Raw genomic sequence first — 144,179 nt, 5'->3', positions numbered from 1 at the left:
CTATAACTTGAGAGAAGCTGTGGTTTACTCTATGGAAATCTAAGGATGCACCAGATTTCAGTGGCTGAAAGCAAGATGCACTGCAACCCCAGTCTCTTTAAAAGGAAGCCTGATTTGGCCTAGTAGTCACGCTGCCTTTTATGAGAAACCTAAAATCTTTTTAAATCACCCCTATCTGGCCTACTTGAATTTTGAAAGGAGATAAAGCCCTAAACTGGATTAATTTGTTTTTAAATTTAAAAAAACACAATCCCTAAAAACACCCTTATTAGTGGGGCAGCCTATTTAGTGGCCCTAGCCAAACCGAAAGCACCCTCAGACTCCAAAAATAACTCTATAAAAACATGAAAGTGACCCAGCTCACACAGCCCACACACCAACCCCCACACCAACCAGAGGTAACTTAAAAAAAACAAAAAGTGACAGAAAGAAACTCAGGTTGGATCATGGAGAATTGAGTCGCTTCTCAAAGAGGAGCGGACCGGAGCCTCTATTCTGGGTAGAGAAGGTGATACTAACGCTTGCTGCCTAATTTTCTCAGTCAGGGAAAAGGCTAAGACATGCTTAGGAAAATTCTGAGGGGATTTACTTTGGCTGACAAGGAGTCCCAGTGGGGTTCCTTTTAGGCTTTGAAGAGTCCCCGGAGAAGAATCGCATTCCAGCGTCTACAGAGGGTCTCCGTGGTCATTAAATTGACTTAAATTCACCACGAGATTAAAAATTACAGTCCATTTTCTTTGTTAAACATGAACTACAAGATTTTTGCATTTATAGTAGCTCAATGCCTTAAGAGGGTACTTGTGGAAATTATCCATCCAGATCAAGCAGGTTTCCTTCCCAAAAGACATCTGAGTGATAATGTAAAAGTTATATGCAACATCTTGCAGTACTATGAAGCCCACCCTGATAAACAAATGCCCTTAATTTTCTTAGATGCGGAGAAGGCCTTTGATAATCTTAATTGGCAGTTTATGCTGCAACAATTAGAGTATATGAACTGTGGAACTGATTTCCTTAAGAATATTCGAGCTACCTATTCCCAGCAAAAAGCAAAAGTTGTAATAAATGGAGATTTAACAGATTCTATTGAGATTCAGAAAGGTACAAGACAAGGCTGTCCTTTGTACCCCTTACTATTTATTCTTATGCTGGAAACACTGAACAATCATATCAGAGAAGTCTCTAATATTAAGGGACTTTGGTTTAGAGGTGAACATTTTAAATTGAGAGCATTTGCTGATGACATGGTCTTCATCTTAGCACACCTGGCTGACTTCCTTAAACATCTGGTGTCAAATCTTAAGCAATTTGGAGAAGTGGCAGGTATGAAGATTAATTACCAGAAAACAAACTTTCTATCAAAAAATATGACTATTGATCAAATTAAGAGCTTTCAACAAGAATCAGGATTTGCATATGAGACGGAAGTCAAATATTTGGGTATTCAACTTACTAATAAAGTAAGTACCTTATATAAAGAGAACTATGAAAAACTAATTAAAGAAATAAAAAAAAGATTTGGAAACATGGAAAGACTTGAGTATTTCATTGATGGGAAGAATAGCAACAATTAAAATGAACATACTGCCAAGGATGCTTTTTCCTTTCCAAACTATTCCTATAGTGTTACCAAAAGTGTGTTTTCAAGAGCAAAATAAACCAACTACTAGTTTTATTTGGCAGAACAAAAAACCAAGAATCAAGTTGAAAGCGCTTCAAGACTCCAAAGAAAGGGCAGGATTTGCCCTTCCTGACTGGCAATTATACTATAAAGCCTGTGCACTAACATGGCTGAGAGACTAGATACTATTAAAAAATAGGAGATTGTTAATATTAGAGGGTCATGATCTTGTTAAGGGATGGCATTCATACATGTGGTACCAGAAAACAGATACTCAAAAACGTTTCAACACTCATTTAATTAGAAGGTCTCAGTCAGGTGTGGTCCTGGTTAAAACCAAAAATTTACAACAAGGTCCCTAAGTGGGTCTCACCAACTGAAGCTTTTATTTAACCAACACTACTGTCATCAACTATGATACTTTCGTATGAAGAACTGTTAAAGACTAATGACGAACTGAAAACACAATAAGAGTTATTGACCTACAATGTTACTCTTGATTGGTGGACCAGGCTTCAACTAGAGTCAAGATATGCTAGAGACAAAGTAACAGGATTTATTACTGATCAACAAGGTTTTGATAAAATTATTTTGGGTCCCCACCAACATCTAATAAAGAGAATTTATTCAATGCTTCTTCAAATGACGCTACTGTCAAGCATACATTTTATTCCTAGTAGAAAGCTGTATTGTTTATTATCTTACTGTACTGTTGCATATCAAAGCTATGTAAACCATTCTCTAGTTTGCACCTACTGTAACAAATGTAGAAATGCCAGCTTTGAAGATAGTGCCTCCCTGGGACGATTCCCAGGCCTGAGCCTGAGACCCAGGATGTTTCTAACCACAAAAGATAGCCGAACCTGTGATTTTAGCTTTTCACATGCATATGCGAGAATTCCTTACATTCTTTAGTATCTCTTTGATGTACCTCTTAAAGCCAGCTACTATGTGTTAAACTGTATCACTTTCAATATGGTCTTACCATGAGCACAATGGATTAACAATAAACCAATACTTTGTTTCAAAATCATTGGTTGGTTCTTTTGAAATCTCTATGCTTGACAGCTACAAGATGAAGAAGTGAAAGATACCATGATAAAGTGGGCGCAAACTTTGGGCCATTATATTGAAATAGGGATGTGGGAAACATTGTGGAAATCACATATAAAACTTACCAGAGCTATTACCTTTAAAGAAAATATTTATAAAATGTTTTATAGATGCTATATAACACCTGATAAACTGCTTAAAATGTATTTTACTGTTTCTAACAAGTGTTGGAAATGTATTTCCCATGTTGGCACATTTTATCATGTGTGGTGGACATGGGGTGATGAAAAAATATTGGATTACGGTACATGATATGTTACAAAAGATACTGAAAATTCATATACACTTTAAACCAGAACTTTTCTTATTGTGTATTCTACCGATGGATGTTTCAAGACAGGCCAAACATTTGATGATACATATTATTACTGCAGCAAGACTTTTGATAGCACAAACCTGGAAACATCATGAAATTCCGAAGAAACAGGACTTGATTCATAAAATGTTAGAGACAGCTGAAACAGATGCCAACTGAAAACACAGGTGTAAGAAAAGAACAAAGGCAGGTAGGGCCTCAAGGCCATAAGCAACATCCAGGGGGACGATTAGGCATTAATTATATTGAGCTGGCTGCCTTGCCCCAAAAAACTATTTCCTGTTACATTAGTTCAGAGCAAGCACGGTGTTCTCAAAAAAGGGCTATGCATGTAAGGCTGCAGGACTGTATTGATCTTCAGGCGGTATGGGACAGTGGGGCAGATATGTCAAGTATGTCAGAGGATAATTTTCATGGGCTAGGACTGAGGACAGATGGTAAAATAGAAATACGATCTTATGACTCCAGACCCGAAGAACAGCCTGTTACATTTATGAAAGTAGGAGTAGGGGATTGGAGTGAAATTATTCCCCTTTTGGTGCACAGGGGGCGGGATCCACAGTTTCTTGTAGGCATGTGTAGTGCAGTAGCCAGGCAACAACTATTTTTATGTTAACAAAAGTCAAGATTTGGCCTGCTCCCTTGAAAGAATTTTTACATTGTGGGTTTTTAATGAGGTTACCGGCAGTGATAAGGAATACCTGCAAGGTCATACCAGTTAGAATGTTCTTTAATTGGTGTGCTGATTGCTTTCTGCTCAGTTAACTTCAGGTGGACTTAATTGTTGCTGAAATGGCGGAACAGCCTTAATTGGTTACACCATGAGGGTCTAGGAGGCATAAAAATAACTATACCAGTGCATCACTTTGCCTAGCCTGAGACTAGAGCCTAGACGCATGGTCAGAATCTTATGTTCTGGAGTTAGGACTCTCTCCTGTGGATGTTATGCTGAACAACCTCCTGATGTGATTCCATTTGGTGAAACTATTGGATTCCATCTGGACACTGAACTCTGCTGGATGGTAACATCTAGAAGGCTAAACTGTATTAAGTTAGCTAGTAATACTTCACAATGTTCTTGTTTTTGTATGACTCACTTAACCAATGCTTTCATTTTGCCTAAATTTTAAAATAAACTTTCTTATAAGTTTATCTTTTTGTTGTTTGCTTTTGAGGTCACAACAATCCTCGCCAAAGTTTACTCACTAGCCTTTGGAGTGCCTACTACCAATTCTTAAAAACTGACTTTAGGAACCTCTTATTGCAGTTGTGCGGCTTGGTTTTCCCTAGGGTGCCCTTATTAGGTAGAGGTTTGACTGGGGCCTTTGTGCTAAGGAATTTACCCAGTCTGGTGGCAGCCTACCCTTCTGGTGTTCCTGGGGTGAAATACCAGGCTTTGGTTCTGTGTTGTACTATTAGTTAGCAGGTCTGCCGACAAACCTCGGCCAGAAGGTTGGCAGACACTGTCACAGCATGGATATTAGATATAAAGTATGGAGAGTAGAATAGACAGTGTCACAGCTGCCAGTAATAACATGAAGACAGTGCAAGCAATTGAACCCCACCCTGAAGCACCCCAGGTACTGAATTCAGTGGAACAGCCGGGAGACAAGGGAGAATGGAAGAAGGAGAAGGAAGATGAACAGCTGAGTCAAAGGGAGGATATTTTTTTTGTAAGTGCAGACCCAGTAATGTATAAATGGGAAGGAATGTCCCTCCCTTACAGAGAGCAGTTGGGGAGAATAATTCTGCACTGAACAAGCCAGGAGATACCATTTGTTTGGGTAAATGAATTATTGTATAGGGAGTACATGCCTAAAGAAAAAAGCTCTAATTTAGGGCCTGGGAAACAGCTGGTGGTCCCCAAAAGATTCAGAGAATAAATTCTAAGAGTGGGGCATGATTTACCATTGATGGGTCATCTCAGGTTTAAAAGGATGCTAGCTAAAGTCAGTTCGGACTTTTATTGGCCTGGCATACACAGGGATGTGAAAAAATATGTCGCTAGTTGTGAAATCGGTCAGAAGGTTGGCTATGCATCTGATTATGTAAAGGTGCCTTTAGGTGAAATGCCTGTGATTCAAACTCCCTTTTCTGCAATCCAAATTGATATTCAAGGACCTTTTATACCTTCCAGATCTGGAAAGAAATTTATTGTAGTGTTCATAGATAGAGCAACTTGCTTCCCGGTAGCAATGCCTCTGAGGACAGCTGATGCCATGAGTGTTGCTAAAGCTGTGTTGGAATTTTGTACCGCATATGAGTTTCCTAGAGTAATGATGTCAGAGCAGGGTACCATGTTTGTGAGCAGCGTGATGCAGAAGCTGTATGAGCTAGTAGGAGTGACACAAAAATTAAGCGTCACGTATCATCCATAGTCACATGGGCAGGTGGAAAGGTGGGGAGGGACCCTCACCTGCATGTTAAATGTTGTTAGCCGCCCTAAGCCTGCCTTGGTGGGGAGAGCGGGATATAAGTACGAAAAATAAATAAATAAATAAATTCATTAATTAAAGACTTTCTGTGCAGAGCATCAAAGAAACTGGGATGAGTTCCTACCAATGTTGGTAAGTGCGTATAGGGAAGCGGTGCACCCCTCATTGGGGGAATATTCTCCCAATTAATTGGTACTTGGGAGGAAGCTGCCTGGAGTTTTAGAGCTGCTAAAAGCAAACTGGGAAGGGGTTTGGGCCCCAGAGATGCCTTGGCCTGCTGCAGAGTATTTTGCAAACCTACAAAGGGTTTTGCAGAGTGTAAGACGAACAGCCCATGAGGCAATGGCAGAGGCTAGCCAGAAGCAGAAACACTATTTTGACAAGTCAGCTAGGACCAGGCAGCTATAGGAAGGAGATTTGACCCTGTTACTGAAACCAGAAAGGGTGGGGAAGTTAGATATGAGATGGAGTGGACCATTCAAGGTAATAAGTTGTGGTAATGGAAACTACCAACTGGAAGATCCAGAAAGAGGGACTTTGTTGAAAAGATTTGTCGAGCGTGAGGTACAGTAATTGTCAGTAGAAAGTTGGACTGAGGAGGATTTTGATGTTCCTGATCTAGTGGCAGAGACTGGGAGAAAGGAGGGACTAGGAGAGTCTTTGATAGGGGATGAACATATGAAGCTGCCTTATACTGAATCAGACCCTTGGTCCATCAAAATCAGTATTGTCTTCTCAGACTGGCAGCGGCTCTCCAGGGTCTCAACAAAGACAATTGAAGAAATTGTTACAGGACTTTGCAGCTCTGTTTACAACTAATCCAAAGAGAAGTGATCTGACTAGTCACGATTTAGATACAGGGGAACATCCGCCAATCGGGTGTAATCCATATCCTGTCAGAGGGCCAATGAGGGAGACGGTGAGGCAGGAGATACAGAAAATGCTTGAGATGGGAGTTATAGAGTCCAGCACTTCCGAGTGGAGTAGCAACCTAAAATAATTCCCAACCTAAAATAGTTCCCCAAAAGAAGTTACATGATGGAGACCCCTCCCCCCCCAGAATACCGCTTATGAGTAGACTATAGAAAGTTAAATCAACTGTGTAAAACTGATCAATATCCATAACCAAATATAGAGGAGGTCCTGGAAAGGATTGTGAATGCTTAATATATTACCACTTTGGACCTCACCTCTGGGTTTTGGCAGTTACCATTAACAGAAAGAGCCAAGGATGGGATATCCTTTTCATGCTTTATGGGGCAATTCCATTTTACTGTGTTCTCTTTTGGAATCAATTTCATTAGTAAGGTGCTCCAGAGATTAATGGACAAGGTGCTACAGGGATTAGATTTTGCAGGAAGTTATCAGGATGATATCGCAGTGATCAGTTCATCATGGTCACAACATTTAGACCATCTGAGAGTTGTATTTCAGAGAATTAAAGAGGCGGGATTAACCATTAAGCCTTCAAAGTGTCAGACTGCCAATAGCTCAGTAGTGTATTTGGGCCATCAGCTAGGGAGAGGGAGGATTGCTCCACACACGGTAAAAGTAGATGCAATCATTAATTGGCCAACTCCTATCACCAAGAAACAGGTGCTGAGTTTCCTAGGGGTATGCAGATCTTATAGATTTATTCCCAACTTCTCACATCATGCAGTGCTGCTTACTAATTTATGTAAGAAAAGGGTAGTGTAGAGAGTGCCCCAGACAACTTTCAGAAAGCCTTTGATATGCTAAAGAAGAGGCTTGCAGAGGCCCCAATCCGTATACCACTGGATTATTCACAAAAGTTCATTGTACGTACTGATGCAAGCTGTTATGGCTTCTGTGTAGTTTTATTGCAGAAAGGGCAAGATGGTTACCTTCATCCAGAAGTATGTCTGAGTTGCAAACTATTACCCAGGGAGCAGAAATACAGTGTCATTGAGCAGGAAGCCCTGGGAGTAGTATGGGGATTGAATATGCTCAAGACATATGAGGGGTGTACACTAAGGTAGAGACACATTATAGCCTGCTGGCCTTCATCCTCAAGATGAAAGAAAGCAAAGCCAGTATTTTGAGATGGGCATTGTCCTTGCAAGAGCTGTCATTTGAGGTCAAACATATTAAAGGAAGAGAAAACATACTGATTCCCTCTTGAGGTGCTATACTGAGGCAGAATGAAATAATAGATAACGATCTGTAACAGACTAATAAGAAAAGAGGTAACCAGTCTCTTCCTTGATTTTTTCATAGAAAGCAAAATGAATGTGGGGGTGTGTGTGTAAGGAAGAGACCTTTTGAGTTGTTGCAGGAACTAACTGACCTTCATTTTGCCGAGACCAGCATAGCATCGCTGACTCCTCTTGATTAACAGCTGGACTGAATGAGAGGGAGGAGCAGCCCGTTAATTGTTCGGCGTTAAGGATAAAAGCCAAGAGGGGAAAAGTTTTATCTTGACACATGCTGTTTGAGGCAGAGCACTCCTCTGCCTTTTGAGTTTGAGTAAGTTTTGCTTGGTTTTTCTTGTAATTCATGCCTCACTTGATGTTGAAGCTCATTAGCCTGGCATTTTTTATGATAATAAAACTATTTTGCCTGACCTGCTCGATTTGTGTGTGTGGACTTTGGAGCCAAGTATCACAGAAGAAAATCCAAGCCTGAAGCACACAATCAGCTTCAACACCCCATCAGCAATCTGAAAGAAATAAAACTAACCTAACTGGTAGGCTTATTGTAAGGATAAATCGGGATAATGTAAGTGAATAACTTTTGACCACTTGCTAAAATATTGTATCATACTACGTTTTGTGTTTCTTGGATTTGAACTGGAAAAAATGACACAGGTTTAATATTTAAATTTAGCTTATTTTAAAGAAAATTCTATGCTACCTTTATAGCAATACTATCCTTCAGGGCAACTACCAACTAATATTAAATACACAAAAATACATTCAAACCAGTTTCAAATAATAGGATCCAAGTTATAATATATGCGGAAAAATTATTACAAAAATAGTATGTCTGTTTGCCAACAGACTCTGAGATAATATTCAGAGGTTCTGCTTTGGGTACTCCCTTAACCAGAGAAAGGGCCTTCTTGGTTGTGGCACCAAAATTATGAAATTCCCTCCCTTCCCTCACTAAGATCTGCTTTTATTACAGTTTGCTGTAAATTGCTTTAGGAAGCAATTGTTGGTGAAAAGAAATCTTAAAAGAGATGACAGACAGGCTTTTTCTGAGCATTGGGTTGTGTGGGAGAGACCAAACTGTATTTGCAAAGAGAACTACGGATCTAAGACCAGATATGCAGAAGAATTGAGAAAGCTGTTTCTCAAACAATTTCTACTGAACTTCACTGTAGGTTTTGAATAAACCTCTCAGCTGTGAATATAATTATTGTGATTACACAATTACTTAGAGAGAAGGAAGGAACTCAAACACATTCAGAATACTGTGTTCTGAAAGGACTGTCCAAATGAAACAGCCAATATTGCTTTTCTTGTGAGGTACCCAGGCCTCATTTTGGGCAGAAACTCACAGGAGTTGAGCTCCAGAACCTCTTAATTTTTATTGTGCTCTTTCTTTCTTAAACCCCACCCCCCAATACTTGCTTCTGGGCTCCGTTGTTCAACCCCCCTGTGATAATTTTGCTGAATTTTAAGATTTGACAAACTTTCTAATATTTCCCCCCACAAAAAAATGGGAAAATAACCAAAACATATAAAGCAGACAGATGGAAATCTTCATCATGCCACTGTGACAATGTAGGAGAAAGTAATTTTAAAGGTTTTATGAGAGTAAAGTTTTATTATGACAGTTATAATTAAGGAAGCATTTGAAGGTAGATGCTGAGCTGATATAATTTAGTACACCTTCTGGTGATGTCAGGGGAAGTGACATATGCAAATGAGTTGTCCTAATAAGCTCCGGCACCCTCTTTTCCAACAAAATGACTTCTGGAGGTACCTAAGAATTTGGCTTGGCTGAATCAGTGTTGGAGAAGCTGTATAATTTGAAGAATACTGTTGTGCATGTAATCTCACATTCTTCATCAATCTGTTTTATATTACCCTTCGTTGTTGTTTCAGCCCAGTTAACACTAACTAACACCAGACCCCAACTTGTGATTCTTTTAATCTGCTAAAAACTCACTGCCCACTTTCTCTATATTTAGGACTGCTTGCCATTTCATACTATTGTCTGATGGAGGGTGCCGCAGGGCTCAGTACTGGGTCCCATGCTCTTTAACTTGTTCATAAATGATTTGGAGTTGGGAGTAAGCAGTGAAGTAGCCAAGTTTGCAGATGACACTAAATTGTTCAGGGTGGAACCAGAGAGGATTGTGAGGCACTCCAAAGGGATCTGTTGAGGCTGGGTGAGTGGGCGTCAATGTGGCAGATGAGGTTCAGTGTGGCCAAGTGCAAAGTAATGCACATAGGGTCCAAGAATCCCAGCTACAAATGCAAGTTGATGGGGTGTGAACTGGCAGAGATTGACCGAGAGAGATCTTGGGGTCGTGGTAGATAACTCACTGAAAATGTCGAGACAGTGTGCAATTGTAATAAAAAAGGCCAACACCATGCTGGGAATTTATTCGGAAGGGAATTGAAAACAAATCAGCCAGTATCATAATGCCCCTGTATAAAACAATGGTGCGGAATACTGTGTGGAAAGGTATATACTCATTTGGAATACTGTGTGGAAACTGAAAGGAAAGGTAAATACGGACAAAACCCTTGGGAAAGCTTGGAGACTATTTAAAACTATAATCCTAGAAGCTCAGATAAATTACATACCACAAGTTAGGAAAGGCACAAACAGGCATAAGAAAAGGCCTGCATGGTTAACAAACAAAGTAATGGAAGCTGTAAAAGGTAAGAAGGACTCCTTTAAGCGGTGGAAAACCAGTCCAAGTGAGATTAGTAAAAGGGAACACAGGCTGTGGCAAATCAAATACAAGACTGTGATCAGGCAGGCAAAAAGGGACTATGAGGGGCATATTGCAAAAAACATAAAGACCAACAATAAAAATTTCTTCAAATATATTAGAAGTAGGAAACCAGCCAAGGAGGCAGTGGGGCCCTTGGATGACCATGGGGTAAAAGGATTACTGAAGGAGGATAGGGAAATGGCTGAGAAGCTGAATGCATTTTTTGCCTCCGTCTTCACTGTGGAAGATGAGAACTTTTTGCCTGCCCCAGAACCACTAATTTTGGAAGGGGTGTTGAAAGACCTGAGTCAGATTGAGGTGACAAAAGAGGAGGTCCTACAACTGATAGACAAATTAAAAACTAATAAGTCACTGGGTCCGGATAGCATACATCCGAGAGTTCTGAAAGAACTCAAAGTTGAACTTGTTGATCTTCTGACAAAAATCTGTAATCATTCATTGAAATCTGCCTCCGTTCCTGAGGATTGGAAGGTAGCAAATGTCACCCTCATCTTTAAAAAGGGTTCCAGAGGAGATCTGGGAAATTACAGGCCAGTCAGTCTGACTTCAATACCGGGAAAGTTGGTAGAAACCATTATCAAGGACAGAATGAGTAGGCACATTGATGAACACGGGTTATTGAGGAAGACTCAGCATGGGTTCTGCAAGGGAAGATCTTGCCTCACTAACCTGTTACATTTCTTTGAGGGGGTGAACAAACATGTGGACAAAGGAGACCTGATAGATGTTGTTTACCTTGACTTCCAGAAAGCTTTTGATAAAGTTCCTCATCAAAGGCTCCTTAGAAAGCTTGAGAGTCATGGAGTAAAAGGACAGGTCCTCTTGTGGATCAAAAACTGGCTGAGTATTAGGAAGCAGAGAGTGAGTATAAATGGGCAGTCTTCGCAGTGGAGGACGGTAAGCAGTGTTGTGCCGCAGGGCTCGGTACTGGGTCCCATGCTCTTTAACTTGTTCATAAATGATTTAGACTTGGGAGTGAGCAGTGAAGTGGCCAAGTTTGCGGATGACACTAAATTGTTCAGGGTAGTGAGAACCAGAGAGGATTGTGAGGAACTCCAAAGGGACCTATTGAGGCTGGGTGAGTGGGCGTCAACGTGGCAGATGCAGTTCAGTGTGGCCAAGTGCAAAGTAATGCACATTGGGGCCAAGAATCCCAGCTACAAATACAAGTTGATGGGGTGTGAACTAGCAGAGATTGACCAAGAGAAAGATCTTGGGGTCGTGGTAGATAACTCACTGAAAACGTCAAGACAGTGTGTGTTTGCAACAAAAAAGGCCAACGCCATGCTGGGAATTATTAGGAAGGGAACTGAAAACAAATCAGCCAGTATCATAATGCCCTTGTATAAATCGATGGTGCGGTCTCATTTGGAGTACTGTGTGCAGTTCTGGTTGCCGCACCTCAAAAAGGATATTATAGCATTGGAGAAAGTCCAGAAAGATAGATAAATTTATTGTCATTGTTCTCAAAAAAGAAAATGAGAGCAACGAAATGAGGTGCAACTAGAATGATTAAAGGGCTGGAACACTTTCCCTATGAAGAAAGGTTGAAACGCTTGGGACTCTTTAGCTTGGACAAACGTCGACTGCGGGGTGACATGATAGAGGTTTACAAGATAATGCATGGGATGGAGAAAGTAGAGAAGGAGGTACTTTTCTCCCTTTCTCACAATACAAGAACTCGTGGGCATTCGATGAAATTGCTGAGCAGACAGGTTAAAATGGATAAAAGGAAGTACTTCTTCACCCAAAGGGTGATTAACATGTGGAATTCACTGCCACAGGAGGTGGTGGCGGCTACAAGCATAGACAGCTTCAAGAGGGGGTTAGATAAAAATATGGAGCAGAGGTCCATCAGTGGCTATAAGCCACAGTGTGTGTGTGTGTGTATATATATATTAAAAATTATTATTATTTTTTTGCCACTGTGTGACACAGAGTGTTGGACTGGATGGGCCATTGGCCTGATCCAACATGGCTTCTCTTATGTTCTTAGAGCACACAAAAGCTTACATTCTGAATAAAACTTTGTTAGTCTTAAGGGTGCAACTTGACTCTTGCTTTGTTCTTCTGTGATAATCACTGGTAAAGATGCATTGTAAAACCAGGCTTCCACAGGAGCCAATGACTTCAGACAAAAAAAATCCATCAAAACAGGCTATTACACAACCAAAAGTAATACAAATGGTAGGATTTATCAATAATTCTAAGCAAGTAAACCTAAGAGGATTTGACTCCATGAAGGCAAGAATATTTCATGGAGAATGTGAATAAACCTAGAGGATGAGCTATGTCAGTATTTCATTGTCAGGCATAAATATATTTGTAATATTATATCAAGTGAATATTAAAATTATCTGACCTCTTCAGGTGTAAAATGTTATGAAATTTGTATAAAATACTGAAACTTACATAAGTCAATGAGAATAAAAGATTTATGCATTTTTTAAAAGAACAAGATTTGCTAAATATAGACTCTGCAGTTAAGTTTTAAAGCAGCACAGATACAGACACAATACAGAAGCATTTGTAAAACTATACAAAATTTTAAATTGAAAATAATTGTTTACATTTTCTTTGTACATTAACATACAAAAGACCTCATTTCATGAGGCATCAAAGAATCAAACATTGTTACAGCTACCTGAAGATTCAAATCTGGAAACAATTTATTACACTGAAGCTTTACAAGACTACTAAATAAACAACTTAATACACACTTTTTACAAGATTGAAGTTTCTGTATAATCGCCTCAGATCTTTGCTGTCTGTATTTCTAGGCAATTCACAGGACTGGCTATTCAATTGCATTGCGAATACTTTGTAAGTTGCTTGATAACCAGTTATCTAGTTTAAGGTTGTGCAAACAAATCAGTGGAAAATATTACCAGTTATTTGTGTGAAATATCTTAACTAGAAAACCTTTTACCCATTCAAGAGTGGGAAAAACAATTCTTATCTATTTCTGGAAATTCAGCAGTCCTTTTCTATTCCTTCATTAGATTTCTTTTATAAGTTACGATAAATTAAACATTCAAGAAGATATTAACTGATTTACAGGACTCCCAGTATCCACAAGTGTACAATAGCTATTTAGCCACTAGCATCCCTCCGTATATCCCATTCTGTTGCTACTTTCCAGAAACAGGAATACAAACACTGCTTTACCAATCACCACACTGTTCAGAGACTGAAATTCAAACGCAGTTAACACACATTAGCATTAGGGTACTATAGTTTTCAGAACAAGAGACAGCTGCCCAGCCCCTTCTTTGTGTAATCTCCTGTTCATTGTTTTCAACACACCAGAATTTGTTGCAACTAAGTTTAAAATAAAATATTTTTCCTTTACATTTTATGAAACTTGTCTGTATAATGTTAAATTAAAACACTTGTACTTTTATAACTAAAGTTTAGCTGTTAAACAAGGTACTATATGTGCATAGCAAGTGATGAAGTCTATAGCAATGCTGGTAATTTTTTGCTGGTTTCTTCAGAAGCAGTACAACACATCTCAAAATATCCTTCTCATTTTCTATATTGTCCAGCAGCTAGGATATTTGGTGAAGCTTATAATGAGGCTTTTCCACAACTACATTCTGTACACTTGGACTAAGGTAAACATTTCTCGGTGTCAGTCTCTGTTGGTGTTATTTGCAGCAAAGGCATGTAAATTCCCCATCTGGCTAAGTCCACTCTGGATATGTGCAACATGGATCTCAACATTATTCTGAAAACAACTAAGGAAAGCAAAACAATGTATTATTTTGGCCATTTAAAAAAGAACACCATTTATATTTGACTTGTTTGTCAAGCCAGGTATTAAAATGAAACTGTAAGAGAAATAATACACACAATTTTTTTAAATTCAACTAACAATCACAAATATTTGGTAGTGATGGAGATTAAAGATCTCTCAGCAGATCTTTTTGACAGCAGAGTGGCTTGCTCTCTAGTGGCATAGCTATAATTATGAAGAGGCAGCCTTCACATGCTTTGAATTAAATACATAAAAATGCCCTTTTTATTGCTGGATAGTAATAAGGGTGTCCAAATTTCACTTTGTTGTGGATGTATTTTAAAATTCTGTATCCAACATAAGAGAGAGAGTTCCAAATATCTTTATAAATATAAACCTGTTATAAGCATACATGTGAGAAACCAGTAAGGACCTCTGTGGCAGACATCTTATTTTCACGTTCCTCTTTATTTTCTCTTTCTCTTCCATGAAGGCTGCCATAGGCTCACTCCTTTTCTTTTTTTATTCTTTCTTCTCTCCTTCCCACACACCAACCAAACTACCGATATCTTGCGTCCCCCCCGCCACTCACTAATCTTCAGATCCCCCTTCTTTCCTCCACCAAGCAATTGCTACCCAGGAAAACTGTGCCAGCTGCCAGGCCAGGCTAGTTACACAGTAGCAAGCAGCCATTCTTGGGTAAGGCATGCAAGTTGTATAGTATCAACTTGCCTGGGGCTGCTGCCAATCCTAGCCTTGATGACTCCTTTCTCAAAGTCCACAACAGTCCTGGAAAGGGCCCTCCCCTTTCTCCCTGTCTTTTACTGATAGAAACCAAGATTTGAAGGCTAGCAATAAATTGCGGTTGCCCAGCAACCCCACAAAGGCCATTGAAAAAGCATTCACTTCTAAAAGCTACAGATGCTGCTTCTATTATTAACCCCCCCCCCCCACATTTTCTTTTTTTTTTAGAATTTCAGATATTCCTGCAAACCTGGAGTTTTTTCAGGCCTGTAGAAAAATCTGTCTTGTCTGTTCATTGCTCCAGTCTGCAGACTGAAGAATCCACAGATCTGGCCATTTTGAGAATAAGATACATCGATGAATATAAAATGAATTATGTTTGCAAACATACAGATTCAAAAACCATATATACACCATCATACACGCTAAAACATTAAGAGAAAAGTGGACAGTACTTTGGTGGGTAAAGATCCTTGGGTTATATATATGAAATGTTTATTTAAATATGCACCGCACATTACCTGATATTTGAGGAATCTATGGAGTTCTTGATGTCATTTAATGAATCTGTTAATGACTTAAACTCAAAGGAATTTAGATCACCTCCTTCTGCTAGACACTGGAAAAATTAAAGATTAAAATGTCAAAAACTAATACTATATGTTTTCATTTAATACAGCAACCACACAACTACATTAGATCTTTTCATGTGTGCTATTAAGCAGGGTATATGTGACAGCATAGACAACTATAGGGGAACTGGCCAATCAGTCTGACCTCTGCCCTAGGGAAGATGCTGGAGCAGAATTTGAAGGGGTCAGTCTTGAGAGCATCTGAAGGACAGAGAACTCAGCAAGGATTTGTCGCTAACAGGTCCTACCAGGCCAACCTCGTTTCATTCTTTCATCAAGTGACAGGCTTACTGGATTGTGGGAACACCATCAACATTATTCACGTGGATTTCAGTAGAGCTTTTGATAGGGTTCCCTGTGATGTTCTGATGCGCAGAGTGGAGGAATGTGGACTGGAATCTAGGATAGTTAGGTGGATAGGAATCTGGTTGGAGAACTACACCTAAAGTGTAGTTGTCAATAGTATTTCACCAGATTAGAGGGAGATGTCCAGTGGGGTACCATAGAGCTTGATTCTAGCTCAGATATTTATAAATAATCTGGATGAAGGGGGGATGGACTACTCATTAGTGCAGGTGACATCAAATTGGGAGCAGTAGCAAACACCCTGGAAGACAGAGGTAGAATTCAACGAGATCTGAACACACTGGAAAACTGGGCAGATGTGGAAAAAGATGCAATTCAACAAGGATGAGTGCAGAGTTCTATATCTGGGTAACAAAAATGAGGAGCATGCATACTGGAGTGGGGATACACTTCTAAGTAGCAGTGTGTCTGAACAAGAACTTGGGGTACAGGTGGGCTGTAAGCTAAATATGAGCAGAGTTTGATGAAGCAGCAAAAAAGGCTAATGCCAAACTGGGGTGTATCAACAGAGGAATAACATCCAGATCGCAAGATGTCATAGTCCTGCTGTACACTGCATTGGTCAGGCCACACATGGGGTACTGTGCACAATTCTGGAGGCCTCACTTCAAAAGGATGTGGATAGAATGGAGCATATGCAATGAGGATGATCAGGGGCTTGGAGACCAAGTGGAGGTTTGGAGACTTGGCAATGTTCAGTCTGGAGAAGAGGAGGTTGAGGAGGGGCATGATTGCTCTCTTGAAACAGGGGTTTTTTTTGTAGCAGGAACTCCTTTGCACATTAGGCCCCAATAAGAGCTTAGAGGGCTCTTAATACAGGGCTTACTGTAAGCTCCAAAAGGATTGGCTACATTGGGGTGTGTGTGTGGCCTAATATGCAAAGGAGTTCCTGCTACAAAAAAAGCCCTATCTTGAAGTATTTGAAAGCTCCCCCTCACTGGCAGTCTTCAAGCAGCATTTGAATGTACACTTGTCAGGGATGCTTTAGGCTGATCCCACACTGAGTGAAGGTTTGGACTAGATGGCCTGTATGACTCCTTCCAAAACTATGATTCTTCTGCTCATAAGCTTGTGTATCAACAGAGCAAAAACTAACCAAGAATGCTGCTTTGGGTTTTGTGGAAAGGTGAGATATAAGTATTTTAAATAAATAAGAACAAGGAGGGATGATAGCCACTGATTCCCTGTTCACAATATCCCTAAAGGCTCCACAACCTTTAGAAGCAATTTTTCAGGGGGCATGTAACTATAGCAAAAGATGTGTATGTTATCTCTCTAAACACTACTTACCTTAATCTGTAGCAATATTGCCGTAAGTCTGGCAATCAGATCTGTTAAGTTCTCATTTTCAACACAAGGCTGTCCTGTTGCTGATGTATTTGATTGCCTCACAATCTCCTGAGCTTCATCCTCACATCTCCGTCTCAGATCTGTTGGATGGTCTGCAGGCTGGAGGCCTTGCTCTGGTGCAAGCTGTGGTGATTATTTAAAAAAAAAAAGATGATTAAGGCTTTAACAACTGTTGTGTCTGTAAACAGGTAACTGAATTTTAAAAAATTAATTTCACAGATAGCTAAGTAATAAACATTTCTTACTTTATGGGTTGGAACTTAAACTGTTGCTCATGGAGCGTGCTTGTAGAAGTGGATCTTCCCCCTTCCACAACAGCCCTCTAAAACCCCCATGGACATTAGGCACACGAAGGAGGAATCATTCAAAATTGTCCCCATCTTGCTCTTTTGCTGCTGGAGGACATGTGGCAGAACAAGCTTTCACTTGGCACAACAGCAAGACTGAGGGCATTTTGCCCATTTCTACTCATCACTGGTTAGTTTTTCCCCAGGAGACTCCTGCAACTCCCAGCAATGCCTTTAAGGAGGTTGCAGAGAGCTGCTGTGGGAAGGCAAACATGGGGAAACATCCTCCAGTGCATTTTCTTATGAACCATAAGATCCAACCCAAAGTTTTTAGTTCAATGACTCACCAATACCGTTGCTAGGCCACCTGTAATGACCAGAAATGTGATTCTGGCATTTCCAGCATTCTTTGGCAGGAAGAACAACAAATAAATACATACATACATAATCTGAGACACTGGGTTGGAAATATCTCCACTAACAGATTTTGTGTTGAATCCCTCTTTCCACTGTGGAGTCCTGTCCCTCAGGAGCTGCATATTAGAAAGCCTTTGGGGTTGAAAAGATGGCAGAGGCATGGAAACCCCATTCTACTGAGAATTCTCTACTACTGGATATACCCATAATAAGAAGTAGACAATATTCCATGGCTTCACCATGGGCTGGGAGACAGGAGTAAAAAAAAAAAAAATCTTGTGATGTTTTGAAACATGCAGGTGAAGAACCTTTAGGACTTATTTATAAAACTGATCTGGTTAAGAAGAGACCCCATATAGAGTAGTTTCATTTTACCTCATAACAATACTGTTGCACTTTGTGCAAAACTTTGTTTAGGTCCTTATTCAGCTGCTCAAGATCTAAAACAATAGTTGCATATCTTCGCTGAAATTCAATGCTGATTGGCATAGAATAGGATTTCTGTACCGTAAAAAGAAAGAGAAAAAGTTTAAGGCAATAACTTGATATATTTGCTGTACTTTAAAAAGTTTGTTGACACAGAATAATTCCATATTACATTTTGGAATAATTCCTTTATGCTAGCTAACACTTGAACATGGTATCAAAGGTAATTTCAATTATTTGCATTATGGGGTGCAAGAAAAGAAATCTGAGATTATATCCTCAACCACAAGACAAGAGTCCTCTTCTTGGACAATGCCAACAAACAGTTACAAATCAGCTGCTGCAACTAAATTGAAGTGCTGACACAGGTGATGTGTAAGCAGATATTTAAGTTGTTTTTTTTTTTTTTAAACTTTATTTTACTCTGTATATCAGTCAGTCTGAGGGTCAAGAATGATATGTTTGGCTAAATGAAAATTGGTTAATTCCACTGACTTCCACAGGAGTGCATAGCTTCCTTGAACATTTGTGCAAGAGAGAGAACAGATAATTGGACTCCTGCAAATTGTCACTGGGAAGCAGCACCCATGTTCATGGAGCATCTCACACTTCATAGCTGCTCCATGTATGAGATGAGGTACTGCAGGTCTGGCCTATAAGAACACCACTATAATAGCGTGCCTTGTGGTCTCACTGGATCGCTTCTATATGCGGCTTATGGCTACCCCAGCCCCTCTGCCGCCGCAGTTCTTCCTTTTGAATTTTACCTCACGACTATGAAACTCAAGGGGTGGGTTTAATATGGATTTCTCACTTCTAGTCTCTTTGGGGTTTTTGTTTTGCTTTCAGATGGATATAAACTCAGTTTGTAGGGGACCACAGCAGCTTTGATAGCTTTCCCAATATACTGGCACCAGAGAACTTTGAAGTAAACCACAGAAATTTATTAACATACACACACCATCTTCAACTGGGGAATGGGAAATATATACATGGGCTATATTGTATCTCAAGCAGTTAACAGTTTCTTCATAGTTCAGGCTTTATAATATCAAGTTCACTTATGTCTCTCAGGTTTCACAGATCATGCAGCTTTCACCCTCCAACACTATTCTGGGTTGGCCTCTTGGGTATAATGTGCCAAGTCTCTTAAGTCGACTGGTGTCTCTTCTCCCAGCCCTTCAGACTTCTAGACCCACATTTTTCCCTCAACCACCTCTTTAGCTCTTAAGAGAAGTGACTCTGTGTCTGTGACCTCTCAGGTCTTTTACTGTGACTCTTCTCTAGTCACACACAGCCTCGTGGCTGTCTAAATAGAGTGAACAGTGAGCTTTGCTTCTCTCGAAGACTCTCCTCAGCTCCTGTCTCAGCTCCTTCTCAGACCAACTGCTCTCTTCAGCAGTCTCCCTCAGACTCTGTCTGACACTAACTGCCCTCAGCCGTTAGCTGTCAATCACCTCTGAGAGTTCCGAGCACTCTGGCCCCCATCCTCAGATTATCTGACGCAGGCTCTATGCGTCCTTAGTTTTCTTGTTAACCCGTTCATTACCGTCACAACCACCAATGGCCTACTGCACTACTCTGTGGCGATCCTGAGACCTCTGAGTATAGCTAACCACCAGAATTTAAATTGCTGTCTGAAATTATGATAGTAGCACATGCAAATGTTTTAAATTGTTTTTATATTCTATGTTTTTATTTTTGTTTATTGTATCGGTCACACTAATGTGTTAGTGTCGACCCTTGGTTTGTGAGCCGCCCTGAGCCTGCCTTTGGTGGGGAGGGCGGGACATAAATCAAATAAATAAATATATCAAGGAAATACTCCTTTTAGATGCTATAGATTAATCTTTGTTTGCACTATATAAGAAGCATACATCTACACAATTTGTTCTTGTCATCAAGTCAAGCCGACTTCTGGAGACCCTGAATGGGGCCTGAAAGTGGCTTGCCATCACTTGCCTCTGCACCACGGCCCTGGCATTCCTTGGGGGTCTCCCATCCAAATATTAGCCAGGGCTGTCTCTGCTTAGCTTCCAAGATCTGACAAGATTGGGCTTACCTGGACTATCCAGGCCAGAGCACATCTATACAATTGATAAAATACTATGTACTCTGTATGAGCAACTGAAGCATGTGTATGTACTTGCCAGTTTTTCCGCTTCTGTGTTCATTTCCCTGAGCTGCTTGATGTGTTCCTTCTTAATCATAAGGATTTTTGATAATCTGGTCTATAGGGGGAAAAAAGAGAAGAACATAACCATTTTAACAGGTCTTGAATATGTTACAGAAGGGGAAATCTATCAGGCTAATATTTTAAATGATAACTGGCTGCACAAAGACTGTAACAGGTTCTGTTTTTTTCCATCAATGTTTTCAAAATAAATGCCAGTGTAAAATTTCCAAAAACCATCCAACAAACAAAACAAACAACGCCCCCCCCCAGGAAGTGGGTACATGATCATCTACAAAAAACCCACTGAGGAAGTGGGTACATGGGGTTGCCTTGGCATTATCATTATTTTCCTCACAGTGCTTGGTCATGCATCGACAGCTGAACTTCCGCTGGATTTGAGCAGTAGTCTCATACAACCAACAACCAGTTGCCCTCAAGGGCCAAGGCCTCTCCCTGATGTTGCCACCTGGCACTGGGATTCAGAGATTTTCTGCCTCTATATATGGAAGTTCCCTTTACTCATTACTGCTAGTAACTATGGATGGCGAGTAAACATTTGAGCTAGAGCACCCATGCCATTGCCTGATCCTCAGAAATCCCACACATGGTTTTTCTCCCTCAAGAGAAAGCACACCAGTAGGGCCTTCTTAGAACAGGACATCAGCAGAAACATCCCCGCTCAAATACGATTTCTCTCATGTGACTAGGCCAATGAGGCCTCTTTCCATGGTGATGCCAGGACTCCCTATAAAAACATAATTTTAAAGCAAAAACATGAGAAATCTGAAACTCCACAAAAAAAGTGGAAGTTTAATGTTATCACAAATGCATGTTTCAGGTACCATAAAAACGTATATTCTAATAATCACTCTGATCCTGAGAATCTGAGATGCTTAATGCTAAAAGGGAAGAAAGGATCTTATACTTTTGCTCCGTGCATGCTTCTCTCTGGGTGTCATGGAAATGGTCCTCCACTGCAGGACATGTTCCTCTTATACCAGGAACCTTATGCATCCTTGAAAAAAATGGTCTAGTGCAAGTTAAAGTGCCTAGCACCACAGGAAGCAAGCTCTGTATTGGAGGATTGCCTCTGCAGAGCCTGGAGAGATGAGCCTGCAGAGCAATGTCATAGATCTGAGACAAAAGCTGTCGCCTCTGGTGATAAATATAGTAAATTTAGATCTAACTTGACAGTTCCCAGATTCATTTCCATAAACAGGGACAAGCTATGAAATTAGTCCCATCAGCGCATGAGAGTTTACAGTGCCAGCTTAAGCGCTTCCTAGGTCAATGGGGTTAAAAGGGTGTATCCCAGATCTGGGTGGCTCTGTTATATTTGTTTTTCTTAAACAATAGAACATAATATATGGCAAAAATGAACAGAAGCATCAAAGCCATTTGTAACCTATAAGAACTCAGGGGGAAAATTCCACTGGGCTAGCATACTGCCTTTTTGTATGAGCCCAAGCTAGCATAAGCCCCTTTTGGGGTCCTAAGAAGTCTCTGTATCCCAGACATTATAATTAGTAATCAAAATTCACTGCAAGCCCATCGGTAGAAACATCCCAGCTCACACATTACTTCTCCCATGTGACTGTGACAGATGTTCAAGAATGGGAGAGGGAGTTTTTCAATAACAATATTTACCCAAAGGCTACTTTCTATTTTCTATTGCCTGGTCACACTGAATTCCAGTGCAGTCTGCCTTCTTATCCATCATGGTCTGCATATGTTCCAGTGACATGAACATTCACTGTATTACTGTACAGTTTCTATCTGCTGTCATGCAAAGCCATAAGACACACAAAGAAAAAAGATGATGATGATATTGGATTTATATCCCGCCCTATACTCTGAATTTCAGAGTGGTCACAATCTCCTCTTCCTCCCTGCCCCCAACAGACACCCTGTGAGGTAGGCGGGGCTGAGAGAGCTTTTTACAGCAGCTGCCCTTTTAAAGACAACTCCTGAGCCAGTTTGGTGTAGTGGTTAAGTGCGTGAACTCTTATCTGGGAGAACTGGGTTTGATTCCCCACTCCTCCACTTGCACCTGCTGGAATGGCCTTGGATCAGCCATAGCTCTGGCAGAGGTTGTCCTTGAAAGGGCAGCTGCTCTCTCAGCCCCACCCACCTCACAGGGTGTCTGTTGTGGGGGGAGAAGATATAGGAGATTGTAAGCTGCTCTGAGTCTGATTCAGAGAGAAGGGCAGGAGTATAAATCTGCAATTCTTCTTCTGTAAAAGCTATGGCTGACCCAAGGTCATTCCAGCAGTTGTGTGTGGAGGAGTGGCGAATCAAGCCTGGTTTTCCTAGATAAGAGTCTGCGCATTTAACCACTACACCAAACTGGCTCTACACCAAGCAGGCACTATTGTTCTCTACTGTTGCATGAGGGACACTGGACTGCATTACTGAGAGAAAGCATGCCTGCTTGGTCTGGAGCATAGTAAAATGGACAACAGTAGAGACTGAGAAGAGTGATGTGATGGGGTGGGCAATAAGTAACACTGTAGGGGAAAAAGCAAAAGCTAAAATAAAAATTTAAAGATTCAAAATTCAACTTTTGCTCAAAATAAGGTTAAGAAAGAAAAGCAGCCTGAGCCAAGTAGAATAGAAGAGTATGCTATACTGCAGCAGCAATTCTGGGGCTGAGCAAATTGTATTACCTAGCTGTTTAATCACAGGGTTAATTTCTGTATATCAAAAAGGATTTCAGCAGCTTTCATTTCAAATATATTATTCTTGCACAAGTAAAATTTAATGAGAGATTAAAATGAAGTACTCTATTATTTTAATATTATTTCAAAAGAAAACTGATGTGCAATCCTATCTATATACATCCAGAAGCAAGTTCCACTGTTTAGCAGGGCTTATTTCTAGGACTACATCCTTGGTGGGAAAACCCTGAATCAGTTGGTAAAGATGAGAGAGCATGACTAGGAGGAAATAGATCCAAAGTGCTGCATATTGTTTTTCATGCTTGAAAACTGATTTATCTATTGATGAAGTTCAAAAAAAAGATAGATAAAAGTGAGACAAAAGCAGTTGACACTCACCACTTGGATAAGGAATTCTACTGGAAAACCACCTAATGTTTCGCTATCTGAGCCTGAAATTTTGTTTTTCCAAGAAGACTGTCCTAACAAAGGGTCACTTTCCTATACAAGAAAGAAAGTTGCATTTAACAACTTATTTCTAAAAAAAAGATTTGATAAAGCTTTAAACTTGAGTTAACCACATTTCAGAAATTCATCAAACTGATATTCTCATTTCCTTCAGTCCTTTAAAATTCTGAAAAATGACTAAATGAGACAAAATTTCCACTTACTGTAATTGGTGACTGAAGGGAAGGCGTATAATGTAACCGAGGAGGAGTCATAAAGAATCTAGAAGGCCGCTGTTTTTGTCCAAAGGCAGCAATTGGCATGGTTTCATGAGGTTCATTACTCTTATACCACAAAGGAAAACAAGTTTCACAATTATTTTAAGCACTAAAATTTTATTTTTACTTTTAATTTAAATATTTTAAGTCTTGGATCCCACCAAAAATCTCCACTAATTTACATTTATTTATTTATTTAGTGGACTTATATCCCGCCCTTCTCACCGAAGTGTCTCAGGGCGGCTCACAGCATAATAAGTCATACAATTTGATTTAAAACATTTACAAATACAATTAAAACCATAATTAATAAAACAAGATAAGATAAAACCAGCGGTCTATAGAAGCATTTTGTTCCATCCAGAGATGTTCTCATTATCAGTTAGGTGTTATAGGCCTGCCGAAAGAGGGCTGTCTTACAGGCCCTGCGGAACTGCCCTAGGTCATCATGAAGCGTGACTTTTTCACTTTCCCACTGCTGCAAAATGCCCCCCCATACTGTCCCCCCCCCCAATGCTGGGGGCTGAGATTCCCTGGGAACAAGATGAGAGGAGAATCAGCACTCCTGACATACAAAAATATGTAGAAATGATCAGTGGGATTCAACCCTAACTTTGGATTTTAGACAAAATATACAAAGGAAGTTATTTTGAGAAGATGTGTTAAATCTTATTAAGCTTTTATTGTACAATGAACACTATTTTATCATCTAATAAGACCCCCCCTTTTAAACAAAGTAGAAGGTACTGTGTATTTTTTCTTTCAGCTTGGAATCAGACTAAGGCTACAATTCTATGTACACTTACTTTGGCACAAGCTCCACTGAATTCAGTGGGACTAATTTTTAAACAGACATGCCTAAAACTGAGCTGGACATACTTATAATTCCAGAATGTCTAAACTAAAAGGAAATTGAGTGCCCTTCTAACAAAAGAATTAACGTGTGTTCCTTTATTACTCTCACATGCTGCACAATATGAAGTATAGTGTTGATTCACAAATCTTATAATTTTTGGCCCTCATTGTGGATTTACAGTTTTTAAAATAAACATTATATGAGAAAAGCTCTTACATGTGGTGAGAGATCTGGAGTCAGTATACCTGTTACATGGCTATGCTGGGATCTGAATTTCTCTAGTCAAACATAACACTATTCAGCAGCTTTGAATATGTGTGTATTCTTATTAGCAGACAGTCGACAAGAGCAGCTAGTAAATGCAATGAAGACTGAACAACTGCTTGACAGTAAAATTTTGACCATCAACTAAACAAGCAATTCTTAGTAAAGTTTTTCAGAGTCTGTACAAGATACTGCTATTTTTCATATGTATGACTTGCATATGGAAAGATTCTCTATGTCTTACAAATGGTATCATCTGTATTTTGTTCCTGACATTAAAAATGGTAAAATGTATTATTTTCAGAGAAAAACAGTTGTGCGCTCTACCACTTTCTATAGATAATACTTACAAGGACTTCATAATCTGGGATTGTGTGTGTTCCGAGCCCTGTCCTCTCAAAAGTTACTCTGTAAGTAGCATTAAGAGTGTCAACAGCATCTATTTGTCCAGTGAAGAGTCCATCATGGGCACCACGTAACCTTGCTGAGATCAATAATAAATATCACAATCTTAATTTGAAGAAAATAAATCTAGGTGTCTTTGAGGGCTGGCTTTACATAGCTATCACATACATTGAAGTGATGCATTTGTGTACTAAAGACATCAAAATGCAACATCAAACTTTCAAATTGAAGATGAATTCTGTGATTGGTGCAGCTATGACAATGAAACAATTTTGAATATTATATACTTTTTTCTTTTGCACAATTTATAGTGCCATCCTAAATAGAGTTACAGGCTTCTAAATCCACTGACTTAAGTGTACTTAGAACAGTGCACCTCTAGGGGCTGCATTGATGATCTGCTGCTTTGAATCATAGGGAACTGGCAAGTGCACATGTGCCTCCTCCTTCCCACGAATGCTGCTGTGTTAGCTTTAAAGGAAGGATAAGAAACTTTCTAGCAGCATTGGAGGATGGGTACAGAGCTAATTTTAAATACTTGGAGAGAGGCAGGTCATTCCTGAGTGCCCTTCTGCTCGCTCCTGCCTTATGATATCTTGCTCTATGGACAACCCAGTACCAAGCATATAAAAAGTATACTGCTTCAATTATTTTCAAGTTAACAACTTTAGAACTCAGGAGCAACCAAAAAGTCTTATTTCCATGAAGAGAGGAAAAAGGTACCTGTTACTTTTGTTCCTATAACTAGTGGCAGTGGGATTTCTTCAGGAAGATCTTTAAACTGGGATATGTCTGCCACCTTCCGTTGCTGCAGAAGTCTAATTTTTTGTCGTTTCTGTTTTAATGCAGATCTTTCCTCTTCAAAGAATGCAGAAGAACATCTGCAAATAAGTAAGTAGAATTTTTTTCATTTGCACTTGTTATCATATATCTAATTCTGAACCTGGCCAGGTACACAGAAAAGGCATTTGTCGACAAACCCACAGGAGCCCCCAGGTTAGCAGAGATGTTTTAAGGAAAAGACCAAGATCTCTCTATGCTATGTTGTGAGAGTCTGGCCAATGTTTTGAGAAGGGAGGCACTCCCCCTATGAGTCTTGTGGATCTGCTGCCTGTTTATTCATATATCCCAGAGTTTGTTTACCCAAAATAAGACACAGAACTTTTAACTCATTTTTACATTTTAAAAAATTCAGTCATGAGAGACTCCTGCACCACTTCATAAAGTTGAAGTGTTTATGATGTGAAAACAAGTGCTTGTCTTTCCCTGTGTCTTAATGATGATACAGAGAAAATATAGTTCTCAGTATTTATATCCCACTTCCCATAGAAAAAATTATGACTAGTTTTGAGAACCAAGAGTAAAAATATTCAATAAAAAGTGGATCCAGGTACCATTGCCTGGTTATTTCCAGCCCTCCTAATTTACAAATGCCAGTAGTGTAAAGAACAGTGGAACACACCATGATAACAATACAGGGGGATGGAATATATCTACACAGTCCTTTAGCACTTACACTGGCTGGCTGTTAGCTTCTCTATCCAGAGAAGAAGAAGAAGAAGGAAGAAGAAGAAGGAAGAAGAAGAAGAAAAAGAAGAAGAAAAAGAAGAAGAAGAAAAAGAAGAAAGAAGAAAAAAGAAGGAAAAAGAAAAAGAAGATGGAGATGAAGATGAAGATGGAGATGAAGATGAAGATGGAGATGAAGAAGAAGATGGAGATGAAGAAGAAGATGGAGATGAAGATGGAGATGAAGATGGAGATGAAGATGGAGATGAAGATGGAGATGAAGATGAAGAAGAAGATGAAGAAGAAGATGAAGATATTGGATTTATATCCTGCCCTCCACTCCAAAGAGTCTCAGAGCGGCTCACAATCTCCTTTACCTTCCTCCCCCACAACAGACACCCTGTGAGGTGGGTGGGGCTGGAGAGGGCTCTCACAGCAGCTGCCCTTTCAAGGACAACCTCTGCCAGAGCTATGGCTGACCCAAGGCCATGCCAGCAGGTGCAAGTGGAGGAGTGGGGAATCAAACCCGGTTCTACCAGATAAGAGTCCGCTCACTTAACCACTACACCAAACTGGCTTAAGTGTTAAGTGTTAATGCTTACCTAGCCTCAATAGTTTGGGTTCTGCATAGCTTATGAATCTTCTAGTGGTTTGCATGCGTTTTAAAGGACACCAAAAGGCACTCTACTTAGTATCTCCTAAGATGTGAAACTGGCTGCAGGACCTAGCAAGGATTTCATTCTATTAAAATTAACTATTTACAGGGCCTTGCATAAGTTCATGCTTTAAAACTGTAAGCAAGTTTTTTATTTAAGTCTGGTTTTAGCAGTCTTTAGTATATTGGCAGCTTGGACTTACTTGCTGTTTATTGGCTCTAAATTGGCAGCCTAGATTTACTTGCTTGAGTGATCTGAATTTCCTCTATAGGACTGCTTCATCTTCATAAAGGTACATTGTTGTAATGGGTTTATTTTTGGAATGTCTGCACTGTTGAAATTTGCTCAGGCTGCTTACTGGATTAGATAAGCAATGTTATCAATAAACATAACCCAACCACTGTAGGCACCTTTCTGCTGCTGCAGAATGCTGTCAATGGCATTCTTTGTCACAAATTGTGTAGGATGATCTGTTGAGGGGTGGATGGTCCTGCTTTTTTGGGGAGGACATTTGAACTAGAATGCTCTTTCAATCCTATTATTCTTAGATCTCAGTCTGGGCAGACAAAAGGTTTTGTAACTCACAGCGCTAAATCTTACCACACAATCACAGTGCAGCAGCTAGCTACCCTAAAAAAATCATTTGGATCATAGAAGGGATACAAAACTTGCATATAGTTGGTGAAAAACAGATGCACTTTTTTGTTCTCAGTTATAATGATATATTGCATCCTGTATTTTATACACCAACCACAAACTTTGAAGAATGAAGTAAGAAAGCTTCAAATAAAAGTCACCATTAAGCACACACACACAAAATGCACTGTCTAAAGATGTTTCACTTGTTCAAAGATACTCTTAACTTCTTTTTTTTACCTCCGTGGTTTCCCCATTAATCGTCTGATTTTTCCCCATTCTACTCTTGTTAATTTTCTAGTTTTCAGATTGGGAAATGATTCTTTCAGGCAAACACAGAAATCATTATCACCTTCAAATAGTGGCCTGTTAAAAAACAATTGACATTTTGCTGTTACTCATTCAAGTGCTTTCAGAAAATTAGAAGACAATTTCATTTCCACATACACTCTATAATTTCCTTTAAAATGTTTTTTAGAAGAACTACAGTCAGTTATTAAATGGATTCATGGTCCAAAACCAACTACCCTTTATTATAACTAGAAAAACACAAAGGTAACATTTTATGACTGAAAAAAACTATAAAAGTTGAGACAGTCAATTTAGAAATTAGCAGCCTATTATATTTCGAAAAGCTATTGGTATTACAGGTAAATTCAAGTTACAGTTCAACTCTAATGGTACAATCCTATGCAACATTAAAAAGGTAAAGGCAGTCCCCTGCACAAGCACCAGTCGTTTCCGACTCTGGGGTGATGTTGCATCACGACATTTTCACGGCAAACTTTTTATGGGGTGGTTTGTCATTGCCTTCCCCAGTCATCTACACTTCCCCCCCAGCAAGCTGGGTACTCATTTTACTGACTTCAGAAGGATGGAAGGCTGAGTCAACCTTGAGCCAGCTACCTGAACCCAGCTTCCACCAGTCTAAACCTCACGGACTTAGACTGTAGTAAGTAACTCTGCACAGTACTGCATTGTGACTTCAATAAAAACAGCGAGAAGAACCATCATATTCCTGATTATTCTCAGGCCTACAATAATTGTCTCACAAATGGGAATCTAAAGCAAATGAGAAATAATTTCATAACGTGTTAAAATTTATAGCCAAAATCAGCTAAAACCAGACCAAGAAGTTAAACTGTTTAGCAAGTGTGTATTCAATGAACTGGAACAGAAATAGCAATTATTTTCTTATCCCAATTAAAATCTATAAGTGTGAACTACTTATGCAGATAAATGAAACCTGCCAAATAATATGTGTAAAATATTAGATATTGATAAAACTGATTTGCCCCATTTTTCTTTGAAAAATAACTTCACTGTATATATATCTCCATTTAGTTACTGTAAGAAAATGCACATAGCTTAATTATAACAAGTTGCTTTAAATGATAAAATAATAAATGACAGGCCTTATAATCATACATACTTATCTATATTTGAGTAGAACCATTCATATATACACCATTTGTGAGCTTTTGGAAGTTTGAGTAAATTACGTAGCCTCAAACCAATCTTCTGTGATGCTTTTTTGTCTGGGGTTGGCATTGTTGCAGTAAACTTCTAGACAATAAAAGAAAACAGAGGTTACTAACAGATGAACGATTCAAGTGAGATCCTGCTACTTTATAAACTATGGTTTGAATCTCACCTAGAATTCCTACAGGTGCATGGGTGATCTGAATCCCTGACAATTCCCTCCTCTTTCAGGAGACCTCTGACACCCTCCCTGGCTATTCCTGGGAATTCCCTGTTGCCAGAAGCACATTTTTTGAGGGGAAGGGCTTTATGGCTGCTGTGGGAAGGGGGGGGGGTCAATAAAAACTGCACACAGTCCCTGCTCATGGAAATTTTAGGTAGAATCCCAGCTTTTTTTTTTTAAAGAAATACTCTGTAGTTGGGAAGGTAAAGCTTTTAAAATTATTTTTGACAAACTGATTAAAAATATGGAGTAAGACTCCATTTTTTAAAAAAGCTTTGTTTAAAATAAATTTGAATGCAGAAATACTAAAGGGAAACCTAAAAGTGATAACATCTTAACATATAATCTACCTTCAACCACACATAACCAATATAATTACCTTGTAAGCACATCACTCAATGGATAGAAAACAGGCCATTTGTCACTTACCATAAAGGGTCCTTCTCCTCTGAGGAAAGGAGGACATCTTTTGTAGGTGATTCCCATCATCCTTTCAGGGAGGAAGGAACTACTTTCCCCCTCTTCCTGTAAGAGCAGTGGGAGTCACCCAACACTGTGAAGTTACAGTATCTGTTGACTTGGGTCCTGGGGTGGAAATACCTGGAGAAGAACTGGGACAGCTGGTGCTTGGATGGTGCTGTGAACAGATCCACTAGTGACTAGTGGACAGCCTAGTTGAGATGTGACTAGATGGAATAGGTCCCTCTTGAGGGACCATTCTCCATCCTGGATAGTCACTCTGCTAAACCAGTCTGCCTGAACATTTATGGAGCCCTTGATATGTTCTGCTTTTATGGATGCCATAAGGAGCCACATAGAATAAATGTCAGATGTTTGACAGCCACAAGACATGACCGTTGGATGTTTGAGTGCCACAAGATGGGAAGGAAGGAAAATAGGTGGGGGGAGAGAGGTGGGAAGAAAGCAACTTTAACTTTAAATGCATTCTCCAAGGTGCTGGCTGGTTTGGCTTGGAGAAGTAATTTATAGAGACAAACGCCTTCTCCAAGCCAGCCAACAGGGCAGTGGGGGCTTAAAGAGCCACACAATATGTGTGAAAGAGCCACATGTGGCCCCCCAGCCACAGTTGGGCAACCCCAGCTTCCCTGTGGAGTTGTGATGATCTGAACCCCTCCCTGTTGCTGAGGTATGCCTTGGCAGAAATGTTTCTGTCCTTACTAGCACTCCCTTACCTGGGCACTGAAATGCAATAGGGAGAAGTGAATCACTATGAGCTTCAATGTTGCATCTCACTTTTGAACCAGCATCCCTGAACTGTAGAATTGTCCAGTATTGCTTCCCATCCCAACAGACTGGCGTCTGTGAAAATTTGTTTCGTTTCTGGAATACAGTACTTCTTCCCTTGCAAAAGGTTACATGTTTTTTTCCACTATACTAAGTTGTATTTTACTGACAATGGAACCCTTGTGGAAGGGTTCTCTTTCCTCATTATTTGTAGTTGAAATGGTTTGAGAAAAATCTGCAAGGGTCTTATATGAAGGCACCCCCCACTGGATCATGCCAATTCCCAGTATTACTGGCCCATTAATTTGGCCAGCATCATCAATGAGAACTTGCTCCTGATGCGTGACAATCTTATTTGTCCTCCTTGATTTGTCCTTTGTAAGGAAGAGGCTGTCACATATCATGTCTGTTGTTACCCCAGGTGTTCTGTCCTCCCAAATGGGTTGTAAAGAGCTTTTCTTCCAGTCAATGATGAAATCGTGATTTTGTAAGCAACATACGGCTGCTTCTGGGTCCTGATGTGATTTGCTTCTTGAATTTGACTTGATCAGCAGATGATCAAATTGGTGAATTGGAATGTTTAGTGTTGGGAGAAAACATAGACATTGTGGGAATTTCAGAAACTTGGTGGAATGAGGAGAATCAGTGGGACACGGTGATTCCTGGATATAAGCTATATCGGAAGGATAGGGAGGAAAGGGTTGGAGGTGGGGTGGCTCTGTATGTCAGAGAGGATATACGGTCCAGTAAGACTGAGATCAGAGAATTAGATTCACTTTTAGAAATGCTTTGGGTTGAAATAGAGGGCCCAAAAGGAAATTTAACTATGGGAGTTTGTTATCGCCCACCAAATCAAAAGAGAGGACGATTATAATATGATGGAAGGCTTAAAGATAGCAGCTAAACGTAAAAACTGTGTCGTAATAGGTGATTTTAACTACCCGCAGATTGATTGGGTCAATATGTGTTCTGGTCGAGAGAAAGAGATTGAGTTTCTTGATGCTCTCAATGACTGTGCTATGGAGCAGATCGTCTCAGAACCTACCAGGGGTGGGGCGATCCTGGATTTGGTCCTAAGTAATGCCCAAGACTTGGTGAGAGATGTAAAAGTGATTGCGCCACTTGGGAGCAGTGACCATAATGTTATTGATTTCACCGTTTGTATAAATAGGGAGTTGTCCAAAAAGACCGCCACAACCACGTTTAACATTAAAAGGGGTAAATACACTGAGATGAGGAGGCATGTGAGGAGGAAACTGAAAGGAAAGGTACATACGGTCAAAACGCTTGGGGAAGCTTGGATGCTATTTAAAACCGTAATCCTAGAAGCTCAGATAAAATACATACCACAAGTTAGGAAAGGCACAAACAGGCATAAGAAAAGGCCTGCGTGGTTAATAAAAAAAGTAATGGAAGCTGTAAAAGATAAGAAGGACTCCTTTAAGCGGTGGAAAACCAGTCCAAGTGAGATTAGTAAAAGGGAACACAGGCTGTGGCAAATCAAATGCAAGACTGTGATCAGGCAGGCAAAAAGGGACTATGAGGAGCATATTGCAAAAAACATAAAGACCAACAATAAAACTTTCTTCAAATATATTAGAAGTAGGAAACCAGCCAGGGAGGCAGTGGGGCCCTTGGATGACCATGGGGTAAAAGGATTACTGAAGGAGGATAGGGAAATGGCTGAGAAGCTGAATGCATTTTTGCCTCTGTCTTCACTGTGGAAGATGAGAACTTTTTGCCCGCCCCAGAACCACTAATTTTGGAAGGGGTATTGAAAGACCTGAGTCAGATTGAGGTGACAAAAGAGGAGGTCCTACAACTGATAGACAAATTAAAAACTAATAAGTCACCGGGTCCGGATGGCATACATCCGAGAATTCTGAAAGAACTCAAAGTTGAACTTGTGGATCTTCTAACAAAAATCTGTAATCTTTCATTGAAATCTGCCTCCGTTCCTGAGGACTGGAAGGTAGCAAATGTCACCCCAATCTTTAAAAAAGGTTCCAGAGGAGACCCGGGAAATTACAGGCCAGTCAGTCTGACTTCAATACCGGGAAAGTTGGTAGAAACCATTATCAAGGACAGAATGAGTAGGCACATTGATGAACACAGGTTATTGAGGAAGACTCAGCATGGGTTCTGCAAGGGAAGATCTTGCCTCACTAACCTGTCAGTCAGTCAGTCAGTTTATTGCGGCTCTAGGCCAATCAACAACAACAACACAACTCATCAATAACAGTACAACACAACACCAAGCTAAAATATAACATAACAATATAAAACTATGTACAACCATCAAAATAGTAATAAAATTATCTGACGTAGGCAACACTTAACTAAGGGCATCTTCTTTCAAATACAAACAGCATTAAATTTCTTCCTGTCAAGGTCGGTAACATATAGAAACTTAGCAAGATCCAGAGAAAGTTGATCACTCCCATCCCCTAAGAGGAAGTAAATGACTTGGGCCAGATTTAAAGATTTAGCTAGCATTAGATGGTTCCGCAGAAGTCTGTACCTTGCCTCTGTATGGAAAAGACAGTTCAGAATGAGATGGGGAACCGTATCGACCTCCTCCAGGCCGCATGGACAGATCCTGTCTTCTAACGGGATCTTGTGGAAATGGCCCCTCAGTACTGCTGTGTCAAGAATGTTCAGGCGTGCCAAGGACAGCATCCGCCTGATCTTAATTGGCTGTATCTTTTCTAGATACCTGGCACATTTAAGATCACTTGTAAAAAAGGTTGGGATATACGTCCCCCCAACTTTGGCCAGAGATTGTTTTAACTCCAATTCCAGTAATCGGTCTCTGATAATTACTTTTGCCCCGTTCTTGAACATGAGGGCTAGGGAATCAATATTCAGATCACATTCCTCTAGTTTGGAATTTAATTTCCTCAACCAATTGCTAACAAATGAGTCATAGAAGATTTGATGTACTATATCGTCCGGATTCGCCAGCACCCTTAGAAGGAGACTCAAACCTCTATTCCACATTACTGTGGAGAGGCTTGGAAGCCCCGTTTCCAGCCTATTTGCAATAGATGAGGCATATTTTGGCACCTGTTACATTTCTTTGAGGGGGTGAACAAACATGTGGACAAAGGAGACCCGATAGATGTTGTTTACCTTGACTTCCAGAAAGCTTTTGATAAAGTTCCTCATCAAAGGCTCCTTAGAAAGCTTGAGAGTCATGGAGTAAAAGGACAGGTCCTCTTGTGGATCAAAAACTGGCTGAGTAATAGGAAGCAGAGAGTGAGTATAAATGGGCAGTCTTCGCAGTGGAGGACGGTAAGCAGTGTTGTGCCGCAGGGCTCGGTACTGGGTCCCATGCTCTTTAACTTGTTCATAAATGATTTAGACTTGGGAGTGAGCAGTGAAGTGGCCAAGTTTGCGGATGACACTAAATTGTTCAGGGTGGTGAGAACCAGAGAGGATTGTGAGGAACTCCAAAGGGATCTGTTGAGGCTGGGTGAGTGGGCGTCAACGTGGCAGATGCGGTTCAATGTGGCCAAGTGCAAAGTAATGCACATTGGGGCCAAGAATCCCAGCTACAAATACAAGTTGATGGGGTGTGAACTGGCAGAGACTGACCAAGAGAGAGATCTTGGGGTCATGGTAGATAACTCACTGAAAATGTCAAGACAGTGTGCGTTTGCAATAAAAAAGGCCAACACCATGCTGGGAATTATTAGGAAGGGAATTGAAAACAAATCAGCCAGTATCATAATGCCCCTGTATAAATCGATGGTGCGGTCTCATTTGGAGTACTGTGTGCAGTTCTGGTCGCCGCACCTCAAAAAGGATATTATAGTATTGGAGAAAGTCCAGAGAAGGGCAACTAGAATGATTAAAGGGCTGGAGCACTTTCCCTATGAAGAAAGGTTGAAACGCTTGGGACTCTTTAGCTTGGAGAAACGTCGACTGCGGGGTGACATGATAGAGGTTTACAAGATAATGCATGGGATGGAGAAAGTAGAGAAAGAAGTACTTTTCTCCCTTTCTCACAATACAAGAACTCGTGGGCATTCGATGAAATTGCTGAGCAGACAGGTTAAAACAGATAAAAGGAAGTACTTCTTCACCCAAAGGGTGATTAACATGTGGAATTCACTGCCACAGGAGGTGGTGGCGGCCACAAGTATAGCCACCTTCAAGAAGGGTTTAGATAAAAATATGGAGCACAGGTCCATCAGTGGCTATTAGCCACAGTGTATGTGTGTATATAAAATTTTTTGCCACTGTGTGACACAGAGTGTTGGACTTGATGGGCCGTTGGCCTGATCCAACATGGCTTCTCTTATGTTCTTATCTAAGTATGGGTGGATCTGAATACCCTGTCACCATAGGCGAACAACCTGGTTGATCAGGAGCTTGGAAACCACCCTTGGAGCTGTGGAAAGGCTGAATGGAAGGGTCCTGTACTAAAAATGGGAACTTCCTACACAAAACCTCAGAAATCTTCTGTGTGGTGCAAAAATTGGCATGTGAAGACAGGCTTCCATTCGGCTTATCGACGTGATGTATTCCTCTGGCTGAAGAGCTTCGGAGATTGACCTGAAACTTTCCACTCTGAAATGTCTCATATTGATATATTGCCCTCCTATCTCCATTTGTCTTGGGGATGGTGAAGAAGATGGAATAGACTCCACGTCCTTCTTCCGCCTGTGGAATAGGTTTTATTGTGTGTATGCTGCTGGATAGCCTCAAATGTTTTTAGCTGTTTTGTCAGGCTCTTGTGAACGGGAAATATCAGAAATCCTTCTGGTGGGGTTTTGGTGAATTCTATGGTGTAGCCCTGGGAGACTACCTCTATTGCCCATGTGTCTGCTTGGGAGGCTATCCAAGCATCTTGAAAAATAACTGAGTCAGGCCCCCAAAAGAAATGTGTAACCAGTCATGCTCTTGGTAACTTGCCCTCATGCTCTATTCATTCACTTCTGTTGCCCAGCTGCTTGTTGAGTCTGCTGCCAAAGGATTCTCTCCAAAAGGACTATCCCAATTTGTTCTTTTGTTATTCTGTCTGTACCTAGGAAATGTATGCTATGAACAAAAAAGGTGACTGCTGAAGGACCTTTTGTCAGGACATTTCAGCATCCCTGGCATAGCCTTTTTCTTATCCCTAGTCTCTATTAAAATTTTGTCCAGACACTTTCCAAACAGTCTTCCCCCCCTGGAATGGGTAGGCTGCCACTATGGATTTAGAAAGATTGAAGGTCTGCTGCCAGGCCCATAGCGATAACACCCTCCTTGCCACTGCTGTAGAAGCCATAGCTCTAGAAGAAGAGATCAAGGGACCTAGTGTGGCATTTGCTGTAAAGGAACCAGCTTTAATAATTCTGTTAGCCTCCTCTAGCAGGCTAGCAGCCCCCTCTAATCGTTCTCTGGAATTAATTACACCTTTTTCCTGGTCTAGACTATGGTGGCTTTGGAAATAGTAAGAGACTGTAGCATATGCTTTAAATGCCATAGTGGTAGATTAATGTGCCTTTTTTTGGGCAGCTTTTTTGTCCAGTGCACCTCTAACAGATCCTTGTTCATCTTCAGACAGTAAATCAAATGACTGAAGTGCAGTAACCGGTGCACCAACCAGGGGCAAAGTTTGGTAAGGCATATAACTTTTTGCAAGATGTAGGAACTGCCTATTTGCCGTGGGTTTAGATCATTCAGATCATTTGTTTTCTGTCAAAGAACTCAGGGAAAGGGAAAACCCTCTCTACAGTATTGGATCTAGGGAAGAACTCCTTATTTCCCTTAGGCTTGGTTTGAGTAGCATGGAGGTCGTAGCCTTCTCTCCCAACAAAAACTCCTGTCTTAAAGAATTGGAAAGATTGTTTAAGAAGATTAATTTCTTCTTCTTCCTCATCTGATAGGAATTTACCTTCTTCCCTGTTACTATCTGAAGAAGGTTCTCCTTCCCTCTCAGTGGGCATCTTCCTACTGAAGGGAACCTTCTGCGCTGCCTTGATTGGCCATCAGGAGCCCTTTGGGGAAGAGAAGATATTGGATTTATATCCCACCCTTTACTCTGACTCTCAGAGTCTCAGAGCGGTCACAATCTCCTTTACCTCCCCCCACCCTCAACAGACACCCTGTGAGGTGGGTGAGGCTGAGAGAGCTCTTACAGCAGCTGCCCTTTCAAGAACAACTCCTATGAGAGCTATGGCTGACCCAAGGCCATTTCAGCAGCTGCAAGTGGAGGAGGGGGACTCAAACCTGGTTCTCCCAGATAAGGGTTCACGCACTTAACCACTACACCAAACTGGCTGAAGAAGAGATAGGGAGGAGGATTCAGGAGCCCTGCTGGACCTTATGCCTTCGCTGTCGCAAAAATTAGATATTTCCTCTTGCATGGTCTATCTGAACATGTCCATAAACCCAGCTGATAGGAACAGGGTCCTGGGATCAAGTACGTTACCAACCTGAAGAGTGAGATTTCGATTTCGTGTAGATGAGGAGCTCAGAGATATTTCCTACCGAGAAAGCTCAGTTTCTGGTTCAAGTTGGTTGTTAGAGGATTGAACTCTGTGGTTCAGATCAGCTCTTTCAAGATGGCCATCACATGGGATCTCTGGGCTGAGCTTGAGGAGGCTGTGAGATCCATCATGGGCTGCAGGAAGCAGTACTTTCTCACATGCTTTTGAGTTGTCACTGTTGTGTTGTTGAGGCATGCTAGCTTCACTGATGTCTTGCTCTACAGCAGCAGCTGTGAGTGAAGTCTCCGTCAATCCCTTGAAAATGAAACCATCTGAGCCTTCCTTAGATGTTATGACGGCAATTTAGAATGACCTGAATTAACTGGTCATGAAGAAAATTGCTGCCACAAACTTCTGGCACTCCCCTAGGGGGAGTGGGATTTCAGGCTTCAGAGACTGCAAAATCTACAGAATTAGCAGTTTAGGAGATGAAAACGTACGAATAGAACAGAAGTTGTAGAAAAAGAGAAAAGAAGGAATCAGGAAGATGTAAGTAAGACTCTTAGAAGGAAGGTTAAGGTGAAGCTTATTCTATAGTTGCTCTCCCTGCTGACGTAGGAACAGAACTGAAGGGCAGGTTACTCCCACGACTCTAAAAGAAAGAAAAAACTAGTTCCTGCCTCCCTGAAAGTATGAGGGGAATCACTCACAAAGATGTCCACCTCAGATGGAGAACTGAAAGCATAAATCCAAAGTGCACCTAAATGTACTTTTAGAATGCAGAGTGTGGAGTCTTTACTTGACAAAGAAATGACCTACATGTAATTTTATAAAAAGATAGGCTTGATATTGAGGTTGAGTAATCAGAGGTACTGACAGTTCCCTACTGCTATAACTGCATCAAACTTAAAATTAGGGTTTCTCTGTTATTAAAGCCCAGGACAATCAGATAAGCAATAATAGGAAACAAAATTGAGTATCTCCTAAATCTGGAGATGCACACATCCAAGTTCCCCCATTTATGCTCAGTAATTACAACCTGACATTTTTTGCTCAGTTGTTTCAGCTCCACTGGTATACTCATTTCTGCTTTGCATGACAGACTCCTTGGGAGTGCAGAATGAACAGGTCCAGTTTCTTGACTGGTCCTATGCCTTAGCATTGTGAAGGGATATATTAGCAACAATATTAATTTATGTTAAGACCAGGGCTTTTTTTGAGTAGGAATGCAGTTCCAGCTGGCTTGGCATAAGGGGTGTGTGGCCTAATATGCAAATAAGTTCCTGCAGTGTGAAACAATGGTGCCATCAGGGGGTATGGCCTAATATGCAAATGAGTTCCTGCTGGGCTGTTTTTGTAGAAAAAGCCCAGCGGGAGCTCATTTGCATATTAGGAACTTAAGTGTATATTAGGCCACACCCTCTTATGCCAAGCTGGTTAAGACTAAGAACATTCCTCACTTCAATAGACACAGAACACTTTGCTCTGTATAGGATAGCACTTATCTGGAGGCTGTTGGTTTGTTTAGGGTTTATTTTTTTTATAGCTACTGGTTTTAACATTACACCAACCTACCTTGGTATACTCCCTAGATTCAAATTATTAATAAATGCTGATAATTTTCAATTTGGATTAATTGTAATAATGAAATTGAAAAACTGAGCGTTTTTTGGTTTGTTCCTTGATGAGCAATACATTTTAGCCTAGCTATGGGAAAATGTAAACAAATTTTATACATAAGCATACCTGTGGAACCATTGCAACCCTCTGATTTCTTTTAGGTGATCTTGTACTTATTTGTCTTTCTTCTTCCTCACAAAAGGAACGGCTTCGTTTTGAACTTCTGAAGGGCTGGAATAAACAAATATAAATCAAGATAAGTGACTTGTTTCAATGTAGCAAATTTCTGATAAACAGAGTGCTTCCTTTCCTACTGCCTGCTTTAATACATGTAATCTTAGTAAGCCCCAGAACCCATTAGTACCTCTCTTACTTTTAACAACTCATTTTATTCAGTTGAAAGTAACGCATCTTCATGTAATGTTGTTGGCTCCCCTATGCAAGCCTCTGTTAGTACTGATGTTACGTTTTATGATTTTGCAATGGAACAGGTATTAGTTTAATCCATCCCAACTCTTTACTTCCTGGAATTTTAGGTTTAGTTGTAAGGAAAGTTAACTAAGAGCTACGTCATATTAAGTCAGAGTATTGGTCAATTAAATCCAGTACTGATTGTTCTGACTGCAGCCCTCCCAGTGCCAGATATTTTGCAGTTCTGTTATGTCATCTATTTTACAATGCTAACAGACTGAACCAATGAGCTCTGAAAAAGCATCTTACACATGGAAAAATCAGCACTGGAAAATAACGCAGAAAATGAGTTTCACCCCTGAGCTACGGCTCCCCTCTAAAACTTTGAAGGTGCTCTGTATTCTTAAATATTTAGTTCCTTTTAACAGTGAATCTTTCAAAGTTAAAACAGGGCTTTTTTGGGTAGCAAGAACTCCTTTGCATAACAGGCCATGCACCCCTGATGCAGCCAATCCTCTTGGAGCTTACAGTAGGCCCTGTAAGCTCTTGGAGGATTGGCTAGATCAGGGGTGTGTGGCCTAATATGCAAAGGAGTTCCTGCTACAAAAAAAGCTGCTTGTTACTGTCCATGTTACTGTCAATGGGAAAGTTTAGCACATGTTTATAACCTCTCCAAGCACCGAAACATCAATGGAGCTAAAAATGCTTACCTTTAGCTGGTTCTTTAGCTGAGACTTCCTCAGCTAGATTTCTCTGGCACTTAGTATTTCAGTTCAACAACAGTTTTACTGCTCAGTTACTACCTGATTAGTGGCTTGAATAGGAGTATTCAGCAAGTCTACAAGTACATGGAGCTTGGCTTTCCCTGGCTTATATGGCTGTCTGTGCCTGTTTGAATGCCTGACCTTTGTACATATTAGAACATACAAACTGTTGCCAGATTTTCATTTGGAGTTCCCTTGTTCCCTGAGAACTCCAGCAGCATCAGTAAAATTGTAGGCCTTACTCAGAAAAGTCAATAAATATGGACTAGCTTCATGTTTTATGGTTGGGATCAGCTCTGGGAAGATATGGCCAGGGACCTGCATACCTTAGGGACTGCCTTTCCCTGCATGTACCCCAGAGAGCACTTCGGTTGGAGTCACAAAATCTACTCTCGATCCCAGCATCAAAGAGGCCAGGCTCAAGATGACCAGAGTCAGGGCCTTTTCTGTTGAGGCTCCTGCCTGGTGGAATGAGCTGCCGAAGGAGTTTAGGGCCCTGCGAGAACTTCCACAGTTCCGCAGGGCCTGTAAAACGGTGCTCTTCCGCCAGGCATTTTCAAATTAAAAAATCGACAACTACAGGAAAGCAGAAATTAATCCATTTGGCTCACCTCGAACATCATATTGTGACTGGGGATCTTTTTCTTATAGGACAGCCAGCAGAAATACTTAAATAATAAAATTTTAACATCGATGGAGTTGGTAGTATCCGCCATCATCATATTTTAATGCGAGATCAAATAGCATCTACCATTGTTTTACATAATTGTTTTATATGTTTTTATTTATGATGTACTTGTATTTTTATCTTTTGTCTATTAATATTGGTCTTATGGTCTCTTAATGTGAGCCACCCTGAACGTGCTTTGGCAGGGAGGGCGGGATATAAGTCAAACAAACAAACAAACAAACAAACAAACAAACAAACAAACAAACAAACAAACAAACGTCCCTTCCAGCATACGGTATGTTTTTAAAGCATTATGTTGATGCTGTCATTTATTGTTGACACTACTGTCATTTATTGTTGACACTACTACATGACAGCATTGTCTGAAGAATGTGAAAACAAGAGGGGACCTGTGATCATTTCAGAGAGTTCAGGAGGCAGGACAAAAGAATGAAAGAAAAGCTCTTCCACTTTTTTGCTTGTATACAGTTCAGAGGCAGCCAATGGCTGTTGGCACTCCCATGACATGACTTAGGAAATTCTAAGTGCAATAGCCTAGTGGCAGCAATTACGACAGGCTGCAGGCTTTTCTACCCACTTACTCTAGTAAGCTGGCAAGCAAAAAGAGTCATTGATCTCTGTGCTTGCTCTGTTCTGGTGTCTTGCCCTGGAAGATTCAGCAAATTGTTGTAGTGTAGTGGGTTAAGAGTATGAACTGTAAATACTTAAAGACTATATAAATTATTAAGGATAATAACATAACAAAACTCCAAGACCACTCTCCCCAGCATCAGAATTGTATACGTTTTCACAATTTCTGCTTCTCCATGTAATAAGACACATGTTGCTCAGAGGACAAAATAGGCCATAGACTACATTCAGAGATTCAGGGAAGTTGTACTAGGATCCCACATCTTCTGGGCTTCTTAATTTCTAAGAGGATTTCACAGCAGCAAAGAGAAAATTCAGTACATCAGATTATTCAGTGCAGCAAAGAAGTGGATCCATAGATCATGTGAAAAGCTCTTCATGAATTTCAATCCAACGAAAAGGTACACCTTTAGAATTTTTCCCATGATGTTAAAATTATTAATATAGGGGATGTATATCCCTCTTTTCTGATATTTTATATATATACACACACACATATATATTTATAGGGCTTTTTTGTAGCAGGAACTCCTTTGCATATTAAGCTGCAACCCCCTGATGTAGCCAATCCTCCTGGAGCTTACAGTAGGCCTTATAAGCTCTTGGAGAACTGGCTACATCAAGGTGGTGTGGCCTAATATGCAAAGGAATTTCGGCTACAAAAAAGCCCCTCCTTTCTTTCTCTCTCTCTGCATATATATATTATACAGGGAGGAGAGGGAAGGAAGGAGGGAGCGAGAGTGCTTTTGTGTAGAAAAAGTCCAACAGGAACTCATTTGCATATTAGGCCACACCCCGACACCAAGCCAGCCAGAACTGTGTTCCTGTGCATTCCTGCTCAAAAAAGCCCTGTATATAGCACTGAAGGTAGCTAACAATTGCTAAAATTGCTTACAGAAATCCCCCCTGGCTATGACCATGCTCCGCTCGTGACTAAAGAAGCTTTCTCAGACAAATAATTTAAATATGAACTACAACACAAAAGAAAAGACAGTGTGATAAAAGTTCAAATAATAGTAATCACATATGCTAAAGTAATAAATACATATATATTTAAGAAATTTACCAGTTACATGGCAATGAGCTTAGCAGTTATTTTTGTATAATAATAATAATAATAATTTTATTTCTATCCCGCCCTCCCCACCTCGGCAGGTTCAGGGCGGCCAACAACATTTTATAAAAACATACAGTGATTAAAAAGCCTTGAAATTTAACAATAAAACAGTAGACACTAACTTAACAGCATTAAAACAATCTAGTAAGTACAATTATTCAGCGGTATAGGTCTTCAAACCGCATTGGCGGATCCTTAATTGCCGATCTTCTTAGCAGTCCAGGTGTGCAAGCTTAAAAAGGGCGGTCTCGCAGGCCCTGCGGAACTGATCAAGGTTCCGCAGGGCCCGCACCTCCTCGGGGAGTCGGTTCCATAGGGTAGGGGCCACGATTGAGAATGCCCGTACCCTAGTATTCTGATATTTAGTCTCCTTCGGCCCAGGGATGGTCATTAGATTTTTTTTTTCCAGGTAACAGTGCAATCTCAAGGAGAATACTCCTGTTTAAACCTGAGTAACTCTGCAGAGATTTGTACTGCAAGATTCCCATTGGCTTTTGTTGTTTCAGTCAATTGATTTATCTGAGTGTTTAATGAAATGAGTGAGGGGGAAAGATAGGCTTTTAAAAATAATTTCAGACTGCAACAGTGGGAAAAAAGCATAGGTCAGGGGTGTCAAACATGTGGCCTGAGGGATGGATCAAACCCCCGGAAGGCTCCTATCATGTGGCCCGAGCAACTCACTGTCATCTGCTTCCTTCTGCATCACAGCTCGCTTTGCCAGGCTTGCTCAATTTCACAGAAGCTACAGAGCAAAGCCTCTGTTTTCTACACTGGCTGATCAGCACATGAAGCAACTTATGTAGAAAAGCTCACAATGCTCAGCCATTTCACGTTTTCCCCTGGGTCTTAGGCTCAAAGTATTGACCATGAGATTTCTATAATGAACTCAATAAATCAAAAATAGGTTTGCAGCTTACACACACCTGAAGAGCATACTCAAGATTGCTACAGCGCAGATATTGTCTCCAGTTTTTGATGCAATAATTCAGAGCAAGAGGTGTCAGTTACGAGAAATTGTTAAATCAATAAAACACTGCTAATCTTTTAAGCATATTTTAAGGGGTTTTCTTTTTTTTTAAAAAAATATTTGATTGTGTTTGTCTGTGGCCTTTATAAAGTTTATCTCTGCTACCTGGCATTACATTTATGACACACATGGCCCAGCCCAAGGAGGTCTCATTTAGGTCAGATCCGGCCCTCATAATGAGTATGACGCCCCTGGCATAGGTGATATATCCAAGGGCACAGAATAAGAGGACCTTTCACTGTAATGCTGTGCATATTTACTGAGTTTTAGTGAGTTCAGTGGGGTTTCCTCTGACGAAAGCACATATAGGACTGCAGTCTTCGCTTTGATGACAACATTAAAACTTCAGAGCTTTGAAAAAGCAACTTCAGTATAACCTCAAAATTTCAAAATATAAAAAACATCAATTGAAAGCTAAAATTATCAGCAGACTTAGTATAGATCAATCATAGAATCATAGAGTTGGAAGGGACCTCCAGAGTCATCTGGTCCAACCCCCTGCACTATGCAGGAAATTCACAAGTATCTCCCCTAAGTTCACAGAATCAGCACTGCTGTCAGATGGCCATTGAGCCTCTGTTTAAAAACCTCCAAAGAAGGAGAGCCCATCACCTCCCAAGGAAGCCTGTTCCACTGGGGAACCGCTCTGTCAAGAAGTTCTTCCTAATGTTTAGTCAAAAACTTTTGATATAATTTCAACCTATTGGTTCTGGTCCAGCCTTCTGGGGCAACAGAAAACAACTCTGCATCATCTTCTATATGATAACGCTTCAGGTACTTGAAAAGGTGATCATATCACCTTTCACCCTAATGTTATGCATGTTTACTGAATCCCTTACCATTTCTACTGTAGCTCCTGCATTCTTGCCTTTCCAAATGGGTGTTTTCTGCAGAGAAGTGAATTTTTCATTCCATGTGTTGGATAAACTTCCCTCTGTTATGAACAAGTCAAATGCCATAAATACAGTTGCTTCCACATATGTGAAACAAGCAGAATAACCATTCTAAATGCCATTACAAATAGAAAATAAAAATTTGCAATATTAATACTGTAACTATGTTTTTGTTGGCCACAGTCACATGGAAAGCAAGGAATGGGGGTATATTTAATTTTCTTTCTTTTTTTTGCTTGTGGGTTTTTTGTGTTTTTCATGTGTGTGTGTATGCATGCACACCTGAAAGACCCCTACTGGGGGCATGGAGGATATTTAGGGAGGTGGTTGAAACAGCTTGCACCAGCCTCCCAACTGGGTATTTCAAAGACAGTCTCCCATCCAAGTATTAATGGCAGTTTACCCTGCTTAGCTTCCAATCTGATGAGACTGGGCTTGCCTGGGCTATCCAGGTCAAGGCAGGGTATATTTAATTTTCAAAGCAAAATGACTCATGGGTAAGGAAAACTAAATCTTCTCTGTACCTTTTACTTACTTCATTTCTAACCCGCTCTCCCTGAGACCTATCACTCACATACTATGGCTCTCCCCTCTTCCCTGAAGTATTTTTTTCCTAGCAAAATTTGCAGCTGATATCAGAGCTTGGCTGAAAGATGAGCCCTGGATGGGGATGGGGGCAAGATTTAGCAATTTTCTAGCAATTTTCATTTGCACTTAATTTTGTCCTAAAAATCTCTTTTCTGAGCCTTCATATCTCTACTTTGTATATGAAAACTGTATGTAATCACCAAGTTTAAGAAACACAAATGTGTCTATTTCATTGCAAGCATGTTGTAAAATAGACATGCAAATTTATTGTGCATCATACATAAGTTATGAGGGCCACAAGACATGGGCTACTTTTTCTCTAAAGTCTCCTGAATTTGTTGGTGCCTAGCCTACTTCATCCACAGTAACTGTAATTCAGACAACCTTACTTTCACACATATGGAATGAGCTGCCATTAAATTTCATTTACATTTGTGACTGCCATGTTCATTATTGCTGTAACCAAAAAAATAAGCATGTCTTACCTTTCAAGCTCACCAGGGCTTTTGCTGATGAACCTGCAATTAGTAATATGAAGTCATTACAAAGTACAATATGTCTCACAGTAGAATCATAGATTGCAATGTAGATCCCAGATATCCAACTTATTTTTTCTGTATTAGTAAGGAACCAGTGAGAATATACCTATGCTATAGTGTCACCACTGTACTCCCTTTCAGGTATATCAGTATGTGTGGACTTGAGTTTGGCATACTTCCCCAAAACCAGATTGGGGGAATTAAGCTCTTCCCACTTCCACAGCCTGGCTAGCTTGGACAACTGACATACTCGTCAATTAAGGGGGAGCAGAACACCTGATTTAGGAATTTTTATTTGCATAATAAGTAAGCAATGCTCAAAGTGCCTCTTACAGCAATGCTCAAAGTGCCTCTTACAGGCTGCCAGTAACCATAAAACAACTGGCAAAAGGTACGCAAGCATAAGAACAGCACAATTGTTTTGTTCAGAGGGATATGAATATGAAGAGCTGCATGAGAAGAGATAAAGTAAATGAGAATCAAACCTGTGGCTGAGTGGGAATTCCACATCAGGGACTGGTCACAAAGAGAAGTGTGTGTGTGGAGGAAGTAGAATTTAAAGAAAAGGAGAATTTTTAAGAGAAAGGGAGTGAACAGAGTTTACCTATCCTCAGTCTGCTGAGCTGGGTAGAGAACATTGTCTGTTTGGATGATCCAGAGATTCAGGGTAGGAGACTTGAAACAGAGCTTCCAAAGGTCTCAAGAAAATAGTAAGATTTGCTGGTTCCAGAAGAGGGCAGCTTTTGAGCCAGCAAAGGGGTGAGACTGCATAATTTTGGCTGACAAAACAGTGAGACCGATTTCCCACTCACCTTACGCTGCTCTCACGCTTGTCTTCTCAGCAGGGCTTCCTTCTGATTTCACACTATCTGCCCTGGGGCTGCAGCAAGCATCAGCGCTTTGATGCAGCAAACAGAAACCGCTAAAAAACAGTTTCTGTTTGCTACGCGAAAACACCGATGCTTGCTGCAGCCCTGGGAGCAGATGTGAAATTGGAAGGAAGTCATGCTGAGAAGATGAACGTGAGAGCAGCGTAAGGTGAGTGGGAAATCGGTCTGAAAGTTATAAGGGCAATCACAACAGAATATCAAGAGAAGTAACTGTAAAAGTCAGGAATTCAAAGTGAGTCCAGGATAAGAAGCTCTGAGTTTCCTAATTTTGATGGATTTAGGAAGGGGGGCTTCCCAGAAAGGTAACAAAAAGTGATTGCCTCTAGGCAGGGTGGACAAAAGAGCTAGCAGGGTGGAGTCTTCACCCATGCCTGAGTCAGGCTGGGAGGAGACATTCAGATAAAGTCAAACATGCAATCAAGCACACCTGGTTGTGCAATAGTAATTAGATTTTGTATTTGGAAAGACTTGTCCTTGATGATGAAATTAAATTGACAGATTTTGGTGGGTGCCCAACTTCTGTGGAGATGTGGCCTGAGGAGAGCCTTGGATCATCTTCTCCAAAGCATGGCCCTGCTAGCTCCTAAAATGGCGACCAAAGAGAATTCATGGAGCCAGAGAAGACAGCATATATCTGGGAAGAGGGACTCTGGTAACAACAGAACTAAATTTGCTTAACTATTATGGCTCCCAACCAAGGGTCATTTAATAGAAAAAGAGTCATTTAGCACCACACATTAGCACCACTCATTTGCACATGCCACACACCCCTGACATCACTGGAAGGTGTACTAAATTATATCAGCTCAGCACCTACCTTAAAATGCTTCTTGAATTACTTTTAAATTACTTTCTCCTATGTGGCCACAGTGGCATGATGAAGATTTCCATCTGTCTGCTTTATAATGTTTGGTTATTTTCCCATTTTTTTGTGGGGGGAAAAATGAGAAAGTTTGTAAAATCTTAGAGTTCAGCAAAACTCTCAAAGGGGGTTTGAACAATGGAGGCCAGAAGCAATTGGGGAGGGGGGGGGGAGAAAGAGCACAATAAAATTTAGAGGTTCTGGAGCTCTGCTCCTATGAGCTCTTGCCCAAAATGAGGCTTGCTCCCAGCCAAGAAGTTCTGTTCCAGAAATCTATAATCCTATGAAAAAACACTATATTCCAAGAAAAAAATTAGTGCCCTCACAAAGCCATACCTTCTCATGGGATGCCACTGTGAAACCAAGGTCAAAATGGCCTATATATGCCTTGTATATATATCAGGAAGGGAGCTATATTAATTTACAGCTTCAAGAACAATAAAGAGTTCCACTGCACCCTAAAGACTAATAAATGGACATATGAAGCTGCCTTATACTGAATCAGACCCTTGGTCCATCAAAGTCAGTATTAGTATTGTCTACTCAGACTGACAGCAGCTCTCCAGGGTCTTAAGCTGAGGTTTTTCACACCTATTTGCCTGGACCCTTTTTTGGAGATGCCAGACATTGATTTGGTGAACATATTCTTGGACTGTCTGCCTAGGTAAATTGGAGTTTAGTATATTCCTTTACATGTGGAAGTGGCTAGTAGATTTAAGGAATATAAGGAGAAAACTACACTACTTCCCTGTGTTTACCTAAGCTTATTTGAATAGATCCTATTATACTGGCATAGCTGTTTTAAGATGGAAAAAAAAAAACAGATTTCCTGGGCATGTAAGAAAGGTTCAGGAGAACTGAGCACTGATGCAACCCTTCACGCTCTCCTCATGAGCTGCCTAAGTTCATAGAATCAGCAAGTCTCCTCCATCTTATAACTATGCATTTGATTTTTTCTATTTAAATGCAGAAGTTTACGTTTATCCCTGTTAAAATTCATTTTATTTGTTTTAGCCCAGTTTTCCAGCCTGTCAAGATCATCCTGTATCCTGACTCTGTCTTCTGCTGTATTTTCTACCCTCCCAATTTAGTATCATCTGCAGATTTATTAAGCATCCCCTCTATTCCTTCATCCAAATCATTTATAAAGATACTGAACAAAACAGGAGGATGAGGAACCATTCACAAGCACTCTTTGGGTGCAATCTGTCAGCCAGTTACAGATCCAACCAACAGCAATGAGATCCAAACCACATTTTACCAATTTGTCAACAAGAATATTATGTGAAACCTTATCAAAAGCCTTACTGAAATCAAGATCAATTATGTCTACTGCATTCCCCTGATCCAGCAAGGTAGTAACTTTCTCAGAAAAAGAGTTAAGGTTGGTCTGACATGAATTGTTCTTGAGAAACCCATTCTGACTCTTAGTAATCAGAGCCATCCTTTCTAAAGGACTGACTGTTTGATGATTTATTCTAAAACTTTTCCAGATATAGACGTCAAGCCGACACATTGGTAGTTATCCAGATCCTCCTTTCCTCCCTTTTTGAAGATGGGGATGATATTTGTCTGCCTTCAATCTTCCAGCACCTCACCTGTTCTCCAAGAATTCTCAGAAATTATGGACAGAGGCTCAGAAATTTTGTCTACAAGTTCTTTTAGAACCCTTGGATGAAGTTCATCTGGCCCCAAGGACTTAGTTTCTTTAAATGAAATTATGTATTTATTTACTACCCTATGCTGATCCTAGGCTACAACTTCCTTCTCTCATTATGTGCTCTGTTTTTGCCACATTGAGTATCTTTTTCCTCACAAGAGAATACTGAGGAAAAGTAGGAATTGAGCAGTTCAATTACCTGTTACAATTTCACTTTCCTGTTCCTGCAATGGCCCTACCACATCCTTGCTCTTTTTCTTACTTTGAACATAGGAGAAGGACCCTTTTTTAAAAAGCATCTCTTGCTAGCCTAAGCTCATACTGATCTTTAGCTCTCCTAACTTTCTCTCTACAAGCACTGGTTATTTGTTTATATTCATTCTTGGTTATAAGGTTCGCCTTCCATTTCCTAAATGAGTCTTCTTTATTTTTCAAGTCCTTAGAATGTTGTTTATTGAGCCACCTTGGCTTCTTTAGACTCCTCCCATTTTTCCATCTCATAGGAATCATTTGTGATTGTGCCTTCAATATTTCACTTTTAAGAAACTCCTATCCCTCTTGAATTCCCTTTAAGTATTTCTGACCATGGAATTCTGCCCAGCATAACTTTAAGTTTGTCAAAATTTTCTTTCCTGAAGTCCAAATATGCCTGATTACGTACAGCTTTTCCCTTCCCCAAGACTGTAAATTCCAAAATCACAAAATTACTGCTACCAAGAATGCCCACTACTTCCATCTCATCAACCAGTTCTTCCCTGTTGGTGAGAATCAAGTTCAAGATAGCAGATCCCTTTGTTTCCCTCCACTTTCTGGAAAATTAAGTTTTCAGTAAGACAAATCAGGAATTTTTTTGACCTTTCATTTTTCAGAGTTGGACTTCCATCGGATATCCAGGTAATTGAAATCTCCCATGACTACTATGTCCTGTCTTTTTGAGAACTTTGTATTCTATTCTAGGAGTGTCTCACATAAGTACTCTGCCTGGCTTGGTAGTCTATAGCAGGTCCTCACCATAATATCACTATTATTTCTTATTCCTTTCATTTTTACCTAGAGATGCTCTACGGAACTTCCATGATCAGATTCACATATTTCCTCACAAGTATATACCTTCTTTACATATAATGTGACTCCTCCCCCTTCCTTATTTGTCTCTCCCTTCTAAACAAGTTGTATCCCTCAATCCTAATATTCCAATTGTGAGTGTCATCCCACAAGTTTCAGTAATGCCTATTAGGTCACAGTCCCATCCTGTATCAGGACTTCCAGTTTCTCCTGCTTGTTCCTCATACTCTGTGTATTATTGTAGAGACACTGGAATCCATGTTTTATGCACCCTGAGGTTTTTGTTTCTGTACTTACTTGCACATTAATGTTACCTAGCATACGTGCCACTCCCAGCAAAACTTTAGTGCTCTTATCTCCAGTTATTGGCATCATACTAGGATTTTAATTTTTGTCTCATTCCCCCATATTATTTCGTTTAAAGCCCTCCTTATTAGGTTTTCAAGGCTCTTACCAAACTACCCTTATGAGGTGCAAACCATCTCCCGATAGAAGAGCTTAATCTTGAAAGAAGAAGATGAAGATTATTTTGGATTTATATCCCACCCCATACTCTGAACCTCAGAGTCTCAGAGCGGTCACAATCTCCTCTACCTCCGCTCCCCCCACAACAAACACCCTGTGAGGTAGGTGGGGCTGAGAGTGCTTTACAGCAGCTGCCCTTTCAAGGACAGTGTCTATGAAAACTATGGCTGACCCAAGGCCATCTCAGCAAATGGAGGAGTGGGGAATCAAACCCAATTCTCCCAGATAAGAGCTCGTGCACTTAACCACTACACCAAACTGGCTCATAAGCCATGATCCAAAAATCCAAACCTTTCCTGATGACACCATCTACGTAGTCAGTCATTTATTTGCAGTATTCTTCTTTCCCTTCCTAAGCTACAGCCTTTGACATGAAGAACTAATGAAAACACAACCTGCACTCCCAGGTCCTTCACCTTCTTACCTAGAACCACATAGTCTCTTTTAATATGTTTCTGGCTATGCTGGCCAGTATCATTTGTCCCACATAGATCAGCAAGAAAGGATAATAATCTGTGGGCTTGATGAGTCTTCCTACCTTTCCTACCACCTATGCAAGACTCTACATAAACAGGATCAGGTTGAGGGCTAGGAGGCAGACATTACAGTGGTAAGAAGGAAGCTAAAAAATAAAATATAATTTTCAAGACTTTTTAATGTTAACTTTTTTAGAACTACAAAAAAGATAACTGGCTCATCAATAGGTTTGATACCTTCACTAAATTATAAAACCAAATCAGCAACTGACCAATTCTTTGGCAGAAGCAAAATCATAAGAAAGGGGTATTTCTTGGTTCCAGGAGCAAGCAAGATGGAATTATGGTTGTTTTAAGGCAGCAACATTTACTGTGGGTGATTGCTTGAGTTCCTGTTTTGAAGCCTGAAATTATGGAAGGTTGTCAGTAGGAGAAACTGTGCCATACTACTAACTTTTCTCTTGATGTCTGGGGCAAGAAGTCATTACCCCTGGTTTTACTAACACATTATATCATATGGTAATATATCAATATCTACCTACATATATCAGTATCTACCTACATAGTGGCATTCTTGGCTTTGTGGATTATTTGAACATGATCAATTGACAAAATTTGACAAGGTCATCTTACGTGTGCCAACAGTGAAGCCCTATGTTGCACAGCATACAGATTTGCTGCTCAAACTGCATAAAACAGCTAGCCCAAGTCAAGTCTAAGTGAAAGAGAGTAACAGGAAAAAACAATCTGTAGGGCTCACAACAGTACAGAAGCTTACTCTAAGAAGGCCACAACTAGTTTTCCCAGCCGTAAGTGTTGGTGCAACAGTAGTTCATGGTGTACGGAATCAACACCTACAACATCTGACTACTAGGTTATTTTCCTAGACTACTTTTTAAAATTTAAATGGAAAGCATTTCTAAGTAAAGATGTTTAGAGTCAGAATGCAAAAGTAGTAGACGAAGTGAGCCAGAGAGCTACATAGAAAAAACATCAGATGTTTGAGAGGTACAAGACGTGAATGTCAGATGAAGGAAGGAAGGAAGGAAGGAAGGAAGGAAGGAAGGAAGGAAGGAAGGAAGGAAGGAAGGAAGGAAGGAAGGAAGGAAGGAAGGAAGGAAGGAAGGAAGGAAGGAAGGAAGGAAGGAAGGAAGGAAGGAAGGAAACTTTAATTTTAAATGCATTCTCCAAGTCGCCAGCTGGCTTTGTTTGGAGAAGTGATTTCAAGAGAGAAATACCTTCTCCAAGCTAGCGGATGGGGTGCTGGGGGTTTTGAGAGCCATACAATATGTGTAAAAGAGCCACATGTGGCTCCTGAGCCAGTTTGGCTACCCCTGGACTAGAAAAAGAGTATTGTATGGATTCTGTGCTTTAAAAGTTATACATTCTGTAAACACTCCTTTGCGTTCTACAAACTGAATAAATTAGGCTGTATGCATATTGGTTTATTTTACATAATCTATTTCACTTTTTGGAACAAGTGAAAATCCACAGGCTGGTTCAAGCATTTTAAAAACCTTCATGCAGAGTAGAATTTGAACTAAGGTCTCTTTGGTTGTAGTTTGACATGCTAACCATACAATACTGTCTTTCTAGATTACCCATGGCTTAAACAAGCTAAATTAGAGGGTTCTAGCAGGTATTCTTTGAACTCCAGGGATGCCAGGAAACTTCCTCTAAAATGGTAGTATGATACAGACTAAATAGCTCTGTGTACTAAAAGTGTATTTGGTTAAAAGAAGGCAGCCAGGAAAAAAACAGCATCAGTGGTAGCTTTCTGGGATCAGGAGTTTCCCAAAAGTACTCTAAGAACTCAAAGGAAAAGTTCATTTTTACAAGCAGCAGATAAGAGCATTGCTTATAAACAGCGCAGAGAGCATTTTGCCAGCAAAATTCTAGAAGGCTTTTACATCTGGTTAAAAAGAAGTTTAGTGACTGGCTTGCCCTCATTATAAATATTAACACTTAATTGATGAGAGGTAAGTTCTTGGTAACATTATATATTTAAGAACTTTCCACTTTCATTCAGCTTTGTGTTGAATCTTATTATAATTACCATGGCTTAATTTCAGGATAAGAAGTTTTGAAGAAAGTTAAGACACTGAAGGAAGCATTTATAACAAAATTGAAATAAGAGGCTGATAACCTTGGAGAAAATAGGGATACTCCAGATACTCCTAAGGAAGTCTTTGGACTTGACGAAATGAGCTTATACCTGGGTGCTCATTGTGAATGGACCTGTTGTAGAGTTGTACCTCTTTAAATTATATGACTTTTAAAAGTTTGATTATACACTGTTTGCCTGTATATCACAGTTTTGTTTTTTGTATTGGCTTTCAGACTATCCCAGCCTTATAATTTTACACTTAACATAAAAGCAGATGCAAATAACTTGCACACATTCATGCAAATATGTTTAGATATGCTATGTCATATTATCTCTCTGTTCAATGTGCAAGTTTTGCAAATGGCATGCCTGAGTCTCTTTCTAAAAGGCAAAGGAACATCCTTGAAATATTCAATCTTAATACAGGATCATGGACCAGAAAACAAAGCCATATTTCACTATGATCCTAAAATGTGTGTTTACAAAACATTTTGAACACTTTTTTTACTAACTATGGTAACAGTATATTCAAACCATTATTATACAAGTAGTTATTTCAAAGTTTACTGCTGTGGTCTGCTATATATATTGTAAACTGAAACTACTTTTATCATGCTGTGGTATATTTTCACATTGGATCTGATGCCCTTCTATGTACTAATTATAATTTCAAAAGCATTAAATATGCATTTTAGAATGCTCGTTTTAGTACTTCAAATGTTTACAGTTTGCATACAAATACTTCACAAGCAATTCATTATTTACCCGCAAGTGCTCTTTTACTCTCTTTCATATACCACTGTTTTGTGTAACATCAAGATGGCTGTAGGTCTAAGTATGAAGTATGTGTATCACTTTGCATTCTGGTACATGGCTCTGGCCACTGTGCTAATGATTCCTATTCAAGTATACATGGAAGGTATGTTCTTTACCCATACTATAGTTTCTTGGATGGGTGCTAAATATGAGACACCCTTTCCCCCTGTAGTCTTTGCTCAACAATGAAATATACCATAAACAAGTTCTGCCAAAATACTTCTCTCAATGGAAATGTATCCTTGGTTTTGCTACCCATACAAAACAATGCCTAGACAAACCAGGTGAACCATACAGCCAGTGCCACTCAAGTACAATGTATCTACTTTTCCCCTCAGGTGCAATATACATGCCAATCCAAGTCACATAACAGGAAGCATGTCTCTTTGTTTAAGCGAATATCTTAGACATATTAATATGTATTAAAATACGTTACATGAAAAGGCTGGGGGTGGGGAGGAGTTGTCCTTGGCGATTCCTAATGATAGGGCCAGAGAGTCAGAAATAAAGTCTTATTTATCCATATGAAGAAACTCTTTCCTAAGCAGCATTTTGTTTTGTTTTTACTCTAGAAGGCAGGAAACAAGATCCTTAAATCCAATGAAGGTAAATGTCACGTCAACCCCCAAGAGCAGGATGCCCAAGACAGGACGGAGCTTATGCTGCACTGCCTGCAGTCTCTCTGCACTAAAAAGGTGCAATGTCAGTGCCACCCAGCGCCCTAAACAAAACACAAAGCTGCCGAGCTTGAAAGGCGTGCCACTCTCCCTGCCCATCAGTGACACTGCCCGGCCTGCGCTAGGTCTTGGGGGTACAGGGCGCGGCTCACCCCAGAGAGGAAAAGCAGAGGTTATATAACAGCGGCTTCCGGCCCTACTTTGCTGGTCTCCCCGAGAAGGGAGCTCAAGAGACCAGCTGTCGGGGAACGCAGAGCGGAGCTAGGCCGGGCTAGGGACTGAGGAAGGAGACTGTGGCTCCGGCCCCGCACGGCTCCGGCGCCCATAACAACAGCGATAGCAGCAGGCTACAGAGCAAGCAGCAAGCGCAACTGTAGCACTAGGTCAAGAAAAGGGAACAGCTTGAAGGTCCCGTACCCGGAACCGCTCTTCTAGGAGCGGTGGTATAAGAAGGACTGGCAACGGGGCACAGCTAAGGGGCACAGGTCGCTACTTACTCTCGTCAGGCAGCTGATCCAACTCCGCCATCTTGAAGGAGCCGCGCCGCTTTTTCAAAGGCTGCCTGTCGCGGTGCATTGTGGGCAAAGGAGACTCGGTCCTCCAGCTTGCCTGACTGGCGAACGGCGAGGCAAGTCGCTGAGGCTGCCTGGGCTTCGTCAACGCAGAGGCGGGAGTTTATGAGGCTCGCGCGCTCTGCTCCGCTACCAGCGGGTGGGATGAGGAGGGCTCAGGTGGAGCTCGCTTCGCAGGGGCCGGCGGAAGCACCTGGGGCTGGGTGACTCCGTCTGGCAGGCTGAGGCAACACTGATACTTAATGCTGTCCCCTCTGGTTAAAAAACCAAACAAACAAAAGCTAGAGGCATTCAGTGTTGCCACCGGGTAAGGGACACTCAACGACGCCCACCCGCGAAACTCGTTATGGCAGTCAGTGCCTCTGCAGATTTCGCTTGTCTCTCTCGCCCCTCCGCACCTTATCGGAAATCTTTGTTTCTACAATTCTGATGTTTTCCAAAATAGATAATTTAATCTGCCGCAAATACCTTGCCTGTAAATAGCCTAGACCTCTCTTTTGCGCCAATGTGCAATAATAAGACTCACTTTTATTTTTCTTACACACGTCCATCTGTTTTTCCTTCCCTCTTTTTTCTGTTTTTGCAAGGTCAACAACTCATGATCTTGAGGATGCGGTCCTAATTGCAACAATGGTTAGTAATATACATTATAATCTGTAATATTTTAAAATAATCCTAAGTGACTATTGAAATGATAAAATTTAAATTTACCGGAATTATAGTACTGTGCCATTGTTTATGGAAGTTGCCAGAAAAAGCTTTAGCAGATAGCTGAAAGTGCTGTATTTTCCTATGGCATCTTTTCCCCCGTTTGTTTCCTTCATGTTTAGTCATTCTTACTATTCATTATTTTTGGTCGTCATTTAGTTTAATATAAATAGTATCCTGCTTTATTACCACTGTTCCCTATTTACTAATGATGCTGAGACTAATTTGCTGGTAGTTGGCACAATTAGATTATTCTCCTTTCTTGTTTTTTTTAAGAATTGCAAAACCCCAGTCTGAAGGGATGTGGAACAACAGATTAATATGAGTAAAGAGCACAGCAAGTGTTGGGGCCAAGTCAATATTTGATTTTATAATCTCAGTTGGTTTTATTAATCTTTTAACTTAGTTGTTACTGGTCGTGCCAGGAGGCTTCATAGTTGGATGGATCTCCAGGGATGTATGTGGGTCTATTTTGGATGCACAAAGGGCATGAAAGTGAGATTCCCAAGGAGGGGTTTGGTGGCCAAAGTATTTGAGCTTTCCAATAGATGGGAATAAAAAAAAGTGCTCTGTAGAAAATGATTCTAAAACCGTCCAGTGGAGAAAAAATACATTAATAGTGCTGTGAGCTATTTAGTAGGCATTCAGTTGGTACCTTTCTTACTGAAAATGGTTCTTAAGAGCTGCAAAAACGTCTTCAAATTGTGCCATCTCATGAAAAAAGTCTGGAACATTTGCAAAATTTGTACAATTGGAAAGCACCTGCACTACAATTGGAAAACTGAAAACTATTCATGAAGAAAATATACAGGTAATCAAGTGAGAAGAATACTGGAGCAAAAAAATTGAGCTTCTGGTTGGTTTACTGAGAGTTCTCAGGGAACAAAACCTTGCATTCTACAGGACAAATGAAAAATGATACCGATAATAGTAAATTCTGAAAATTTATTGAATATCTAGGTTTGTTTGATCCCATCATGGAGCATCTTCATAAAAGTAAGTGACCATGAAAGGCATGAACTTAAAAAGGGCTGTTCAGTTTGCAATTCAGGGTGGCCTACACTAACCAGTCTGGCAAATTCATTTTGGTATGTTTCTAACCAGGTGACCTAAGCAATCAGGTGTATTGCCGTCATGAGACCATGTCCACTGCAGATGTACAGAGCCTAATTGAACAAGCACTTTTTCACCCCTGAGTCCTTGCACTGAGATGGAATGTGTAGGCGAAATCCCTGATTCTTTGGCCTTGAAACTGCTAGGCCTAATGGTCTTACCAGCACCCGAGTGGACTCCTTATCTTATTCTCTGAAACTGCAGTCAGCATGACCTTGAGGTCTCAAGAGAAGAAGGAACTTGCATGATTTTTGCAGCCCTCAAGTCTAAACCAGTGTTTCTGAAAGGCAAGAGTCTGGTGGTAGGCAAGCAAGTCGACAATTGTAACATAAGCTTTCTTCACTGCTTTTTGATTTTTCTCTGCTCTTCCGTTTCTGTTGGTAGTGGGGAGCATAGCAAATCAAACTGATGAAGAAACACCTTTGTTCTTTAATGTTGCAAGGTGCTTGTTGGACTAGCCATTATCTTGATAGGATGCAAAATAGCTTCAAAATTCTGTCTCAGCTAAGTACTGTACTTGCAAAGGCAATTGTTGCCCACATATCCTGTTTTGTAAGTCCCCTTGAGTCACTGCGTTTTCTGCTTTTGCTAAACTTGCCTGAGAAATGTAAGCTTCCCAAGATCTGAGAGTCCAAAATACACATGGGATTTGCTACTGCAAAATAACCCCAAGAAGGCAATCTAGTTGGTATTCCTCACAGATCATCCTTAACTCAGTTTCTTATCAATTGACCCTTGCAAAAACTCTCTTTTCTCTTCTGTAGGGGAAACAATGCGGAAGAAGTACTGCTGATATGTCTTCAGGAGCTGACTGATGTTTGCCAAACACTTAAGGGTTTTTGCTCATTCCTGGGAGAAAAGAGGGCAATAAGAAACTTAATGACACTACTCAATAAATTATACAGCTGCCACTCAGGTGAAGAGGATTGCTGTAAGGAGAGAAAGAGAAGAGATTAAATTTATACCTCACCCTTCACTTGGAGTCTCAGAGCATCTTGCATTTTCCTTTCCCTTCCCCACAACAAACACTCTGTGAGGTAGTTGGGGCGGAAAACTCCAAGAACTGCTCTTAAAAGGAGCAGCTTTGAGAGAATTATTACTGGCCCAAGGTCATACCATCAGGTGCAGGTAGAGAAGTGAGGAATCAAACCCAGTTCTCCCAGATTCTCTCTATGTAATAGAGAGCCAGTTTGGTGTAATGGTTAAGTGCACGGATTCTAATCTGGGAGAACTGGGTTTGATTCCTCACTTCTCTACCTGTTGTCACTTTATAAACCTTGCAAATTCAGTCAATGTGAAATATTATATGGGGAATATTTTTTATGATATGTACAAATGATCTAAACTTCAAGATAACCAGATGGGCAGCCCAATCCTGAGAACCGCCGTGTAGCTGCGCTCGAGTGTAGAACTAACGTAGGCAGCCATAGTTGACTTCCAAAGGAGAGACTTATGCCAGGCGTGGAGGAGGAGCGTGGGCAGAGCAAGCGAGAAGCTGTCGCCGTGGTGATCCTGCCTGTTCCCACGCCATTGGCCCGCTGCCAAGGTGGGGGTGGGGGGAGGGACAGTGTTGCGCAGGACCACAGGATTGGCCAACCTGTTGCATGTGACCGGGAGGGGGGTGGAAAGCCTGCACCTGAGAGGCCGTCAATCCCTGCACACCCTCCCACTGTCAGAGACTCTGCCAATGGCAGGCAGACAGGCAGAGGCATGCGCAGACAAACAGAAAGCACAAAGTGCAGGAGTTCGCTGTCATAGACAATGGCTGGAATGTGTGTATGGGAATGAGCAGACCACCAAGTCCAACAGACACCCCCTGTGCCACCCTGATGCCCCCGGCTGTGTACATGGAACACCTCTCCCAGGGGTCGCAGAACTCAGAGTGCAAGGCACTGGGCATGCAGCCACTCCATCAGCCTCCCCCCCGTTGTGCTCTGAGCACAACAGCCCTGTGGGGTCGGGCAGGCTGTCAGGCTGGCCAGTCTGAGGGGTGGCAACCCACCCTCCCCTGTCCAGCCACGCCCTCTCCCTACCCACCCCCAAGAACCTGCCCTCCAATTCCCTGGGGAGCCCACTGAGAGTAGCTGGGGGGGGGGGGACATAGGAAACATGCAGCAGACGCTAAGCAGGAGAGACAAAGGAGGGCACAGCTCAGACTTTATTTTTCTGGAACAGAGTGCAATGGTATCCGCAGTGCACGTCGGACAGTCTCACTGGGGGCGGGGCTCCAATCGGAGCGGCAGGCAGGAACAGCTGAGGGAGTGGGGGGGGGGGTTGGAACGCCACACACAGAAGCCTCTGTGCTGGATTCCCACCTGCAAAACAGAGACAGAGATCAAGAGCACCTGCAGGGGCGGCAGCTGGAGGAGCAGGCTGTGTTTCAGCCAGGGACTCTCTTAAAGGAACAGTCTCTGACTCACCTCCCGGCATCAAAGCAGCTGGCAGACCCCCCTCCCCTGCCCTGCCAGGGGTGGGAATGCGACAGAGAACAGACCAAGAGAAGGGGGCCAGCAGCAGCACTGGGGAGGGGCCAGCAACTGCCCCCTGCCAGAGCCCACTGCCTGGCTGAAGTGCCGGAAATGCTTGCACTCCACCCGGCCTTGAGTGAGCAGAGGACAACAGTGGGGGTGCACAGTTGCACTTACCCAGCCATGGGCGACCGTCCTCGCACACTGAGCCTCTGGGAGCCGGAAACCTGTTGAGACCTGGGAACAAGGGCAGTTAGCCCCAGGGGACAGACCTCACTCTCCCCCTTGCAAGTCCAAGATACAGTCTAAGGTAAGCAATCGTGCCGTGCAGTGCCTGTCACCAATATGCCTGTCCCTCGCTCTAAGTCTGCACGGCAGAGCCCCTCGCCCTTGTGACTGTCCCTAATAAATGGGTTGCACAAGGCTGGAGCGGAAGTATTTCTAGGGGGAGGGGAACAGCGATTGAGTGTTGGGGAGGGGGGCTCACCCAGCCTGGAATGCGAGAGGATTGGTGAGGCAATTACACTGCTCCCTAAGGGGTTAGCCAGCTCCTGCGGTGGCGGGGGCAACCTTTGTTTTTGGTTTCAAGGAGTGCCTGTGGAATACGCCACCATTTCCGTGGACATAACTTTATACCTTTTGGGGGGGCGTGTCATGGCCCAAAGTCCTTAGGGAGCCGCCTAAGCCTGGCTGCGCCCCCGACTCCACCCCCTCCTGCATCGGAGCGGCTCGCTTTGCCGCACTTCTGCCAACATTCGGACGCAGCCCTCAGGTGTCGCTGCTCTTGGGCAGGGCAGTGCTCCAGCAGCCCCACGCCCATGTAAGTCCCCTCTGCTGTGGCACAACTGGACTTATGCGGGGTATTGTTTGCTCCCCAAGCACTTTCAACCCCCCCCATAGGATTGTATGCTTAAAATGCCAGAGTTACAGCAGTTTTGCAAACAGGATATTTTGTCTTCCCTGTTACCAGAAATTTTCGGTGCGCATATTAACACTCATTTCACAAACGCAGTCCCAGACCTCCATGTCAAAGGATTTTTAGTTTGTGCTTAAAAAGAGTGTCAAGTCCCTCATCCATCCTTCCTGAGTATTTACAGCCCTAGTGGCCCTGGTAGAATAACAGTCTGTTTTTTATTGCTCTTTGCGGTATTGTGTCTTCAGAAAGACTGTGAGGTGTGACATCTTCTAGTTCCCAGGTCTTTATCAGTTCCCAAGTATGTAGTAGAAGCCTGTGTAGTGAAAGTTACAATACTGAGTAACCCTGTGACCTCTCGCTTTGAATAATGCCTGCCATTTGGTAATGGTCCCTATCTATCTATAAAGTCCCTGCTTCTTTATTCTTCTCACTGAATTGTCAGTGATGGTTCTAACCTAGCTCGAATAAATGAATCTATTTGAAATAACAAAGGATCTCATTATTTGGAGTATTGGGACTTGACAATGAGTACAGCTTAGGCAATACTCCAGGGAAGGGCTTGGAGCAACAGACCATGAAGGAAACAGTACTTAAGGTTATTCTTTAATAAACAAAAAGGACAGAATGGAGCAGGTGCAGAGGAGAGTGACAAGGGTGATCAGGGGCTTAGAGAGCAATCCTTATGAGGAAAGCCTGAGGGATTTGGGAATGTTCAGTCTAGAGAAGAGGAGGTGGGGGAAGACATGAATGCTCCCTCTAAGTGTTTGAAGGGCTATCTCTTAGAACATAAGCCATATTGGATCAGGATCATCCAGCCATGTTGGACTGGATCATCCAGTCCAAAACACTGTGGCCAAAAAGTTTATATATATACACACACACACTGTGGCTAATAGCCACTGATGGACCTGTGCTCCATATTTTTATCTAAACCCCTCTTGAAGATGGGCATGCTTGTGGCTGCCACCACCTCCTGTGGCAGTGAATTCCACATGTTAATCACCCTTTGGGTAAAGAAGTACTTCCTTTTATCCGTTTTAACCTGTCTGCTCAGCAATTTCATCGAATGCCCACGAGTTCTTGTATTGTGAGAAAGGGAGAAAAGTACCTCTTTCTCTACTTTCTCAATCCCATGCATTATCTTGTAAACCTCTATCATGTCACCCCGCAGTCGACGTTTCTCCAAGCTAAAGAGTCCCAAGCGTTTCAACCTTTCTTCATAGGGAAAGTGTTCCAGCCCTTTAATCATTCTAGTTGCCCTTTTTTGGACTTTCTCCAATGCTATAATATCCTTTTTGAGGTGCGGCGACCAGAACTGCACACAGTACTCCAAATGAGACCGCACCATCGATTTATACAAGGGCATTATGATACTGGCTGATTTGTTTTCAATTCCCTTCCTAATAATTTCCAGCATGGCGTTGGCCTTTTTTATTGCAAACACACACTGTCTTGACATTTTCAGTGAGTTATCTACCACGACTCCAAGATCTTTCTCTTGGTCAGTCTCTGCCAGTTCACACCCCATCGACTTGTATTTGTAGCTGGGATTCTTGGCCCCAATGTGCATTACTTTGCACTTGGCCACACTGAACTGCATCTGCCACATTGACGCCCACTCACCCAGCCTCAACAGGTCCCTTTGGAGTTCCTCACAATCCTCTCTGGTTCTCACTACCCTGAACAATTTAGTGTCATCCGCAAACTTGGCCACTTCACTGCTCACTCCCAACTCTAAATCATTTATGAACAAGTTAAAGAGCATGGGACCCAGTACCGAGCCCTGCGGCACCCCACTGCTTACCGTCCTCCATTGCGAAGACTGCCCATTTATACTCACTCTCTGCTTCCTATTACTCAGCCAGTTTTTGATCCACAAGAGGACCTGTCCTTTTACTCCATGACTCTCAAGCTTTCTAAGGAGCCTTTGATAAGGAACTTTATCAAAAGCTTTCTGGAAGTCAAGGTAAACAACATCTATCGGGTCTCCTTTGTCCACATGTTTGTTCACCCCCTCAAAGAAATGTAATAGGTTAGTGAGGCAAGATCTTCCCCTACAGAATCCATGCTGAGTCTTCCTCAATAATTCGTGTTCATCATTGTGCCTACTCATTCTGTCCTTGATAATGGTTTCTACCAACTTTCCCGGTATTGAATCAGACTGACTGGCCTGTAATTTCCCGGATCTCCTCTGGAACCCTTTTTAAAGATGGGGGTGACATTTGCTACCTTCCAGTCCTCAGGAACGGAGGCAGATTTCAATGAATGATTACAGATTTTTGTCAAAAGATCCACAAGTTCAACTTTGAGTTCTTTCATAACTCTCGGATGTATGCCATCCGGACACGGTGACTTATTAGTTTTTAATTTGTCTATCAGTTGTAGGACCTCCTCTTTTGTCACCTCAATCTGACTCAGGTCTTTCAACACCCCTTCCAAAATGAGTGGTTCTGGGGCGGACAAAAAGTTCTCATCTTCCACAGTGAAGACGGAGGCAAAAAATGCATTCAGCTTCTCAGCCATTTCCCTATCCTCCTTCAGTAATCCTTTTACCCCATGGTCATCCTAGGGCCCCACTGCCTCCCTGGCTGGTTTCCTACTTCTAATATATTTGAAGAAATTTTTATTGTTGGTCTTTATGTTTTTTGCAATATGCTCCTCATAGTCCCTTTTTGCCTGCCTGATCACAGTCTTGCATTTGATTTGCCATAGCCTGTGTTCCCTTTTACTAATCTCACTTGGACTGGTTTTCCACCACTTAAAGGAGTCCTCCTTACCTTTTACAGCTTCCATTACTTTGTTTGTTAACCATGCAGGCCTTTTCTTATGCCTGTTTGTGCCTTTCCTAACTTGTGATATGTATTTTATCTGAGCTTCTAGGATTATAGTTTTAAGTAGTCTCCAAGCTTCCCCAAGCATTTTGACCATATTTACCTTTCCTTTCAGTTTCCTCCTCACATGCCTCCTCATCTCAGAGAATTTACCCCTTTTAAAGTTAAACGTGGTTGTGGCGGTCTTTTTGGGCAACTCCCTATTTATGCAAATGGTGAAATCAATAACATTATGGTCACTGCTCCCCAGTGGCGCAATCACTTTTACATCTCTCACCAAGTCTTGGGCATTACTTAGGACCAAATCCAGGATCGCCCCACTCCTGGTAGGTTCTGAGACCATCTGCTCCATAGCACAGTCATTGAGAGCATCAAGAAACTCAATCTCTTTCTCTCGACCAGAACACATATTGACCCAATCAATCTGCGGGTAGTTAAAATCACCTATTACGACACAGTTTTTACGTTTTGCCGCTATCTTTAAGCCTTCCATCATATTATAATATATTATAATTATCATATTATAATCGTCCTCTCTCTTTTGATTTGGTGGGCGATAACAAACTCCCATAGTTAAATTTCCTTTTGGGCCCTCTATTTCAACCCAAAGCATTTCTAAAAGAGAATCTAATTCTCTGACCTCAGTCTTACTGGATTGTATATCCTCTCTGAAATACAGAGCCACCCCGCCTCCAACCCTTCCCTCCCTATCCTTCCAATATAACTTATCGGAGGAGGGCATGGAGCTGTTCTTCTTGGTAGCAGAGGAGAGAACTTGCAATAATACATTTAAATTAAGGGTTTGAAGGTACCTGCTGAATATCAGGAAAAACTTGTTTACAGTAAGAGTTGTTCAACAGTAGAATCAGCTACTGAGGGAGGTGGTGAGCTCCCCCTCACTGGCAGTCTTTAAGCAGTAGCTGGATGAACACTGGCCAGGGATGCTCTAGGCTGATCCTGAATTGAGCAAGGAGTTGGACTAGATCAGGGGTGGCCAACGGTAGCTCTCCAGATGTTTTTTGCCTACAACTTCCATCAGCCCCAGCCATTGGCCATGCTGGCTGGGGCTGATGGGAGGTGTAGGCAAAAAACATCTGGAGAGCTACCATTGGCCACCCCTGGACTAGATGTCCGTATGGCCTTTTGAATGCTGTGATTCTATGATTCTATCACCTGATGAGGTGTTTCCTTTGTGACACCTATCATGCAAATAAAAACCCAACTGAAGCGATTCTCACTTAAGTTTTGGAGTGTGGTCTTTACATCTTCATGAGAAATAAAACTCATTTGTATTCTAGGACCTGAGATTGCTATATAACCAAGGAGCAACAGATGAAACTTTTTGATGTCATTGTCTTCATAGTGGGTGTAGCTGCACCTGCTACATTTATTTGCATTTCTAGAAAGGCATAGGACTAATGGGAGGACAAAGGGAGCAACACTCCACAAACATCACTGTGTTCTCACTAGGCATTTTTTATTTGGGTCTTGCAGTCACAGAGTTGGGAACATCCTTGCACCCTCTGCACATGTTGAATGATGTGATGAATACTGGTTAGCAGCTTCAGTAGAGTTCTAGGAAAAACAGGTTTCCTACCTGTAACTGATGATCTTCGAGTGGTCATCTGTGCATTCACACGCATGGGATAAAGCACCAGCGCTGATCCCTGATCGGCAACTCCAAAGTCTGGGATTTTTCGCTGCCCGACCCTGGTAGGCATGAATATCCCGCCAGTTCCTTCCTGCCGCCACCTATCAAGAGTACCATGACCAGCAGCAGAGGGAAAGGAGGGCGAGTAGTGTTCGAACTTTTAAAGAAAATGAATTTTGGAGAGATCTTTATAAAAAATATACAAGCAATCTATGATAAACAATTGACTAAAATAATAATTAATAATAATTAATGGAGACCTGACTGAGGAGATAATTCTTTCCAAAGGCACAAGGCAAGGTTGCCCCTTGTCCCTGCTACTATTTATTTTATCTCTGGAAGTTTTAAATGATGTAATAAGGAGTGACACCAAAATTAAAGGACTAAAAGTAAAAGGTGAAGAGTACAAACTGCTGGCTTATGCTGATGATATGGTTCTCACTCTTCAAAACCCCTTGGAATCGGCTGAGGAGGTTTTAAAAGATTTAAGCGAATATGGAGAGGTTGCGGGCTTAAGAGTAAACAAAAATAAATCAAAAATTCTGACCAAAAATATGACATCGCAGGAAGTTGGTGATCTTGAAAGGAAAACAGGTTTTAAAACGGATAAAAAAGTAAAATATTTAGGAATAACAGTCTCAAATAAATGCAGCACTATATATGAGGACAATTACATACCTTTACTAAAAGAGATAGAGTTATTATTAAAAAAATGGAGTGATTTGAGACTCTCTTTTATGGGTAGAGCTGCACTACTTAAAATGAGTATACTTCCAAAAGTTTTATTTTTATTCCAAATGGCGAACTTTGCAGTTAGGAAAACTTTTTTTTACTACCGTATATACTCGAGTATAAGCCGAGTTTTTCTGCCCAAATTTTGGGCAGAAAACCCCCCTCCTCAGCTTATACTCGAGTCACTATTCTATCCGGCCTGCCTATACACCTGCATATTTTATTGATTAATCAGCCGCCTGCCCGGCTATAATAATGATTACCCTAATCAGTAAAATATCGGTAGCTGTGCGGGTGGGCAGCTGGTTGAATCAGCGCACCGCCCGCATGCCTATATTGATGGTTAATCAGCTCCCACGCGGACGGGCGGCTGATTACCCTAATCAGTAATATAGGCGGGCGGGCGGCTGATCACTCTATTCAGTAATATAGGCGGCTGATTCAAGCTTAATCAGCCGCCCGCCCAGCTTTTTCACTACAGCCGCGGGGATATGGTGACAACAAGCGCCGCCAATCACAGTGGATGTGATGCGCCCACAGTTATTGGCGGGCGTGAGGCGGCCAGTAGGGAGGGGGACTCGAGATGAGTGCATAGGCGGGACCCTCTTTTCTACTTGCAGAACAATAGTTTACTGCCTCAATTAATGTCGTTTTATTGGTATCTACCAGTATTTTAATTTTGTAATTTACCAGTAACTGCTGCGCTTCCCACCCTCGGCTTATACTCGAGTCAATAAGTTTTCCCAGATTTTTGGGGTAAAATTAGAAGCCTCGGCTTATATTTGGGTCGAGAGCTTTTATATGGCAAGGAAATAAATCTAGGGTCAGATGGAAGATTCTAACAGATAAGAAAGAGAACGGGGGGTTGGGGCTCCCTGATTATGAAACTTATATAGCATGTGCAACCCTGTGGTTAAAAGATTGGGTAACTTTGGATGATAATCGTCTATTAGCCTTAGAAGGATTTGATTTACAGGCAGGATGGCACGCAAATTTATGGTACATCGAAAAACCACAAAAGTATTTCAGAAATCTTTTAGTACGAAAATCTCTTTATGAAGTCTGGAGAGAAGTTAAAAGAAAAATATATGACAAAACGCCTAGGTGGCTTTCACCAGAGGAGGCTTCAACTATGCCGCAGCTATGGCACTCTAGGAGGGTGATTAGATACATAGATTTATTGGATGAAAAGAATAAAATCAGAAAGAAGGAGGATTTGGAAGTGTTGGGAATAAAAATTGATCGGTGGATAATGACACAAATAGTATCAAAATACAACAAAGATAAAGTATTAGGTTTTACTAAGGAGAATTTTGACTTCGATATAATAATAGCCACAAGACAAGAAAAAGTCATTAAGAAGGTCTATAACTATATGATGCAAATAAAGCTTGAGGAGGAAATAGTAAAATAAACCATGATAAAGTGGTCCAAAAATTTGAAGAAAAATATAACTTTGAACCAATGGGAGATATTATGGAAAAACAATTATAAGATTATAAAACCGGTAAACTTTAGAGAAAATTTCTTTAAAATCTTTCATAGATGGTATATTACCCCGGTCCAATTAAATAAGATCAAGCATTCTATATCCCCTAAATGTTGGAAGTGCGGAATAATGATAGGATCCTTATACCACTTATGGTGGACGTGTAACTCAGCAAAGAGATATTGGGTAGATATTCATAAAATGTTGAAAGAAATACTTAAGATAAATATTTTGTTTAAGCCGGAAATGATGCTACTTTCATTAGTTAGAGAGGAAGTCCCTCGTGAAGACGAATATATTACTGTCTATATTTTGACAGCGGCAAGAATTTTATTTGCAAAGTGTTGGAGGCAAAAGGTAGTCCCACAAAAGGAAGAGGTAATTCAGAAAATACTCCAAGTTGCTGAAATGGACATTTTATCCAATTTGGTAAAAGGGATGCCGAAGAGTGAAGCGGTAAAGATATGGGAAAAAGTCTACAAGTGGTTAGAAAAAAATTGATTTTTATATATTATGATTTATTGTTTTTGTTTTAATTAACTAATATAAATAGGAAGGTGAGGGATGTCGTGGTGAAACAGGCGGCTGCCTTGAGCCAAAAGGAGATCCGGTTCCGACGGAAACTTGTGGTGACACCCCCCTGCCATGGCTAGAAGGAAAGGAAACCAAGTCTGTCAAGGCCACCAAGGAGCAACTAGGATACACTCCAGGCGTTTCTGGGCCAATTTGTAAAGCACTCTGGTGAGAAGAGGCAAGGGTGGAAACAGGTAGAGGAACTTGTCTGCCCACGGAAGCAGAAGACCGTCCCCTAGGGATCTTGGGTCTGTCCCTCCCCTGGAGCAGAACTGTTTGCACTTCCGATTGTTTGCTGTGGCAAACACGTCTATTCTGGGATGACCTCACTCCCGGAACAGAGGTTCGAGGTATCTCCAGTTCAGCTCCCATTCGTGATGGGAGACCTTTCCCCTGCTCAGGGAGTCTGCTTGAACATTGAGCTCCCCGGGTAGGTGGGTGGCTACAATGAAAGTCTGAGAAGCTATGAAGGTCTCCCAAAGCTGCATTGCCAACGCACACAGCCTTCTGGACACAGCCAACGCACACAGCCTTCTGGTGATTTATATAACTGACAGCTGTCGTGTTGTCCAACAGCACAGCTACGGTCTGACCACTGATTAGGGATAGAAACGATCTCAAGGCCAGATGAACTACCGTGAGCTCTAAAAAATTGATATGATGGTGAGCCATCGACAGGGGCCATGGGCTGCCTATGCAGAGATCTCCGAGGTGTGCTCCCCATCCCCACAGTGAGGCATCTGTTGTTACCGTGAATGAAGGGAGAGAGAGATTAAATGGAGCTCCTCGACAAAGATTGGACTTCATTCTCCACCAATCCAGAGATTGAAGCACCAGCAAAGGGACTTGTAGAATCTTGGACGGGAGATCTCTCACCGGTTTGTAATTACTGATGAACCAGAGCTGGAGGACTCGCATCCTCAGCCTTGCAAAGCGCAGAACATTGGTAGTAGCCACCATGAGGCCCAAGAGATGTTGGATCTGCAGAACAGAAGCGCATCTCACTGCCTGAAGGAGTTGAACCAGAGAGATGATATCCAACGCCCGGGAATATGGAAGAAACGCCAGATGCTGGGTGGTGTCCAAAATCACTCCAATAAACTGAACTCTTTGTGCTGGGGTGAAATTTCTTCTCATTCACCAGAAGTCCTAGTGCACTCAAGAGGCTAAGAACCACCTGTAGGTGCGCTCTGAGAGAAGCTTCGGACACAGCAACCACCAACCAATCGTCTATGTAGGGAAAAGGGATGATACCCTGGAGCCAAAGGTAAGCCACCACAACAACCATGGTCTTTGTGAAGACCCTGGGGGCCATAGAGAGCCCAAAAGGGAGCACCTGATATTGAAAATGGTGTGTCCCCATGGCAAACCAAAGAAACCTCCTGTGACTTGGGAGGATGCTGATGTGGAAGTAGGCATCCTTCAAGTCTAGGGTAGCCATCCAATCTCCCTTGTTGATGAGTGGAAGGATGCTTTGTAGAGTCAGCATTCTGAACTTTTGATAAGCGATGAATTCGTTCAGGCCCCTCAAATCCATGATCGGACAAAGTTCACCGTCCCGCTTGAGAACCGTGAAATACCTGGAGTAGAACCCCTGGCCCTTGAGATGATCGGGAACGGGTTCTATTGCTCGCTTGCAGAACAGATTTTGAACTTCCTCCAGCAAAACCGCTGTAGGGTGTGTGATCACCAATCTGGGATACGAAGGGGGCTGAACAAATTCTATCACATAACCCTCCTGTATGATGGACAAGACCCACTTCTCGGTGGTAATCTGCTGCCATGCTTGCAAGAAACTGTGGAGGTGGGTGGGCCCAGAGGAGGGGGGGAGAGAAGGGGGGATGCCAAAGTCAAAGTCCCTGCTTGGGATTCCTGCCAGCCTTAGACTTTCCCATATGAGAGGAAAAAGAAGAAAACTTGGTTTTCCCTCCTGCAGTGAAGGAACTCTTAGCCTCATACTGTCCTGTACGTGGCTTCCACGAACCCTCAGGGGATTTGGCGTGGTAGGGCTTCTTAGGCCATTGTTTGGACCATGGGCGAGACTTGCCAGGGTGAGAGGAAGATGAAGGTACTCCCAAGTTACGAGACGTCTTGATACTCTTGTCCATTTCCTGTAGGACTACGTCCGTAATGGAGCTGAATAGACCTACACCTTCAAAAGGAAGATACTCAACCCAGGATCTTGTGTCTAACTGGAGAGCGGTGGAATGAATAATAATATAATAATAATAACTTTATTTTTATATCCCGCCCTCCCCCGCCGAAGCGGGCTCAGGGCGGCTAACAGACATGGAGATCCCATGATTCATATAAAACAATGTAAACAATTTTAAATATATCAATTGCATAATAAATTATTTAAAATAGATAAAATGTATAAAATGGGTGCTAAATTCTGTAATCATAATATCCACAAGATGGCTAGATGTCCACATGTCAGATTAATCGGGTTCTATCTCGAAAGCAAGCTGGAAAAGAAATGTTTTGCAAGCCCTGCGGGATTGGTTCAGGTCCCGCAGGGCTCGCACCATCTCTGGAAGGTGGTTCCACCAACGAGGGGCCATCACTGAGAAGGCCTGCTCCCTAGTAGCCTTCAACCTAGCATCTCTTGGCCCAGGGATTGTTAGTAAGTTCTGAGAGCTAGATCTCAGTGCTCTCTGGGGCACATATGGGGAGAGGCGGTCCCTTAGGTAGGCAGGTCCTCGGCCATATAGGGCTTTAAAGGTAATAACCAGCACTTTATAGCGAACACGGTACACAACCGGCAGCCAATGCAGATCCCGCAGCCCAGGCCGCGCAGGTTCCCACCGTGGTAGTCCCTCCAGCAGCCTGGCCGCCGCGTTCTGGACTACCTGAAGTCTCCGTGTTCGGTGTAAGGGCAGCCCCATGTAGAGGGCATTGCAGTAGTCTAGTCTCGAAGTGACCGTTGCGTGGATCACAGTTGCTAGGTCGCTGCGCTCCAAGAAGGGAGCCAGCTGCCTCGCCCTCTTGAGATGGAAGAAGGCGGATCTAGCAGTGGCGGCTATCTGGGCCTCCATTGATAGAGAGGATTCCAGTAGCACTCCCAGGCTTTTGACTTTGCGCACTGGTACCAGTGGCGCACCGTCAAAAGCCGGTAGGGTAATCTCCCCTCCCGGTCCGCCGCGGCCCACGCAAAGGACCTCAGTCTTCGCCGGATTCAACTTCAGCCCGCTCAGCCTGAGCCAGTCAGCCATGGCTTGTAATGCCCGGTCCAAATTTATAGGGACATCACCAGCCCGGCCGTCCATCAATAGATAGAGCTGGGTGTCATCTGCATATTGATGACAACCCAGCCCATACCTCCGTGCAATCTGGGCAAGGGGGCGCATAAAGATGTTAAACAACATCGGGGAGAGAACTGCTCCCTGGGGCACACCACAATGAAGTGGGTGCCTCTGAGACAGCTCCCCCCCAATTGTCACCCTTGGTCTTGAAGCCAAGAGTGATGACGCAACGTAATGGCTGAGGTAAGAGTTTTAGCTGCAGTGTCCACCATATGTTTGGAAGCCTGCAGCTGTTGTTTTGCTAGGAGCATTCCCTCTCTCTGAGCCTTCTTGGCCAAAGAGCGCTTATCCTCAGGCAGAGAAGCCAGGAGCGGTGAAAGCTGCTCCCATAGGGAATACTGGTATCTCGCCATGCAGGCAGAATAATTAGAGATTTTAATAGCCAGAATGCCTGCAGAATAGAAATGCCTGCCAAACGTATCAATCCTCTTCCCCTCTTTATCTGGAGGTGAGGTGTGGGTCTTCTTAGCCTTAGAGGAGGACGACACTACTACAGAGTTGGGGCGTGGATGGTTGAAGAGGAACTCTGCGCCCTGTTCCTATATCCTATACATGTGATCCATACGCTTGGACGAGATAGGGGTTGAGGCAGGCTTGGACCCTGCTTGGGGAGGGACGGTGGCTCAGTGGTAGAGCATCTGCTTGGGAAGCAGAAGGTCCCAGGTTCAATCCCCGGCATCTCCAAAAAAGGGTCCAGGCAAAATGGTGTTAAAAACCTCAGCTTGAGACCCTGGAGAGCCACTGCCAGTCTGAGAAGACAATACTGACTTTGATGGACCAAGGGTCTGATTCAGTATAAGGCAGCTTCATATGTTCATATGACCAAGGATCTTTGATGGCTTGCAAGATGACCTTAGTAATGGGAAGGGCTATCGCTGTCGAAGTGTCCTTCTGCATGATGTCGAAGACTGTGTCGTCAATGACTGGCTGAGGCTGGACCACAGGCAAAGACAAGGAATTCGCCATCCTTTTAATGAATACCCCATAGGACTTCATATCTTCCAAAGGAGAGATTGGAAGGTCCTCGGCTATTCTGGATTCTGGGGACGATACCTCCTGCTGATGGCCCAACTGCTCTTCCCCATCGTCATCGGAAGTCGATGGCGAAAAAGATACGCTCTCAGCTGATGGTAAACCTGGGCCATCAATGGCAATCCTAGTCGAGGAGGTTTTCTCAACGTCGGGACCATTGGAGCGTGTCGGCTTCCTGACCAACCTCAGGGTCGAAGTCAGCATTGATGACTCTCGGCAACCTGGTGGAGAGTGTGCCGAGACTCTAGAGTGGTAAGAGGCCTCCAAGTGCTGATCCCAATCGGGGTTCTGGGGAGGGTACCAAGGGTATGGAGAATGATAGGGATAGCCCCCAAATGGGTAAGCCCACGGTCACGGGTCCCAGTTGGGCAGAGGATGAGGACATCTAAAAGGGTCCGAAGGCTCCCTGAATCTCTTGGGCTGGATCAAGAGCATCTTCGGTGTTGAGTGGCCCCTCAGCTGCGAAACCTCTAAGTCCGATGCTGAGCTAGGATCGCCGCCCTCCTTCAGTCTGCCAACCGTTCTATAGGGAGGGATGGTGGCTCAGTGGTAGAGCATCTGCTTGGTAAGCAGAAGGTCCCAGGTTCAATCCCCGGCATCTCCAACTGAAAAGGGTCCAGGCAAGTAGGCGTGAAAAACCTCAGCTTGAGACCCTGGAGAGCCACTGCCAGTCTGAGTAGACAATACTGACTTTGATGGACCGAGGGAGGTCTGATTCAGTAGAAGGCAGCTTCATATGTTCTTCATATGTTCATTTGTAGGGTCGACCTCCTGGTCGGAGCCGGAGAGAGAGGTCTGCGGAACATCCGTCAGACCCAAGGGGTTCTTCGGTCGAATCGGTGAAGCAAGGAGTTTCTCCAAAGGCTTCCCTGAAACTATCGCCAGGTCCTTCAGTGGCGGAGAAGGGGTCCGCCTGTCCTGGCGGCTTTTTTTCTCCTTGTGCTTCCTGGGCTCAGCAGAACGTGAGTCCCGGGCCCCTTTGGCCTTCTTGGCTGGGGTCAATGGTTCCAAATGGGATGTCGAGCCTGCACGCTTGTGGGGACGGTCGGCTCCCTGGAATGGTTTGGTCGGTTGGCTCGATGAGGTCGGAACTGATATCGATGCCGGGGTGGTCATCAAAGTGCTTGTCGACACCAAAGTGTTTGTCGGCTCTACAGTCCGAGAGCCGATTTTACCAGCGCTGCCGAAAGTTTCGCCGCTCGGTTTTTCCTAGTCTGCTTGAAAAATTTTGAGCAGTGATGGCAGGATTCCACTGATGACCTTCCCCAAGGCACAGCAGACAAAAAGAATGTCCGTCTGGAGGAGGGATCTTGCTCCCACACTTAAGGCACCGCTTAAACCCCCCCCCCCCAATGCTTTTCCATAGACAGGGATGGTGGGAGAAGGGCAGGGGAAGAAACCCCGAATGGGTGAAACAACTAATAGTCTCTAATTTTTTTTCTTTATATATATATATATATATATATATATATATATATATATATATATATATATATATATATATATATAAACACCCAGGAATGACGAAAAAACGAAGAGAAACCCGGAGAAGGAAAAAAAGGTAAATAACTACCAACCGGAGTGATGAAAACAAGTCTATCCGACGCGGCGGTAAGGAAGGAACTGGTGGGATATTTGCGCCCACCGGGTGGGCATGCGCACTGGAGCTGTCGCGCATGCCTACCGGGGTCGGGCAGCGAAAAATCCCGGACTGGCGCTTCATCCCATAAGTATGAAGCACAGAGACCATGAAGAAGATCTAGGTGCTCATTGAGAAGTTGGTGAGCAAGGTGAAATAGTATTTTTACAATGATGTTCTTCTATTCTATGTGTCTCATCATCCCCCTTGGTCTCCCTGATATCTGGAGAGGCAGTCATCCAGGAGGGTGGTTAAATCACTGAGCCTTTGATGAAGCATATCAGAGCACTCTGAACACCTTTTTTCCTGAACAAGATATTGCAAGTGTTGTATCCTGAGCTTGAGGCACAATACAATAGACTGAGAGGATCCAAAGATCTGTATCCCAACTGGCCACATAATTCAAACTGGCCAATCAGGAGGCAGTATCAGGGGATGCTAGGATCTGCCAATGAGAATGCATATTCTAATGAAGGATCCAAAAAGGGTGCAATCACAGGGTGATTTCTGATTCATGGGGGCAGGTTTTCCCCTGCCCAACTGTATATATTGCTGCATGTTGAGTGCTGGGCTGTAGTTTGTATTCACTTAATAAAAATGCTGAATCACTATGCTGGCTGAACTCACTACTTAACAGCAGGTTTTGTGCTTTTTGAGGAATGGTTTTGTAGTAATTCACATTTCCTGGCTTAGCTGTGTAGAATGCCTCGCTTTTGCAACCTGTTACAGCTGTGAATCCTGGTCAATGTTCCCTCTAATCCCCCTGCCCACCTCCCCACCCCCCCGAGCAAATATATCTGCATTGCTGTAATCTTAAAATGGACAGCTCCGGATTGCTGCTGAGCAGGGCTTCCTGTGTTAATGAGGGGCCACTCTCAGGCACAGCTTAGACAGAACACTGATCCTGGTATCTGTTCTTGGGACAGAGTTGCCATAATGATTTTTTTGGGGGGGAAACAATTACATGAGGTCAGAATGGTGTGATCCTGATATACTTCTGAGTGGAGCTTACTTATCCTGGTGTAGTGATTTCGCTAAAGAGTTTGTCCAAATGCTATCCTTTTCTGTGGTTATGGATAAATGGAGGAAGAAAACAAAGCATATACATGCGGTCTGCATTAAGTCCAGTAGGAACATCACACAACCTTCAGGGGCTGGAAAGTATGGATTCTGACAAAGCCCTATGCTTACCATGTCCCTAAATGTCATCTCATGTGTTCCTTGCAATCACAGTGTTCCCTTTTCATACAGCAGTAGGCACTAGTATGTCAGCAGTTTTTAAGGCTTCTTAAGGGTGACAGGCTGGTTAAAGACCAAACCACAAAACGCTGAGGTGTGAATCCCCACAACCCAAGAGTAATGTGCTATCACCAATCCCCTTACCTAACCTGCCACTCAGAGACCAAGGGAGTCTTTAGCCCTCCCAAAGCTAAGATCAAGAAGTCAGCTCCACAAGGCAGGACAAGTTGAGTTCCAAATAACAGTTATTTTAGTAGCCGTAGCCAATTAGGCCTAAAATACTGGATTTATACTGAAGTCCCAAAACACAAGAATATCACAAAGTATAATTAATAATGTTTATTAAAAGAATCTGCAGGACTGTACAATAAAATAACGAAGCTAAATATCTAATTTAAGCACATTTATGAGCATTGGTTCTTGTAACTCCAGATGCTACCTGACAAGACTGAGTTCTGCACAGTTTCAAAGTCCAAAGTGGTGAGCTTCCCCTCCCTGGCAGTCTTTACCAGGGCATCAAATTCATTTGTTATGAGGGCTAGATCCAACATAAATAAGACCTTGTCAGACCAGGCCATATGTCTCATAAAATGTAGTGCCAGGTAGCAGAGGTATAAACTTTATAAAGGAAACAGGCAAACACAATTAAAGATTTTAAAACACTTAAAACATTAGCATTCATTCCTCTTAAAGGTGCTTTCTTTGTATCTCCTTGTGATCCAGGGAACTGGGCAAAGGAAGCTCTGGTTCTTTCCTTCCTTCCCCAGGGGACCAAGAGGGGGAGAAGCCTCAGCCAATAGAAGGAAGAGAAGCCTGGCTCAGTAGCTCTGCTGTGCAATTGAGAGACTGTGGTAAAGCAAGCTATCCCTCCCCCCCCGTTCCTTCCCAAGGGAAGAGCGTCAGCCAATGGAGAAAATAGAGGCTTTGTTCTGTAGCTCCTGTGCAATTGAGCAAGCCTGGCCAAGCAAGATGTGATGCAGAAGGAAGCAAGAGGGAGGGAGAAGGAAGCAGACAACAGCCAGTTGCTCGGGGGCCTGATAGAAGCCCTCCAGAGGCCTGATTCGGCCCCCAGGCCACATGTTTAACACCTGTTTTACGCAGTAGCTGGACAAATATCAGGGATGCTCTAGGTCAGGGGTGGCCAAACTGTGGTTTGGGGGAGACACATGGGTCTTTCACATATATTGTGTGGCTCTCGAAGCCCCCACCATCTCATCGGCTGACTTGGAGAAGGCATTTCTCTCTAAATCACTTCTCCAAGCCAAGCCAGGTGGCAGCTTGGAGAATGCATTTAAAGTTGATTTCCACCTCCCCCTGCTTCCTTCCCTCAAACATCTAACACTCATGTTTTGTTACTCTCAAACACCTGACATTTATTCCATGTGACTCCTAGGTTAAGCAAGTTTGGCCACCCCTGCTCTAGGCTGACCCTGCGATTAGTCTTTCCTCATAGGGCATGTTGCATAGGAAAGGGTGTCTCCTACACTAGCCTGGGACCTGCATGTTGCCCACAGTCTTGTGTTTGTAGTACTAATGCAAAGAAGAGAACTAAGGTCTCCTGACTCTGCACAGGCCCCACATTACTGCTCTTGTGGTTACAATAAGACACTGTTACCCTAATGAACATGGGGTATGCAGCTGGATAAGATGAAGGGCTTAGAGCAGAGGAGTTGAACTCATGAGGGCTGGATCTGACATAAATGTCACTATATACAGCAGAGAGAACCATGGAAATATCAGTGAAATATAAATCAATAAACTGTGGTCAAATTACTAAGAATTCATAAATATTTATATTACAAACTTCAATAGTATAATTCAATGAAAGGTAAGTTCAATCCATATACAATGTTTATAATTTCAAACACTGTGATACAATAATCCAATAAAGTGCTTGTGCAAAGTCTTTGGTCTTCTTTAAAGATTCAGATATTATGGATTCTGTGAAAAGCTCTCCATAGAAAATGATCTGTGCTTGGTGTGTTTGATGAAAGCATTGAAGTGGTTTGAAACTTGGCAACTGTGGACTGGTTTTTGCCCCTCCACAAGGAAGGTACTTGAAACAAGCTAATAAGCTAGTGAGCTATGTTGGAGGTGGGCTTGAGACATCCTGTACAAGATTCCACTTTACTGGATTATTGTATCACATCGTTTGAAACTGTAAACATTGTGTACTGATTGAACTTATCTTTCATTGAATTGTATTATTGAAGTTTGTAATAGAAGTATTTATGATTTTTTAGTAATTGGACCATGGTTTATTGATTTACATTTCACATAAATGTCACTATGTCAGGCCAGGCCACGTGTGCCATATAACATGAGGTGCTAGAGATATAAAATTTGTAAGAATGATTTCAGATGCTGAATAGCAATAGCAGACTTGATTGAATTAGGTGTGATATGCAGAGGAGGAGTAGACATGGAGAAATCAGCATTGGTAATGAGACAGGAAACATGGGTTTCCATTTTCTCCAGGATTCAGTCCAGGAGATGTCTGAAGATCTGAGCAGTGACTCTTGAGAGCTCATACCCTACCACAAATTCTGTTAGTCTTTAAGGTGCTACTGGACTCTTTCTTATTGCTATTAGAAACTACAACATTCAAAAATCAGTGGGAATGTTTTAACCTTCCAGGACATTTCATTGCTGACGTCAGAGAGGAATAGGAATTTCAAAGGGAGAATAGAGAGACTGCTGAATTGCAACCGTTAATGAAGTTTAAGACAAAGTACTCTCCTGGACTGAATTGAGACCTAGGTTTCTCTTCTCATTACTAATGCCTTCCATTGTTATTTGGCATCTGAAATCACTTTGCTCTCCAAGATATAAGGAATGATGGACTCACATTCTAGCTGTATCTGAAGAAGTGAGCAGAGACTCATGAAAACTCATGCCCTGCCACAAATTGTTAGTCATTAAGGTGCTTCTGGACTCTTGCTCCCTTCCACTAATAAAGATTGCAAATCGTGCTGTTAGGTTTCTTACAGAACTAGAAAGGGATATCTTTCCAAGTGAAATGATGTGTGGACAGACTGGACAAAATCTACTCAGTGCTAGTGATACTGAAAGTTTAAAAAGGGGAGGTGTTAATATGAAAGGCAGCCAGTGAGGTCGAAGGGGAGATAGGGAGACCATGTGTTGAACTGGATTATATGGATCCATAAATGTATTTTTAAATTCTTAGCCATCTATTTCCAGTATTGTAATTCCTAATCTGGGTCTTTTTGAAAGAACATAAAATCCCTAGTAGGCTCATAAAAATCTACTAAAAAACCCTTTTCAAAATAAGCCAAAGTAATTTCTCTTTAACTCCCATTATCCCAGATGAATCTTTTTCCTCCCCCCCCCCTTTCCCTTTTTAACATGCATGTGTGTGATCAGGACTCAAAGTAAACCACAGAATCAGGCAATCTTAATGTAAATTATGCTTGTCAGAAGAATCTCCCTCTCCTTTCCTCTCTCTGAAAAAGTGTGCATGCACACAAAGCTTATACCTGAGATAAAACCTGGTCTTAAAGGTGCCCTTCTTGCACATGATCTCTCTTACCTCCCCCCCAAAGGAGGAAGAGATCTCAGCCAATGAAGGGAAGAGAAGCTTGGAGAGACAGCAGCAGCCCCAGAAGACAAAGCAGGAGAGAGTGATTGAGGTAGCTTTTATTTGGTGCACACTCACACTTTCTCTTTTCCTTCCCAAAAATTAGATTTCAGCCGCTAGGAAGAATAGAGACTTGGCAATGCCACAGCAGCCTGGGAGGATGAAGCAGGAAAGTCAGTAGGTCACAGGAGCCAGTTCTGATCCACAGGCCACATTTGACACCCTGACTTAGAGCAAAATGAAAGGTATCCTGGGGCATGAATGGATTTATGTGAGGTTAGTTGTCCAAATGCCAGTCACTGATTACCTAGGTGTTTATGCCACTTTTGGCCACCATTTCTCTTTGAACAAAGACAAGGACCCATCCTGGGACTTCTTGTTTACAGAACCTCTGCTTTACAACTGAACTCTGGGTTTAGCTGGACAAATGGGGACCTTTAAAACTAGGTGAAGTATAAAACTTCCAGGTAACTACATGCATCTCATGTATCCTATATGCACCTGGGACTACAAAGCTAGAACATATCTCTACTGTCTAAGAGGACTGGATTTTGATCCTGCTGTGTTTTTCCTGTGTTTTTCCTTTTTTTGTGGAGAAAGCACGCCGCCCCCTCCACAGCCGGTGCTCGCAAAGCGCTGGGTTTGCGGAGGGGGCGGGTGCTTCCTCCGTGCCTGTCTGCCTGGCTCCAGCTCTGATGCTTAAAGCAAGCGCCGGGATCAGAGGGCGGAGGGAGCGATCCTGGCGCTTGCTGTAAGCGTCAGAGCTGGAGCCAGGCAGACAGGCACGTAGGAAGCACACTGTCCCCTCTGCAGCCGGCGCTCGCGAAGCACTGGGTTTGCGGTGGGGGCAGCGTGGAGCGATCCCAGCACTTGCTGGAAGTAGCTGGAGCCAGGCAGGGGCGAGGGAAGCGCCGGGATTAGAGCCGGAGGCAGCGGATCGCCACCCCCCGGAGGAAGGTACCTTCGCTCCATAAGACGCACACACTTCCCCCCCACTTTTTTTTGGGGGGGGGGGAGTGAGTCTTATGGTCCGAAAAATACGGTAACTATCTATGCTAAGGAAAACAACAAACGGGCTATTTACAACGATAAAGGCAAAAAACCAGTATCTCACCGACCGGGGACACGAAAGGCAAACCTCTCCGTGCAGCGATCAGAAAGGAACTGGCGGGTCCCTGCGCTGGCGCCGGTGAGCATGCTTATTGGGACGCCTGCGCATGCCCATTGGCGCCGAGCACGGAAAAATCCTGGGCTTTTCAGATACCAATTCGGGGATCGGCACAGGCACTCTATCCCATGAGTGTGAAGCACAGAGATCACGAAGAAGATACACACTGCCTAACCCTATAATTGCTTTGAAGATAAAGCAGAACTATGCATGCCACTCTGGATCCTTGGGAGGATGGGTGAAATAAAAATGTACCAAATAGGTGCATCATGAAAGGAAATGCTGTTTCATGTACAAGCTACACTGACACCCACCTTGGGGGACAGACATCTTTTGCATGAGCCTTTTGCACTGAATTACTTATGTTGCCTGATGGAGCTTGCTGGTGTAACTCCTGCTCTTTGTACATATGGATATGACCCCCTCAAAAATTCTGGATCTGCTCATACAGAGCGCATATCAAATGTTTCCTATGTAGTTTGTATCAGGGTTGTTAAACTCATTTGTTAGGAGGGCCGGATCTGACATAAATGGGACTTTGTAGGGCTGAACCATGCATGTCATAAAATGTAATGTCAGAGAGCAGAGATATAAACTTTATGAAGGACACAGACAAACACAGTTAAAGATATTATTTTTTAACTTAGAATACAAACATGCTTAAAATCCTTGCAATATTTTGATTAAAATGGAAAGGTGGGGGAATAGTGGGATTTGGCAATGCAATTTTTAAAATAAAACATTGAGAAAAAGCACAAGGGTCACAGCAGAAACTAAAAATATAAAATGCTCTCAGCCTGGGGAAACATGAAATGGCAGGGCAGGGCATTGTAAGATGTTCTCCCCCCCTGCCCAGTCTACTCAGATTGGCAATGGCTCTCTAGTGTAATATCCCCCTTTGGCTGTGGAATCTCAAGTTAGAGTACTCACCAGGCACCAGTTCTCATGTCCACTGAGTAGAGGCAAAGCTGGCTCAAAGCATCAACCCTTTATGTGCAACTCCAGGAAGCCTCAGCTAGCCATAGGAACACTGGGAAGCTCTACTCCATTGAATCACACTGCAGCAGAGACAAAGTTGCAAAGAAAACACGGAGTGGATTTTCTATTTAGTACTCTGCCCAGAGACCTTCATGGAAAATTCGCTCCACATTTTATTTGCAGCTTTGCTTCCTGCTTTAGCCTTTGCAAAGACAAGGAAGGAGGAGCTGGGAACTTCAGCAGCCTCGGAACTTCAGAGGGTGAGGATTGAAGGGGGAAGGAGAAGAAAAGAGCCCCCTGGGCCTGATGAAATCCCTGGGTGGCCTGGTTTGGCCCGCAGGCTGGACATTTGATACCCCCGGTTTATATGCCATTTTTTGCGAGACATGAACTAATCTCTTGGAAAGCCCTTAGATTCTTAAGGTACTCTGGTCTCTGGGTGAGGGTAGTGGGGTGGGCTTGTGCACTATGCTGAGTGATATCATGTTCAGCTGCTGCCAGGTAAGGATTGTCGCCTCCTGGATTTAGGTCAGATGGGGATGCTGGCGCACGAAGTTGTGACTGGTGGGTGGGGATGTAGTTGTCAGCAACCGTAAGAAATCCTGTCAGTGTTTCTACATTAGCTTCCCTTAGTACTACGCCATTCTCTGATCACTGGTTTCACAAAGGATCAGAGTTTTATTAAACTAGCATTGGGGCCCTGTGTGCTAACCACAGGATCACACTGAAATCCATGAATGTGAGGATACAAATAAAGATTTAGTATGAAATTAGCTTTTATTTTTACTTCAAAATAAACATGTTTTAACATTTATTCATAATAGAAACTAAGGAAGAAATTTTTTGAAAACCTAAATGTTTGTAAACCATTCTAAGTTTTTCAGAATTAAAACAAAAGCCTTGCTAAGGTGATTGCTGAAGTTTAGTCAAAGCCCTGCAGCCTATTTCTGTTATCTCAGCAGTGGGAACTGATGCTTAGGCAATTCAGAAGTTCCTATGATTAACTCTTTAACAGGCTCTTCCAATCCTTGTTTACCAGAGAGATGTCTTATAGTTGAATTTCAACTTCAGCAGGTATTTCAAGTTTACCTGAGCAATATCATAGACAATATATCTGTGGGAAACAATGAATTAAGGAAAGGTTTAAAGAAATTTTGTGGAGAACATTAGCATGGGGTCAGATCCTATGACTGCTAGCAGAAAGTGCTTGTGATGGTGGACCTTCCCCTCACCAGCCCCCTGCAAAGCATTCCTTTAGATCACATGACCTGCAGGCAAAAAGTCACTGGGCACAGGAGCTGCAGTGAAGAGGGAGAATATCACAAAGATATCCCACCTTCTTTTATCATCAGAAAACTTGGCAGAAGTACTGCAGTACAGCAAAAAGTTTGCTGGTGCTAGAGGAAGGTAGAGGCAGTTTTGTCACACTCCCCCATCTCACTGCAGCCTCCATGCCACATGGATTTTTGTCAGCACCCTGTAAGGGGCCTAAAAGCAAACTAACAGCTATCATAGTTGCAGATGCACTGGTGTTACCTGTACTTTACATGCAGTGTCTGTCAAGACCAGGTGTAGCTTCCAAACTGTCCCTGAGGAAAGTTTCACACAGAGAATACTGCAGAAGTTGATATGCAAGGTACCAAACACCTCTATTTCTTACAGGAAGTTATACCAGTCAGTCAGCTTCAACTGCAAAAAGTATCTCGGGCTGGTTACAGCTGTCATCTGACCAACCCAGAGCAGAATCTACAGCAGACCCCACTTGAAATAGCTGTTTTGCCTATGCGGCCTGTATCTGATAACCTTCCTGACAGCGGTGGAAACCAATGTCATTCATGCCAAGCTTTCCACGCAACAATACCCCCCTTAACACTGGCTTGAGAGGCCACAATCCCTTACTAATGGCTTTCAGCTGGATGGAAGCCATTTCCTTCAAGCAGGCGGGCAGCTCTGCAATGGTGATCATGGAATAAGTCTATATACAGTCCCTTAGAAAAATATGCTTCAAAGGATACTCATTATATAGAAGACAGGTGTCACTAATTCCTGATGGTATTCCTTTGCCTAAAGGAACATCTACACCCTCAAGAGAGATAGTGGCTGAGGGATCTGGTGCAGTTTTGCCCAAGCCTATATTAAGAAGGAAAGCAAAGCAAAAAACATTCATGTTGGCAAGTACACTTCTGCACTGAAAGTCTTTTGAACTTGTCAAAATAGTCAATTCTGGTAAAACTAAATCCCCACACTGTCATGGAAGTCTACTGGATGACCTTGGGCTAGTCACAAACACTCAGCCCAACCTTAATCACAGAGTTGTTCTGAGGATAAAATGGAGGAGAGGATAAGTTGCTTTAAGAACATAAGAGAAGCCATGTTGGATCAGGCCAATGGCCCATCCAGTCCAACACTCTGCATCACACAGTGACAAAAATATATGCACACACACAGAGTGGCTAATAGCCACCGATGGACCTCTGCTCCATATTTTTATCCAATCCCCTCTTGAAGCTTTAGCTCCCCATTGGTAAGAAAGACAGGGTATAAATGAAATAAATAAATTTATATATGTATACTGCACCTGTTTGTAATTTGCTCAAGGTGGCTACTTTAAATACTACTCAAATTTATAGAACACAAATTTCCCAGAGGCGGGGGTGGGAGGGCATTCCTTCAAAGAGATTTAATGCTGAGTATTTAATAGTTATACAATTATCCAGGATTCATTTGTGTTTACTTTTTCCTTTATTGGTCCACATTCACAGATTATGAAGAGGTAAGTTGGATCAAGGTTACTCGGCAAGCTGCATGGCTAAGTAGGTAAATTTTAACAAGCATCTCCATATCCTAGTCCCCAGTCTACACAGTACCTTACGTTGGCTTTGATATATTAGAACCATTTTCTGTTTCCAACTGAAGTCCTTTACTCCGGACAACTGAAGCAGAAGGCTAACATTCTCCTTGGGATTTTTAGCATAAGATATTAAGGCTAAAATAATTTCTATAATAAAGAGAATGTATTAACGAACATTTCTCCCGCCATCTGTGCTTCATGAATTTGCAAACAAATTACGATGACAATGTTTCATCACACATATTCAAATGAGGTTTACCTTTCACACTGTGTTTTCCTTTTGGTACTTTAGTGATATGGGAAGCATTCTTCATTTCACACCTATCAAGCAGAGAGATGATTATATAGAGTAAGGTACTGATTCAAAAGTTCAAGCAAAAAGCCTCCTCTGTAGATGATACTGGTTCAGAGCTACAGACTTTGCTGTTTTAAAATGCAACAGTTTATTATGACTTACATTTTCTTGCCATGCTTTACCACTTGCATTTTGTACAAAAAAATTACAAATTTATACTTCTCAAACAATCCTCCGCAGAGATGTATAGTAAAATATTACTTTTAAAATAATTCAATGCTTTCTCAAAGAAAACCAGGCTTCCAAAGTGGAACCATGACTGCCCCCTGTAAGCTTTAAAAATTTCTAAGTACAAATTACTTACATATTTCCAAGGGCAACTTCTCCCAGCAAGATTAAGCCTACTGGGTCATTTTGAGAGGTGTGACAATAGTTGGCACTCTTGGACACCATATCCGCAAAATAGATGCCTTTACCAAACATGTAGCCAGTCTAGGAAGAGAACAACAGTTGCAGCTTAACAGCAAGTGACACTACAAAAATGCATTTCCAATGCTGCTTTATCAAGTCAGTCTAGTGGGAGAAGTGGCTAAGACTGCAGCTTCTTGTCCCACCAAGCCTACCCCTCAAAATAAACACAAAACAGGATGGGTAGGGGCAGCAAAAAGCTGAGCCCAGAAACATGCCTTGCTACTCTGTGGAACAATCTTTCTTATTTTCCTAAGGCATGACCAACTGCCATCCTGGAGGCCAGGAAGAAATTGTCTTCCATATCACGCTGCACAGTAACTCTCAGTAATTGACTGAGCTTGCTTTATCCAGTAACCTGGAGCTTTCTCCAGTACCCTGGGGCACTGTGGGTCTAAACTACAAGGCTGATCTGAGAGAGGATGGTGAACAGATGGTACTGCCTTGCAGCTGGGGTTTGGACAAGATGGCCCTTGGGTTGCTTGCACCTCTGTAATTCAAGGCCATCTGAGTAGAAATCAGGCTCTTGCAGGGATGGACCAATCTCAGAAATGAGGATTTAGGAATCTTGGCAAAGTTCTGAAAATATAAGAAAAGGAAACTTTGACCAATATTATTATCTTGAGGGAAAGCCATCTGAAGGGTATTATTCCTATATTTTCTTTGCTAGCAATAGAAACCATATCTGCACACACGCAAAGCATGTAAAGAGGGAAGCAGCATCACACCTGCTAATCTCACCTTCACATGTTCAGATTTGTTTGCTGCTGACAAACTGATTGCATGTATGTGCTCTTCCCTTTACCAGGAACTCTTGAAAAGCAGCATTCCCAATGGTGTGGTCAGAGCACATGTTTGTAGCCTCAATGCCAAAGTTAGGCTGTAGACATCTGGCAAGAGTAGCAAGCATGGTCCCATTCACCTATCTAGGCAGATTGCCTACATACAATTATGTTGAATGTATATTTATTTATTTATTTATTTATTTTATGACTTCTATCCCGCCCTTCCCAACAAGTGGCTCAGGGCGGGATAGAAGTGGTATAGGGCTACTGAAGACCAGGAATTCCAATGTAACAGGAAATTGAAAAACTCAAGATGTCTACATGAAGCCAGTTAGCTCACAGCAGTTTACATACCACAGGGGCCTCAGGTGGAGCTATTCGGAGACCCTGTGATAAGATACCAGCAAAATTGGTAGTGCGAGAACCATGCCAAAGCAGCTGCCGGTTGTGTAGCTCTTTGAATGGTTTATAACGCTGACTTTCTCCTTCACGTTCAATCTTGAAAATCTGTGAGAAGGGGACAACACTTAAAAATAGATCATAGCAAAACTACTTAAAAAAAAGGTGTCCTAAAGAAAGAAGTGACAATTCTAATGAACATGCATTAGCATACAACACGGATCCTATACTACTAAACAAGTTTTCTATGAAAGTTTTACATTTAGACATTCAGACATTTGGTCAGAAAGCAACCACGAAAATCCAATTTTAGGGGGAAAAAAATACAAAAATGTACAATCAAATTTGCAATTACTAATTGTACTAAACAAATTTAAAATTTATGACAGTTCTGAAGTCTTCAAATTCCAGTGAGAATGATACTCTGTAAAATTTGACTATAAATGAATGAGAAGCAGAAACAGGGCTGCAAGCACCAAGGAGAATATATACTCTTTTGTTCCATTTCATTTCCCAGATAGGCTCTTTTGTTCCATTTCATTTTCTTTCACTGTTGCCCCTCTCTGGCCCTGGACCTTTTGCAAGAACCTGGGAATACTTCATCAGGCTGCTGTATCCTTGTTGCCTCAGCCACAGTGCTCCACCTCCATAGGGTAAGCAGCACCAGATAGCTCTTGGACAGCTGCTTTGGCAATAAATTGTGGCACAACACTCTGCCCTGCTCACTTATTGTTTGGGAACAGCGTCAGTGTGACAGCTTGGGCTGCAGGGCTGAGGTGAAGGCTTCTCCAACCTAAAGCAGGAAGATCCTGGACAGGCTGCTGAGGGGAGAGAATCTGAACTTGAGAGAAGGGGCTGAGTAAGAACAAATTAAGTCTATTCTAATCACTGTTAGGATTCAGACTACTGGTATCCCCTGCTATGGTGTCAGGTAAAAGGGCAGTGTAAGACTTAATCCAGACCGTCACATAAAACTTTGTATCTCTTTTTATCACAGCACAACTTTCCACACAAATCACAGGCTAATGCAAAAGATTAGCAAAGTGCTCAGCACCAAGCAAACAAGGCGGCAAGTAAACCAACCAATTCTGTGTTTCAAATCTAAAGATTTTCTGTCCTTAATTAGAACCTACCTCCATGACTTTCAAGTCATAGGCATTGTGAGTACTGGCATGAGTATTTTTAACATACTGCTTTATGATCTTGGCTTCTTCTGAATTTTTGTCTACTACCTATGGGGGAAGAGGACAAAAAGTATTATTTGAAAATCAATGAGACAAAATAAATCTAATAAGGGTGGGGGAGTTTCATCCCACTGAGCTGCTCACAGTTACCATATTGACTCAGAAAGGGAGACAAGCCCCCTAAAAAGATGTTATATAGAGGCTTTAAAAATTACTGTGCATGCTTGTATGTGAATGCAAGCTAACCACTCCACCTTTCTTGAATGCTTTAACAAAAGCCCCAATTTTCCTTTTGAGTAAATACAATATTTGTCTAATCTCTCCAGGCATGTTGCACAATTTGCTTTTAGCATTATCAATCACATCCATCAGTGCAAGTTGGAAAAGATCAGTCAGGCTCTATTCGTAATGTGGACAGTCCTATTTTACCTTGATATCTGTTTTAAGTTTTTCATAGTTCACATCTATTGGATCTTTATCCCCATCCTGACCTCCACTTCTGAGTAGGCTGTAGGCAACTTCAATGTCAAGCAGATTGTCCAGCATCTCCACTTTGGACTAGGATAAAGAAGACAATGTGTTTGTGTGCTGAACATGTTCTGTGGCCTAAACATGTGACCCAGTAAACCATGACACCTATAACTACTTATATCTTACTGGATGTAAATTACAAAATTAGCACGTCCTCTCGTCAATAGAAGCACAAGTCTTACATTTCATTGTTTCCCAAAGGTCTATGTATATGATCTGTCCTCCCCAGACACCCACTTTAACCTCACAACCACACTGCAAGGAAGGACGAAGCTAAGAGATGGCAGCCAGCCCAGGCCACCCAATAAGCCTCATGGCATGTGAGGATTTAAACCTGAATCTCATACTGCGTCCCCTATCCCTTGCTGGCTGAGGAAACCCTATGCTGAGTGTATCTGAAGAAATGAGACATGACTGATGAAAGCTCAAACCCTCCCACAAATTTTGTAAGTCTTTAAGGTGCTACTAAACTCTCACTCTTTTCTACTACTACAGACAGACTAAAGCAGCTACCCACATTAGCTTGCTTGCGTGCAGCAGATCAAAGTAGGTGTTTTTAATCTTATCTCCAGCACATTTTCTAGGAATCATAGAATCAGAGTTGGAAGGGATCTCCAGGGTCATCTAGTCCAACCCCCTGCACAATGCAGGAAACTCACAAATGCTGTTGTTCAGTCTCACAGTCGAGTCCAACTCTTTGCGACCCCATGGACAAAGTTATGCCAGGCCCTCCTGTCTTCCATCCTCCTCCGAAGTCTGCTCAAATTCGTGTTTATTACATCAGTAACACTGTCCAGCCATCTTCATCTTTTGCCGTCCCCTTCTTCTTTTGCCTTCTGTCTTTCTTAGCATCAGGATCTTCTCCAAGGAGTGCTCCCTTCTCATTTGGTGGCTAAAGTATTTGAGCTTCAGCATCTGACCTTCCAGGGAACAGTTTGAATTGATTTTCCTTAAGACTGACTGATTTGATCTTCTTGCAGTCCAAGGAACTCTCAAGAGTCTTCTCCAGCACATCTCAAAAGCATCTATTCTTCTGCGCTCAGACTTCCTTATGGTCCAGCTCTCACAGCCATACATTACTACTGGGAATACCACCGCTTTGACTATACGGACTTTTGTTGGCAGGGTGATGTCTCTACTTTTTATTATACTGTCCAGGTTCGCCATAGCTGCCCTCCCAAGGAGCAAGCGTCTTTTAATTTCATGGCTACAGTCACCATCTGCAGTGATCTTGGATCCCAGAAATGTGAAGTATGTCACTACTTCCATGTCTTCCCCTTCTATTTGCCAAGGTGCGATGGGGCCAGATGCCAAGACCTTAGTTTTTTTGAAATTGAGTTTCAAGCCTACTTTTGTGTTCTCTTTCACCCTGAACAAGACAAGTCTCACAAACACCTCCCCCTAAATTCACAGGCTTTTCATTGCTGTCTGAAGGTCATCTAGCCTCTGTTTAAAAATCTCCAAGGAAGGAGAACCCACCACCTCCTGAGGAAGCCTGTTCCACTGAGGAACAGCTCTAACAGTCAGGAAGTTCTTCTAATGTTGAGCCGGAAACTATTTTGATTTAATTTCAATCCACTGGTTCTGGTCCTACCTTCTGGGACCACAGAAAACAATTCCACACCCTCCTCTATGACAGCCCTTCAAGTACTTGAAGATGGTGATCATATCTTAGTCGCCTGCTCTCCAGGCTAAACATGCCCAGCTCCTTCAACCTTTCCTCATAGGACTTGGTCTCCAGACCCCTCACCATTGTCGCCGCCCTCCTCTGGACCCATTTCAGCTTGTCTATATCCTTCTTAAAATGTGGTGCCCAAAACTGAACACAATACTCCAGATGAAGTCTTACCAGAGCAGAGTAAAGCGATACCATCACTTCACGAGATCGGGACACTATACTTCTGTTGGTACAGCCCAAAACTGCATTTGCCTTTTTAGCCACCGCATCACACTGTTGACTCATGTTCAGCGTATGATCCACTAAGACCACTAGATCCTTTTCGCACATATTACTGCTAAGACAAGTCTCCTCCATCCTATATCCATGCATTGAATTTTTCCTACCTAAATACAGGACTTTACATTTATCCCTGTTAAAATTCATTTGATTAGTTTTAGCCCAGTTTTCCAGTCTGTCAAGGTCATCCTGTATACTGTTTCTGTCTTCTCCTATATTTGCAACCCCTCCCAAATTTAGTATCATCGGCAAATTTTATAAGTATTCCCACTATTCCTTCATCCAAATCATTTATAAAGACACTGAACAAAACAGGTCCCAAGACAGATCCTTGAGGCACTCCACTTGTCACTCCTCTCCAGGAGGATGAGGAACCATTCACAAGCACTCTTTGGGTGCGAAAAGGAATACAATTTACAGTGAAGTGCAGAAAACACATACTGTGCCCAAATTATGTCCTGCAACTAGTCAGATCCTAGTTAATACCGTAATGTATTCTAGGTTGCTTAAAAGAGGAGGCTTCTTCATCCCGAAGTCATGAGGAATCAGTGTGTAAAAGCGATTGGAGAGATCCAGTATCTGTGAATCTGTTCCACCGTTAGAAACTGCCTAAACAGAAAGACAAACACAAGATTGAAGTACTTCACTTAACACACAACAGAATAGATAACTGCATGAATGAAAAACATAAGTTGACAGTGCACTCCTAAACAGAGTCAATAGGCTTAGTAGGTATAACTCAGGAGTGTGCTGTTAATATAGCCCATAAAAGCTCTCTCTTCTGAGCATATATTGCCAATGTTTCTCTCTTCTTGGTTCAGTTTTCTTCTTTTCAATATCAGAAAACAAACAAAACCTAGAGAAAATTGGTACAAAATGTTCCCATGCCACTGATTCTCATCAAAGCCACTGCCACCCACAGCTTTGAATCTGCCCAGGCGTCGCAGGGTGCTACGCGAATCAGTCCGCCTCGCCAAGAATGCTCCTACTTTAGGCTGCGGCTGTTCTGAACGCGTGCGCTCTCCTTGCAGCCGGTGCTGCTGGCAACCACATATGCTGCCGGTTCTCTCTCTCTCTGCACCCTTGCCGGCCACGTGCGTCATCAGTGCTCTCCTGTCGCCACTGCTGCCTTGCTGCTCTTCAGGCGAGAGAGACAGAAGAGCCCACAAACAGGCTTTGCTTCCACCTGCCTTCTTCCCCCCGCCCCAGTCTGAGGATCATTGCGCTCACAAGGAGCACCTGCGAGACCTTCTTGCTTCTTTGCAGGGTCAGAAAGACTAGGGAAGTCCCTCAGGGGCAGGCCCCTCCCCGGATGGATCGACGGAAGAGGAGGAGCCATATCCCATCTGTGCAGGACCGCCCCAATCCTCAAACCACCGAAGAACTACAAAGGACTATGTGGGAAGTGTCATCAGATAGATAGTACCTTTTACCATATGTGGTGGTCCTGCAAAAAAAAAAAAAAACTGGACAGAAATACATAAAAAAATAAAATAAAAAAATCTTAATCAAAATTGTTATGTTACCATGCTACTAGGAATTCTACCAATGAGTGTGGATAAAACAATGCATGAACTGCTCAGACATATGTTAACCGCGGCATTGCAGCTAAGTGGAAAACTATGTGTTGCACAACCCTGGAGAACTGGATTGATAAAATGCAAGAATATGCAGGTATGGCAAAATAATTTGTCAATTAACCAAAAACCAAAAGATGAATTCAAAAACAACTGGAACATTTTTTTACGATTATTATAACTTATCTTTGTAGTCAAACTTTTGTGGTGAAATACTGAAATATAACTGATTACAGCTTACTTCTGTACTGACTGTAATTAAATGCGTAGCTTAGTATACAATAACATTGATAGAATTAATATACAATCTTATCGATACTAGTTGTGATTTAACAAATGCTAGAATTAAAACTTCATAATTGCCCTAGTTAGGTTATCTATATAATATTCTGTTTATTTCACGTCTTGTATTCAAATGTTTTATGTAAATTGATTGAGTGAGCTGGTCATTGACTGAAATAATAAATTTGTACTTTGAACTTAGCAAAGGAAATATCATATTCTATAGTTAGTATAGTAGATAAAATTGATAGGATAACAATTGATAGGATAGCAATGTTAAGAAAATAAGAGACTATTATAGAATATATATAAAGGCTTTAATAGGAGGGTATATTGGATTTTTAAATAAGAAGGTAAAGGTAATCCCCTGTGCAAGTACCAAGTCATTACCAACACATGGGGTGACATCACATCACAACGTTTTCTTGGCAGACTTTGTTACAGGGTGGTTTGCCATTGCCTTCTCCAGTCATCTACACTTTATACACAGCAAGCTTTTTACCGACCTTAGAAGGATAGAAGGCTGAGTCATCTTTGAGCCAGCTACCTGAACCCAGCTTCCACCAGGATTGAACTCAGGTCATGAGCAGAGCTTGGACTGCAGTACTGCAGCTTACTACTCTGCACCATGGGGCTCCCTGGATTATTAATTAGTCACGATACATTACGTTATGAATATATGTATATACTTTTTCATGAAATACTCTCATGCTATTATGCTAAAATATAATGTCATATATGCACTTCCTTCAACAAAGAATTTCTTCCAATGGAAAAGTGACTTTATCGGAGAGAAGGAAATGAGGTTATTTTTCCTCTGAAGTGAGGTTATTCTTCAACCAACCCAATATCCTCAGGACAGTCAAGAACCTTGGTAACAAGAAAACTTTCCCTCTTATTTTTAAACGAATTGAACCTGGAAGAGTTTATATTAAGAGGTTATATGTTTAGAAGGTTCTCTTCAGATCACATATGTTTAGAGGATCAGATCCTAGACAGTTTTTAACAAAGCAATCTATTGGGGTTTTTTTTGCTGGAAATAGATCTTAGAATTTCATGCTCACAGCATGTTTTGGCGCAGCAAGAAAAACTTCTTAGGATAGTGCACATTATAAGGAAGTGGGCCCTGTGTCTGCTGCTCCCGCTTGCTTGTTAGAACAAATTTAATACTTACAAGGTAATCTCCAGTCTCCATTCCTGGTATGCAGTGAAGACCACTGCCAGCCTCCAAAGTGAGCTGACAGTATGACGATTTCAGAGTAACAGCACCAAGTATAAAAGCCATCTATTAATTTCATGAGCCTTTCCTACCACACCACTTGAAAGATTTAATACCAAAGGACCAAACTAGGGCTACTCTGCAGCCAGCTGCCAACCCTACAAATAAGGTGCTATGTAGTCAAACCGGGTCTTTTTCATGAAGCATTAATAATCTCTTTAAATGAGATGAACTGGAACAGAACAAAGCAATCATTTTGCTGTAGCCAGGAGTCTTCACATTGCCTTCATTAAAAGAAGTGTAATTTGTAGAAGTAGCAAAAACCAGCTGACTCCCAGCTGAATTCATAATGGCTTTTCATGCTTACTTGCTGCACATCATTAAGGATGGAGTATGCACTCTGGATCTGCCTCTTGCTTAGTTTCCCCAAAGGCATCTTTTGGAGATCAATCTGACAATAAGACAAATAGAAGTAATTAGAGGAGAACTTTCATTTTTCTGTAGAACTATCTTCCTCAACAAATACATGAAATCTCTGACGTAAAACAACTTTGTATAAAAGCTTATTTAAATGATCACAATGTAAGGTGCTATGGAACTCTCAGAGGACTTATCTGAGTTTGTTAGAAAAGAAGATTTATAAAGATAAGTATAAACATGTTTTTAATCTTGTTTGCTTACACAGCTAGACAATACTCAGATTTTCAAACCTGAAGTAAACTGGCCAAGAGGATACGGTAATAAAATGGCATGTCCTTGTGTTAACTGGTTCATATACTGCCACAGAGACCACTTTAGCTGTCTCTAGAATAGGATTAGCAGCAGCAGTTTAGTGCCAGGTAAATTTACACACAGGCCATGCCCATCTGCCACCAGGAAAGAGTAGTGAATAGTCTATGACAGGAGGCACAGTCTGTTGAACTGTACGAACGCCATGGCCCATGAAAAGTGAGGTGTTTCTTCTTTCCAAAACAGGAAGGCATTAAAGGAATTATTAACAAGGCTTATTAGTTACCTCAAATTCCACCATGGCTTTCTTCATGCTTTCCACATCAAAGATCATCTTAATGAGGTCCTGGACTGGCTTCGGAAGCTTTGATTTGGTTCCTGCACTAACTGTCAGTTTCTTTACTGCTTCTTCATCCTAGGAAAAAAGAACATTAATTACACCCATAGGCAGAGTCGTTCAGTTAAGCCAGCCAAGCTGGATATGTGGTATGCATTCAGTTCTTAGACTTTACCCAGTTAACTGAGAACTCTAACCCACCAGCTGAAGTGAATAAATAGCCAGTTTGAATCCCAATCATGGAGAAAAAGCAGGATATAAATAAATGGGGGGAAATGTTTTGGAAGATGTGAACAGTGTTCCATTAATTTCCTCACACCTGGAGATCACAATGCTTAGGAACAGTATACCAGCCCCAAACAGATGGGTTAGTAAAACATTTAATCAAATGCTCACGAGGATGCTCTGGCAAGGTTTAGGAGGAAAGTGTATCTACTGATAGATACACTGATGTTCACCATCAAAAGCCCTCACGTTAGACTGATTCATTACTATCATGTAATCCCTCTGTTACACTGCCAAGGCAGACACAACACTGACTTGGCAATCAGGTGGTCCTGGCAGAAAAGGCATTGTAGCATAGTGAAATTTTGCAGGTGATCCTTATACATATCTGTACTTTGATTCACAAGATAATAGAACCACAGAGTTGGAAGAGACCTCCAGGGTCATCTAGCCCAACCCTCTGCACAATGCAGGAAACTCACAAATACCTTCCCTCCCCAGTGATCCTTGTACCATGCTCAGAAAATGGCAGAAAAACCCCAAACCATCCTGGATGTCTAGCAACACTGACCTGAAGAAAAATTGCAGGTCAGTCCCAAAGTGGTAATCAGCATTTCCCTGGATGTGTAAGAAGGGGCGATGAGAACTAAGCACTGAGAACTAACCCTTCCTGCCCTCCTTCTCATGATCTGCCTAACTTCACAGAATCAGCATTGCTGTCAGATGGCCATCCAGCCTCTGTTTAAAAACCTCCAAAGAAGGAGAGCTCATCACCTCCCGAGGAAGCCTGTTTCACTGAGGAACCACTCTGTCAGGAAATTCTTCCTAATGTTTAGCTGAAAACTCTTGATTTAATTTTGACCCATTGATTCTGTTCCGCCTTTCTGAGGCAACAAAAAACAACTCCACACCATCTTCTATATGACAGCGCTTCAAGTACTTGATGGTGATCATATCACCTCTCAGTCATTTCCTCTCCAGAGGAACATACCCAGCTCCTTCAACCTTTCCTTGTAGGCCTTGGTCTCCAGACCCCTCACCATCTTTGTCACCCTTCTCTGGACACATTCCTGTTTGTCTACATCCTTCTTAAATTGTGGTGCCCCAAACTGAACACAGGTGTAACTAAAGCAGAGGAAAGCAATACCACAACTTCATGTGATCTGGATACTATACAGCCCAAAATTGCAATTGCCTTTTTAGCTACCACATCACACTGCTAACTCATGTTCAATGTATGGTGCAAGTTGCTTTCTTCTGTGACAGATATGATTCCACCTACACTTGTAGGTCATTAACTAGATACCTGTCCATAGTCTATTTCCAGAGGGTAGAATTTTTTTGGATATTTGGTGAAATCTGTAGAATGCCAGGAGTTGCCAGTCTTGTCTTCATACAGATTCAGAAAGTGTTCAATGGCTTCCTCTTTAGATGGCATCTGCTCTAGCTTGTTGCTTCCAATTACTGTGCCAACACGGCCCCAGGAACGGAATACCCAGTATCTAGAAACCGAGAAATTAGGAGAAACAGGAAAAGGGGATTAAACTAGGCAATATTTCTGAATGGCACCACATGCTCTCATAGTGCACCCATTCCTACCACTTCATTAGAACACACAACAGCACTGAAAGCTTCCATCTGGCATCCCTTCTACTTGGCCACACTCAAACAAAACAAAACAAAAAACCAAGCTTCCTGAAATGTAACTCTATAGAAGACATATCTAAAACATATATTCATAGGGACCCAAAAGCATGGAAGGGTTTGTTTGTTTTTTGAAGAAAGTCCCAATTCAGTCTTTCAGGGGATTGGGAAAACTGGCAGTAGTCAAATTCTCATGGCAGTCACTGCTCAAAGGTTTTCTCACCCTAGAAGGCGGGATTTTCATGATATTGCTACAGCAGACTCATATCATGCTAACATTTACATTCCAACACAGCTGAAGTTTTCCTTTGCAGAACTAAAAGCTGCCATGGACTAGGCAGAGACTGGTTGATTTTGATCAGCAGAAGTCTACAAGAAAGGGAAGGCCCTGAGCAGGAAGGGCAGGATGTAAATCAAATAAATAATCATAATTAACCCAATTAGCCACTAATTCCTTTGCAAAAGTGCTGGGAAAATCTATATCTAAGTTTAGTCCTCAGAGAACAAAGGGAGGGTTTTCAAATTAAGTTTGCAAACTAGGTTACAGCTTGCTTGGCACTGCCTCAGAGAGAACTGCTTCAGGTTCTAGATATTTAGGAGCAAAAGACATAATTGACTTTTGAGTTCAGCATTTCTGATCAGATCTTATGAAACCATTGCTAAAAAGAGAATGCATACAATCAAACTCAAACATTGCTACATCAAGGGAGATAGAAGCATGTAACTGAAAAAGAGACAAAGCCAACCTGATTTCCCTGTCATCTTCCAACAACTGAAGTTTGTAATAGGAGTTGGTTCCTTTGACAATATCTACCAGGCCAAGCGTAGCACTGAAGATCTTGCCGCCTTTTTCAAAGACGTGAGCAGAATCTTCTAAGCCTGTGAATTAAGGTTAGAAAACATATTTCAATCTTACTATTTTTAACTTTTAACACAGAACATTTTAAGACATTTCCTCCCACTTTCCCAGATCTATTTAGGAAGGCATCTACCAATTGTATTTCAGCAATGCCTGTGACCACCACTTGGAAAACTGCCAGGCATTGAAAAAAATTCTGGATATTTTCATAGAAAACCCATTCAGCCATGTCTCACAATGAGATAAAGCAGTAGAAAACAGTTGTTCAAAACCTAACCAACACTTTAAACATCTGTATTACAAGAACTACAAACCATCCCAGAGATAGCTATTGGAAGTTGTTCGGTTCAGAAAGTAGTAGTGTTGGTTTGAAGTAAACCAGACTGAAGTCCAGTAGCACCTCAGAGACCCTCAAGAGTTTCAGGGTACAAGCTTTTGAGAGTCAGCGCTCCCAACACAAACTTGGACTCCTGAAAGCTTATATCCTGAAACTCTGGCTAGTCTCAAAGGTGCTACCGGACTGGAAGTTTGTTACAGAATCATGAGCCTCATCTGAAACTGGGTCCTTCACAGCTCAACAACCATCATCCAGTTTATTTGTGTACCAGAAGCGGAAAAGCAGCAAACAAGCAGCAGTACAGGTTGGGGGGGGGGGGTGCAATTCCAAGACATGGTTCAAGGAATTACTCAGTTTAGCATTATGTGTTGTGTGTGTGCATTAGCTAGCAAACACATTGAGGAAGATGAATCTTTTTTTTTTCTGTGACCAATTGGAGTTGGAGAACTTCATTGTATGGGACAGAAGGGAACAGTGACTGTCACTTTAAGTGTTGAAAGTCTACCCTCCGATCAGCATCAGGAAGCTTCTGATCTTATTTATCCAGCACCGTGATATTGTGCAATCTGATATATTATTGGATCTTTGTATGAACACTGATAAACACTGGATATTTTGATACATTATAAATGGACTATGAAGGTTTTCATTATATTGTCAATTTATTTCACACAGCTGCTTTGTTTATTGTAGAATATGCCAGGCAGTCCAACGATGGTGGTGAACCTTCAGATTAGTAGAAAATGAACCAATCAGGCATTTATGACAGAATGTCAGCAAAGGGGTAACAGGCACAAGGGTTTTCTGAAGTTACCTGAGTCGGGATCCACAGCAGCACCTCCTTTCACTGTCAGCTTCATTTTCTTTTCAGACTTGCTTGTTCCTATACAAAAAGTGCAGGTTTTGTTAACATTCATTTTTTAAACAAAGAAACTAGCCAGAGAGCAAGCGCTACCTGCAAAAAGAATAAATGTTTCACATCTATAGAAGGTTTGAGGAATTAGTCATCTTGTCTGAGTTCAATCTCAGCAAGGGAGCTTTGCCTCAGGAGCAAAACTTTGCAAGGAACCAACTATATCCCGTTACATTCCAACTGAAGAAGAGTTTTTAAATGGATACCACTCCGTGCAAAGAGCATCATTTTCAGTCATCCTAATGAAACTATGTAAAAAGCATTACATATTCCTGAAATATGAAGTCTGAACTGTTTAAATCTTCACATTAAAAAGGTTTTTTGTATTCTTTAAGCCTTGGTCCTTACAGATTCTTCTGTTAATGCTAAGGGAACATCTACCATCTTACCTTTGATTTCTATTCAGGCAATCCAGTTTAGAGAATTTAATCCTCCCCCTTTATTCTTGCATCTTCAGGAAGGTAAGAGGGTTACAGTTTTAGATCACAGAAGATGAAGGATAAGGCTCATCAAAGAATACTGTCCTCTGCCACATTTCACCATAAATACCAAAGGCTCTTTATAACTCAGCAAACACACCTGTTATTCTTAAGAGGGAGGGGAAAGGATTCAGACATCTTTCCTCTAAGCAGTGTTTTTGTTATCTGCCCGTTGCCTTTGATTGGCACTCATACCATTTGTAGCTGGGAAAGTGCAATGCCCACCCCCAAAGAGCATGCGTATTGCAATTATCAGAAATTTTAGAAAAGTAAAGCTTTTCACACACAGTCTAAATTGCAATGAGGACACTGTATTTCTCCCTGCCCACCGATTTCCCTTTTCATTTTCCTCTCAACTAACTAAAAGAGGGGGGGGGCTTTTGGTGGGGGCGGAGGTTGTAGTATCATGTGACACACCATGTCAAGGTACAAATCAGCTGTGGGTCTCAACCCACCACCGGAAACTAATAATAATAGTTAATAGTTGCAGTATGGGAATGCGTGTAGAATAGCCAGGAGATCCTAAGATTGTCTGGCAGCTACAGGTTCTAGCTCTCTAAGCATTATGCTAGTGGTGAGCTAGGCTTGTTTTTAGGGGCTGAGAGGGTTTTGAAAGAACTGTGACTGGCCCAAGGTCACTTGTCTGGCTTCATGTGGAAGAGTGAAAAATCAAACCTGGTTCTCCAGATTAGAGTTCACTGCTGTTAACTACTACACCAAACTGTAAACTAACAGCTGGGAACTGCCAGCAGATGACATAAATAAGAGGCTAATTTCAGCTCTATGCCAAGGGGTTTAACAGGCTGGACCTCTGACTGTTTTGAGGCTCTTCATCTTTGTTTCCAAGTGTACTTTCAATGCAATAAACTTAACAATCCACTTTGGAACCTTCCTGTGTACCAAATGTCTTTAACTGTTATGGGAAATATCAAGTCATGTGACAAAGATGCCCTTTGCATGTTCTCTTCACCTTGCTCTTCCTTGATTTTCCCAGTGCTTTTTGTGTTTGAATGCCCACTGGATTTTCCTCCTATGTTTGCTTCTTTGTGATCTTGTTTTACTTCTGTGCCCCAAGGGGAAAGAGCATGCAGTGATAGAAGCTCCTCAAAACTCTTGCTGGAAGACTTTATGTCCTGGAGGAACTCCTCTGATACCACACACACTTGTGCCTCCTTCACTTCTTCCATCTTCTTGCTCATTTTCTCAACTTCCTCTGGAAGATTAAGAACAGGAAAAGTGGAAAGACAATGCATGACTTGTGGTATTTTTGCTAGGGAAAGAGCCCACAGCACAGTAATAAGCATATGTTCTGCATGTAAGAAATTCCAGGCTCAAGCCAGGGCCTGCCTAAGAACTTGAGTAACATGGCTATGATTAAACTCATTGGAAGCACTGCAAGAAGTTCCTCACAGAATTTTTAAAATGATGACAGAAACCACACAACCCCCCCCCTCCCCAATGTGGTCATACATATGTGATTATAACTCCCTTCAGGGATACCAGCAGAGTTTGTGTTGTATGAGAGAGAGTTTTGACTGAGATAATGCGAGAGAAGAGTTTAAACTGTCCTTCCTTTTATTACCCTGATCTGAATTGGATCTCCACATAGCATCCACCAGTATTTTAGAAATGCTAGGAGAACCTAATCACAGATCTCCCTGTGACTTCTCTATTCTAACCCTTAGTTCTCCATTTGGGAGCTGCTATCAGCCATCCTGAGAAGGCAGCATTAAAATCTCCTAAATAAGCATGCAAGGCCATCACTAACCAGTCTGAATCAATATGAGAAAACCTCACGCGTTCAAGTGAATGCCAAAACCTGGTGGCAAATGTGCCTTGCTCAATGTAGGATATGGATGTACAGAACCATCACACAGCAAGTCTCAACACTCCCAGCAATCACAGAGGAGGACGTCGAAATAAAGTCACAGAGCAATTATGTCAAAACTGTATGGGTGAGAGTCAGTTAGCAGGGGAAGATAATCTTCAGCAGCACTCACACTGAACATGCTAAAATAAGCTCCAGGACATGCACACAGTCACTCCCAGAGGCTTACATTCAGATACTGTTAAGACATTTGGTTCACTCAAAATGGATTCTGTTCCAAAAGTTTGGTCAGGCCATTTTTTTTGCTGCCCGCTTAGTTTTCTCTGGAGACTCAGTTTGTGCTGCTGGGAAGAGTGCACAGTAACCTTGTACAGGAGTGGTAACACTAGCTGTGCTTGTCTTTTCTTTCCTCTTATCTGCCCTGTGCATTCCATTAAATTAGCCACTTGGGGGAGAGTGAAGTTGTTGCTGCAGATGACTCTTCTACCCTCCCACATGTGCAGAGACCATTATGGTCAATCACTGACTTACACGTTTGACCATAGGAAACTGCTTAAAGCCCTGATTGGTAGAAAGACCTAGCAACACTCTGGACTCTTAGTAATAAAGGAAGCAAAACTAAACCCTGTTCTTCAGCCTGGAGGGTGCCTACATGACGTCATGGCCTGCTGAAATATCTTATCTCCAACTCTGGGGTGACGTCACATCACTACTTTTCACGGCAGACTTTTAAAGAGGTGGTTTGCCATTGCCTTCCCCAGTCATCTACACTTTACCCCCAGCAAGCTGGGTACTCATTCTACCGACCTCAGAAGAATGGAAGGCTGAGTCAACCATGAGCCGGCTACCTGAACCCAGCCTTCACAAAGATCGAACTGAGGTCATGAGCAGAGCTTGGACTGCAGCATTGCAGCTTCCCACTCTGCATCACGGGGCTCCAAAAACAAACATAGAGCTCATCATTAATGAAGCCTATGCAGTACTTGACAAGTTGGTCCTTTAGCTCCCGACTGGAGGGAAGAACAGAGGACTGGTGGTAGCTGCTGAAGTTGAGGTGCACACAGGTGTAGCCCAACTGCTTGTAATTTGTTTACCTGCTTTCTTGAATCCAAGGGCTACTTGGCCTTGGCTGGACTGGGTGACTTTTGTGACAAATACTCTGACATTTTACTATATTGAGGATCCATTACAAATTAAATGTTTTGAGAATTTACAGTACTTCATTTAAATGTAAACATGAAGCATGGGTGAGACCTTGATGTCAAAGAAGCAACAATGTTTTTAAATAGTACTTAAAGTATTAAAAATAAACAGTTGTAGGTTTTTTAGCATGCAAATAATGGCAAATACAAGAATTCCTATGAATAAAATTCAGCTGCTGAAAACCACCATGGACTTGCTGACACAGTGAAAAAAATGAGGCATCAAAGTATTAAACACACAGGCTCCTCTTAAATCTATAACCTCTGTTAATAGGCACTCCTCCATTTCCTAATAATACCAGTTAACTGGATCACTCACTTTGTGAGCTGATGCACAAGTTAGCTTTATTCACAGAAGCCGTCACCTTGCCTCCAAGCTCTTCAATAGCAGACTTGATTTCATCTTTATTCTTTGACAGTTTCCCAAGGGTCACAACCTTCATGTTACATAAAGGTTTATCTGGATGGTCAGATATAAAATACAAAGTATATGATGAACATATCATACCATAAAAGCATTTTGTAAAGTTATCAAGTATTAATAGCAGTACCTTTCCTTTTGTGGAACATATAAAAACAGACACAAGTATGTATACATTCCCTGATGTGGTATGGTGCTATTTCAAATTTCAGTTTAGGCTTCTTGTTTTAAAGTACCACCTTGTATCAAGAGTTTTCATTTCCAATAAAGAGATGAGAAAATGATTCTTGATTGCATATTAGGCCACACCCCCTGATGCTAAGCCAGTCGGAACTGCATTCCTTTGTGTTCCTGTTCAACAAAAGCCCTGCACAGTACAGTTGCATGACAGTACCAAGCAGTATTCTCTCTAAGCTGAGTTAGTGTGAGCTAGTTTATAGTTTTTTAGCCTCCAGCTCACACATTTTGGCCTTAACTCAGGAAGGATGGCCCAAGAGCAAACTCATGTATGCAGTAGCCAAATCACTCGCTCACAACTTTAATGCCAGGAGCTCACAAAGTAGAATTTTTGCTTACAAGACTCCACAGCTTAGAGGGAGTATTGGTACCAAGTTACATCCAGGGATGGATGTTTGAATTTATCTAAAACATTTTTGTTTCACCTTTCCACCCACAGAGTTCCCAAGGTACTGAACAATCAAAACCTTAGAACAACTATTAAAAATATACATCATAGTTATAATAAAAGCCTTACGGGTGGCTCAATCCTCAATTTTTATTGGAAGTTGTGGCTACCACAAGAGTGGCCTTGCACTCTATCTGTCACGACTTCCCCCTGTCATTGGGTAGCCTCGCTGTGACCCACCTACTGCCAACCCTGTCAGGCCAGAACCCCATCAGTCAGCCTCTGACAAAGACAGATGTCTGCTGAGAGATTTTCCTGAAGTCTTACTGATTACTACTGCCCTTCCTCAGTCCATCTCCCTGCCCTAAAACAATGCTGCCACCATTTTGCCACCTCCAACTACCACTGCCAGTCAAAGCTGCACGTGCGCAGTACGTTCCCCCTGCCCTTACTGTTTGGGAGGTGAGGTTTTTATAAATATGCCAGAAAATCCTCCTTATGTGGCAGTATTCTACCTCTTCGCTTACAGCACAGTCTGTGGTTGAATTCAATGTAAACTAATATCATGTGGCAAACACACTTGCTTAAATAACATTGAACATCATTTAAGCAAACACTTATGGAAGCAAACTCTTGACAGAAAGCAGTTAAATCTCTTCAACAGAAAAGGAATGTTCCATCACAATGGAGGGAAGGGCAGTTCAGCAAAACAGATAAACAGGCTCTCTATACTCTATATTCTCTATACTCAAGCCCCCTTTCCACCTGCAAATAGCCTTCACTCTTTCTATTCAAATTAGGCTACACTGGGGGCTGCTTGCTTTAAAAGGCAGAAAGCCATTTGAAGGGTTCCTTTCATTCCCCCCCCCCCTCCTGCAAGTGGAAAGGGGTGAAAGGCAGGCTTCTAATGGCTGCCTGCCTGGCTGTCTTCCTGTCACTTCTCTGTCTCCCTGTCTTCCTTTCCCTTTATTTTATTCCTTTCTCTCAAACTTTAACATAACTCTCACTTCATTCATTCCTCTCATTCTTTCTCTTTCTCTGTCTTTGTCTTTTTCTTTCATTCTATCTTCCTTCTCCTTTTTACTTCTCTCACAGGCCTCGTTTTGGGCAGGAGCTCACAGAAGTGGAGTTCCAGAACCTCTAAATTTTATTGTGCTCTTTTTCTTAACCCCTGCCCCCCAGATACTTGCTTCTGGACTCCATTGTTCAAACTCCCTGTGAGAATTTTGCTGAACTCTAAGATTTGACAAACTTTCTAATATTTTTCCCCACAAAAAATGGGGAAATAACTAAAATATTTAAAGCAGACAGATGGAAATCTTCATCATGCCACTGTGGCCACATAAGAGAAGGTAATTTTAAAAGTATGATGGGAGTAAGATGACAATTATAATTCAAGAAGCATGTTAAAGTAGATGCTGAGCTGATATAATTTAGTACACCTTCTAGAGATGTCAGGGGTGTGTGGCATATGGAAAGAGTTATGCAAATGAGTTGTGCTAATGAGCTCTGGCACCTCTTCTTCGACAAAATGACCCCTGCTCTCACTCCTTCCCCCCCCCCTCATTTTTCTACCTCTCTTTTGTTCTTTCTCTCATTTTTTCTCTGTATCTTTGTATTTCCGCCATTATTTCAATCCGGCTTTGATCACACATACTAAATAATGCATTTTCAATTAGGGTTGCCAGGTCCAATTCAAGAAATATCTGGGGACTTTAGGAATAGGGTCAGGAGACTTTGGAGGTGGAGCCAGGAGGCATCAGGGTGGAGCCAAGAGCAAAGGTGTGACAACAAGCACAAGGGAGTTCTAACCATCACATTTAAAGGGACCACACACCTTTTAAACACCTTCCCTCCATTGGAAATAATGAAAGACAGGGGCATCTTTTGGTAGGTTCAGAGAATTGGACCCCCAGGTTGAATCTTTTCGAAACTTGGACACTTTTTTGAGAGGTACCAGATGCTATGCTGCAAACTCCCCTAGAGCCCCAGATACCCAAAGATCAATTCTCCATTATACCCTATGGGAATTGGTCTCCACCAGGGAATAATGGAGTACCCAGCAGACATTTCCCTCACCCCCACACTTTCTGATGACCCTGAAGCAGGGGGAGGGCCTCCAAACTGGGGGATCCTCTGCCCCCACCTTGGGATTCGCAACACTACTTTCAATCCACTTCCAGTGAACTTTCTAACTGGATTTTACTGTGTGAACTGGCAAAATCCAGATGAAAAGTGCTTTGAAACTGGATTGAAACTGCATTATTTAACGTGTGTGATTGCAGTCTCTGTCTACCTTCCTTTCTTCCATTTCTCTTTGGCTGTTTCTACACTTGACAGAAAATCCTGTCTGTGCGTATTTTAAAGTAATCGTTTACATTGCATATTGCTGTCACTTCTGTCTTGCTTTGCAATTTCTTACGTCTTTTACATTTTTTTTTAATGGGCAATGAAAACGCTTTAATCCTGGAGTTGCCCTGCAGTTCTCAAGAGTACTTTTGAACAGGAGTTTTCCTGAACATGCAGATCTAAGTTTGTAATTGTAGAACTTTCCCTCCAAGTTTTAAAAATTGTAGAACTTTCCCTCCTCCCCAAAGCCCCATCCATCATTCACTTGCAAGAGCACTGATTCAGGAAGTCACTAGGTGCATAGCTCAGAGGAGAATACGCCCTGCCTGACTGCTGTCACCTTCAAGGTGAAGGCAGTTGAGCGGGGCATTGGTGCAGCTTCTTTGAGCCGGGTTTCCCTTGCAAGGGAGGTCCAACTCAGAGGACAACGTGCCCCACTTGGCTGCTCTTGCCTTCAAGGTGAATGCAGCCAGGTGAGGCATCAGTACAGCTTCTCTGAGCATGACTCAGAAGAGAACGCTTCCACAGTGCACTCTCAGAGGAGCTCTGTGCCTCTAAGAGTGCACTGCGCAGGCCCAGCTTGGCTGAAGCTTGCCCACCCCTCCTTCCACACAGCTGCGCCTGCTCTTCCTATGGACGGGGGTGCAGCAGCAGGGCAGGTACAGTTGGGGGGACAGGACAGGTACTGGCCTGGGGTGCCTGAAGCCCTAGCACCAGGCCTGCCAGGGTCCCAGGCAGGAGAAAGAGGTGGTGGCAAAGGAAGGCAGCATCCAAGTGGCTCAATAGATCTGGAGCAAAGATGAATGGAGAAAGGACCTTTCACACTTTTGTCTGCATCTTTTCCCTACCATTCTTTCTCTGTCTCTCTCTCTTTCATTCTATCTCTCTTACTTCCTTTCTGCCACCTACACATTCATCACCCTCCCTCCTGCATATTTTTTCTAGGGCCTGTTGTATTTGTTCCTACAATGGGCTTTACTGCTTGTATGTACATAAAAAACAATGAAAACAACAATTAATGAAACAAACAGGAAGATGTTGAGTGAACTGGTCATAACAGAATGCATGTGAAGGAACTGGATTTTGAGGGATGACTTTAGTGTGTAACTTTCAGACTGCCTGGCATGGTAATTTTCACTACTTATGTAAGAGGAGGACATTTCACTCCTCGCTCATTCATGTATTTTATCATGCATTCTATTCCAGGCCACTTACCTGCTGGTGCAGCAGAGTTTTCTGTAACTGGAACAGAAACTTTTGGAGGAGGTGCTGAATTTGCAGAGGCAGCCTCTGGAGCAAATACTCTGTCCTGCCTTTTAAATTTAAATTTTTTTAGATATGTGATTTCCCGGAACTCCTATGTTGGGGCAGAATATACAAGAGATATTAAAACATGCAATGTAAGAAATCCCATAGTTAAGATGACTGACTTCAGAGAATTGTTTGTATTGTTCCATCCCCAGGAACCCACTACAATCTAATGCGATCTTGCATTTGAAGACACACATCATCCTGAAATTTTGGGGAACAATAACTGAAATGAATAAAATATGCAAAGATAGCATCAGAAGCAGCAGCCTGTAGCTCTCTCACTGTAGTATTGGCTATATTTACAATTTTGCTTTCAGAAGACTAAAACTAACATCTATACTTTTAAATTCCTTAAGTCCGCTGATACAATTTTATGTGCTAACCGAGTTATAAATTATGCATTTTATGTTCTTAACACAGCAAAATGGATTTATTCTTGGAAGGAAGGAAATATAGCATATTTTTCATTATTCCGTCTCCAAATTTCTGCTTGTTCCCCTCTTTCTTCCATGTCTTCAAATTTTTTGGATATTTTTTCTAGCAGGATATATTTTCTAGCAGGCCGTTCATGCCCATTGCTTTAGAGGTTTGGGGAAATACAAGTCTCTTCCTCCATGCATTGCAAAGGTGATGGGAGAAAGGGTTCCTCTCTCCTTTCATTAAGGCCTCTGCCATGCATAGCGCTCAAGTAGAGTTAGCCTGCTTACCCAGATTCAGCTCTACTATTTGTCCTGTGGTATGGTGAAGCAGGGACCACAGGTGGGGAACCTAGGATGTTTTAACTGGCATAGGAAAAAAGCTGGTGGGCAAGGCTGGGAAAGGAGCAGGGTGATTTGGAAGAGCAGGAATTATGAAATCTAGGCTGTTGTGAGAAGTGGTAGGTGCACAAAGGGAAGTAACTGGAGTAGAAAAGTAGGCCTTCCTTTCAAGAAACACCTTTTCCCAAGCCATCTTCAAAGTTTACGTAATGTAAGATACAACAGATATAGTAACAAAGTACATTACCTTTGGGATTATCCATTCTTTCCTGCTGGGAGTCTGTGTCTTGGCAACACATTTAGTCCAAGCTGTAATGTCCCCTGTACAATAGTAGGCATCACTCCGGAACACAAACTGCCCTTTGCATTCCTCACATGGCAGCAGAGCCCCAAAGGCCATCCCATCAGCAACACGGTCCAGTATCTAGAATTATAAAAAGGATTTATGCCAAGGAAAGTGGAATGATTCAGGACATCATACCAAGACACTTACAGAGCTCACAGATGTCTGCTTAAATTGCCCGCACATCTTTCTAGGTTTGAAACTGCGGGCTACCTGTTAGTGACCAATCATGTTGTTTTTGAGGCTACTTGAACTGGCTTTCATTCCACATTTTCTGATACCATATTTTTCTTCATTCAACTAATTTACAGTTTGTGTTAACAGTTAACAGAAAGCAAGTGCACAGTAACATGTAAAACAGAACAGATTCCAACTCACAGCTGATTCCCCAGAAGGAACTTCTTGTTTGTTTGCTATCAGGAGCTCTTTCAGGTCATTAATGGAACAGGCTGTCTTCAATTCATCTTTGATCTTCCAAATCAACTCTGTCTGTTCCTGCAGATGCAGAACAGTAGTTGTAACTGCTTATGTCTCTGTTTATGAACTATTCAAAAGAAGCAGGTCCAATAGACCCAATAAGCGAGACTGCCTGCTTTGCAAACAGAAATATGAGCCAGATATTTGTTGCAGTTATCAATTAAATGAGGTTTAATTGTAAAGGTTTAATTTAAGGGCTTACTTCTTATGTAAGTGTCTAGGAACATATATTCATGTCTAGGGTGTTCCATTTCAGACCGCAGGTGGATGCTCATCTGACTATATGTTCTTCCATACAAAAAAAGAGACAACTTTGCATTCAGAAGACACTTTAAGCTAATTTGAATAGAAACCTGGCTTGCTGAGAGACTAGCTACCCCTTGCTGCCTCCTTCATAGTTCTAGTTAGAAACAAACTCTGGTAATGCACAACATACATATGCAGGTGCTCATGTTGACTGGAGTTAGTTTCTCCCTGACAAAACCAGGACTCTAAACTTGGATTACACCTTATTTTAGAATCCTAGGCCAAGGGAAGGAAGAGCCAACTCCTGTTAATCCATAAATCTGCATTCATATATCACAAATAACCAGGGCTCATTTCTAAGAAAGAGTCTTTGTGTGAGAAATGAGGGGGGAAATTAGGTTTGTGTTGGTTTAAAGTGTATCTCAACATAGTTTAAGTGTCATGAAGCCTTCCTGAACCGAGGAGTTTTTTTGTATTAAGAGCCTGCATTTGCAGTTTGAAGTTTGTATCGCTATGATACAAATTTAGGACTACAGCGTGAACTCAACTCATAAGGGAAACAATCCAGTAGCAACTCCACCAGTGAAAGGAGTCTTTGTACAAAAAATGTTCTGGTATCACTACCATGAAGGTTCCCTATTTACAGAGAGAATGGCCTTGTGGATATTTTTTTAAATCAAGCTTCGAGTATCATGTAGGTACAGGACACAACTAGACTGAAGTATCAAATCTCAACAGAATTACAATATTATTAAAGAAGAGAAAGCCTGAGGAGAAGTCATGCCCGATTCACACAAGCAGACACCACAAAGCCGCTTGTTTGTGTGAGTAAAGGTTCAGGCAGCTAGGATGTAACATGGTTCAAAGAATTCTCAATGGGTAGGGTGGGAACTGTTTGTTGTGAAGCCCAATAGCTCTCAAGCTTGAAATCCTCCAACAGAGGAAGGCCCTTATTTGGTTGCCTAGACTGTGTCAGACTAGGAGATAACCCAAGTATCATCACTCTGTGAAATAATTACATTTTACAGAAAATTGAACACATTTATATTCAGCTTTTCTCAACAAAGATATAAAAACAACATACATATAATTTAAAATTTAGAAGACCAACATCAACAGCGGTCAACCACATCAAACAGAAAAACAGAAACAGGACAAAATAGGTAGCCAAATGCTAAAGTGTTATTTTTAAAAAACCCTACAGAATTATTCTTAGAGTAAACCAAAAGCAGAATTAAAAGATTTTGCCTGTTACTTAATACACACAAAAAAGCCCACTACGTAAACCTCGGGAAGTGGGATGGGGGAGAAACCTTCCAAAGATGACCTGCATAACCTGTACTGGTAGGGGCAGCTGAAAAAGAACCTTAAAGGGGGGGCAGGTTCCAATGAGAGGTTCTCAAGATTGCCAGGGTCCAAACTGCATAAGGTTCTCAACACCAAAAGCAGTATTTTTAATTAAATTTTGAAACAGAGTAAAAGCCAACGGAGAACACAGAAGGAAAGTTGTCTTTAAATAAGGATTTCAAACTTGAGACATACTGGGATTACTCTTTTCCTGATCTTTTCCAGCTTCTTTCTGCTTTTTGGTGCTGCATCCTCTTTGTCTCCCCAACATTCTTAAACAATTGTAATTCCAAAGGAGGGATTGCACGGCTGAATATATGCCAGGGATTCTAAGCCAGATGCCAAACATAAGGCCTGCAGGTCAGAACTGGCCCTCATCTGCTTCCCGCATCGCAGCTGTCTCCTCTCCTGCTTCACAGAAGAAAGAAAACAAAGTCTCTCTTCCCTCAAATGGCTGAGTGCTCCTTCCCCCTCCTCTGGGGAGGAAGTGAGAGGGAAGGAGAGAGCCAAAGAGAGACAGACAGAATCCTGTGGCACTTTAAAGACCAATGAAGTTTTATTCCAGGAATAAGCTCTCATGTGCAAGCAGTTTTTCAGGGAGAGAGATCCCCCTTTCCAGTTTGGAGGGGGAGGGAGGGAAGACACCTAACAGCAAAGAGTCTGGGAGGGAGGGGGAGGGAGAGTCCCATGACAATTTTAAGAGGGGAGACCAGCTGGCTGTAGAATGAACAACCAAGCTAGCACTAAGGGAAAACGGAAAGCCAAAGTGCTTTCACAGTGGGGAAGGGGGGGAAGTGCTTTCCCCTTGTGTCAACTGAAGTTCTATGTTCCTGGGGCTATTAGGCATGCTGCTTCTGCCAAAAGTCAAGTTTCATGACAGCCACACAACATACAATGCCTAATTTAAGGTTAAAAGCATTTGTTTATCAAGTGGCAAATTTGTCCAAGATTGTGGTACAGAGCCGGCAAGTCAGCCAATTAATTGCTCCAATGCTGGGAAGGCTGAATTGTACTCTGGCAGCTGCACAAAACATTACCATAGGTTAGGGTGGCCATAATGTCTGAAGGCCAGCCAGGGACACCTTGGGGAGGGGGAAGGTAGGGGTGCGCGCGCGAAGCGTGTGCGCCGCCGGAAACAGGAAGTGACGTCACTTCCGGTGACGTCATGCCACCGCCGGGAAAAGGAAGTGGCATCACTTCCTGTGACATCATTCCCCCCGCGCCACCTGCCGGAAGCAGGAAGTGACATCACTTCCTGTGACATCACTTCCCCCAAATGACATCATTTCCCCCAAATGCCACTGCCGGAAACAGGAAGTGACTTCACAGCACTTCCTGTGACGTCCCCAAAAATCCCCCAAATATCACCGCCGGAAACAATTTTGTTCTCAAATCCTGTATATACTTCATCAGTATATGGGATAAGGCACTTTCTCAACTGTGCTGCATAATGCAGCCTATTTATTTTGTCCTGTTTGCTCTGTTGGCTCTATCTGCGCCACCTTCATCACTTTCGGGGTGTGGATCCCCCAGTGGGGTGGGCTCCCGACTCCCTCCGCCGGCTGTTTCTGATAGCCCTGCGCCCCTCTTTCATTTGATATGTGTCCCGTGCGGGTGCCACCCTCCCGCCGGGAGATGCCGCAAAATGAGCCCCCTTGAGGCTTATGGCGGCAGGGCTCGGGGGAAGCGAGCTAGACTGCTGTTCTTTTGAGGGGTCATAGAGTGTTTCGAGCCCGTCCCTGTGGCATCGGTCCCATCGTTGTGGGACCCAGGGGGCCGGCGCAGCAGCACGCTGAAGCAGCCTGTCACTAATAACACAGGTCGAGATGCAGGACAGGAACCCGGAAGTGACCGACAGGCTGCTTCAGCGTGCCGCTGCGCCGGCCCCCTGGGCCCCACAACGATGGGACCGATGCCACAGGGACGGGCTCGAAACACTCTATGACCCCTCAAAAGAACAGCAGTCTAGCTCGCTTCCCCCAAGCCCTGCCGCCATAAGCCTCAAGGGGGCTCATTTTGCGGCATCTCCCGGCGGGAGGGTGGCATCCGCACGGGACACATATCAAATGAAAGAGGGGGCGCAGGGCTATCAGAAACAGCCGGCGGAGGGAGTCGGGAGACCACCCCACTGGGGGATCCACACCCCGAAAGTGATGAAGGTGGCGCAGATAGAGCCAACAGAGCAAACAGGACAAAATAAATAGGCTGCATTATGCAGCACAGTTGAGAAAGTGCCTTATCCCATATACTGATGAAGTAAATACAGGATTTGAGAACAAAATTGCACTGCAGGCAAACACTGCCCATAACTCCTATCTGGCCTTTGCTGAAAGGATTTGGGTGGTATGTCTGAAAGCACCAGAAGACACAAACACAAAGCTCCCTTACACTGAATCAGTGCTTGGGTCCACCAAAGTCAGTATTGTCTACTCCAGGGGTGGCCAGAGTTGCTTAACAAAAGAGCAACACAGAATAAAGGTCAGATGTTTGAGAGCCGCAAGACATGAACATCGGATATTTGAGAGCCACGGAAGGAAGGAAGGAAGGAAGGAAGGAAGGAAGGAAGGAAGGAAGGAAGGAAGGAAGGAAGGAAGGAAGGAAGGAAGGAAGGAAGGAAGGAAGGAAGGAAGGAAGGAAGGAAGGAAGGATAGATGGATGGATGGATCCTGGGGATAGCTTCTCCAGGAGAAGCACTCCCAGCCAAGTCAGTGTGCAGCAAGGAGTGATCTCCTTCCTTGCCACAAGCAGATCCTGGGGCCAGTTTTTCTTTAAGCACAATTTAAACCATGCTGCAAGGAGAAGCCCCAGAGTCAGGGCGGGTTTTTTTAAAACTACAGATATTTTTCTTCTTGGGTCTATTGGACCCAGAAAAAATTGGGATTTCTGAAGAATCCAGGATCCAAATACCATACCGATACTGGGATCTGGGATTTTTCAGAAATACTGGATTTTTTTTAATCCTATAGACCTGAACCAAGAAATATGGGGGGAGGGGGTTTGCATACCCTTAATCAAGAGATCCATAGCTGGGAAGCATTTTAACATTTGCAAAGACACTGATATATTTGCACAATCTAGCCAGAGCTAAACACTTCAGTCCTATTAACTTCAATTAAATAGTTAAGCATGGTCTTAAATGGCATGCATCAATGCTTAATTTTAAAGTGCTTAACTTTATTATTGTTACTGACCATACAGAACTTAATGGAGCTTTCTAGACAGTAATTCCAAAGCCACAATCACAAGTAGTAAAACTACATGTCCATTAGTTGCATTCTGTAAGATAACCAACAGATTTCAGTATTATATATACTTTCAGTACATGTCTTCCCTTGCTCCTATAGTGAGCTATCAAGTATCTGAACATGTTCCTTGTTATTTGCCTCCTTTTTTCAACTGAATTTTTCCATCTACTCATGCTCCAAGCACAATAAATTTAGTTCCGCTTTACACACCTTCAGAAATTGCTACTGTAGTACGTTAATGGTATACTGGTACAAATTCTCCAAAACAGTAATTTCTGACTCTGTGGTGACATCACATCACAATGTTTTTCATGGCAGACTTTTTACGGGGTGGTTTGCCACTGCCTTCCCCAGTCATCTACACTTTCCCCCCAGAAAGTACTCATTTTACCGACCTCGGAAGGATGGAAGGCTGAGCCAACCTTGAGCTGGCTACTTGAACCCAGCTTCCGCCAGGATCAAACTCAGGTCGTGAACAGAAGGCTTGGACTGTAGTACTGCAGCTTTACTAATCTGTGCTGCAGGAATACCATATTGGCTGCTGACTTAAAATTTGTGTACAATTCTTAGATGGAATGGCCAATGGAATTACCAAGCAGCAATATTAAAACTCTGGTCAATGTTAATTAGATAATTGGAGTGGATGGGACTTTGCAAATTTCTACCAGGTTTGCAGCTGTAGGAATATGCTCTTAAAGTAAAACCTCTGGGGCAAAATTTAAAAGAAGCAGGCAATCTTTTACTTTAAAAATTCATGTTGGAAAAACAACACTTTTTTCTGTTTTGGAAACAGATGTCTGAATCAATTTTATTGACACTAAATTAAAACAAAGCAAATTATAACTCTTATCATGCCACTATGCAAATATGAAAGAAAGGACTTAAGTAATGATCAAATAAAACTGGGATTTTTATTGCATGCCCAATCCATTACCTTTAGTTATGCAAAATTACACACAATGTTTTATAATGAGATGGAAATTCCATGTAAATTATTGTCTAACATATATGTATTTTATGCATCAGAGAAATGCATCTACCATAAGTGCTGGAAAGTTCAGTTAACAAGGAATGCTAAACCAAACACTGCAAATAGGCACATTTAACATATTAGAATATGACTACATTTGTCCCTGCAAAATGCATACCTAAGTGCCATGTTTATAAAAAATGTAGGGTGTGAATTGAGTCACAATACCTCCACCTTCAATGTATGTGCTCCCTGTATGGGTACTTCCTACTGCTGACCCCCTCCCCAGCAATCAAAGACCTCCTAAATCAGCAATCAAAGACCTCCTAAATCTGTGATAGAGCTAGGGTTACCAACTCTGGGTTGGAAATTCCTGGAAATTTGGATGTTGAAGCTTGAAGAGGACTATCCTGAGTGCTATTACACAGCAAGCACACAGAGGTAGTTTCTAGGCATCAGAGCTGATCTGAGTACAGTTCCAAAGTTCATATCAGTGCCAGTTTAAACCCTGTGGAGGCCGGGCCAGCTAGGGTTGCCAAGTCCAATTGAAGAAAAATCTGGGGACTTTGGGGGCGGAGCCAGGAGACTTTGGGGGTGGAACCAGGAGACATTGGGGGTGGAGCCAAGAACAAGGATGTGACAAGCATAATTGAACTCCAAGGGAGTTCTGGCCATCACATTTAAAGGGACAGCTCACCTTTTAAAATGCCTTTCTTCCATAGGAAATAATTAAGGATAGGGGCACCATTTTGGGGGCTCATAGAATTGGACCCTCTGGTCCAATCGTTTTGAAACTTGGGGGGTATTTTGGGGAGAGGCACTAGATGCTATACTAAAAATTTGGTGCCTCTACCTCAAAAAATAGCCCCCCCAGAGCCCCCAATACCCAAGGATCAATCCCCCATTATTCCCTATGGGAATTGTTCTCCATAGGGAATAATAGAGTGCCTAGTAGACATTTCCCTCCCCCCCCCCCACACGCTTTCTAAAGGGGGGGAAGGGCCTCCATACCAAGGAATCACCCCTCCCTGCCCCGGGGCCCCCTCCCTCCCTCTCACACACACACACACAAACACCTACCGCACTTGATCTTCTTCCCTCTGCCTGCTGTGAAAACGAAAGCAAAGAAAGGGAGGGGCCGTTCTCCGAAGCCCTTCCTGTTTCCTCCTTCCTGCCCAGGCCAGCCTTAAAGGGGCAGGCATTTTACAAACTGCTACACCTACAGGTATGTTCTCCCCCCCTCCAGCCCCCACCCCCACCCCGCTTCCTGATTTCTGGAGACCCACCGGGGGATGAAGGGGGGGGGGGTTGGGAAGCCTAGGGCCAGCAGGGAAGGCGAGGAGGGCCTCTCCCTCCGGCTACCAGCGCAGCACAGCTCCCCTCCCACCTTCCGCATCACCCCTGGACTTACCAAGTCCTTGGCTCGGAAGGCCAGCGCGCCTCCGCCGCAGCCATGCCGCCTCCTCCTCCTCCGGCCGCCTCCTTCTCCTCCGAGGCTGGCCCAGCATGCCCCTTGCCGCCCGCACAGCAGAGGGGCCGGGGCGGAGAAGTGAAGCAGGCCCACGCATGCCGCCTTTGCCCCTGCAGGGAGTGGAGGGGCGGGGCGCAAGTCCGGCCTGCTCCTGCTCCTCCAGCGTTGCTGCTCAGGGTCCTAGAAGGACCCAGATTCGGGGCTTGCCACGCTTCTCCGCAGCTGCTCCTCCGAGATGGGCTCAGGCTGAGCCCATCTCGGAGGAGCAGCTACGGAGAAGAGGCAGCAGCAGCGCAGCCTCCCCCCGCTTCCTGGCCCCGCCCATGCCCGGCTCCTCTCGCTGGCTAAACCGGGACTTGTAATGGTCCCGGTATAGGCAGGCCGGGGGGCGGGAATTAGGACCCAGAAGCGGGACATTCCCGGGTGACCGGGACGGTCTGGCCACCCTACCATAGGTAGAAATCTTAATATTATACAGAAAACTCAAAATACCCGCTTTCATATTTTATAGTATTGGAACTCTAAGCTGATGAGTCTTGTAAAGGTTTAAGCAATTCCATTTCTTTCAACAAGGAACTTTGAAGGGACAGCATGAGATTCTTCTCATATCCCACACACAGAACCTGGTTTCTTGGTAAACAACTTTTCTAAAATTTCCTACATGGGTATTAATTGTTATGTAGGTTTCAGAAGTGGAGAACTTTTTAAAAAGTCAGATAACCTTACTGGATCAACTTAATTTGGTATTAGTGGGTCTGCACAACTTCTGACCTTCCAAGCCAAATGGAGCTGGTCAGTTGTATAGAAGGTCCACCATAAGATTAAGTAACAACTTATTTTTTGCTGCCTAGCTAGGACAATGAAACAGGATAGATATCAAGCACATGGCAGGCCACAATTCACTTTGATTGCTTGGGTCATAATTTCTTAAACCTAGCAGAGGGATATACCAGTTCATCACTAAGGTAAGTCTGTAGGACAGACCAATCCTATCTCATATGAATACCACGGAATTATTTTTTCACCATTTAACAGAATCAGCCTTCCTAATCTGATGACTCTCAAAAGCTCATACCATTAACATCTTGTTGGTCTCTATAGTGTTAATGGACTCAAATCTAGCTATTCTGCTGCAGACCGACAGCCTTCCTAATAATGCCTCTGAACCAATACTTCCTCTAAGCTATGGAGCCTTGTGACCAAAAATTCTACTTTATGATTAGATTGCTCTGGGGCCATTTTTCCTGAGATGAGACAAAAATGTGTGAGTCGGAGGCTGAAAAACTGTAAGCTAGCTCACACTAACTCAGCTTAGAGGGAACACTGCTCTAAACCCAAAAATACTCCACTAAATTGTTTCTAATTGACAAAACAGTGACATGTAAACTGAAAAATCAAAGTATTACTTTATGCTATGGCATACTGTATGCTTCCACTAGAGAGAAACCTATTTTAAGTCAGCAGCATGAAGTACCTGGAACAATCTTGCTTTTAGGCTGTTGTTGTTATATTATCATTATTATATTATAAAATCCCTGCTTCTGAATGAATCTATGCCAGCATCACAAGCTCCTCCAGATCCTGCTTCTTTTTTGTAGTCATGCCAGATTTTGAATGAGTGAACAAACGTGATGCAGAACAGGGCAACCTCCAGTGACATTTCAAAGCATTTCATTGCCTTGAACTCCCCTATAAAAGGAAGATGGCTGGATGAGCCATAAGAAACCAACCTTCAGCATCTTCTCCTGCTTGGACTGTTTTTCTTTTTCCTTTTTTGGCTTCTTTTTTGAGATAACATTGCTATCAATCTCATCTCCTTTTCTCTTTCTGAGAAAGAAATACAAACATAAGTTAGGCAGAGTTACTCAAACACAATCATTTAACAAAGCTTGATGGTCTCTGTTACTTTTAATACTTTGCACAAGCCATTCTCTGCCTTTTCACAGCTCCACTTTCATTCTTTAGATTTCTTCCTAGGTTTTACATGCAATCTGTTCAAGTATCCTTGACACTCAAAAATAGTATCAAATTAGAAGTACTTGGAAGAGTTTACTTTTGAACACCTTGAGGCAGAAAGAATGCATATTAAAATGTGTCATCAACAAAGGGTTAATACCTCACAGAGTCTGAGAACCTTCGGGCGACAGGCTGTTGAAAGAGAATTCTGTGTAGAGAATCAGTTAAGAAATGATAGTTGGGAACTGACAGTTAAAGAAGAGACAGTTTAGAACTGAGTACAGGAAGGAGGAAAGAGGAGTGAGAGAATAAAAAAGATCCCCATTCAAGCTGAAAAGGGACAGAGCTTTTAGTCAAAAGAAGTAATCTCTGCCCAGTAAAAAGGAAGATAACTCTTTAAAAAGAGGAGTGATCCCTGGTCTGTGTAGTGAGAAGGATTTTGGAAACTTTGTTGTACATCTCTGCTTTCTAAACATTAAGTGTCACTGAAACTCAGAAACCTATGCTTGCGAGTTAAAAAAGAAATGGAAAAGAAAGTCTCCTCAAAGTTTCAAAGACCTTGTTGAAAAGCAAAACCACTTGCTTATTGGCAACATATCAGCTGGATTTAGTGTGATTACAAAGTTATCTCAATTTTTATTATAGGTTTACCTTATACAGCCTACCCCTGATGCCACCTGACCTTTGCCCCTGAGTTAAATAAAATATTTTGTTTATTTTTTAACTTTCAAAAGCCTCTCATGTACCATTACAGGAGTAGAATATTAATTTATATTAATATTATTAAAGATAATTTTGGCTCTTCCCTCAAGTCCCTGGGCTGGGCCATCATAATCAAAATATATAATAATGTGATAGGGTGGGGCAGCCACAGACCAACAAATAAAAAGAAAATACATGTTAAGGGCTGCTCAGCAAAAAGAAAGAAGAAACAAAAGGAGAATCCTATGCACAAGGCAGGGAAGAGGGTGAGATCGCCATAGGGATCATCAGGGTTTGCATTAACACTGTCCTTTGTACCTGGGGTTACAGATGTCTACCTACTGGGATTGACCTAATTAGAAAGAATTTACATGGGGCTCACTGTCAATCATTCATAATACAGCTTGTAAAAAAGAGTAAAATCCAGTTCAGATATTTCAAACCTCATCTTACAATGAATGACAGTAATGCAACATGTAACATGAAATCTGTGACATCTCTGCTATCACCTGAACTTCCTAGCAGCAACACCTTTCATAAACCGCATTAAGAACATAAGAGATGCCATGTTGGATCAGGCCAATGGCCCATCCAGTCTAACACTCTGCATCACACAGTGGCCAAAATTTATATTTATATATATATATATATATACACACACACACACACACACACACTGTGGCTAATAGCCACTGATGGACCTCTGCTCCATATTTTTATCTAACCCCCTCTTGAAGCTGGCTATGCTTGTAGCCGCCACCACCTCCTGTGGCAGTGAATTCCACATGTTAATCACCCTTTGGGTGAAGAAGTACCTCCTTTTATCCATTCTAACACGACTGTTCAGCAATTTCATTGAATGCCCACGAGTTCTTGTATTGTGAGAAAGGGAGAAAAGTACTTCTTTCTCTACCTTCTCCATCCCATGCATAATCTTGTAAACCTCTATCATGTCACCCTGCAGTTGACGTTTCTCCAAGCTAAAGAGCCCCAAGCGTTTTAACCTTTCTTCATAGGGAAAGTGTTCCAAACCTGTAATCATTCTAGTTGCCCTTTTCTGCACTTTTTCCAGTGCTATAACATCCTTTTTGAGGTGCGGCGACCAGAATTGCACACAGTATTCCAAATGAGACCACACCATCGATTTATACAGGGGCATTATGATACTGGCTGATTTGTTTTCAATTCCCTTCCTAATAGTTCCCAGCATGGCGTTGGCCTTTTTTATTGCAATCCCACACTGTCTTGACATTTTCAGTGAGTTATCTACCACAACCCCAAGATCTCTCTCTTGGTCAGTCTCTGCCAGTTCACACCCCATCAACTTGTATTTGCAGCTGGGATACTTGGCCCCAATGTGCATTACTTTGCACTTGGCCACATTGAACCGCATCTGCCACATTTACGCCCACTCACCCAGCCTCAACAGATCCCTTTGGAGTTCCTCACAATCCTCTCTGGTCTTACCACTCTGAACAATTTAGTGTCATCCGCAAACTTGGCCACTTCACTGCTTACTCTCAACTCCAAATCATTTATGAACAAGTTAAAGAGCATGAGACCCAGTACTGAGCCCTGCGGCACTCCACTGCTTACTGTCCTCCACTGCGAAGACTGCCCATTTATACTCACTCTCTGCTTCCTATAAATTAGCCAGTTTTTGATCCACAAGAGGACCTGTCCTTTTACTCCATGACTCTCGAGCTTTCTAAGGAGCCTTTGATGAGGAACTTTATCAAAAGCTTTCTGGAAGTCAAGGTAAACAATATCTATCGGGTCTCCTTTGTCTACATGTTTGTTCACCCCCTCAAAGAAATGTAACAGGTTAGTGAGGCAAGATCTTCCCTTACAGAACCCATGCTGAGTCTTCCTCAATAACTCGTGTTCATCAATGTGCCTACTCATTCTGTCCTTGATAATGGTTTCTACCATCTTTCCCGGTATTGAAGTCAGACTGACTAGCCTGTAGTTACGCCGATCTCCTCTGGAACCCTTTTTAAAGATGGGGGTGACATTTGCTACCTTCCAGTCCTCAGGAACAGAGGCAGATGTCAATGAAAGATTACATATTTTTGTCAGAAGATCCACAAGTTCAACTTTGTGTTCTTTCAGAACTCTTGGATGTATGCCATCCGGACCTGGTGTCTTATTAGTTTTTAATTTGTCCATCAGTTGTAGGACCTCCTCTCTTGTCACCTCAATCTGGCTCAGGTCTTTCAACACCCCTTCCAACAGAAGTGGTTCCGGAGCAGGCCAAAACTTCTCATCTTCTGCAGTGAAGACGGAGGCAAAAAATTCATTTAGCTTCTCAGCCATTTCCCTATCCTCCTTCAGTAATCCTTTTATCCCTTGGTCATCCAAGGGCCCCACTGCCTCCCTGGCTGGTTTCCTGCTTCTAATATATTTGAAGAAATTTTTATTGTTGCTCTTTATATTTTTTGCAATATGCTCCTCATAGTCCCTTTTTGCCTGCCTGATCACAGTCTTGCATTTGATTTGCCATTGCCTGTGTTCCCTTTTATTAATTTCACTTGGACTAGCTTTCCACCACTTAAAGGAGTCCTTCTTACCTTTTACAGCTTCCATTACTTTGTTTGTTAACCATGCAGGCCTTCTCTTATACCTGTTTGTACTTAAAGGAGTCCTTCTTACCTTTTACAGCTTCCATTACTTTGTTTGTTAACCATGCAGGCCTTCTCTTATACCTGTTTGTACCTTTCCTAACTTGTGGTATATATTTTATCTGTGCTTCTAGCATTGTTTTTTTTCAGTCATTGTTATTAAAGCAGTCATATCACATTATTTATATACGTGCATATCCAGCAGAGGAAGGATGCTTTGGATGACAAAGATTTAGAACACCCAATCTAGCTCTAAGACATCTGGTAGCCATCCAGTTTACAGAATTGCCAACTGCAGGAGTCCTCCAGCTCTGTACCTAATGGTGGTCTGCATCAGACTGAGTAACAATGTAAGGTGCCCTCAGTGTGACTTTTACTCCTGGCTACTGCATCTCTGTAGATTAAAGAGAAGGACAATAGCTCAAATAAACTTGAGACAGTCCTGGGCACAAATAGCTGCCTATCAGATACTGTAGCTCTAAGACATCTGGTAGCCATCCAGTTTACAGAATTGCCAACTGCAGGAGTCCTCCAGCTCTGTACCTAATGGTGGTCTGCATCAGACTGAGTAACAATGTAAGGTGCCCTCAGTGTGACTTTTACTCCTGGCTACTGCATCTCTGTAGATTAAAGAGAAGGACAATAGCTCAAATAAACTTGAGACTGTCCTGGGCACAAATAGCTGCCTATCAGATACTGTAGGACACTAGCAACTTTCATTACATCTCTGTTGCATCCCAATGTTTAATGCAGGGCTGTCAAACTCATTTGTTAGCAGGACCGAATCTGAAACAAATGGGGCTTTGTGAGCCCGGGCCATGTTTGTCATAAAATGTAATGTCAGGTAGAAGAGATATAAACTTTATACAGGACACAAACACAATTAAAAGTATTATTTTAACTTAAAATACAAACATGGCTTATAATTCTTGCATTATTTTGTTTAAAATTGAAAGGTGGGGGGAATAATGGGATTTGGCAATGCAATTTTAAAAATAAAACACCAAGAAAAAGCACAACGATCACAACAGAAACTAAAAATATAAAATGCTCTGAGCTTGGGAAAAACAATGAAAAGGCATTGCAAGCTTCCCCCCCTTCCCTGGGGTCTACTCAGGTTGGCAAGGGCTCTCCAGTATAATATCCCCCTTTGGCTGTGGGTTCCCAGGTTAAAATACTCACTAGGTCAGGTCCATTCAGCAGAGACAAGCTGGCTCAAAGCATCAACCCTTTATTTCCAAGGACACAACTCCAGAAAGCATGAGCTTCAGCTGGCTACAGGAATGCTGAAAGTGAAACTGATCTTCACTCCACTGAAACGCATTGCAACACAGACTATCTATCTGGCCAGAGACCTTAATGGAAAATCCATTCCACATTTTCCTTGCAGCTTTGCTTCCTGCTGCAGCTAGCAAAGACAAGAGCAAGGAACTTCATCTGCCTTGGAGCTTCAAAGGGTGAAGACAGGAGGGGGAGGAGGGGGAGAAAAGAGTCCCACGGGCCTGATTAAAGATGATGATGGTGATATTGGATTTATATCCCGCCCTATACGCTGAATCTCAGAACAGTCACAATCTCCTTTACTTTCCCCACTGCCACCACAGACACCCTGTGAGACAGGTGGGGCTGAGAGAGCTCTTACAGCAGCTGCCATTTCAAGGAGAACTCCTATGAGAGCTATGGCTGACCCAAGGCCATTCCAGCAGCTCCAAGTGGAGGAGTGGGGAATAAAACACAATTCTCCCAGATAACAGTCTGTGCACTTAACCACTACACCAAACTAGCCCTGGGTGGGCCGGTTCACCCCTTGTTTAATGGCTACATGAGAAAGAACTAAGAGCCTCAGTGATACAATGACAAATCAACTATATGCTATGCCACCAATCCAAGCTATTTTCCAGTGACCCCGTCATGTTGCATAACTGTAGTATACTGGAATACATAAATTATCTCCCTTGAAAGGAGAAGCAAAGCACACAAGAAGCATTTACATAATCAAACCATCATGCTCTAGCAAGTCACCTACTAAGCTTCTGTTTCTTATACTATCTTGGGAAAAGCAAAGCACAAACCTCAAATAGCTCAATACAGAGAAGCAAACATGCAAATCTGATCCCTCTGCCATAGGAAACAGCTGACAAATATAAACATAGCAAAGCAGCAGCCTTCCTTATTTAAGCTCGAAAAGAATGTTTTATGTTATAATACCAAGCAGTGCCGAGGGCTGATTATCTTTCACAAACTCAACACACCATTGCACAGGATTTGATAAACCACTCCAAGTTTTTCAAATATATGTTTCTAGATCTCATGATTGAGTTTTTGCTTTGATTTATCTTCTGTAAAAAACTACTTTTCTTTGTTTTAAATCATTTTTTAAAAAATGGAATTATGTTATTTGGAGGTACAGAGGAATGTTTTAAGCATCCCCATAGCATTTATTTTCTGTCACTTTCCAATCTCTAGTATTTAAACTACTGAAACTTGTAGTTACTATATGCATGTGCCTGAAGGCCTTAGAAAAATCATATGAAATCTGTATTGTGCTGCTGGTTTTCCGTTTACAGGTCTACTTGCATTGGAGAAGAGGACAACCTGCTTAACACTGACAAACGGAGCTTTGACTCTTGACAGCTTCTACCCTGAAAACCTTGTTAGTCTTTAAGGTAATGCTGGACTCCAGCTTAGCTCTTCTGCTGCAGACCAACATGGCAATCCTCTGAAACTGCTTAACACTGTGAACTACATGAAGATGATCTTATTAGCTATAGGTAATTATCATATTTTAGGCACATGTGATTAACTATTTGATATATCAGTTATACAAAATTGGAACATGGGGAACTGCTACTGCTTTCTGTGAAGGCTGCACTGTCATTTGTGATCTTCAAAGAGAAAGAGATGCAGCTTTAGGAATAACAAAAACTCAAACAATTTCAGCTACATTAAATGTGGATTTCTTGCAAGTATGTGTTTGGCTACATTTTTAAAAACTGGGAGGCAATCATGAGGCTAGTTATTTTCTTAACACACTCATAGACTGAATTGGCAGCTATCCGCCATCACTAAACACATCTTTAATTTAAGACCAATAAAGCACCTGATACTGTTTTATGTTTTTATATATTCTTGTATTTAATATGTTTTATATGTTTGTGGTTTATATTGACTACTGGTTTTTATGTAATGTTTTATGAAAATGTAAGCCGCCCTGAGCCTGCTTCAGTGGGGAGGGTGGGATATAAGCCAAATAAATAAATACTTACAAAACTGTTCCAGAATTTTACCAAGGGTCTATGAGATACATACAAGAACCAGGGAAGCCACATATTCTTTTGGGCTCTTATTTCAATATTATGCAATAATCAAGTCAAATCAGTTGAGAATTGGTCAGACCAATGTATAGAATAACATACTGAAAGACTGTTCAACAAAGAAGGGTGGGCCTCACTTGGTGATGGAAAATTTCTCTTCTGTAGTATGACTGAAGGTACCAGGGATCTCAAATAGGGGGTGCTAGGAGCAGAAGCCAGACACCTTACTCCCTTCTGACTAAGATAGCTGGTAGGTAGAAGGTACTGCCAGCCTGCTGCTGTGCAGCAACATCTGCAGATGGCCAGCTCAGTGTGACTGTGTGTCCTGAGGAACCAATAAAAGTCCCATCTGGCCTGGGTTCTAAGTCTGGGCAACTTGTTACTCCATGCAAGTGATCTTCTACAGAGTTCCTGGAAGCCTTGCTTGAACCTGTCAGGCTGCCAGCCCCTACAATACCCTGGGAGTTTCTTCTTTGAGTAGAATGCAAAGTTGTTTTGTATTTACTTTCTGACACCAGTAGTTTGCAGCAGTCCAGCCCACAGCTCCCTGAACCACACTGCAATACTGCAAGCTTCTGCTTACCCATCATTCTTGACAGCTGGCAGCTGCTTCTTCAGAATCTCTTTATCTTCAACATTCAGCAACCCAAAGCCTAGTAGCTGGGAAGCACTAAAAGTAGGGAGAAAACCCAGATCTGCTCTGTGGCAGACAAAACAGGCTAGGTGATACCAATTGTCTATCATTCCCAGCTGGGGCTTTTCAGGGTGCACCATTTTCTTTGAAATTCTAATCTGGCCCTGAAGTGGAAGAAAAAAGAAAGCAAAGATCAAGCAGTTATATGTGTTACCATTTCAAGAAAGACTTTAACGCATCAATTCAGAACAACATTATGGATTTTAGAGTCAGAGGCATCAAAAGCATTTTAAATTTGGGAAGATTATTCCAACCTTCTAACCTAAGATAATGATAGGCCATAATATCTATCTTCCTGAAAACAAACACAAATGCAACTCAAATAGAATGCTCTTTTTAAACCTCCAATTAGGCATCTATCTTAAAACTGAATCAATTCATTTGAGAGTTAAAAAAAATAATTGCTTACCTTTTCTATTTTCTCTTCACAGCCTTTGCAGGTACTTCTGTTAGACTTTGCATATTCTGCTGCAAAATCATTTAAACTTTTTTCAGCTTTGCTGCCTCCATCTTGGTCACCACCTTTACCTGGAGAAGAAGAAATAGCTCCAAGTTCTGATTTAAAGCATGACATCCTCTGATGTCTTCTTCTCCCTCAGCCTTCCTTGGACAGCCAGGAGCCAGTTCTACCAGAAGGGTCCTGGGTAGCTGGCTTGCTTGTCTGCAGTTAAAAGGGAGGGGAAGGGTCCTGCTAGGTGTGGTGACTGTCACAATAGTCTGACTGCTCCAGAGTCCTCTGGGCAGGGAGCCAGGCAGAGCAATATTTATTTATTTATTTTATTTATTTATATTTCGATTTATATCCCGCCCTTCCCACCGAAGTGGCTCAGGGCAGCTCACAACATATAAACTTACATAAGTTTAGCTTAAAACAATTACATAGTAACAGTTAAAACAATAAATTAATAAAACATAGAACATAAAAACCAGCGGTCTGTCAAATGCATTCTAGCTCCATCCAGAAATTCTCAGTGTCAGTTAGTTGTTGTAGGCCAGCCGGAAGAGGATTGTCTTACAGGCTTGAGTACCCAACACACTCGATTAACTGACAAACCCCCTTCCCCATGAGTGCCAGATAACAAAGCGTTTACTGTATTAAAGCTGATGAAGCAAGTGGGGCCTATGTTTGACCATCACTAGTGATTTGCCTACCTGTTGCAGCACCACCAGTCTCTATGGCTTTTTTAATTTTCTCTTGATCATCCCACCGCAGTTCAGAGAAGCCATCTACATCAGTGTGGGACACAAGTCGAGCCCGCTTCCAGAAGCAGGAGTAATGGTGCCAGTGGGGTACTTTGCCATCAAACATGGGGGACTAGAAAGAAAGGGAATGCTCAGAGCACGCATATCACACATAGTTTTATAGCTTTTTTAATGAGAATAAATTATAGCTTTTTAAATGAGAGTTACAACTTGATCTCACCAGTTTACAGCTTTACAGAACGTGTTTTCTTATTATCTTGATGACATTCTCAGAACATAATTCAAGTCCTGTGCTCACAAAGGAAGCATTCATACATGCTAGCATATTACTATGCATTATGGCTCAGTTACTCAGTTCTTGATTATTGAACATGGGGTTTGACTGTACTGAACTACTGTAGCTCATTCACATATTCACTAACCTGGAAATCCCACATATGTCCACCACTTGGTATACACTGCAACAGCTTTATCAGGCAAATGAACATACAAACATATGCACACCTAATTTCAATCTTACCCCAGAATGGAATAGAAGGAAGAGTGAGGGGTCTGATAAAATATCTGCAATCATGTTCTACATAAATTACATTGTCTGAGCAACCAAATTTCTCTTTTATCCTACTCTTCTTTCTAAAAAACTCAGGAAGATGTACATTGATTTCTGCTCCCCCATTTTACCCTGCCAGCACCATTAGGTAAGTGAGAAAGAATGGCTGATCCAGTGAGCTTCAGGGTTAAATGCGTATTTGATCTCCAGTCTTCCTATTCAAGGCTTTACCCACTATGCCACATAGACTCCAGATAGGTGGCTATGCAAGCTGCCTGGTGACTCAAAAGTTCTGCCTGAGGAACTTGATTTGTGATGGCTATTTCTCATAGCCAATCTTTGCTTTGCATTGGGGACATCAAATAAGAACATAAGAGAAGCCACACTGGATCAGGCCAATGGTCCTTCCAAGTCCAACACTCTGTGTCACACAGTGGCCAAAACCCAGGTGCCATTAGGAGTCCACCAGTGGGACTAGAACTCCAGAAGCCCTCCCACTGTTGCCCCCTCCACCAAGCACCAAGGATACAGAGCATCACTGCTTCAGATATAGTAGTGTTCCATCTTTACATTGTGTCTAATAGCCACTTATGGCTCTTGACTCCATATGTTCATCCAATCCTCTCTTGAAACTGTCTATGCTTGTAGCCGTCACCACTTTCTGATCACTCTTTGGGTGAATGATGCCCATGGAAGTATCAACACTGACACATTAAAATAAGGAGATAGCAGAAGTACAAACACTTACAGATTAGGAGGAAAGGGCCTAACTAACGCATTCTTATGAGCCCCGTGGAGCAGAGTGGTAAGCTGCAGTATTGCAGTCCAAGCTCCGCTCACGACCTGAGTTTGATCCCTGTGGAAGCTGGGTTCAGGTAGCTGGCTCAAGGTTAACTCAGCCTTTCATCCTTCCGAGGTTGGTAAAATGAGTACCCAGCTTGCTGGGGGGAAAGTGTAGATGACTGGGGAAGGCAATGGCAAACCATCCCGTAAAAACATAAGAATGTAAGAGAAGCCATATTGGATCAGGCCAGTGGACCATCCAGTCCAAAATTCTCTCACACAATGCCCAAAAAGCACCAGAATGTCCACCAGTGGGGCCAGGGCACTAGAAGCCCTCCCACTGTTGCTTCCCACCCCCACCAAGAATACAGACAGAGCATCACTTGCAGGGAAAGAAAGAAAGAAGAGGGGGGGGGGGGAAGCTTTACTCACGATCAGATGATCCCAGCCAGCAACAATTCTGCTCAGGGGTTGTTTGGTAAAAAAAACAAACAGCTACTGGAATGCCCACTCCCCGCCCCTCCCAGCTGAAAAAAACATCCCCTCCTTCTTTGCTGGCCAGGCCTCCCAGGGAAATCTCCCCAAAAGAACATACTGCAAGGCACATGAAAGCTCATACCTTGAAGAACACTTCATGGGTCTAAAGTGCCAGTGGACACCAACTTTTCTCCCAAACACTGGGAGGGGGAGGGGAAGGAAGGAAAAGCAACCCAGCTCCTCTCTGAACAACACAAAGACTGGGAAACGAAGGAAGCAAAACGGAGCTCAGGCTTTGCAGCCTGTGTCAGTCTTCAAGGCTAGCTTTTCTCTGTACAACAGAGAGATGGGGAAAGTAAGGAAGCAGAGCAGAGGTCATGCTTTCCTGGGGGCGGGGCTAGCTTTGGCTTTTCTTGTTACCCGGTAGTGAGGCTTCCGTGGTCCAGTACCGGCTCACGACCCTGCAAATGGGAAACACTGCTGTAGTCTAATCAGGAGCCATACAGATAGAGTAATGATGCAAAAGATCTCCTGAATAACTATAGTTAACAATACATTATGTATGGTCAGAATTCACTGAGAACAAGTAAAGCCTAAAGCTCCTATTCTAGACCCTCAACATGCTGCAAGAAGGAACATAATCTCATTTAGCTGATAATGACTCCATAGCAGAAGCCAGGCTTCCTTCAGAAAGGGCCTAGAGCACTGTTCATAGTAATGCTGAGTGGAGGCATATTTTGTCCTTATTACAGTGATTTCAAATGCTCTAAATAGCTGAAGAAAGACCAGCAAGCTCTTTGTGGCATAGTTTCCCATGTAACAGATCCTTTGTTCCTCCACAGAGAACAGCAAGAGATGCCTTCTTGAAGCACCCACCCATAGGGCTAAACTACCCCATACCTAGAGTGCAACTAGTCAGCTGTTCTGGGTCTGGGGAATTCTTACTTTAAACAGAGGAATTCCTGCCTTTTCTTACTTTAAATGGTAATTTCTCTTTACTACTGCTATACTTTAATGTAAGGAATTTAACACACTAAGTCAAAATTAGCACGTTCACTAGACTAATGTAGAAGTCAGATCAATAGCAGCATACCAGGGAGATCTGATGAAAGTCAAGCCATCCACAGACAGAATTTCTGACACCCTTCCCCACCCTGAGCAAGCAAACTACACAAAACATCGCACCAACTTTGTTTAAAGCATGTGTATATCAAATCAGCGATTACTCTGAGCCGCAGCCCATATCAAGGTCAGAGCAGTGTTTCTTGATAGGCTTAAGTCCCCAAATATGTAAAAAGAAAATCTTATATTAAAAGCCATGAATGGCTTTGTAGTTAAAAAAAAAATCTACAAAGCCTGCTATGACTAGGATATATGTTTCTTTTATAAAAAACATGGGAACAGGTTTGCAGAAAAATTCATTGTATCACCAGTGTGCAGGCACTGGAAAGAGTGAGCAGAATACTGAGGTTGCCATGGGAATCCAAAATGCCACATAAAAATATGGTGGCCATAGCCACTAGAAGTAGGCAAGAAGGAGCAGTTAGAGCCAACTTCAGTTTGCTTCCCTCACCTGCATGTGCCCTCTCTCCCTCCCTTCATGTGGAATGGCAAGGTGGGCAGGGGAGGAAAGACCAGGCAGAGGGGAAGGAAACAGCAAGCAGTGGGGCATGAGGGAAGGATGCAAAGTCAGAAGTGGAAGTAAAGTAGAGCTGGGTATAAGGCAGGGCTGGTGGGAAACAGGAGTTTCTCTCCTTGAAATACTAATACTACATTACTGCACATACCATATTATACAAGTTTTTTTTCCCCACCAGAAGAATATATTCTTCAGATTTATGTGACCAAATCAGCTTCTCAGAAGGATGGCAATTGACCCAAGACTGGAATTTTAAGTAGGAAAAGGGAGATTTCTTTCACATATGGTAGGAATGTGGGAGAGCGAAAAGATTATGAAACATGGCTAAAGACTCAGTGAGTGAGATTCTAATACTCTGGCCTCTGCTATGGCTTGGATTCAGGGTACTGTTTCCATGGGCACAAAGACTTCTGTCTGCAAAGCGTGATTTCCCCCTGCCTTTTCCTTCTAATGGCACCCTGAGGTGCCCCTGAAATCCTGTTCCTGGTGAAATCCCTTCTCTCTTACAAACAGGATTGGGGGCATCTTGGGTTTCCGCAAGAGAAACAAGGCAGACAAATTGTAGCATATTCAACTATTTCAGGTAAAAATCAAGTTTAAAGATAATTTCATTGACAAAATAGTGCATTCTTTATATTTTGTTAATAAGCTTAGCTTGCTGAAGCAAACCTGGTATGCCAATAAAGGAAAATTAAAGATTCTGTGCTAATACCTGAATCTTCTCAGACATGTTACTGAGGGGAAAAGTATAAACTAACCTTTTGTCCTATTAGAAGAAGATATTATACCCTGCCCTTCATTCTGAATCTCAGAGCAGATTACAATCTTCTTTACCCTCCTCCCCCACAACAAACACCCTGTAAGGTAGGTGGGGCTGAGAGAGCCCTCCCAGAAGATGCCCTTTCAAGGACAGCTCTGAGAGAGCTATGGCTGACCAAGCCCATTCCAGCAGCTGCAAACAGAGCAGTGGGGAATCAAACCCAGTTCTCCCAGATAAGAGTCTGCACACTTAACCACTACACCAATCTGGCTCTCTTCTCAATACACAGATATCTACAGCTTTTTAACCAACACAATAGCAACTATTGACTTGTGTGTGTATTTTAGTATAGATTCTTTTCCAGTAGTAAAGTAGGAAAAACTGGATACCCCATCTACTAAGTGTCTGGGGCGCCAGAGTTAAGGAATCTCTAGACAATCCCCAGAAAGGCCATACTTTCCCACACTAATGCAAAAATATGCAGAGGCTTTCTATTCATCTAGAATATGGGTTCAGCTTTTACAGCAGAAAGACACAGCTTTCAATCAAAGGAAACTCTCGATCATAGGATAAATTGGTATGTCAAAGCCTGAGCTTACTAACCATGATCCCCCCCCACCAGCCAAAGACATTAAGAATAAATGGAAAAAGATAAAGATGTGGAGATACACTTCCAATAGTAATGACTCATGCATCTGTTGAAAGGCCAAGCTGTAGCTAAAAACAGATTCAGTTTGCCCATGCACTGTTGTGTGTAACAAAAGATCTAGGTCAATAAGAAATCAGTCTTAGAAACAAGATGATGCCTAATAAACCAAAGAAAACAAGTGAAATAGCAGTCATAGATCAACAGTAAAACAGCAAACTCCCTCCTGCTTCCCCAAAAAGCACAGTTTTAACCACTAACCTTTCCCATCTTTAACAATGAATATATTCTAAAAGGTCTGAACTTCAGACTGACATATGCAACCGTGAGAAAATGCATGCAAATTAATTCTCTAATGCAGAATTAACTGTTTTGTTAACTGTTGCAAATAAGAGAATTACACAATTTAAAATGTTCAGAGGTCCTTATTAAAAACTAGATGGAGTGGTAATGAGTAAAGTTGAAAAATCGGTGGAAGATTTGTACTGTGGAAGTTTCCAAAATAAAAGTAACCATAATTTATTAATTCTTGGAATACTTACTCAGACCTAAAACATTACTGCAAATTCTTCAAAACTGTTTTTGTTTTAATGTTTTCTCTATTTTGTCCCCTTGCTAGTCAAATACACACATAAATATCTTTATTCCAAGCTCTGGCACATATAAAATACATATATATCAACAGAGAGTACAACCCTAAGCACACATAACCAGGCACTGGGGAGGGACGGTAGCTCAGTGGTAGAGCATCTGCTTGGTAAGCAGAAGGTCCCAGGTTCAATCCCTGGCATCTCCAAAAAAAAGGGTCCAGGCAAATAGGTGTGAAAAACCTCAGCTTGAGACCGTGGAGAGCCGCTGCCAGTCTGAGTAGCCAATACTGACTTTGATGGACCAAGGGTCTGATTCAGTATAAGGCAGCTTCATATGTTCACTGAGTCCTACTGGATTCAGCACAACGTACTTCTGAATATACACACTTAGGATCGCATTACCAATCACTCCCCAGGTGCAGGACCTACAAAGCCTCATTTAGCTACTGAATTCTTTATAAATCAATTCCTCCAACTCTCCTTTTAAAAAATCAGGTGACAGTTCAAATCACACTGAATCTCAGTGAGAAAGACAAACAGGGTACAAATAAATGTAGTATAAATACAGCAAATAAAATAAGTTTTTTTAAATTGATGAGGTGTTCATTTCAGTTTAAACCGATTTTATTATACTGCAATATATTGGAAAAATACTTATAAAATTAATACAAATACATTATGTTTTTCTCTTCCCTCCCCCCCTTTTCATGACCCCCGACAGTGTATTTTAATTACATTGCTAAAAATAAAAGGTAATTTTATCAGTTAAAGAATCTTCATAAAAAAATTCTTAAAACAAGAAAAAAGGAAAGAAAAAACCAAATGTTATAATTATAATCCATCTTCATTATAATCCTTTAGTCCTTATAAAAAAAAAAGTTGAAAAAAATATGTTCACATAGTCTCGCTTTTTGACTGTAGTCTATTTATTATTCCTCTAAAGTTCAACCATTGTCAAATCGCCAGATATTCTTTAACCTTCCATTGTTTTTCAACATATTTTTGACATTTTCCCCACTCATTTTTAAACTTCTCTAGATCATATTCTTTTAAGATTTTTGTAAGCTTGTCCATTTCACTCCAATGCATAACTTTTAAAGTCCAGTCCCACTTTTCTGGTATTTTATTTTGCTTCCACATCTGCGCATATTATGTCTGTGCAGCTGAAAGCATGTACCAAATTATCGTTCTATCTTGTTTCGGAAATTTTTCCATTTGTTTACAGTCTTGTAGCACTGCTTTCTCCTGCATTTTTTTATAGTGGAATCCACTGTATCAATTCTTGAGTCTTGGTCTTTCACCTTTTCTTCTACCTCCTGCACTTTCTTTAACGCTGCTTGGGAGTCTTTCCTGAGATCTTCAATTTCTTTTTTAACCGCTTCTGCACTGGATTCAATGACTTTTTAAAATTCCTTCTTACTTTCTGTTATTGATTCCTTTATTACTTTTGCCAATCTTGCCTCCATAGCTTCTATTGCCTCCTGCCATTTAGCCATTTTTGCTTCTTCAAATGACCTAGCCCTCATACAGCACAGACATCATTGCCTGCCCATTGCTAAAATAGGCTCTGAAGTTGACCTCACCAAATTGATTTCCAATTGCACAATCTTATAGATTAAAGCATGCCCTTTTAGATAAGCCCAAAATCGCCGTTCTCAGAGGCTCCTAAATCGAGATATTAATTTTTTAAAGTTTTATTATCTTCAAAATGGTGTCCACAGCTTTTCTGTCCCTTAAAAAAAAAAAATTCCCTTTTTCTCCCAGAATGCTCCAAAATTAGTTCGAAGTATATAATCCAATAGATTTCACCTTTTAATAATGATATCTGCCGGCTCCACTATTTTTTAAAATCCCGTTTTCTTTTAAACTTTTTTTGAAATTTTGGCCTTCTTTTCATGGCCGCTGGTACTTCTCTATGATTTATGGTCCTAGAGAGGGCTAGGAGGCTTGCAGTTTTCCCTTCTCTTAATGGCTACTTCCTTCCTTTCTTGCCACGAAGTCTCGCTTTCGATGATTGAGAAGTCTCACGTTATTTCTATGACACCATTTCCTCTGACGTCTTCACCAAGTCAGCTTCTGTTTCGGAGAGGGTTGTCTGACCTGACCACAGGTATTCAAAACAAAAGTTGTTTTTCCTCTTTTAACCTTGTTTTCTCGAATTTCATTAGTCCCAAATTTACCCCCTCCTTCATCTTCTTTACTTTAAAATAACGTAGTTGGATCCAGACCTTTGTCTTTATTTCAAATTAGTCTTATTTTAGTCCCGGAGTGATAGATAAAGATCTTTTACCTTTAAAGTCGCTATCCTTTTGAACACCATTCTCTTCAAAAATAGATGTTAATCAATTCCAAAAAAGCTTTGAATCCTGGTGAATTTAAGTCAATTTAATGACCCCAGAAGTACTCTATAGACGTTGGAATGCAATCCTTCTCCGGGGACTCTCAAAGCCAAAAAGGAACCCCACTGGGATTCCTCGTCAGCCCCTCAGAATTTCATAAGCATATCTTGGCCTTCTCCCTGCCTGGGAGAAGTAGGCAGCAGGTGTTAGGATCACCTTCTCTGCCCAGAACAGAGGTTCTGGTCTGCTCCTCTGCTGAGAAGCAGCTCAATCCTCCATGACCCAAACCCGGAAGTCTTAAATTGATGAGGTGTTCATGACAGTTCAAGCACAATTTAAGAACTGGTAAAACATGAAAAACACCATTTGGACAGACTCCCTACTCCCCCAAGATGTCTTTAGTGCCCTGACCTGGGTAGCCCAGGCAAGTCTGATCTCATCAGATCTTGGAAGCTAAGCAGCGCTGACCATGGCAAGTGCTTGGATGGGAGACCTCCAAGGAATATCAGGGCTAGAATGCAGAGGCAGGCAATTGTAAGCCACATCTCTGAACATCCAGGCTCCACTAGGGGTCACCAGAAGCCAACCATGATTTCTAGGCACATACACCAAATACAAAAAAGAAAAAGCGAGATGATGTCTTTGGCTCCTGCTAAAGATTTGGGTACCTGGCCATACCCATGCTGTAACAGAAGATAGACAAAAGCTCAGCCCAGACCTCATTCAACTGGCAGAACTTTGTCTTGTTAGGGTTCCATTCCCTAAAATGACAGAATTTCAGCGTTAGAAGAGGCCATACAGGCCGTCTAGTTCAACCCTCTGTTCAATGCAGGATCAGCCTAGAGCATCCTTGACAAGTGTTTGTCCAGCCACTGCTTAAAGACTGCCGGAGACAGGGAGCTCATCATCTCCCTAGGTAGCTGATTCCACTGTTATTGTAAAAAAAAAAAAAATTCCTAATACCCAGCCAGTACCTTCCCATCCTTAATTTAAACTCCTTATTGCAAGTCCTCTCCTCTGCTGCCAACAGAAACAGCTCCCTGCCCTCCTCAAAGTAACAGCCCCTCAAATACTTCCAGAGAGCAATCATGTCCCCCCCAACCTCCTCTTCTCCAGATACATCAGTGCACTGCTCCCCTTTTACACTGTCAGCTAGCAAGCACTATACATAATTGGCCTCATTACATTATTCAAATTCAAGTCAACCACTGCAGTCTTCCAAGGATGCTAATTTACAGTGTTAGCAACAAATTAACATTCAAGTCTGTGAAGACTTTTACTGCTGTTCTGAACAGTTACTGTATTTATCCTGCATACTACTGGGCCATATCTAGAAATATCATAGACTGGACCTCTTGCATTTAATTGTCTTGTAATATCAATGTTTGTAGCTGAGTTTTTCCTATAATGCGTATATTTATTTTATGTATTTACGGTAATTCATTTAAATACATAAAATTTCTCCTCAATGGAGACCCAAAGCAGCTTACATCATTCTCCTCTTCTCCATTTTATCCATTTATTTTTATGTATCTGCCAAATTAAACAAAGTTCATTATCCATGCAAAAGAGCTCTAGCACATAATACTATAATAAACTTTATAGTCTTTAAAATGCTAGAAAGATTTTCACAATTTAAGAAGGTCTTGAAACACCAAAACCAACCTATTTCTCATATAACGTGATCCAAGAAGGCAAAACACCAAAACACAAATCTGAGTTCAAACTTGAGCTCACCAATTTATGCATTGCTAACAAGTAACTGTTTCTCAAGTGTCAAAGAAGTTATTATAAGAGTAACTACTGATAAGATTTTAAAAATAATTACTATTATTCATATCAGGACCCATGTTCCCTCTAAGCTGAGTTAGCGTGTGCTAGCTCACAGATTTTTAGCCTCCAGCTCACACATTTTTGTCTTAGCTCAGGAAAAATGGCCTCAGAGCACAATAATTTATGCAGTAGCTCACAACTTTAATGTCAGCAGCTCAAAACATTAATACCAGTAGCTCACAAAGCAACATTTTTGCTTACAAGACTCTGCAGCTTAGAGGGAACATTGATCAGGACTGCTTTGACAACTGAGCACCACCATATTTCTCAAAAGTAGGATCTGAAGGGCCAACACGAGGGCACAAAGGCCAAGACATTCCTTTGATGTTGCCTTCTGGGAGTCCTGGCACTGGGATTAAGACGTTTAGTACCACTGAATGCTGAGGTTCCCTCTATTCACTGTGGCTAGTAGCCACTGATAAACCTGTCCTTCATAGGAAGGCAGAGGAAAGCCTAGAACCTCTTTGAAGACAACTGCCAGGCAGTGGTGCCTACTTGTAAATGAGAGCAAGTGTCATTCCTGCAGGGCTGGGCTGCAAGAGGTCTTCCCTCCTGCCACTGCATCAAATGACATCACAGTACAATTAAAAAGTAGGTCGATTTTCCCCTTGACAACATTCAGATATATTCAAACACAGGTGTTCAAATTATCAGTGACATCATAAGAACATAAGAGAAGCCAGAGTCCAACACTCTGTATCACAGAGTGGCCAATATATGTGCGTGTGTGTGCTAATAGCCACTGATGGACCTCTGCTCCATATTTTTATCCAATCGCCTCTTGAAGCTGGCTATGCTTGTAACTGCCGCCACCTCCTGTGGCAGTGAATTCCACGTTAATCACCCTTTGATTGAAGAAGTACTTTTATCCGTTTTAACCTGACTGCTCAACAATTTAATTGAATGTCCACAAGTTCTTGTATTGTGAGAAAGGAAGAAAAGTACTTCTTTCTCTACTTTCTCCATCCCATGCATAATCTTGTAAACCTCTTTATAACCTTGTAAACCTCTTGTAATGGTTTAATGAATAATCTTGTAAACCTCTTGTAAATCCTAATGCAGGGGTATCAAACATGCAGCTTGGGGGCCGAATCAGGCCCCTGGAGGACTCCTATCAGGTCCCCGAGCAACTGGCTGTCATCTGCTTCCTTCTCCCTGTCTCTTGCTTCCTTCTGCATAACAGCTTGCTTTGCTAAGCTTGCTCAATTGCACAGGAGCTACAGATCAAAACCTTTATTTTCTCCATTGGCTGAGGCTCCTCCCTTGGGGAGGAAAGGGGGAGGAATATCTTGCTTTGCCAGGCTCTCTCAATCGCACAGCAGAGCTACTGAGCCAAACCTCTCTTCCTCCTATTGACTGAGGCTTCCCACCCACCCCAGTCCCTGAGGAAGGAAGGAAAGAGCCAGAGCTTCCTTTGCCCAGTTCCCTGGATCCCATAGGAGAAATACAAAGAAAGTACCTTTAAGTCCAGTGAGTGCTAACATTTTAAGCATGTTTTAAGTTTTCTAAAATATATTTGTGTTTGTCTGTGTTCTTTATAAAATTTATATCTCTGCTACCTAAATAGGTACACACATGGCCTGGCCGCTCAAGGTCTCATTTATGTCAGATCCGGCCCTCATAACAAATGAGTTCAAGAACCGTTTTAAGATTTTTTAAAATCTCTAATTATGTTTGTGTCCTTTATAAAGGTTTATCTCTGCTACCTAATCTTAAATAGGTACATACATAGCCCAGCCCAACAAGGTCTCATTTGTGTCAGATCCAGCCCTCATAACAAATGAGTTTGACACCCCTGTCCTAATGCCTGTTCCAGAGCACTTCAAAGCTATGTAAAAACAAAAGCCAAAATAAAAAACTGAAAGCTTCTATTTAAAACTGAAGTTGTTTCCCAAAGTAAAATATGCAGACTTCTACCAAAGAGATGCCAAGAGTACACAGCAACACCAGTGAATATCCCTAAAGCATGGCTAGTGGTGGATTTTTGTAGCTGTTCCCTCTGTACCCTTACTTTCAACTAGTAGCATCTGCAGTTGCTTTCAGCATGACTTACCTCAACATTCCTGAAAGCTTCTTATAAGAAAAGTGGATTACCTTTTAATAAACACTGAGGTATAAGGGAGAGCATTTCCTTAACCACTGCTTACTCATATACTAGTAATTACTGCAGTTTTCATACCATCACAGAAATATCGAAGATTACTCAAAACGAACCCCTTGAATTATCAACCGTGCTATGTTACAAATGAACTCTGAAGGTACTGGTTTACTCCTATGGAAACCAGCTACGGTGGGGGGTGGGGATGACCAATATGCTCCTCACTATCCAAGAAGCCTCAAATAAAGTTGAGGTCTCATAAATTGTTCGAACTACTTCACCGAGATTACTAAGAACAGGATATTCTATGTATGAGCGTCCAAATTAAGTTTCTAGGTACTGCTTGGAAACATAGTTAAAAAGAGGTAGAGGGGAAATCTGATTTTTAGCTACAATTACTATGTAGGTTTACTCTCAGCTTGAGAGTATGCCCAATTTAATCGTATGGAACTCAGTCATTTGGGATTGTACTGTATTTAACGCACATTGGATTTCATGATTACTACCATCTTTAAGTGATGGGCTAAGTTGCCATTTTTAATGTGAGAGACGGCCAGTGTTTAACGCATATACCACTGCAGCGAACGCCAGCAAAAGCTAACTGGCGAAGGGGTGCGGCCGGTTGGCTGCGCCTCGTAGCCGTTTTCCAAGGGGGGTAGACTTGGACACACAAAGGCGAACCATGCCCCTAGGGAGGCACTTCTTCCTGGTCGCGATCCGTATGCGCCACGTGGCCAGGCGAAATCAGGTGGTGGTGGTGGGGGGGGGGGATAAGTAGGATTGTTGCTGCCGATCCTGGGCGCCAGCAACAAAAGGCAGCAGCAGCAGCAGCCCTGCAGGACCGAAAGGGGATGCTCCGAGCCCAGCCTACAAAAGACGGTGGTCGCTGCAAGCAACGTGGCGCGCTGGGCTGGAACCCCTGGCAGAAAGGTGGAAAGGCAGCCCCCGGCCCCTGCCTGTGGTACCTGCACCATGATGGCCAGGCGCAGCGAATCCTTAGCGATGCTGTCTCCGCATTTCTTGCAAGAAGCCCGGCCACTCTTGGCATACTCGGCCCGGTAGAGCTTCTCAGCAGGCTCCGCCATGACCACGCCACCGCCCCCCACGGAAAGCTTCGCGCTGAGGCTCTGGGGGATGAGGCGGCAGCAGAGCGCAGTATTGGCGCGAAGAACTGGCCGGATCGCTGCAGAGCCAGCCTCCTGGTTTCTCAGCGGAGAGCGTCGAAAGATCGACCCACAGCCAAACAGGGCTCAATCTCATTCGATCAGCGATCGATTAGTTGAGCCCAGTTGGGGAGGAGTTTTTTTTTAGAACGCCCCATGAGCTACTGTATCAAGATCTAGAGAGTTCTGAAACACCATGGAGGACCAGAAGTCATTGCGTCTGGCGCGCGGGGCTGGAGGGAAGAGGGCATGTTTTGACCAGTGGTCATATGTTCAAAATGTGGAATTACGCGAGCGTTTCCTTCTTTTGCCTGTAAAAATGGGTACTGGTTGACTTCTTGACAGCAGCACATGCTTACATCGTTTGGTACCAATTGGAGCGGAGTGGGTGGGATTATTCTCCTAACTTTATTAAATTCTGTTCACTGAATGGGACTTCTTTCTGAAGTCCGAGATCACCCCTGTTAAGAACCTGAGAAGAGCCCTGCTGAGTCAAACAAGTGGTCCAGTTTGGCCAGCTACCTGTACCACCCCGTGGCCAACTATTAACGGGGGCAGCATAAAAGCTAAGCAATCTACTGGCAGTGAGTTTCACAGATGAATTGCTTGTTGAGGAAAGAAGAATTTCCATTTGTCATTGTCTATCAATGTAGTGTCCATTAACTTTATTGGGTATTGGGAGAAGGAGAAAAAGTTTTCTGTCCACTTGGTTATTGGTTGCCCTCTTCTGTACTTTTCTTTTTGCTCCTGGCACTGGTATTCAAAGGGTTACTGCCTCTGAACATGGAGCTCCGTAGTTACTGTGGCAAATAGGTACTGATGGACACTTTATTAATTTCTCTAATCCTCTTGTAAAACCAACTGAATTAATAGCCATCATAACATACTGTGATAGTGAATTCCACAAGCTAACTTGTTCCGAATCTACTGCCTATATGGTGCCTCTGAGTTCTAGTATTGTGGAACAGGGGAAAAAATATGTTTGCCCACTTTCTCTGCCCTATGCATAATTCCTCTCCCTGTTTTTTTTTTAAATAAATAATTTATTAATAACATAACAACACATCAACACAACATCAACAATGACGATAAAATTCTCCCTGTTTACTTGACAGTCATATTTGCCATGTCATCACTCGAGTAGGGAGAAATCCTTCCAGAACTCTTTACAAGCCACTTTGCTGCTCACTCCTAGTTCAAGATCATTTATGAATAAATTGCACTGGTTCCAGTGCAGATACCAGCAGAACCCCACTGCTTATTCCTCCATTGTGAAAAATGGCTATTCCTGCAGTTTACTTATTGTTGTTTAATCAGTTTCTAGTGTATGAGAGGAGCCATCCTCTTATCTCATGGCTGCTAAGTACTCAGGAAGCTTTAGTGAGGGATTTTATTAAAAGTTTTATGGAAGTCCAAATAGGTAATAATTGCCAGATCATCCATGTCCTTGTGTCTGTTAATCCTCTCAATTCAAAAAGGGTACTGAAGCAGGACTTTACAGAAGCCATAGTTATTCTCAGTAAGACTTACTCTGTATGAGCTTTAAGAATTCTGTATTGAACAAGTTCTGCCAACTTATTCAGAACAACTGCTGGACTGCCTGGATCTCCTTTGGATCCTGTTATAAAAATTAGATCTCTTTATAAAAAATGACAAACAACCCTCTGGAAGGGAGGAGAAGGCCAATTGTATCGACAAGTTACATAGGTTTGTTAGAAGCTCATCCATTTCACATTTGACTTCCTTAAGGGTATATGCCATTTGAATCTACCAGGTTGTTAGTTTTTAATTTTATCCCAATCCCTAGATTTAACTTTCCTGAAAACAGTGGCACCAGCATTAATGTCTCCAGCCCTGCATCTTCTGCGTGGAAATAGTAAATTAAATAATTCTATTTCTCTGTAATTCTGTTGTTTTTCTTTAGCAATCCTGTCACTCTTTTGTTATACAAGGGGCTTACCACCTCCATGGCCTGTCCCCTGCCTCTTATATGTATTAAAACATATCATGTGTTAATGTACCTCATATTTGGGCAAGCCTTCCATTGTTTAAAGGAATCCTTATCTTTCTGTCTTGGCATTGGTCATTAACTTCACTGGCATTTTCTTAGATTACTCCTAATCTTCAGTAAGCATTCTATCTTGCTTTAGTTATTACAAATTTAAATTATCTCTAAGAGCTTGAAGGAATTCATTCATTCTTTTCAACTTCCATTTAGACTATCTTTTCATATTGAGAAATTATCTTTTTTACACCCACTTGAGCTCCTTGAGGGGAAGGCAGGATAAAGATGTGCTAGATACTAAAATGATTGGTATTCTGGGGCAGCTTTCAGTTAGCATAAATGCTGGTCATCGTTCCCAGGTAAGGTGATGGTAATTGAAGCCACACATTATTACACAATCTTTTTCCTCTGGTTGTCTTCTTTATTTCTTTTTTCATGTGATCAAGCAAGCAGTAGTGTATTGCCAAAGTTAACATCATAAGCAGAGTTACACCCTTCTAAACCCATTGAGTTCAGTTGGACTTAGAAAGATATAATTCCGCACTGGATGGCACTGAAAGTTACCTTTCAGGCCAGGTATTTCTATCCATAACTTTCAAAGGCAGGGGCAGTTAAAGAAGAGCCTCTAATGATGATTTCATCTGGGAAGCTCATATAGGAGAAGGCCAACTTTAAGGTAGCTTTGCTGGAATCTGTTTAGGGCTTTAATGGTCAAAAACAGCGCTATTACTTATCCCCCAAAACCAACGAAACTAGTGAAAATCTAGATTGGTGAAATGTTTACTTTTGGTGAGTCTTTGTTTATAGCCTGGCCACCATGTAAAGGAGCAAGCAATGCTTCCATTGCTTCCTTTGTTCCATGTGTGTGGGTGTGGGTGAGGCAGGAAAACACTAGGGAGGCAGGCTGGATTTATTTATTTACTTATATGCCATCTTTCAATCTAATCAGGACCCACAAAGCAGCAAACGTAAAAACAATTACAATATGTAAACAATTAAAAATACAATTAAGATTATAAAATAGTTCAATTAAAATTAACCAAGTTTTATTGAGAATGTAAGCTTTCGTGTGCTCTCTAAGCACACTTCATCAGAGGGGATCAGGTATTGTGGGTTGAAATACATGCAGTTTGTTGTTTAAGAGTGCAAACTGGCTGCGGTCATATGATTAAACTGTGACTTGGCCATTTGGTCTGGATAACCATAAAAGGTAATAAAGTTCCCTGCCAATTTGTGTTTTTGCAAATTACAAAAGGACATGTATTTCCTAGTTGTAGGCTACCTAATTTACTTATCAGCATCAATCTATACATTATAAACATCATTCTAGTCTGCCATTAGAAAACAAGAATACATAAAATGAAAATAGGTTAGGTATATGAAATGAGATGAATAGCCAATATCCCTTATTTGAGTATGTCAATATAAAACATTATTCTGATACACTATTATAAAAGAGAAATGCATTGGAATACTGTGGATTTATAGCTATACTCACTGAGAGTGGGTTTAGTGTATGTAATGAGATAAAAAACCAATATCCCTGTTCAGTCCTGGGGAGGTGTTTGTTCCAAGTTTCATAATAATTTGTAATTCAGCAATTTCTCTCTCTGTTCTGTTTTTGAAGTTCCTTTGCAGTAAAACAGCTACCTTGAGGTCACCCATTGAATGTTTTGGAAGGTTAAAGTGTTCTCCCACAGATTTCTCAGTTCTGTGATTCCTAATGTCAGATTTGTGTCCATTTATCCTTTGGCGCAGGATTTGTCCTGTTTGCCCTATGTAGAGAACCATTCCATGTTCAAACAGTGATAGTGATGTCATTATAGATTCTAGTTCAGCTGTATGCTCCCAGCTCTTTCAACTTGGATCAGTTTTGCCATTTATTTTCTATACTCAAAGGATACTGACTTAACTACAGTGGTGCTGCACTGGCATCAGCAGTCTGCACCTGTGATTTAGGAGTGAGTTGCTCATCAACTAGGTTTAATTCAATTCTACCCCCTTTGCATGTGAGGTTGATCTAGAACAACATTCCAACGTGTATGGGAACAATGTTTGGATAATTGATTTAAGTTTATTGGTTTCTATCCTGCTGCAGTTAGGAATATGGGCTGTTCTGAAGCTGTAAGTTTGGTCAGGAAAAGAGTTTTTGAATTTGACCATGCCAGCACACAGGCCCCTGAATGGTGTGTATGTTCTACTTTTGCAGTAGGGACCCTTCCCCCTTATCTAAGCCTCATTTTATGTTAGGCAGACTGAATGTCCTGCCAACCGCAGAGCTCGGAGTACACTTCACCAAAACTCCATTATTCTGATGGCTACTGCTGCTGTGCATCTGGAGTAATAGAGACCATCGATCATCTCATCTTATTCTGTGATTGATGGATGCTACTCAGAGATCTCTGAATTACACCTATCCTGAGTAAAATATCAGTTGCCTGTCAAATGCCATGTGATATCTTTTTTGTTGGCAGATACCAGTCCTGAAATGACCTAATGCCAAATTTCTAGCCCTTCTGAATTCTCTATGCTGTTAAAGAGATGTGTTTTAATTCACCATGTTGTATTTTAACGTTTAGTGTTCTATACTTTATCACGGATTTGTTTTGACTTTGCTCAAGATCTTTGGTCAGAGAAACGTAATAATAAAAGGAAAAAAAATAGCCTTTCTTTCAAGAAAGTAAAAAGGACCTAAGAAAGATAGCATATATAAGACAATTTTCTATTAAGTTCTTGTTTCTGGACAGAGATTAAGTTCTCAATGTACTTGAAGTTATAAACTAACTTATACTCAGTAAGCATCTTGATTAAGACCTGCCATCATGAGATAGTTATTTCCCAGATTTTTTAGTTTTAATTACTTGTCTGTTAGTTAAACTTTTAAACTTTCTAGAACTCTTCATCAAAGTGGATATTAAACACACACAAAGGGGGAGAGGGAGATGTTTAGGCAATAGTCTTGAGGCCTCTTGTAAGCAATGGTGACTGGGGGAACCTGGCAACCCTAGTGGGGGTGAGGGGAAAGCACTTTTGCCAGCTTGCTCTGTCACTCATTCCAGGAGTCCTTGAAAGATTAAGAGCAGCTTGGGCTCACTGTTTAAAAACTGTAATTTAAAAAGCTGTATAGCACTGTAAGCCACTTTGGTGCCAATTGACAGAAAAGAGAGGAATAAATAAAGTGAGTTCTTGAGCTCCCTTTGAGTCATAGAATCAGAGAATCACAGAGTTGGAAGGGGCCATACAGGCCATCTTCTCCACTCCCCTGCTCAGTGCAGGATCAGCCTACAGCATCCCTGACAAGTGTTTGTCCAGCTGCTGTTTAAAGACTGCCAGTGAGGAGGAGCTCACCACCTCCCTAGGTAGCTGATTCTACTGTTGAACAACTCTTACTTTTAAAAAGTTTTTCCTAATATCCAGTCGATACCTTCCCACCCTTAATGTAAACTCATTATTGTGAGTCCTCTTCTCTCCTGCCAACAGGAACAGTTCCCTGCCCTCCTCTAAGTGACAGCCCTTTAAATACTTATATTTAACCTCCTCTTCTCCAGACTGAACATTCCCAGATCCTTCAGCCTTTCCTCATAGGGCTTGGTCTCCAGACCCCTGATAATTCTTGTAATTCTCCTCTGCACCCGCTCCATTCTGTCCACATCCTTCTTGAAATGAGGCCTCCAGAACTGCACACTTCTTGAAGTAGCTGATCTTGTGTAATCACTTAGGAGTAAGTCCATTGAATTTAATGATGGATAGGTCTGAGCTGCACCTCACAAAAAACCTGATTGCATTACTCCAAGTATGTTTGTTTTAAAAATGGCAGACGCTTGTTATTTCTTTAATCTTCCATGTCAAGAAAATCAGAGAATAGAAAAAAAAGGAAGAGGAAGGTCATGCCAATATTATATATTAACTTATTACCAAAAGGTTTAACAGACTGTCTTTCCTAATAGCACAAGAATGTTTACACAAAGTAATCACAATAATTGTCACCAAGAAATTAAATAGAATTAAAATGATTAGCAGAAGAAAATATTGAGTGAGCAGTGTGAGCAATGACTCATGAAAACTCATATCCTGCCACAAATTTTGTTCAACTCATAAAAGCTCATACCCTACCACAAATTTTGTTAGATGCTGTATTGT

The 144,179-nt window shown here is 42.0% G+C and overlaps 2 protein-coding genes across 3 annotated transcripts; both read right to left on the bottom strand.

Moving 5' to 3' along the window:
* Positions 1–12,838: 12,838 nt before the first annotated feature.
* Positions 12,839–55,643, bottom strand: LIN9 (lin-9 DREAM MuvB core complex component). Of its 2 annotated transcripts, XM_060245547.1 has the most exons (15): positions 55,488–55,643; positions 45,859–45,891; positions 44,732–44,826; positions 39,379–39,483; positions 29,696–29,829; positions 28,504–28,629; positions 26,189–26,346; positions 25,411–25,544; positions 23,887–24,006; positions 23,615–23,716; positions 20,533–20,613; positions 18,332–18,457; positions 17,193–17,375; positions 15,426–15,523; positions 12,839–14,161 (listed from the first exon to the last, which is right to left on the bottom strand). In XM_060245547.1, the coding sequence occupies exons 1-15, from the start codon at positions 55,564–55,566 to the stop codon at positions 14,056–14,058; spliced, it is 1,680 nt and encodes a 559-aa protein (XP_060101530.1). In that variant the 5' UTR covers positions 55,567–55,643; the 3' UTR covers positions 12,839–14,055. The 2 variants fall into 2 exon arrangements, with proteins under 2 accessions (XP_060101530.1, XP_060101538.1); XM_060245555.1 differs by lacking the exon at positions 23,615–23,716.
* Positions 55,644–81,760: 26,117 nt separating this feature from the next.
* PARP1 (poly(ADP-ribose) polymerase 1) lies at positions 81,761–138,240 on the bottom strand. Its single transcript, XM_060245533.1, has 23 exons — positions 137,837–138,240; positions 125,106–125,268; positions 124,363–124,481; positions 123,843–124,057; positions 116,397–116,493; positions 107,289–107,405; positions 106,815–106,991; positions 105,714–105,855; positions 101,423–101,563; positions 99,044–99,286; positions 97,496–97,564; positions 96,232–96,364; positions 95,148–95,343; positions 93,566–93,694; positions 92,918–93,001; positions 89,959–90,081; positions 87,414–87,542; positions 86,934–87,032; positions 85,756–85,908; positions 84,513–84,640; positions 84,113–84,174; positions 83,018–83,132; positions 81,761–82,116 (listed from the first exon to the last, which is right to left on the bottom strand). Exons 1-23 carry the CDS (start codon positions 137,954–137,956, stop codon positions 82,035–82,037), a joined length of 3,036 nt encoding a protein of 1,011 aa, XP_060101516.1. The 5' UTR covers positions 137,957–138,240; the 3' UTR covers positions 81,761–82,034.
* Positions 138,241–144,179: the final 5,939 nt, after the last annotated feature.

Source organism: Heteronotia binoei, chromosome 1 (assembly GCF_032191835.1).
Source record: "Heteronotia binoei isolate CCM8104 ecotype False Entrance Well chromosome 1, APGP_CSIRO_Hbin_v1, whole genome shotgun sequence".
In the NCBI taxonomy this organism is placed as follows: Eukaryota; Metazoa; Chordata; class Lepidosauria; order Squamata; family Gekkonidae; genus Heteronotia; species Heteronotia binoei.
Note: the sequence above shows the minus strand (reverse complement) of the source record. Positions and strands in the feature narration are given on the sequence as shown.

Excerpts from the sequence above, each read along its gene's own strand:
- PARP1 (XM_060245533.1), bottom strand. The coding sequence starts at position 137,956 with ATGGCGGAGCCTGCTGAGAAGCTCTACCGGGCCGAGTATGCCAAGAGT. Across the intron at positions 87,033-87,413 it reads AACTTAAAACAGATATCAAG|GTAGTAGACAAAAATTCAGA; the intron begins GTAAAATAGGAC and ends CTTCCCCCATAG. Across the intron at positions 82,117-83,017 it reads ACCTGTCTTCTATATAATGA|ATATATTGTCTATGATATTG; the intron begins GTATCCTTTGAA and ends TGTTTCCCACAG.
- LIN9 (XM_060245547.1), bottom strand. The coding sequence starts at position 55,566 with ATGCACCGCGACAGGCAGCCTTTGAAAAAGCGGCGCGGCTCCTTCAAG. Across the intron at positions 45,892-55,487 it reads GGATCAGCTGCCTGACGAGA|GTTCATCAGCAAAAGCCCTG; the intron begins GTAAGTAGCGAC and ends TACTAATTGCAG. Across the intron at positions 39,484-44,731 it reads CAGGAGCTACAGTAGAAATG|CCCTTCAGAAGTTCAAAACG; the intron begins GTAAGGGATTCA and ends TGTTTATTCCAG.